Consider the following 144,179-nt stretch of genomic DNA (forward strand, 5'->3'; position numbering starts at 1 on the left):
TTCCGTTTCTATGCTTTATTGTGAGGTGGTATCTATACCGGGGTGATTTCCTTATGCCAAAACCACTTCTGAAGGTCAGGACACAGCTACATTCTCTGCGGAATAAGTGGATTGAAATTGTATAATAATTAGCAGGCATGGCTAGGCATAATTAACTAGCACGATCAACTGACATCTCATATTGACATGGAAATTAATTTAGCAGAATACATTCCCTTTCCAAGATAATAAGAAGTACAAATATCAAATTAAATTCCACCTATGAGAAAGCACATTAACCCTTCTACTGCACAGGTGAGAACTTTGTAGCAACCATTGAAATGATTGAAAATATTTTTAGCTTCTTGCTGAAAGTCAAAGTCAGATGTATATCTACAGCACATTTAAAAATAACCAGTCGGCCAAAGTGTTGAAAAATCAGCTAAGTCTAAATAAGACTCTTAGTGGAATAAAGACGGTGACTAACCTTTGACAAGCCCCTTCCTGCCTTAATAGGATCCGTTTACACTCATATGATTTTCATGTGTTTTTTCACCACTGTGTTAGTTAAAAGTAATGTGTGGAAGTGTCAGCAATGTGCTGAATTTGAATACTCTTAACTGGCGACTAGTAGGCCTAAATATACTCATGTGCTCTCTCGCTGTTGCAATGGCAGTAACCAAGATGCACGGAAAGTAGAAAATAATCTAACTATATCTACCACTGAATCACTATGTTGCTACCTCAACATAATATACTGTAAAATACAGTCTGCATCATACAAAACATCTGTGTATCTTACTGTATTTGTCGTGATATGAGAAGGCAAAAAAACAAAAGCTGGATGTACATACAGGGTCCTCTGGGGAATAACTGAAAACATGATTAATGATGTGACAGTTACCTACCTTGGTCCTCATTCTTTTATTCAAGGCCAATGAATGTGCTCAGAGCACAAAGGATTGAATCCAGGGAATGATCATGCTTTGTGTAACATATTCTAACGTATTCTAATTTCCAAGTTAACAGCTGCCTCTGGTGTTTATGTCCCGGCTGGTAACCTATGTAGAATTCTTTATCTAAGGACACAGGACAGACCCAGTTGACCAAACGCAGCAACATTAAGCCTACAATTTGCATGAAGCCAAATGCATGTGAAAAGAATACATTAATGAATGAGCATTTAAGGAGGAGTTGGGTTTGTGTACACAACGTACTGTAATTGTTTAGAAAGGGTAATTTGGCGATTTGTTATGGAAGATAGGTCAACAGTGGGACACGGTACAATAGACAGTCATGGGAATTTCTGTTTACACAAATAACTACAATTGTGTTGGATCTCCACCGTAAAATACATTTGTAAACTAGAGAGGGTACAATTTCTGAGGAAATTGTCAAGTGTGCTTGTGGCCTTCGCAGCTTGGGCAGTTAATATCACCTCAAAAAATATTGTTTTAAATGATTATCAAATGTCCATAATGTTCATATATGTGGAGAAAGAAAACAAGAACGTTTTCACATTACTGACATCCCAACAGTTTCTAAGGGACAAACACATGACTGACATAATTATTGAAAACAATTTTGATTTATTAGTGATGAAGATTGCATGGATAAAAAAAAGTGTACAACAAATATTAGAGGTTCTTGTTTAATTTCTGCTTTTATTTTTTCTTCATAGAGACGGTGTAGAGGGATAGAAAATATAGGAGAGAGGGAGAGACACAGACAGAGAGAGATACAGAGAGAGAGAGACACAGAGAGAGAGACACAGAGAGAGAGACACAGAGAGAGAGACACAGAGAGACACAGAGAGAGAGACACAGAGAGAGAGACACAGAGAGAGAGACACAGAGAGAGAGACACAGAGAGAGAGAGAGACACAGAGAGAGAGACACAGAGAGAGAGAGAGGTACAGAGAGAGAGACACAGAGAGAGAGACACAGAGAGAGAGAGACACAGAGAGAGAGAGACACAGAGAGAGAGAGACACAGAGAGAGAGAGAGACAGAGAGAGAGAGACACAGAGAGAGAGACACAGAGAGAGAGAGACACAGAGAGAGAGACACAGAGAGAGAGACACAGAGAGAGAGACACAGAGAGAGAGACACAGAGAGAGAGACACAGAGAGAGAGACACACAGAGAGAGAGAGACACAGAGAGAGACACAGAGAGAGAGACACAGAGAGAGAGACACAGAGAGAGAGACACAGAGAGAGAGACACAGAGAGAGAGAGACACAGAGAGAGAGAGACACAGAGAGAGAGACACAGAGAGAGAGACACAGAGAGAGAGACACAGAGAGAGAGACACAGACATGCAGCAAAGGGTCCTGGGGTAGATTCAATCCCAGGCCGCTACGCTAAGGCCTTAGCCTAAGGTTTTAACAAAAAACAAAAATAAAAGTATTTAGTAATTAGTATTTAATAAAGTTTTTCACGTACAGTATCTCTTCAAATAAATTGGATATGTAACTTTTTCTCATTTAACCGAACATTCACAGTTTCACTTTGTCAGATAAAAAACAGACTGCTTAAAATGATTTACCATGTAATTAGTTTTCAGTTTGTTATTGTGAACATGTCAGTTCTCCCCAAATGGATAGTTTGTGCTGTGAAGTGTTCTGCATCACGACAGCTGTCATCGAGACAAGGTTGTGATGTCCCTAATTAGTTACTTAAGACTTACTTACGCGTTGCACGTAATGAACACAATTAAACAAAAAAAGTAAATCTAAGTGGACTGTGCTAGTTAATAGCCAGTGGTGAATTAATAACATGCTACAAAACATCTTCCTCTCCTTACCGCCAACGATTTGAGAAGTGTTCAAAATCCCTCACTACCCCACAACACTGCAAATAAATCTGTCATTCCACTCGAGAAGGTGATGTGGTTTAGTGAGCCTACCACAGAGGGCACACAGCTGTAAGAGGATTGCATAAACATTCCTTTAATGTGTCTTAAATTACATTTTCTAACAACTTTAATTTTGCCAGTGGTATGGATGTCATGCCTGTACCTGAGATGATAATCTTGTAACTGCTGTGGCAGTTTAAATTTAGGTTGATCAGGCTGTTACTTAACATACTATTTTCCAATCTCAAGCTTAGTTCCTACATTTTCTTGGATGTAAAGCTTTGTGTTGGTAGCCAGTAATATGAATGTGATCAATGATTTTAATTATTAACAGATGTAGTACCTCAAACTACCATTTGTGAATCTAAATGACTAAATATATTTCTGTCTACCAGTTTCAGGATAATGCTAAGTGCTTCGACAACCAGCAATGACTTGCATTATACAACACTCCAAATCACCGTGGCAAGATGGAAAATGGTAATGTTTCGTACTAGACTAGAGGGTTCAAATGTTACGTAACGAATTACGTATTACCTCAAAAAAACGTATTTTGAGGTAAATGATCGTTCACGAGTCATCGCCAAGAGAACAAAGAGGCGATCCCCTTGTTATGACTCGTGAACGATCATTTTCAGTGTTTAATTTCAGAAAACACATAGGCTATTTATTTACACGAACGACGTTTTTACAGCGCATACAAATGTAGCCACATTGTAAAACAAAATAGTCGACAGAGTTATGCGTGGAGTCTTCCAGGATTCAAACAAATGCAATTTGTGTACCGTCCGAAATATAGAGCCGCTTGTTAAAAATTACCTTGATTAAACGTTCAAACAATAAAATAGTTTTTGGTAAAACAGGACAGTGGTTTTCTCATCAACTCGGAGGCTGTGATACACATTTGATAAACACGCGTTCGCGTTTCAAGTCGTCTACAACCTAACTTTTCATTCCTTAGATTTCCCCCCATGCTTTTTTAAATCAAATCTACCGTGTTCCAAACTAAATTTCGCATTTGTCAATAATGCAGTGCCAGTCATCCAGTTTACGTACCATGACCGATACAACAGTGTGTTTTATGTAACCTAATCACATTTTAACATCACGTTTGGAGACTTTTTAAATGTGTGAAGTAATATACGCTCTAAACCAATCAACATAGTTGCTACAGCGCAAGGTAGTTGATGTACACTTAATGTAAATGTTAACCAAATACAAATGTATAAAGTAGCTAAAATACACTCTGGTACCATTAACATTTTAATAGGGGATTAAAACAATGAAATGACTCAAACTTACTGACATCAATAGCATTTCCAACAATCTCTGATCAATACAGAAGTCTAGGGTGACTCCCTAGCCTTCGATTACAAGTAATACAGTTCATCAGGTTTTGCAAAACATATGTGTCATTACAAAGATCACATCTGAACAACAATAAAAAGTACAAGCCCATATTTATATGCTGTAATTTAGTGCTGAGTACAAAGTGAACATTGCTGCTTAAATCAAACCAGTTACAGTTTTGACGTGTTCTTGTTCATAGTGACAGACGTTAGAAGTAGTCGAATAATTCGCTTGTGCATTTAATGTAAATGGGGGACATACTAGAAGGCTTTATGTGGAATTTGCTCAAATGATTTACATAAAAATAAACTTTTAAAAGAAGGATTGGCAGAGGAAATAAATAAATTACGACAATGTGAATAAAGAATTTACCAAAAATAGGAGCGTCTCACTACATTTCACGTGTCAAAATAACACATTTGAAACCGATGGCATAGCTATAACACACACTGAAAATCGAACTTTTTCTGATGTAATAATCACCAACCCTCAAGTTTTTTTTCTTTTTAAATAAATAAAATACAAATCAGTGCTTGTTAAAGACAGAATAACATGTTTTGACTAAAGCTAAGATCTTTGTGCCCTACATTGTACAGTGACCCTAAATCAAGGACAGGCATGAGATCATGATCATGTCAATACTTTTTAAGATCAATTAGTAAGATAAACACATGGAAAATGCCTACTTTTAATTCTATTACTCCATTCATTTATACCATCAGCTTGCTTCGTATGTCCCAACACTTACTTTAAAACCATTTGTCAGGGAGTCAGGTGGCTGAGCGGTGAGGGAATCGGGCTAGTAATCTGAAGGTTGCCAGTTCGATTCCCGGCCGTGCCAAATGACGTTGTGTCCTTGGGCAAGGCACTTCACCCTACTTGCCTCGGGGAGAATGTCCCTGTACTTACTGTAAGTTGCTCTGGATAAGAGCGTCTGCTAAATGTAATGTAAATGTATTTGTCTTTAGCTTGGCTGTTCATGGTGAATACTGCTTCAAAAATGTCTACTGTGACTAATGTCTGATTAGTGCCTTTAGCAGTTTTAACACAGGGAAACACAGTAGTCACTGCTGCATGATTTTGCCTCAAATGATAGTACTATTTTCTACATAACATCGTTTATATTGAATGGGGTTGTTACTTTGTTGCATACAACTGTAAAAATACAGTAAAATTTAACAATCACATTGCATTTTTTCCATATTTTGTCAACATAATAAAAAAAACATGGTATATTACAGATATTTAACAGGACATGACACACCAGTAATCTGAATTTACACCTCAATATTGGGCAAAAATCATTCAACTATGAAGTACATCACTTTTTTTTTTTCTCCTGTCTTCCCTTCAAACATACAAAAAGGTTAGGAATCAAACCTCCTAGTACAGCTGCTCCCTTAGTTACGAGCCCACCCTCACCCCTAGCAACGGCTCCTCGTCCGCCCATCCAAAATCAGACGCAGAGCTGAAAAGAAAGAGAAGTGCAAACCAAAAGGTGTTCTCGCGATTTCCTGTCTTCTTAGCGGGACTAAAAGTTTGTCTCTGTGGCGGATCGACACACTGAGAAACTTGAGGTTGGTGCGTCAAAACTTGAGCAGGTACAACAAAGTAACAGTCAGCAGAAGGCATAGAGAGCAGGGGGGGAACAGGATGGCCTTGTTGACGTCATGCATGGCTCCTGGCCCTGGAGGAAAGACAGTCATGGTCACTATCAACCACAGAGCAAGGCCTCACAACACAGGGTACTGACACAAACGGGATTGTTACAATAAACTGTTGTATAAACGATCTAAGACAAATACATTTCTGCAACACAAATTCAACGTGAAATAGTATATACTATGTGGGCTTATTCATACGTGTTTTTGTTAATCCAGTTAGTTGTTCATTTTACATTTACATTTAGTCATTTAGCAGACGCTCTTATCCAGAGCGACTTACAGTAAGTACAGGGACATTCCCCCTGAGGCAAGTAGGGTGAAGTGCCTTGCCCAAGGACACAACGTCATCTTGCACGGCCGGGAATCGAACTGGCAACCTTCCGATTACAAGCCCGCTTCCCTGACCGCTCAGCCACCTGACTCCCAAGTTGTAAAGCAGTAACTTTGACTGACCGTAGAGGATGATGCTGGCGTTCGTGATTCCCATCGTGTTCCTCGCAACACACGTGTAGTTTCCATAGTCCTCTTCTGATACGTTAAAGAAAATCAGCATGGATTGTTTACCCTGGTTCTCTATCTTCACCCCATCCAGTCCATTGGAGAGCCTGCAAGAGACACATTCAAGTCACAGACCCTGTAGTTAGTCAAAACACTCAACCTTCAACTAAGACTCACTGGAAAGGAAAAACAAACTAGTAGCAGTGTCATTCCAACAACTTGGTCTAGATACAGGGTTCAAAACCCTACCAAGTCTACAGGAACCGCCCTCATAAGATACATCCATATAACTTCATTAAAACTGTGGGTGCACTGCACTGTCTGAAAGCCCGTAAAACCATGTGTCCTTGAAAAGGTCAAGTCTGTTACATGTGCAGCATCACGTGTGACCTTGAACGTACTGAGTCACTGAGAAGAAACAAGTTTCACAAAGCGGAAGTCTGCAACAAACATCTAACATTTTCTCAGTGGCTGCATCGCTAATATGACCATGGCTCACTGGACTGCGCCGGTTCATTTCGGAACAATATTCCTTTGCAAAGCGTGCTTGTTCATTATAACTCCCCCTTCCTCTACTAGCTCAAAGGTTGTCCAAGCAACCCAGCCCCATTGACAAACTAATTATGCGAGAATAATAATGCTTGGTAGTCATGAGCCATGTTTTGAATAGTAAAAGATCCCTCTCTCTCTCTGTATTTCTGTCTCCCCCCTTCCCCCTCCCTCAACTCTGAGTTATAGAACAGAAAGACACTCACCTCCTTTCCTCCTTGTACCACTCAAAATCCGCTCTCGGCACAGCCATGGCCTCGCACTGTAATACTCCTTTTTGTCCCACTGGGGCTCCCGTACTTCTGGCCTTGGAAATCAAGGGTGGATCTGTGAATACCATCACACAAGGCGGGTTGGATTTTATTTTTCATCATTTGAAGATTTCTCTAGGATGAGTAGGGTGTGTTACATATTGTTTTATGGCAGAGTTGTTTATACTGTCGCCTCTAGAAGGTTAAAGAGTTCAATTCCTGCTTGAAGTCTATCGGTGCTGAGGTTGGTTCTCTCACGGGCCATCCTCTGTGGAGGATGTGTGTTCTCCCACACTCACATGGGTTCCTCCACTAAAGAACCTCACATGGGTTCCTCTGCTAAAGAACCTCACATGGGTTCCTCCACTGAAGAACCTCACATGGGTTCCTCTGCTAAAGAACCTCACATGGGTTCCTCCACTGAAGAACCCCAATAAAAACATGCAGAACAGATCGGTGTCCTGTACATCTCCCTGACATTTCTGACAACATGGCAAGATTTCAGACCATAGAAAAACTGGTGGTGTGGGTGTGTGTATTCTGTGCAGTTTTGGTTCTTACAGTTCACGATGACTTGGACAGCCTTCACATCAGGGGCAGAGATGTCGTTGGAGGAGATGCATTCATAATGCCCTGACTGCTCCTTGGTCACCGCTTTCAAATCCACCACTTCTCCCTCGTTGACAAACGTATGTCCTGAAAAATAGAACATGTTTTGCTTAGGCTGCATCAACAGCATGCCTTCCATGAACAAAAACTTCATTACTCGAGAAGGCGAAAGGTATATCAGTCATAGGCAAGAACATCACACAGAAGACATCATAGAAAAGGTAAGAGAAAGATGGAAAACTACCCCTGGCTTTTCCCACATTGGTTACATTCACAAACAGATCTGATTGAAAATGGATCCTTATGTTGCTTTCCACTGGACGCGTTGAAGCATAGAAAACGGGGGAAATGAAATTATAAGCACTAATTGATTAATCAGAAGCCTGTGCTCATGAAAAACATAATAAATTATGTTTAATTGCACAAGAACGCGTGTGCGAATGCGCCTGGGTGTGATGACGTGGCTAAAAAGGGAAAGAGAAACATCTTTACTTGAGAGATAACCTAAACCTAATCAGTGGGAAATGTCACTTCCCACAATAACTCTACATTAGCAAGATCTCATTATATTTTACCCAAGCTCAGACCCACAGCTCTGCCAGCAGCTGACTTGGGATTGGTGAGAAGGTTCTGGGTCGATCAATGTGGAGCTTTTAACTCAACTGTGAGCTGGTGGGGCCATTGCGACTGGAATTACAGATAATTGAAAATGTTCATTACGCATATCTACATTTATGAAGAGAAAAAATTGGAAACTGAGTTATTGGCCATGACTTTTTTTTTTACTTTTTATGGTTGCAGGCGATGTTGGTGTGAGTGATGGTCAAGGTTATTCTCAAATAGTTCCAGTTTTGAGGGAGAATCTGTGTGTTGTATTTTAGCCCTCACCCCAGCCAAATCAATGCTCTGGCTGGGGACCAAAGCCAAATCAACACGTGTTTATAACCTGCTGAATCAGTCAGATTGCTCTGTCTTATAAACAGTCACCCTACAAGACAACTCATTATGTATGTGTCAATCAAATCAAATTTATTTGTATAGCCCTTTTTACACGCAAGCATGTCACAGAGGGCAATCAACGTATTATATCGGCAAATGAGAGTTATACACTTAGTATAATCAATTTCATAGGCTTCTACAAAGTTTTTAATCGTGTTCTTTTAAGATTATTATCTTGATCATATTTATTTCCAAAGATATTTCTACAGACGTCAACACACTATACGGCCATGACAAGCTGATGACCTGGTTTTGTCACACTGAGACAATGAATACTTTGTAGGTTGGAAGAGTTAACTATGTTTTTGCATTATCCTCTGCTTCAGGCACCCTGGTCCTTGTTCTGCACATCACCCCGTCGCAAACGCTACCATATATATATATATTCCTTTTTTTCCCCACAACAGTGCAGAAAAATTCAACAACTCGGGTATGCAATTAAGAATAATTAATGGTTGCTGAAACGTTTTCTGCTGTAGAACGAGTTGTCTTAGCAACCAAGGCTGTTGCACCCTTCACAGTAGTTTACGAGCACTGGTCGTCATGGTAGTTCCTCACCATCTGAGGATGTGGAAAGTACATGCACTGGAAATCATTTCTATACAATACATAAAACATATGTCTTATGAAATAGCAGGTATTTCTTAGATGTATTGTTGCTTTTTGGCATGTCTTTTCTGGACTCTTGGTTTTGTCAACGCATGACTGGCACTGTCTTAATGGGATTAGGGCCACATTTCACATCAGGCACATTTAAAAAATACAGTAATTAATCCACTGTTAATTAACTGTTCACTGTTAACTGACGTCTAATCTGCTGTGCAAGTCGTTATCACAATTCTTAGTTTCGAGGCATAAGAATGGTCTGTGGATTACACATTTTGTTTGACAGATCACTGCATTAAAATAGGTTCCATGGTAGAAACTATAGTTTAGCCTATTGTTACTAACGTTGGACAAATGTTTCAACACAGGCTGTTCCAGTAGTATCTTTTTCTCTATCTTTTTTCTCTCCATCTACAGATTGATGTTTTTTATATCAAACATGCAAAAAAACTGAACGAGCCTTGGCGGTTGCAGATTACCTATATGACTCTGAATGAACATTGATATGGACATTGATACACTGTCGACACTCACACTAGTCACTTTACACACTGTCACTATCAGCAACTGGTTGCACAATCAGCAATTTGCACTAATTGTACCCTACTTGTCTCTAGGTTTGAATAGGTTATAAGGTTAGTATAGGATATTATGTGTATTATAGTTTTAGTATACTGTATTGTTTATTATTTTGTATATTTAGGATGTTTATTATATCATATGTTAGCTTATCATAGGTGTAATCTATGTTCTGAGTACTTATATGTCATGTTATGCCAGGTTGCGTTGTCTTGTCCAAAGAATTTCAATGCCCAGTCTGACCCTGTGTTGTTCTGTGCATAAGACAATAAAAGACTTGAACTTGACGTAGTAGGTGGTATATTAAGGTAACGCACCTAAACATAATGCATCATAATGTACATGTCATATGTGACGAAAATGGCCGCAGACTTTAGGCTATAGGCTACACACTTCATAAAAAAACGTAATTCATAAGACTATACCATTAAACATTTTCTGGTTACAAGATCACTGCAAAGTTTAGTTTGGACTACAAACAGTAGCAGATTCCCATTCTGACTTTACATGCCACTTGCGGCCAATGAAACAGCATGCATCTTCTGATACTGTTAATTAAAATGATAAACAGACAATGACTAACATAAATTTGTGCTGTTCCCACACTGTGAAACATCAATGTTGCTTCCACTGCAATTCCAGTGCATTTTCAGGCCTAGTTTGTTTGAGGTAAGGTTGACTGCCTGCAATTGTTCCAGATTGTGTAGCGGCGTCAAACACCTCAAAGCATCGAATCCTCCTTTAATCTGCCAGTGGACCTGAAGGAGGTGAACACGCCTGTTATCTTCTGTTTATCCAAGAAGTTTGTTTTCCTTATCACTGTTAAAAACTATTATCTCGGAAGTAAGGAGGTAGAGGAATTTGCTCACATTTGTTCTAGTGAACAGATATCCTGTGTGATAATAATGGTTGCTAGCTAGTGTATGTGATCTGCAAGTAAAATCACCAACGTTTTAATAGTAGCGCAGTGTCCGTTGGCTGCTTGTGAGATCAATGCCTCCATATCTCAGCGCAGAACAATATGGCAGGTTCGTATATTTAAATGCATTTGTCGCAAACTGCTGGTCTTCATTTCCTCATCCAGTAGCCTACAGCCCTTCTCATGATAGCCCGGCCACATTATTATGATTAGCATCAACACTAGCGGCTCGCAACGTTACATTCAGGTGAGCTCGTCTGAAGCGCTGATGCTTGTCCAAGAGCTGGCGTTCCGTAAGGGAATAAGGGGGTTTTGGTTTTCTGAACATTAACATGGGTTGCAATATTACACACATACACTCCCTCCCTCAGCAACATAAACAAAGTGATGTTAAAAATAAACGCCCAACGTGGTATTCTCAGCATTTCCCTGTTATGATGTAGTAATTAACTGAGGCAAGGAACCAAGTTCTACTCGAAAGATTTACAGTTCAATCCTGGCATCAAACCAGCACAACAATCTTACTTTGTAATGTAGCTAATCTTTGTCCTCCAGTGTCAGTTACAGGCTACGGCTGATAAAAAACGGTTGAAGTTATGTGTCAATTAAATCTAATTACTTATTCAATTGTGATTATTGTTATACAGTCTTCTACTTTTGCCACTGAACTATGCAGTAGACTGAATAAGCCACTATGGTTATTAAATGTTTATCATGTCAGTTATTAATCTGAAGCATTCCAAGACAAATGACTGGCAGTCTCAGCAGCGCTCGCTGCTCGCTTTGTGACGCATTTGACGTCAAACGCGTCAAATGCGTCAAGGGAATCAGCAGAGAGCCCAGAAAGATAAACAGTGGGCTGATGTCTGAGTTTTTGGTCTTTATGTTTCTAGTTTATTGTAGAAAGACCTTAACATAGGGTTTATCATCAAAAACCTTCACCAATGATTTAAACATCAAGAAATATTGTCGTTATGTATGCGTTATCATGCTAGGATTTTACTGGTCTGGCCCACTTGAGATCAAAGTGGGCAATATGTGGTCCCTTAACTAAAATGAGTTTGACACCCCTGGTCTAAACCAACCCAACTGTCTGAACCTCACATTCACAAAAGCTGCTATGATCAGATATGTCACAAAGGCATAAATGCCCGAGGACATTCAGCAACTTCTCAAACTGTGTACGATATAGATTCCATGCTCTGAAAGTCCTGGGTTTGAACACTTTTAAAATTATTACATATTCCATGCTCATTATTTATAGTACTGTATGTGCAGACCCAATACTTGCACACTCACTTTTGAAGTGAGTCAACTTAATTAATAATTTTCTCGTTGATGTTATGAATTTCTGTATTTGCAGGCATGCATGCACAAAATTGCTCGGAACCAACAGCGCACATTGAATTTATGTATTATTCTTTATGATCACATTTAGTATTAATTATTCTATTTATAGACATACATACACTAGAAACTACTTGTGTACAAACTTTGTACTAAAGCCATTTTGCCTTTGAATCAACCAATATATTGAAGAAAAGAAGTTCTCCCTAAGAACCTTAAAAACAGACTGCTTTGAGAGCTGAGGAACATATTTCTGCCGTACCTCCAAAAAGGACCACACCACCCTTCTGTTCCAAACTGCTGATTCCTGTATCGATTTGACTGCATGCTCTTAAAAGCTCAACCGGTGTTATGTGTTATCCAGCTGGTCACTATCCTACCCTCACCCAGCTGGTCACTACCCCTAACCTCATCCAGCTTCCATCTGTCCTTGGTATACAATACTCTGTCTTCCCCAGACACACACACTTTCACCTGACGTTAGACCAAGTGTAAAGTAAGGGCCTTGAAAATTGACATAAAGAGTTCTCGCTAATAACGTCTGCAGGCTTCAAACTGCTCAAGCCTGGCTTGAGATGTCAACTCTTAGCTTCTGATATACTCTTGATGAAACAAGTAATTTCCATCCAGAGCCATTATGTGCGGCAAGTCCAACAGAGTTCCAGGGTTGTCATGGCAATCGTAGAAAAATCTAGCCCATTGTACTGTGGTCTGAAGCCAAAGAGCTACGGTACAGCATTGTGAAGAAGGAACAAGGTGTTCAAGTATGTTTACTGCCTACCTGGCAAACTCATCAATAAGCACTGCAAACACAGGCTCAATAGTTACAAAAGGTCCCAACTGGGAATGTTTTTGTCATGAATAGGGCTGGTTTCAAAGTCTCAATAACTCTCTCTTGCTCTGCCTCCGTGGAAGGACTTCATTTTCATACGTTTGGTGGAAGTTATGACAATGAAAAACATTTCTACAATGTATGAAGACTTGAAAGTGTTCTGGGGAGAATCCTAGATGTATTGTTTAAGAGCATGATGGAAGCATGAAGGGAGTCAGGTGGCTGAGCGGTTAGGGAATCGGGCTAGTAATCTGAAGGTTGCCAGTTCGATTCCCGGCCGTTCCAAATGACGTTGTGTCCTTGGGCAAGGCACTTCACCCTATTTGCCTCAGGGGAATGTCTCTGTACTTACTTTAAGTTGCTTTGGATAAGAGCGTCTGCTAAATGTCTAAATGTAATGATGGACGATTCAAAAATCACTAATGCATGGTTTTCTCTTCACACTGCTCTCACAGAACATCCCTTTTAAAGAACGCTCGACTGAGCTTGTTTGTGGCAACGGAACCCACAGAGAACCCACACGAGAGAGAACCACTCTCTCTTTACCCAGGCCATGTTCCAGCAGAGTGAGCAAGGTATAAACAGATTTAAGATATTTCCGCTCCGCGTCTGTCATTGAAACGGTTCTTGGCATATTAAAACCCTTTCTCTGAAACATTGTGTAGTTTCACTCCTCCCTCGCTGACCTTTCCCCTTCCCTGGCTGACTAACAGACACAGAGGTCCTGCGGTGTTCTACCTCTCTGTCACTGCCGTTAGGAGGAAACGAATATGAAAACATTACAGGATGACATTCTGGTCATAATGAGATTCCCGAGCGCTAATGATTTCATAATAAACCATTGACCATTATTAATGTTTGTCAACACATCTAATTGTGATATGCAATCATCCCTGGATAGCTCATAATAGGTTTTCAAAGTGCGACGATGACTTTTGTCTGCGTAAACCAATTAAAGGACTGCTGACACATTATATGGGGGTAGTTATGCTTGAAGTAATGTGAGGGCACCAGTCAGTCCCATTTCACTGCGAGACAAAGTATTTCAAAGCAGGACTGGGGATCCCATGATGCCAAAGGGTTGACTCGCGTTCATTACCCCTATGTCTCGTTCTACAGAATGTAATGTATATGTAGAACAAAGAATACGTGAATGTGCTTTGATGGTAGGATAGATTATGATGGCATGCTATGTTGAAAATGTATTCATCTGATTTAGTGTTGTACTTGCTCTGCATCACCACTGCATGCTGCAAAAAAAAAGATTGATCTGATTTCCCATCATTTGTCTGATCATTTGTCCAAAAGGCAAACTTTCCATTCAGATGTATGTGAAGTGGTTGTTGCAACACCCTTTTAAAGATGAATCTCTCTACTATTGGCATATCGCAAGTCACCATCCATACACGCACACACACACCATATGATGATAAACTGGTGAAGTGCATTTCAGACATGAAACATTAAAACACTGATAATATTGTGTGACATTTATCATGTTATTTTTTCTTTTCCTTTGTCTCTCTTGTCATTAGTGGTAAAAAAAAACAATCAAGTGTCTATTTGATTAATGACATTGTGACATCAAGGGACATTAATGACATATAGAAAGAAGCAGAATGATTTTGATTGCGTATTGAGCAACTGTTCAAAATGCCAATAAAACAGTGGTGGTTACTATGCCCTGGTGGGGTGAATCATATCTCATACCACACACCACCCTCCCCCCTTGCCCAATCAGCTTGTGGATAAGTAATAGGTCACCATGGTGACACTGTTAAAGCTGACCAATCATCATCCTCAAAACCTTTCCTTGGTCTTCCTCCAGGCTCCAGCCTGGCTCACAACAAATCGCCCCAGCGTATTTATAAATACATCTTCATTAGGACAGTCAGTCATAGACGAGACAGGGTCTAATTACAACTGGGTTTTGATTACTGACTGCCAATCAATTACTCTAATATAATGCCTCTCCCCCAGAGATGCCTGGGAGAGTGATTACCGGATCATTGGAAGTCTGTCTCCAGGCTGTTGTGGAGGGGTTCATCTCAGAGGTGTAAACAGCAGGAGAGAAAGAGAGAGAGAGACACCTGACAGACCCTCCAGAGTGCTCTGCCATCCATTTTACCTCCTCTCCTTTTCTTCCTCCTCCTCCGCTAGTGTGGTCAGACATGTTTGGAATCATCCTTTTGTACCAGGAATAGGAGACATCAATATGATTTATTCACATTTATAGCCCAGCTGTGGCACTTGAGAATTTGTGTGGTCCTTTTGAGTGAGTGTCACAGGCTTGCCAGTGGTGTTCTTGAATAAGCAAAGGGGGATGTTTGTATATCGTAAGCAGCCACCAATTTACAAACCGAAAAGGCTTCTAGCTCTACTACTTCTTCTACTACTGGTAATGACCTGATCAAGCTCCAGAACCACAGAAGCATTTGTATCTCGCCGGCAAACTCCCAGGTAAGTTTTTTGGAAACGGCTAATCTAAAAAACAGGCAAAGCTGCATGAGACTCTGAAGACGTAACTGAACAATTTGAGTCCTGGGATTTTTAAACGTCATACATTTAGACACTTCCAGCCTGATGTATGTATATATATACACATATATATTTTTAAATAATGTACTTTCATGCTTGTCGCATTCTACAATTAAAGACGACAGGAGCGCTGGCGGCAACTGCGTTTCCCCCCAAAAGGTTCTTATCAGATACCGAGTCGGGAGCCCCAAACACGCCAGAGACGTGGAAGTGGAAATCCCAGGACACGTGGTTGCATCAGCTAGTTAATCGCACCTGATGATAATTAATAACGAACCCCGCAAGCGAGGCGTTCAAGCGCCGAGGCTTGGCGGTGGCTCGCTCCTGCTGGGTGGAAAGGCCCACCCTGGGATCCAAGTCACACATTTGAGATAAGAGGTAGAGAATGATGCGATCTGGGAAAACATGTTCTGTTCAGGCTTCATCAGGTATGCGACTGGTTTAATAACATGGAAAAAAAGGAGTGATTGCGCGTGAAACGCAGCATAACAGGACTCTGTAATGACGTGGTGCAGGAGAGGTAATATGGTGGAAGGGCCCCCGAGACCACAACCCATTAGCCAGTGCTTTAGGGACCAGAGAGGTACAGTGTATTGAACTGTTCATTAACATTTTTTATTTCCTCTGAATTCTACAAGAAAGGGGAAGTTGAGGAACACTGTAGCAAAGCCCTAGGGATTGTAATGGTTGTGGCTAGACTGGGAGAGAGAAAGGAGGTTAGAGACTATTGAGTGAACCAAGAGGAGTGTCTGAAAGCAAGCACAAGAGTACAGTTGGCTCTCATTAAGAAGGCCGTCGAAATGCAATTTCATCTTTCAACTCTTAAGCATTCGGCACCGCAGCAGAGCACAAACCGAGTGCTTTACGTTGAATAGGCTTGTTTGTTTCGTTAGAGTTACAAGTCAAGATAGATATTGTATCCGTATGGGGAGTCAGATGGCTGAGTGGTTAGGGAATCGGGCTAGTAATCAGAAGGTTGCTAGTTCGTTTCCCGGCTATGCCAACCAAATGACGTTGTGTCCTTGGGCAAGGCACTTCACCCTACTTGCCTCGGGGGGAATGCTCTGGATAAGAGTGTATGCTAAAATGACTAAATGTAAATATTGAACGTCATCCACAGTGTACCACACAACACTGCCGGTAAAGGATGACACCTGAGTGGGTAGCTGAAATCCACACGTCTTCAACCAGGCTCCTCAGCAGGACTGGGGAAATAAAAGTAACTTAACGTTGAATTCTTCAAATAATAAAAGCACCCACAGTGTCCAACTTGGAAATCCATCCATCGATGCATAATCACCATCCCAATTAAGTCTCCCACTTGACGTCAAAACAAAACATAGAATTTTAGTAGCTTAGCCTCAACTGGTTGACAGGCTGTGACTTTCAAGGTAAGTGACTGGAACCTGCGTTTTTATAACAAAAGTCTGACAGCATCTCAGTGTGTTCCCTTTTCAGATGGACCTGACACCTGCTGAGGAGGTGGGGGCGACTGCATCAGGACGTCGGAAGGGAGAGGACATCTGTCACCCCTGGCTTGTCACCGAGAGAGCTTTCGCTTAGCAAGAACACACGGGAGAGAAATGAGAGAGTCTCTGAACTTCCGGAAATTCCCTGTGCCAAACCCAAGTCGGCTTATCAGCTTGGTGGAGAATTTAACTGTCTTATTCATGTGATATTTGTTAAATTTGTGGGAAAAAAATGGGAATTCTTTCAACAAAAAAAAAATCTTAAAACTACCTGCATTAATGTAGCACCTCTACAACCTGGAATCATAATTTTTACTACATATAATCAATACTGTATTAATATTTTTCAAACATTGGCATGAGAGCAATTTCTACAAATGTTTATAAAGCTGTCTAGGCGTAGACCTTTATCTGCCCTATCAGTATCCGTAGCTGATTAACCAAGTTGCTTTCACTACAGCTCTGGAGCTAACCAGAGCTATCATAAGCTACATGCATAACCACCGGACATAATTCTGTTATATTTAATATGCAGTGTTCTTGGTTGTGCGTTTAACAATACATCAATGGCCACTGATAATCATCCATTGATATATCCAGCACATCTAAGACAGTCTTGACACACAAGACTCTCTCGGGCCACTCTGCTACAGTGATATGGTCAGGCTATTTATCTCTGGAAGATAACACCTTAAAAGACACATGGGCGTCCATTAACTGTAGATAAAGCTTAAATAATTTCAACAAAGGCCATGCTTTCTGTAGCTTGTCTGTGAAATGGGATCTATCGAGGCTGCAGTCTTTACATGCAGTTTAAGACTTCAGAAACACCCTCTTCAGATTGAGGGAGACAAGTGTCTGGATAATAAAGCGTGAGACAGATAAAAGTGACCAGGCGTAGACGGGTCAATACGACTTGAAAAGAATACAGTTGATGAAAGGAATTACTAATATATCAACTATTCTTTAAAACCCCATCAGTTGTCAGTGCATTTTCTCAAACAGCGTTACTTTTGATATGGGATGTTAATATAAAAGTACTAAAAATAAATGACTACGAGCGATTTTACTGAGAAAAGACCATAAATAATGCTACTATAGATTCCCACATCAAACATGCTGCATGTTGCCAGAAGCTAACTACAATCCAGACATGAGTTGAATGAAAGTCATTGTCTCCCTCTTTACTCCTAAAACAATATTTAACAATATTCCCTGAAGGGTTCGTAATATAATTTTAACGGTTTAGAGCAAGCCTTTCATGTTCTTTACATTGGCCCTAGGTTTCAGAATTGTTAATTAGGAGAAGAGGAAGAAAATAATGAATATTACTGACATCAAAATGTTTTGAGAAATTGACGCTGCCAGTATAGCATATTCAGATTACTATGAGATTCTCAAGGATGAAATTAGCAAAGGGGTTAGTATGTGTGTTTTGGATGAAATGACCAAAGGGGTTAGTATGTGTGTTTTGGATGAAATGACCCAAGGGGAAATTAGCAAAGGGGTTAGTTAGTATGTGTGTTTTGGATGAAATGACCAAAGGAGTTAGTATGTGTGTTTTGGATGAAATTAGCAAAGGGGTTAGTATGTGTGTTGTGGATGAAATTAGCAAAGGGGTTAGTGTGTGTGTTTTGGATGGAAAACGACCGAAAAATTACCAAAGGGGATAGCATGTGTGTTTTGGAAGAAATGACCAAAGGGGTTAGTATGTGTGTTTTGGAAGAAATGACCAAAGGGGTTAGTATGTGTTTTGGAAGAAATTACCAAAGGGGGTAGTATGTGTGTTTTGGACGAAATTACCAACATGGTTAAGTATGTGTGTTTTGGATGAAATTAGCAAAAGGGGTTAGTATGTGTGTTTTGGAAGAAATGACCAAAGGGGTTAGTATGTGTTTTTTGGAAGAAATGACAAAAGGGGTTAGTATGTGTTTTGGATGAAATTAGCAAAGGGGTTAGTATGTGTGTTTTGGATGGAAAACGACCGAAAAATTACCAAAGGGGATAGCATGTGTGTTTTGGAAGAAATGACCAAAGGGGTTAGTATGTGTGTTTTGGAAGAAATGACCAAAGGGGTTAGTATGTGTTTTGGAAGAAATTACCAAAGGGGGTAGTATGTGTGTTTTGGATGAAATTACCAAAAGGGAAATTACCAAAGGGGTTAGTATGTGTGTTTTGGAATAAATTACCAAAGGGGTTAGCGTATGTGTTTTGGAAGAAATGACCAAAGGGGTTAGTATGTGTGTTTTGGAAGAAATGACCAAAGGGGTTAGTATGTGTGTTTTTGACGAAATGACCAAAAGGGTTAGCATGTGTGTTTTTGACGAAATGACCAAAGGGGTTAGCATGTGTGTTTTGGAAGAAATGACCAATGGGGTTAGTATGTGTGTTTTGGTAAATTTACCAAAGGGGTTAGTATGTGTGTTTTGGACGAAATGACCAAAATAGTTAAGTATGTGTGTTTTGGATGAAATTACCAAAGGGGTTAGAATGTGTGTTTTGGATGAAATTAGCAAAGGGGTTAGTATGTGTGTTGTGGATGAAATTAGCAAAGGGGTTAGTATGTGTGTTTTGGAAGAAATGACAAAAGGGGTTAGTATGTGTGTTTAGGAAGAAATGACCAAAGGGGTTAGTATGTGTTTTGGAAGAAATGACCAAAGGGGTTAGTATGTGTTTTTTGGAAGAAATGACAAAAGGGGTTAGTATGTGTTTTGGATGAAATTAGCAAAGGGGTTAGTATGTGTGTTTTGGATGGAAAACGACCGAAAAATTACCAAAGGGGATAGCATGTGTGTTTTGGAAGAAATGACCAAAGGGGTTAGTATGTGTGTTTTGGAAGAAATGACCAAAGGGGTTAGTATGTGTTTTGGAAGAAATTACCAAAGGGGGTAGTATGTGTGTTTTGGATGAAATTACCAAAAGGGAAATTACCAAAGGGGTTAGTATGTGTGTTTTGGAATAAATTACCAAAGGGGTTAGCGTATGTGTTTTGGAAGAAATGACCAAAGGGGTTAGTATGTGTGTTTTGGAAGAAATGACCAAAGGGGATAGCATGTGTGTTTTTGACGAAATGACCAAAAGGGTTAGCATGTGTGTTTTTGACGAAATGACCAAAGGGGTTAGCATGTGTGTTTTGGAAGAAATGACCAATGGGGTTAGTATGTGTGTTTTGGTAAATTTACCAAAGGGGTTAGTATGTGTGTTTTGGACGAAATGACCAAAATAGTTAAGTATGTGTGTTTTGGATGAAATTACCAAAGGGGTTAGAATGTGTGTTTTGGTAAATTTACCAAAGGGGTAAGTATGTGTGTTTTGGACGAAATTACCAAAATGGTTAAGTATGTGTGTTTTGGATGAAATTAGCAAAGGGGTTAGTATGTGTGTTTTGGAAGAAATGACCAAAGGGGATAGCGTGTGTTTTGGACGAAATGACCAAAGGGGTTAGTATGTGTGTTTTGGAAGAAATGACCAAAGGGGTTAGTATGTGTTTTGGAAGAAATGACCAAAGGGGGTAGTATGTGTGTTTTGGAAGAAATTGCCAAAGGGGTTAGTATGTGTGTTTTGGACGAAATGACCAAAGGGGTTAGTATGTGTGTTTTGGATGAAATTAGCAAAGGGGTTAGTATGTGTGTTTTGGAAGAAATGACCAAAGGGGATAGCATGTGTGTTTTTGACGAAATGACCAAAGGGGTTAGCATGTGTGTTTTTGACGAAATGACCAAAGGGGTTAGCATGTGTGTTTTGGAAGAAATGACCAATGGGGTTAGTATGTGTGTTTTGAAGAAATGACCAAAGGGGTTAGTATGTGTGTTTTGGAAGAAACGACCAAAGGGGTTAGTATGTGTTTTGGAAGAAATGACCAAAGGGGTTAGTATGTGTGTTTTGGATGAAATTAGCAAAGGGGTTAGTATGTGTGTTGTGGATGAAATGACCAAAGGGGTTAGTATGTGTGTTTTGGAAGAAATGACCAAAGGGGTTAGTATGTGTGTTTTGGAAGAAATGACCAAAGGGGTTAGTATGTGTTTTGGAAGAAATGACCAAAGGGGTTAGTATGTGTGTTTTGGAAGAAATTACCAAAGGGGTTAGTATGTGTGTTTTGGACGAAATGACCAAAGGGGATAGTATGTGTGTTTTGGAAGAAATGACCAAAGGGGATAGCATGTGTGTTTTTGACGAAATGACCAAAGGGGTTAGCATGTGTGTTTTGGAAGAAACGACCAAAGGGGTTAGTATGTGTTTTGGAAGAAATGACCAAAGGGGTTAGTATGTGTGTTTTGGATGAAATTAGCAAAGGGGTTAGTATGTGTGTTGTGGATGAAATGACCAAAGGGGTTAGTATGTGTGTTTTGGAAGAAATGACAAAAGGGGTTAGTATGTGTGTTTAGGAAGAAATGACCAAAGGGGTTAGTATGTGTTTTCGAAGAAATTACCAAAGGGGGTAGTATGTGTGTTTTGGATGAAATTACCAAAGGGGAAATGACCAAAGGGGTTAGTATGTGTGTTTTGGAAGAAATTACCAAAGGGGATAGTATGTGTGTTTTGGAAGAAATGACCAAAGGGGATAGCATGTGTGTTTTTGACGAAATGACCAAAGGGGTTAGCATGTGTGTTTTTGACGAAATGACCAAAGGGGTTAGCATGTGTGTTTTGGAAGAAATGACCAAAGGGGTTAGTATGTGTTTTGGAAGAAATTACCAAAGGGGGTAGTATGTGTGTTTTGGATGAAATTACCAAAGGGGAAATTACCAAAGGGGTTAGTATGTGTGTTTTGGACGAAATGACCAAAGGGGATAGTATGTGTGTTTTGGAAGAAATGACCAAAGGGGATAGCATGTGTGTTTTTGACGAAATGACCAAAGGGGTTAGTATGTGTGTTTTTGACGAAATGACCAAAGGGGTTAGCATGTGTGTTTTGGAAGAAATGACCAATGGGGTTAGTATGTGTGTTTTGAAGAAATTACCAAAGGGGTTAGTATGTGTGTTTTGGAAGAAACGACCAAAGGGGTTAGTATGTGTTTTGGAAGAAATGACCAAAGGGGTTAGATTGTGTGTTTTGGTAAATTTACCAAAGGGGTTAGCATGTGTGTTTTTGACGAAATTACCAAAATGGTTAAGTATGTGTGTTTTGGACGAAATTACCAAAGGGGTTAGTATGTGTGTTTTGGATGAAATGAACAAGGGAAATTAGCAAAGGGGTTTGTATTTGTGTTTTATATGAAATTAGCAAAGGGGTTAGTATGTGTGCTTTGGATGGAAAACGACCAAAGGGGAAATTACCAAAGGGGTTAGTATGTGTGTTTTGGACGAAATTACCAAAGGGGTTAGCATGTGTGTTTTGGATGGAAAACGACCAAAACATTACCAAAGGGGTTAGCATGTGTGTTTTGGAAGAAATGACCAAAGGGGATAGCGTGTGTTTTGGACGAAATGACCAAAGGGGTTAGTATGTGTGTTTTGGAAGAAATGACCAAAGGGGTTAGTATGTGTTTTGGAAGAAATGACCAAAGGGGGTAGTATGTGTGTTTTGGAAGAAATGACCAAAGGGGATAGCATGTGTGTTTTTGACGAAATGACCAAAAGGGTTAGCATGTGTGTTTTTGACGAAATGACCAAAGGGGTTAGCATGTGTGTTTTGGAAGAAATGACCAATGGGGTTAGTATGTGTGTTTTGGTAAATTTACCAAAGGGGTTAGTATGTGTGTTTTGGACGAAATGACCAAAATAGTTAAGTATGTGTGTTTTGGATGAAATTACCAAAGGGGTTAGAATGTGTGTTTTGGTAAATTTACCAAAGGGGTAAGTATGTGTGTTTTGGACGAAATTACCAAAATGGTTAAGTATGTGTGTTTTGGATGAAATTAGCAAAGGGGTTAGTATGTGTGTTTTGGAAGAAATGACCAAAGGGGATAGCGTGTGTTTTGGACGAAATGACCAAAGGGGTTAGTATGTGTGTTTTGGAAGAAATGACCAAAGGGGTTAGTATGTGTTTTGGAAGAAATGACCAAAGGGGGTAGTATGTGTGTTTTGGAAGAAATTGCCAAAGGGGTTAGTATGTGTGTTTTGGACGAAATGACCAAAGGGGTTAGTATGTGTGTTTTGGATGAAATTAGCAAAGGGGTTAGTATGTGTGTTTTGGAAGAAATGACCAAAGGGGATAGCATGTGTGTTTTTGACGAAATGACCAAAGGGGTTAGCATGTGTGTTTTTGACGAAATGACCAAAGGGGTTAGCATGTGTGTTTTGGAAGAAATGACCAATGGGGTTAGTATGTGTGTTTTGAAGAAATGACCAAAGGGGTTAGTATGTGTGTTTTGGAAGAAACGACCAAAGGGGTTAGTATGTGTTTTGGAAGAAATGACCAAAGGGGTTAGTATGTGTGTTTTGGATGAAATTAGCAAAGGGGTTAGTATGTGTGTTGTGGATGAAATGACCAAAGGGGTTAGTATGTGTGTTTTGGAAGAAATGACCAAAGGGGTTAGTATGTGTGTTTTGGAAGAAATGACCAAAGGGGTTAGTATGTGTTTTGGAAGAAATGACCAAAGGGGTTAGTATGTGTGTTTTGGAAGAAATTACCAAAGGGGTTAGTATGTGTGTTTTGGACGAAATGACCAAAGGGGATAGTATGTGTGTTTTGGAAGAAATGACCAAAGGGGATAGCATGTGTGTTTTTGACGAAATGACCAAAGGGGTTAGCATGTGTGTTTTGGAAGAAACGACCAAAGGGGTTAGTATGTGTTTTGGAAGAAATGACCAAAGGGGTTAGTATGTGTGTTTTGGATGAAATTAGCAAAGGGGTTAGTATGTGTGTTGTGGATGAAATGACCAAAGGGGTTAGTATGTGTGTTTTGGAAGAAATGACAAAAGGGGTTAGTATGTGTGTTTAGGAAGAAATGACCAAAGGGGTTAGTATGTGTTTTGGAAGAAATTACCAAAGGGGGTAGTATGTGTGTTTTGGATGAAATTACCAAAGGGGAAATTACCAAAGGGGTTAGTATGTGTGTTTTGGAAGAAATTACCAAAGGGGATAGTATGTGTGTTTTGGAAGAAATGACCAAAGGGGATAGCATGTGTGTTTTTGACGAAATGACCAAAGGGGTTAGCATGTGTGTTTTTGACGAAATGACCAAAGGGGTTAGCATGTGTGTTTTGGAAGAAATGACCAAAGGGGTTAGTATGTGTTTTGGAAGAAATTACCAAAGGGGGTAGTATGTGTGTTTTGGATGAAATTACCAAAGGGGAAATTACCAAAGGGGTTAGTATGTGTGTTTTGGACGAAATGACCAAAGGGGATAGTATGTGTGTTTTGGAAGAAATGACCAAAGGGGATAGCATGTGTGTTTTTGACGAAATGACCAAAGGGGTTAGTATGTGTGTTTTTGACGAAATGACCAAAGGGGTTAGCATGTGTGTTTTGGAAGAAATGACCAATGGGGTTAGTATGTGTGTTTTGAAGAAATTACCAAAGGGGTTAGTATGTGTGTTTTGGAAGAAACGACCAAAGGGGTTAGTATGTGTTTTGGAAGAAATGACCAAAGGGGTTAGATTGTGTGTTTTGGTAAATTTACCAAAGGGGTTAGCATGTGTGTTTTTGACGAAATTACCAAAATGGTTAAGTATGTGTGTTTTGGACGAAATTACCAAAGGGGTTAGTATGTGTGTTTTGGATGAAATGAACAAGGGAAATTAGCAAAGGGGTTTGTATTTGTGTTTTATATGAAATTAGCAAAGGGGTTAGTATGTGTGCTTTGGATGGAAAACGACCAAAGGGGAAATTACCAAAGGGGTTAGTATGTGTGTTTTGGACGAAATTACCAAAGGGGTTAGCATGTGTGTTTTGGATGGAAAACGACCAAAACATTACCAAAGGGGTTAGCATGTGTGTTTTGGAAGAAATGACCAAAGGGGATAGCGTGTGTTTTGGACGAAATGACCAAAGGGGTTAGTATGTGTGTTTTGGAAGAAATGACCAAAGGGGTTAGTATGTGTTTTGGAAGAAATGACCAAAGGGGTTAGTATGTGTGTTTTGGAAGAAATGACCAAAGGGGTTAGTATGTGTGTTTTGGAAGAAATTGCCAAAGGGGTTAGTATGTGTGTTTTGGACGAAATGACCAAAGGGGATAGCATGTGTGTTTTGGAAGAAATTACCAAAGGGGTTAGTATGTGTTTTGGAAGAAATGACCAAAGGGGTTAGTATGTGTGTTTTGGAAGAAATTGCCAAAGGGGTTAGTATGTGTGTTTTGGACGAAATGACCAAAGGGGATAGCATGTGTGTTTTGGAAGAAATTACCAAAGGGGTTAGTATGTGTGTTTTGGAAAAAATGACCAAAGGAGTTAGTATGTGTGTTTTGGATGAAATTAGCAAAGGGGTTAGTATGTGTGTTTTGGACGAAATGACCAAAGGGGATAGTATGTGTGTTTTGGAAGAAATGACCAAAGGGGATAGCATGTGTGTTTTGGACGAAATTAGCAAAGGGGTTAGTATGTGTGTTGTGGATGAAATGACCAAAGGGGTTAGTATGTGTGTTTTGGAAGAAATGACAAAAGGGGTTAGTATGTGTGTTTAGGAAGAAATGACCAAAGGGGTTAGTATGTGTTTTGGAAGAAATTACCAAAGGGGGTAGTATGTGTGTTTTGGATGAAATTACCAAAGGGGAAATTACCAAAGGGGTTAGTATGTGTGTTTTGGAAGAAATTACCAAAGGGGATAGTATGTGTGTTTTGGAAGAAATTACCAAAGGGGATAGCATGTGTGTTTTTGACGAAATGACCAAAGGGGTTAGCATGTGTGTTTTTGACGAAATGACCAAAGGGGTTAGCATGTGTGTTTTGGAAGAAATGACCAATGGGGTTAGTATGTGTGTTTTGAAGAAATTACCAAAGGGGTTAGTATGTGTGTTTTGGAAGAAACGACCAAAGGGGTTAGTATGTGTTTTGGAAGAAATGACCAAAGGGGTTAGAATGTGTGTTTAGGTAAATTTACCAAACGGGTTAGCATGTGTGTTTTTGACGAAATTACCAAAATGGTTAAGTATGTGTGTTTTGGACGAAATTACCAAAGGGGTTAGTATGTGTGTTTTGGATGAAATGAACAAGGGAAATTAGCAAAGGGGTTTGTATTTGTGTTTTATATGAAATTAGCAAAGGGGTTAGTATGTGTGCTTTGGATGGAAAACGACCAAAGGGGAAATTAGCAAAGGGGTTAGTATGTGTGTTTTGTAAGAAATTACCAAAGGGGAAATTACCAAAGGGGTTAGTATGTGTGTTTTGGACGAAATTACCAAAGGGGTTAGCATGTGTGTTTTGGATGGAAAACGACCAAAACATTACCAAAGGGGTTAGCATGTGTGTTTTGGACGAAATGACCAAAGGGGTCAGCATGTGTGTTTTGGATGGAAAACGACCGAAAAATTACCAAAGGGGTTAGTATGTGTGTTTTGGATGAAATTAGCAAAGGGGTTAGTATGTGTGTTTTGGATGAGATGAACAAAAGAGAAATTAGCAAAGGGGGTAGTATGCATGTTTTGGAGGAAATTACCAAAGAGGAAATTATTATTTTATATGAAATTAGCAAAGGGGTTAGTATGTGTGTTTTGGATTAAATTAGCAAAGGGGTTAGCATGTGTGTTTTGGATGAAATTACCAAAGCGGTTAGTATGTGTGTTTTGGATGAAATTAGCAAATGGGTTAGTATGTGTGTTTTGGATGAAATGACTAAAGAAGAAATTACAAAAGGGGTTAGTATGTGTGTGTGTGTGATTTGGATGAAATTACCAAAGCGGTTAGTATGTGTGTTTTGGATGTATTGAGAAAATTGAATTGTAAAGGCTAATTCACTTAAAACACACAAAAGAGGACTAAAAAAGGCTCATGGACCTGTACCTTAACTTGTTACAAACTGAAATAAACTTGAAGCATAATCAGGGCATTATAAAGAAACACTTACAAAAAAACTAAGACATTTAAGCCTTCCTTGTTTTCATCAAGTTCCCTAATTTCTAGGAGTTTTATGTAAACAATGTAAACATGAAACCTAACACCACTGTGTGGTTCAGAGGTGTTTTACAATTTCAAACTACAAAACGGAAACAATCTTAACAGTCAGGTTGCAGACAGCAGGAGAGTGAGGTGAACCATTATGTTTATTTTAAATGGGTCTTCTTTAAAAACTACATTTGCTTGGGTTTGCACTTGCTTGTGACCCAAATGCTGTCTGAGCTACAAAAAAAAAAAAAAAGAACGAAAGAAAAACCATTTGCAGCCAAGAAACTATTTCCACTTTCTTGGCGAGGCTTTCTAGACATTGACAGAATGGGGGCAGTTCAATTTGATATATGATGATAAAAATCTTGCTTCCTCAGCAGAGCATAACAAGTGGTATATTGAAAAATGGTTACACTTTTCTTCACAATGGCCTAATTATGGCAAGATAACTCTATAATTATGTTGAAGCCATTTGAGTCACTTTTAAATGAAGTCACTTGCAGTGAGGTTTGGATAAATAATGTGAAAACTAAACAAAACCCAGTAGATAGACGCTGCCTGTAATTGTCCCAGAAATGTAAATAAAATAGTTTCGCAGGAAGGAAGGCAGAGAAACACACTGTGGAGCAGGCAGCAAAAATGATTTTTGCAGCTGACTCAGCAATCCATTCTAGAGGCTCTTTCCAACTAAGGCACACAAACAGAAGGGGTATGATGACAAATTGATTTGGCTGCAATCTCACTCCTGTGCTCATAGTAAAAAGCAAAGTCATCAAATAACTTTCTGATGGTTCAAGGTGTGTACACTGATACCGTCTCCCTGGTTTATAAATCCCTCTGTGTACAGGAATCAGGGTCGGACTGGCCGCGGCATAACGCAAAAATAAATAAATATATATGATAATAATACACGGTTGAGGGCCGGTCTGTGTTTCAAAGTCCCGGGCCGTTTTTCAGTCCCAGACCTGACAGGAAACAATGGTCAACTTCCAAGAACTATTTGAACAAACCACCCTCGCATCGTTCGTTTTTTGACGTGATGCCATCTAGTAATAAGATGGTCCGCATGGTCAATGAGTGACTGCTAAACATTTCTTACACTAAGTTCCAAGGGATGAATAAATACTCTGGGCGCACACACACACACCTCGCCCACCCAGCCTGACTTTATAATTCAGTTGGTGAATGCCTCCATCAATTTCAACACTCTTCTCGTTCATTTAAAATGCATGACCTTCTAGAAAACAACAGTCAATCAATGCTTCTTAGCTTCACGTGGCGCAGTTGTTCTGTATTTCAAATCAGTTTTTTTGTTTTGATTTCATGTGTTAAAAGGTGCCCGTGTGTAAATAAATGGCAATGACAATTCATCACAATTTTAATTCCCAGGAACCATCAAGCCATCACTGTGACAAAGCATGAACAGTAAATTCCTACATGAATTCATAAAGTTGCCTCCAAGAAACCAGCTATGTATCCCAAACCTTTTTATTTTTTTTGGTATCCAATAAAAGGGCAAGACTGACTCCTTAAACACCAGCAGACATGGAGACTCATCCAGGGGAGGGGATGGATGCATTATTAATAAGTGCCGTTAAAAAAGCACATCTGTTTTTGCATCTGGTGCACTGTAAAACAGTTCCAACCAGGCCTGGTTCCAGTCTGGTTCCCTGCTCCACCACACCTTGTGTTGAAGCCAGGAGAGGAGACCAGGAGAGACCAAGCTTCTGTACTTGTGGGATTTACAGCTGGAGGAAAAAGTAAACTTGTGTTTTGTAAAAAAGAAGAAAAAAATACATGTTTTTAACTGTGTTTTTCTACATGTTTTGAGTAAGTCTTAATATTCTCACGTAAGTGCCCAACTGTTTTCAAGGATAAAAAAGAATAGAAAACTGACATAAAAAAAAAACAATGATTACAAATGACAATGAACCCAGAAACATAGAAGTTAGATGAAAAAATGCACTCATCACGATTTCTGTTAAGTTTGTGCATCTATGTACGGAAGCTAGATGTAGCCATGGAGAAAACCAAGGACGAAAACGAGTGGAGATGTTGAATTCCAAGCAGATGCAGGTCCTCAAGAAAACCCCCAGAAAAACAAGATGTTATTTCAAATCACACCTTGGGCGCTATTGTAACAGGTTGAGGTTTAGTAAGATGTATCCTTCATGCATACGTCTTTCCCTAGCAAGCCTGTCTAAAACAACACAACCACAAGACAACACGGTAGTTGGGTTTAAAGAGGTAAGGTACTGTGTTTTCTTTTTCAGTGGTTTCAATGCTGGGAAGATGCCCAATGGTGGATTAAAGTATTGACATGTAACTGGATAAAAAAGAGCCTTAATGGATTCACACCCTGCGGTCGAGACTAAGACTGTGTTCCCTAGCTCACTTAGGGGACTCCTGGGTCTGGAGGATGGATGGAAACCCTCCCCATGTCCAACCTCAAAACAATGAGTGCTGGTTGAACCGCATGTAGTTACATCTAAACTGGGCTTCCTTTCCTGCGAGGGCCCTGTCCAATCAGACGTTTTACTTGAAAGCAGAACATCAGAGATGCCGAAAAAAATTCTAGCTTTCTGAAGATATAGGATTGAGTTTTTCTCAAAACGTTTGAACATTTTCGCCTTTTGCTATAAGAGCCCCTGAACCATGTTGTATTCAAGGCTGTACATTGCTGATTAGGACGTGCAGTTTTTAGCACAGACACACTTAATACAGACAAGTGTTAAAATTATTTAGTTTATGAATGCTGCTGGAGTCAGTTGGCTGAGCGGTGAGGGAGTCGGGCTAGTAATCCGAAGGTTGCCAGTTCGATTCCCGGTCATGCCAACTGACGTTGTGTCCTTGGGCAAGGCACTTCACCCTACTTGCTTCGGGGAGAATGTCCCTGTACTTACTGTAAGTCGCTCTGGATAAGAGCGTCTGCTAAATGACAAAAAAAAAAAAAAAAATGAATGCATGCATTTACAGAGAGAACAGGCACAGGGGGAGAAGTCCGTTTGAAAGCAGTCCTCCTTGAGAAATAATGTCCACAAGTTAAATTTGTAAGAGACGATTATTCAATTGTTTACCACTGACAGTAAATAAAAAATGCCCCTCTCTGACTCCAACTGTGAAATGGGACACACGGTGATGAACTAGCAACATTTTATTCGGAAATTCACTCTGAGGAATAACTTGAAGATGACATGTTATTAAGCCATAATAAAGAGCCTGGGAGATGTTTGTGTGTGTGAGGTGCGGAGGTGTGTGTGTGAGGGGCTAAGGTGTGTGTGTGAGGTGCGGAGGTGTGTGTGTGAGGTGCGGAGGTGTGTGTGTGAGGTGCGGAGGTGTGTGTGTGAGGTGCGGAGGTGTGTGTGTGAGGTGCGGAGGTGTGTGTGTGTGTGAGGTGCGGAGGTGTGTGTGTGAGGTGCGGAGGTGTGTGTGTGTGTGAGGTGCGGAGGTGTGTGTGTGAGGTGCGGAGGTGTGTGTGTGAGGTGCGGAGGTGTGTGTGTGAGGTGCGGAGGTGTGTGTGTGTGTGAGGTGCGGAGGTGTGTGTGTGTGTGTGGAGCACACTTTTCATCCTAAGATCTTGCTCCTCTCTCCGTTCACTTGGAAAGAAAAAGGAGGAGGGGGGGAAACACTGATGTGCCTGCAGTAACAATCCCCCTTCCTCATCCTCCTCTCTCCTCTCTCTCAGTTATTAAACATGAAAGTTGGTAAGTAATTAACCGTGTTTGCGGTTGATTTATGATGCCGGATAAGGAGGTGCCCAGCTCATCAGAAACACTTTGCACCTGTCTTCTGGTTGGCGCATCAAACACAGAGCAGGCTTGGTAGTGACACCTCTGGGGGGAACCGAAGCTTTTAAGAATTTAGTCCTTGACCCTTTATGTTCTCTCTTTCCTTCCTTCTCTGGTTTTAACAAGCTCTCAGTCTCTCTCTTTCTGTCTCTCAGTCTATTTCTGTCTCTCTTTCACCCTGTCTCTCTACATCTCCTGGTCTTCCTCTCTCTCTCTCTCTCTCTCTCTCTCTCTCTCTCTCTCTCTCTCTCTCTCAACCCTTTTCATTCACACTACAGTCAGTATTAATCTTCTTGCATCACAGTCTTTGTGCAGTCGTGACTCAGCATGGTAACTAGCACATACGACTCTTGAAGACTGAGAGAAAATGAGGAAAGTTGTGATAATTGAAAAGTACCACATGTTTAAAATTCCACGCCAAAGACACAATGCAGCCTTGAGGAGCTATGGAAACAACATCCACAACAGAAGACTCGCTTATTTTCTCTGCTCTGTTGGCACCAGGGAATCATTTACCAGGGAGAGGTGTGCGCTTTGGAAAGTGGAGCACAAGCTTTAGTTTCAAACATCCTATTTTACACGCTGCATAATGGTATTAAAGTTAACTTTGAGCACTACATGAATCTCATTAGGAAAATCAATGGGGTCTGTCATATGCTTTCAACATAGTTCAAAATCATTAAAAGATCGTTTAAAAGTAGGGCACACTCCTATGTATTTTGTGCGTAAGTAGTGTAACTGAAATGACAAATTGTGATAAATTACATAGTTTTGTGTTCACACATAGACACACCACCATGATTACAGTAAATCATCTTATTAACACAAAAGTTCCAACACAATTGGATGTTGTTTGCAAAAGATTCTATTTCCCCCAAAATCTTGTTTGCATGAATTATTTAATAATTGTGCTCACCTATATTTTCCCCACAGTTACAGTCTGAGAAACTGAGCTAGAAGAATTCAGAAGACAGTAACAGGTCAAAGCGTTTTCACATTCGCACAATTTAAATACAGTTTTGTAATTGTAATGGGAGTCAGGTGGCTGAGCGGTGAGGGAGTCGGGCTAGTAATCAGAAGGTTGCCAGTTCGATTCCCGGCCGTGCAGAAAATGACACTGTGTCCTTGGGCAAGGCACTTCACCCTACTTGCCTCGGGGGGAATGTCCCTGTACTTACTGTAAGTCGCTCTGGATAAGAGCGTCTGCTAAATGACTAAATGTAAATGTAATTCTCAGTGGCGGTGAACAGCAGAGAACTGTCTGAGTGAAGAGAATGTCGTCCAGTGTCTGAAGGAACAATCAGACTTTTGAATGGAGTTGGAATGGACTGTTTACCCTGTAGAATGTTATTTTCACATTATTGCAGGTTTAATGTATTTAAGATGAATATACCCACATACATTTCTCATGAATTATTGACAAATACAATCTTGCTCCATATGCTTTGAAAAAGAAAAAGGACTGGCAAAAAAATACATACAAAAAATTAACAGCTGGCATCTTATCTCATTATAAAAATTATGTTTTGCAGCAAGGCTTTGGGACATTTCGGCTGTACCTAATTGAGTTATTATGACGAAAAGGGAGCTTTTAGTAAAGCACATGGTGAACTTACTAAACCCATGGCCACAAATACATCCAATAGACATATTATCATGTTGTTGGCCTTCGTTGTCGAGTCACTACAGAAGACAAGCCTCCTTCTAGACATTGACTGACAACAACAGTATCGCGCAGGATACTGAAAAGCTAATTTAGACACACTAATTCAGTACAAAGTTGATTCAACTAAGGCTGCGTTGTCCTGTTACCTTCTCCTAACACTCTCATCACACCCGCTCCACCTATTCTCAGCCTCAGCCGGCGCCCAGCCGGCGCTCTGTACTGCAGCGGCTGTCGTGAAGCTCCTCTGATAGTTTTCACGCCCCCGTCGGTGCGTTCTGCGTGGACCGTGTGAACTCTGACACGGAGAGAGACACGGAAGTGTTAGGAGGAGGTGTCATGAGTACCGTGAAGCGCCAATAATACATTAGCCAGTGATACATTAGAAATGTATCACTGTTAACATCTTTTGTCGGCTACGAAGCATCGTCTTATATTTTGTCATTTATTGGTGAAATACTGAAACGTATGTTTTCTAAAATGTAGTCATCTTTGTAATTGTCAACTGAAAATCTGTAACACTGACTGAAGTAAAATAGTACAGTGAGAACCAGTGTCCACTAAAAAGAGGTGTTTATTTCCATTTAGTGCCAGTGTCAAGATAAGTAAAAGGTAAAAGTGGCACAGTGGCAAAAAGAATACATTTATAAGAATAAAATACTGAGGACAAAGTCTATTTCCTATTTCACCTAATTTCTGATCTTCTTCAGAGACTTCCTCCCACACAACAAGTGGGAGGGGTTTCAAAATAACTCAACCAATCAATTAACAAATAACTTATAAGCCAATTAACAAGAGACACCCACATCAAACTATCAACTATCAACTATAAAATGCTGGTAGAATCGTTAATTATTGCAAGATTATTTAGGGTTAGTAGTTATCAGTAACAGACTAAACTTGACCTATACTAATACAAATGCTAACGGTCATTTTATGTGAGCATGATCGATTTTCCTTACAGTGGTGTTACCACCCGCCATCTTTCACTGTGGGAAAACTCTTCTCCTAAACTTTTTGAGTGAGCCTGTTAGCCATTTCCACCCCAATGATTTCACCATCACTTCCATGTCAACGTGAGCCTCCCATATTGTTCTCCATGACAGACATAAGTGTGCAAATGGTACTCCATACATTTCCCCTGCATGATAGTCTGATTGCCTCTCATCAGAAACCAGCCAACAGGCGATGACATCCATCACGGGTGGCACGGGACTGTCAATCACATCCTGACATCCTGACACTGCCAAATTAGAGGGCAAGGAGCTTCAAGTCACAAACGACAACTTTTATAACAACCCTAACCGCCCTCAACACATACAGACTATGAAGAATAAGAAAAAAGGGGTTGATGGACTACTTGACTGACGGGAATGTGATTGACGAGGGTTGTCACAACGTCAATGTTGTTTCTCGTGATTCAATGTATCAGAGAGACGGAGAGGGCAGTTTGTCTGTCGTCGAGATGGAAGAGGAACTTCGAAGCTGGCAGGCCTCTGCCTACACACCGCATACACTCAAACCCTAAAATATCTCACTATGCGCAGTATTCACCCGTTTTCCACTAGATTTCGGCAGTCCAGGTAATATGGACTCGTAACTTATTCATATGTACATTATGTATTTTAATGGCTTGAACCGATCCATTTGGCTCACTACAATGTCCTTTGAATACTGTGTTTCTTCTCATTCATGCATACATTGTATAATCCTTTTAGCAACCAGCAGCCAAGGATTAAGTGCACAGTGTTGAATAATTCACGGTGTCCAGATTAATTGAAGTGGGGCCACAGCCTTGTAGTGCACTAAATCAAGCTGAAACCGGGATTGATTAGGCACATATATTAGTTGGATGACAACAGGGCCTCAGTGATTACAGCCTCCCTTCACCCTTATCTTGAACTTCTTCTACAGTAGAACAAATAGGGGCAAGGTGTGTGAGAGGACAAATGATTAGACTTTGTCTTCAAATCAGTCTTGCTCCGTTATTTAACAAACACGTTTTCTGGTAAGAGAAGAGACAGGGCACTTTTAAAATAATATCCTGCGATGGTTTCCTGTCATTTGCCATCCTCGCTGTGAAAGGTGAAGTATGTTCTGCACCAGTAACCCTTCGAGTAGATCTCTCCATGTTCATGACACCAGTGACTGTGAAGATCTAAAATTATATATACAGTTGAATAATAACTACCAATTACCATGGCAACAGCTCCCTCGCATTCCCTTTCTGAATCGAGAATGCTATAATGCACTTGAGGAACACTGATTTAAGGAAAGCTCTACGGTAAATCTAGATGTGTAGAATAACTAGAATTAACTTGTGAAAAAAAAGTTATGTTTGAATATATGAATATATGGAGAGTGGTCATTGGCAGGTGACAAACAAGAAAACCTACTTCAGAAAAACCAGCCGGATAAATGCCACTTGGGAGAAAAACATTTACGTCCTCACAGCAAGGCCAGACGGCCCAAACATTTCTCACGTCTTCTTTCTTTTCATTAGTGCTATACTCACATAAATGTCAAGTAAGATAACCTGCCATCTTTCCAGTCTGCTGGCATTAACACAAACACGTACACTCACACACACTCCCTCCCTCTCTGTGCAAAGGCCCACATATTGGTTTTCAGAAGTGATTCCATCTCTTCATATTTGCAGCTTTTGTTGCTTTCGCTTGTCCATCCATGCAGTTTGGTAATAACTCCTACAGTATCAACACGGTCCTCGCCTCCATCACTGTTAGTTCAGGAAACAACATTCCAACGATAATGTGCTGTCCACATTTAAGTTTAATTTTCAATATAATTAATCATTACAACAAATCTGCGTCTTCCATCCAGTTCTTATGTCAAACGGTCTTGTGAGAGCGATCGTAGCGTATTTCACATTTAAGTTTGCGGTAGATAACAGTTTAGGGTAAATATTGTGGTTCAGTCCTGGAATCCGCACGGTATTAAGGTATTTAAACCTGTCCGACTGTGAAAATTGGCACCGCTAGCGACATCCGGGGGGGCAACATCTGGGCTGTGTGCGATCACACTGCCCGTAGGATGATCACACGGGGGCGGGACGGGACCAAAGCAGCACATGACTCACACCGGATCGTTTGGTGTAAGGTTAACCGAGGTTTCAATAATAACATTCAACACGCGCACGTTCTACCACCCTAGGCTGTCACACAGCACAACAAACTATATAAAAAAAAACGTCTTTGGACGACAGCCAAACCAGGAGAAGAGTCGGTTGGAGCTTAGCGAATAGACTGTAGGTAAGTTATCTCTGTTGAATCTGATCAAACGTCACTATTGCAAAAAGATTAAAGCCCCTAGCGGAATAGAACAGCAGCAAACATTGTTACATCAGACCTCCAGGAGTAATTATAAGCTGGTTCAACACAGCAGAATCCTCTGACAAAGCCATGTACTTATTCAGATTCAAACTGTTGCTTGCGTGGGCGATTGTTATGTGAAACAAGTGGTAGGTGTGCAATGGATGGGGGGGGAACAACAAACAGTTTAGCAAGATAAAAATGTCATCCCTTTGACACATCTGTTTATGAGGTTAAGGCTATGACAGCCAACATGTTTCTTAATTAAACGCGTGATTGATCATGTATCATTTAGGAAGACTAAAGATAACAGAAAATAGCAAAATGGCAAAAAAACAAACAAAAACAAACGGTAGTTTTCTTTAACGATGCGGGTGCAGGAGCTATTTGCTATTTGTCATGTCTGTGCAACTATTAACAGATTCGGAGTATGTTCTGAAGAGCAAACTCATGCTAGAGTTTAAACAGGGTAGCATCTTACCTTTTGCAGAATGATGTTTCCAGATAATGTTGGGTTCTGGACGACCAACTGCCAAGCACATGAGGGTAACATCACTGCCTTCATTAACCGTGACGTCTGTCGATATGTTTGTGATCTTAGCAGGTACTAAAGAAAGAGAACACAAAATAACATTCATTACTACAGAAAAACGATACGTACAGGGTTCCAGTATTTTTGTAGACTAACAAACAAGGTTCCCTTCCCCTAAAAGTGATTGCACTTCTAATAGCAATGCACATTCAATTAACTTGTTAGGCAGTACATTTACGCATAAATGCTGGATAATTGGGTCTTCCATCCTTATAAATCAAATAACGAATGTAGTATCTAGTAATGAATTAATATTCAGCTCATGCAGTATCGGGGTAATATCTAAATTTGACATAATAAAGAAAGATTAAACTTCATGTTTAAAAGCTCAAACACATTTTAATGTTGTTGTGTCCCGTGTCGTGTACAGAAAGCAACTGTAATCGTGCACATTTTAGCAGGAGTTCAAGTTATTATTGTCAATTATGATACTTTACTACACATCATGATCATTACGATAGATAACAGATACAGGCAGGCTCTGCAGATTACACAATGAGTGATTTGCAGCTCTGCATCCCATTGACCTTTGAATCTACTGCTCTAATTAGCATGCAGTGCTAATGTCAAATTTTAGTAATTTGGGGCATAATGTTCAACCTACTTTTAAATGCCACTGAAGAACTTTCTCCTACCCTCTCATGACGTGCATATACTCAGACATAGTGTTGCTAGACTAGGTTTTTTGTGCTTCATGTACTGTCTGCTTATTTAATGGGCTTCTACTGTACTGCCCAACTGGAGTCCTAACTAACAACATCAAGTTATTCTCCAGTAGTGCATAAGCAGTTGGGGTTAAGGATTCTGGCACCACTGATTGCCCCAAACTCGGCAAACCGCATTTTTGTAACCCGATTATATAAAGAGAAAGAAACTTGGACCCCATCTGACCTTTGGCAACCAAGTTTTCTGCCGTAAATCTGAGGCAGGGAGAACAGACTAACTGGCTCTGAATAGCGGGCAGCGAGGGCTGGATTAGCAGGAGGCCCCGGGTGCACATCCTTGTTCTGGAGCTTCCCACAGAGATAAATGAAGCGGCGTCTGTTTGGTACACAGGTGACAGTCCTCTTGCTTGATAATGTCGGTTGCTAGGCGATTGAAACATGGGCCCCTGTACTGGCGAGAACATGCTTCTCTTTTCATGTGAGCGCTGCATGTGATTAATTGGGGGGAAAAGGATTGAGGTGCTGTAAGTAAAGGGCCGTACAGTAGCCTATATGGATGTTTTCCGGTAGAGCTTTCTCTCTGTGTGGTGTACATGTATGTCTATCTAACAGGCCTTAAGTTCCTGTATTGTCAAGGAATGACGAGGATAAACGACTATACAATTACTCACTGGGCGCTCAACAGATCTTGATCTCTACCCAGAGCTCTGCTTCTCTCCCTGGGGTTACAAATGGCAGCTCTAAATTGAAAGCTAACACAAATTATATTTAAAAAATTCTCGCACAACAACTGGCTTCCATCCATTAACAAGGTGCAGGGTATGAAAGTAAATTATATTAAAATCAAGGTGCATGTTGCCACCCTCATGTTCCACATGAGCTATAAACAGACCCATCTTTTGTGTTTCCTCTGGCTTGGTGAAACAAAAAAAACACAACAGTGTTTTTAAAGAATATTTCAGACCCCAACATAACAGAAGTTACTAGTTGGTTTACATATTGACAGCAAATGCTAATTTAGTTAGAATTACAGTTCTGGGGTTGCTGTACTGTTGTAATAGTGGCAAGTTTGCTAGTATTGGCAAAATATCTTTTGGGGGATTATGAGAACTATGGGACATCACTGAGTGAAAAAAACGGTGTTTCTGTCCATTTTGATCCATTGACATCCATCCACATCAAAGGCATTGTTCCAGCCAATGTCCTCCAAATCTATTATTGATGTTCAAACTTCTCTCATGACTAATTTAAAAGCTGAACTAAAACATCAAAAAGATAACTTGTCAGTGAGCCTTTCGAACTCACACCTCGTTCTGAAAACACCACAACACCTCCTCGAGGTTTCACCAACATGGAGCTCGTTGTGAATTCCGTGGAGCACCCGAGAAACATTCATGGAGCTGTTGCATCTCTAAACACTGACCCTGTGAGGAGGGATACAACACAGGGTCTTGAAGGTAAGTAGGAAGAAAGAAAGAATGAATCCATTCCGACGACCTGCTGGCTGCTACAAGGTAACAGGGGGAAGTGCCTCCCTTTAAGCTGCCAGGATACTCAGGTCAAAGACGACATTTCCCAGGGGCGTTCACCTGGAGCCTCCTTGTGTTCTAGGGTCCAGATGACAATATCTCTATTGAAGTGAAACTTTACTGTTAACTTTGTGTTATAGTGTCTTCATGGAATAGTGTGCTAAAACATAAACGTGCCTGATTGACTAATTGCCTTTTTGGAATTTGGTGGTTTTGGAATTCAATTAGGTTGTGGAGGAAGGCGCTGATGAAGAGGCTAATTTGGGAGGAAGAGCAGGGTTGCTCGCAACTACTCCCAACACACACACAACCTCTTCCCAACACACACACACAACCTCCTCCAGACACACACTCACAACCTCCTCCAGACACACACACAACCTCCTCCAGACACACACACAACCTCCTCCAGACACACACACAACCTTCTCCCAACACACACACACACACTATTTTGAGAAAATGTACTTGGTATGAAAACCAGATACTTGGCTGAACATGTTAGCGAGCATCAGCGATTAGACGTTCGCTTGAGCAGCGCTTACTCAGAAAGTTGCCCGTTATTATCAAGTTCCAAAACACCTCAGCCAAGATCCGATTTGGGACTCATAAGGCCTTTTCTCAAATATTATCATGTTGAAAGGGGGAGAAAATTGCAACGGGAGCTAAAGAACTGCTTATTACATTTGTGACTGCAGTGTAGCCTGTGTGACTAACCCATCTAACTGCAAACTCTCATCGAGTTGCAAAAAGTATGAAGAATCGTTGAAGATGGATTATGTATATTCCAAGAATAGTTATGTCAAGTTAAATCCACACAAGATGTGACCTTTGGCCTTGCCAAAAACAACAACATTTTAGCACAAGCTTGTCTTGAATGTCGCATGACTTTTCACAAGCCCACGGGAGATGTTACCAGAAACCTGGAGGATGGAAACTAAACAGACCTCTAAACATTCGCACAATATTAAAATCTCACATGGCCGATAGATTCATTTTGTGGCCTTTATCGTAATTGCTTAGCTGTTACCTCCAGGGGGTTATGGAGCTAAGTTGTTTGTGTTGTAACCTGCAGAGTGAACATTGTCGTGTATTTGTATGGCAATTGCCACTTCTCCTCTTCTATAATACCATTATTAATGGGGCTGTGTTTATGGCAGGGGAATAAGATGTGGTTTCACTGCCTCAGTTTAAGTGGGTCATTTGACCCGCTTACAACGTATTACAGGTAGAAGAGAAAGTGCTAAAAGTTATCACCATTGTAATAGAGAACTGCATCTTCCAGCCGCAGTGAGTGGTGGGTTCGGTCTGTGCTGGTATTAAAACTGGATGGACATGTTGGAGAATACAGATGGCTGAGCGGTGAGGGCTATTAATCAGAAAGTTGTTGGTTCGATTCCCGGCCATGCCGAATGACACGTCCTTGGGCAAGACACTTCACCCTACTTGCCTCGGGGAGAATGTCCCTGTATTTACTGTAAGTCGCTCTGGATAAGAGCGTCTGCTAAATGACTAAATGTAAATGAATACATCAAGTTTTAACATGTTGGGTCGAACACAAACCATAACATGTATACAACATCAGGAAGAGCAGAGGAACATGAGACATGTTTTCATATAGAACATGTCATTATGTGAATGGGAGAAGCAGGCTATAAGAATTAGGTCACATCCCCAGAGCTCAGCAGGTACGAAATTGTTTCCCGAACAGTCGAGACAGGAAAATAAGTCCCTCTCTAATGTGTTATAGAAGCAAAGCTTATGGGGGTCTACTCTCCAATTTCTATTCTCATAATGTTTCCTGAATATTTCAAATGCCTCATTACTTGCTTCGAGAGAAGGAGAAGAGATTTCTCCTTCACCCAATAATGACTCGCGAAGCTTATTAGACCAATGTGCGTTGAATTGAGAGGCCAAATCCTCATGGTGAAGAGAGCTCGGGCCTCTAATCTAAAAGCACAGTCACATCAGCGCACTTGAAGAAACCAAAGAGGATAATCCAGTGTTTGGAGTGGTTCATAATTGAATTGAATCACTCTTGCCCTCCGACTCATCACATTGTTTGTGACATTTCGCTTAGGAGAAAGCCATAGGTTTCAGAGAGGGCATCGGAAAGGCAGCCAGAATCTAGGGGTTACCCACAAGATCTAACGCCGCCCTGGTGTGTCCAACATGTTCTCTCACTGATTTTTTATTTTTCCGATTAGTCTGATTGTCATTTCGATGGATAATCTGCATTTCTGGGTGTTTTATGTAACTCTTGTTCACCTGTGTGGTGTTCCATGTCTAAATGGCTGCTTGAGATGAGCATGTGTTTATAATTGAGTTCAGGTACCCTTTCATCAGATGGACACTCTCACAGATCCCTACACGAATGTGATGAATAGCACAATATGTTTCATCCGAGTTTGTTATCGTCCAAATAATCCATACATTCATTTTATGTAGGTTTTATGTATTCCTCAAAAGTAGTTGAATGAGCTGAGGTCAATAAGGCCTGCAGGCCATAAACATCAAAATAGAAGTTCAAAACGTGTAATGTGCACAAGACCTCAAGTCGGCAAAAATATCAAACACAGCATTAGATGACAACATCTATATTTATTTATTTACAGTCAGCTACAAGGGGGCGGGGTCCTTTAGGACAGGCAGGGAGCCTGGAATTAATTAACATGAAAGTTCCACCACAGGAGGGTTAATATGGGTAGCATCAGACCACGCTGGGCTTCCTGCAGTCCAGGCCAAGCCTGTTCGCTGTCGACATCAACACCCCGAGACGACTAACAGATTAGTGAAGTCCCCTTTCACCTTCTGTACTATACTGTGCTGTGCTCGCAGGCCCTGGTCTCTAACGCTAAATGAAACACAGGAGCATAAATTGTGCGTCACTTAAGACACAAACTAATGTGTGAGCAATGTAAAGTTGTAGTGTCTGTTCTAGGAGCTGAAGGCTGTATATCAATAAACTAAGGCTAATGGTACAAACTGTCAACTAAACTACTATAACACACAAAAAAACATTATAAGAGTACAATGAAATAAAAGAGGAGTTTCTGAAAAATCCTCTCGCCATGTTAAAATATAAAGTGAGGCAAATCTAAAATCTGGAGAAAAAAATACTGTGGATAATCATGAGAAATACCCATAACACACATTTCAAACGTATGTCAAATTAACTTGCTTGCGATCGCTAACCCAATCAGATTATCCCGGTTCAGACAGCTATGATTGACAGCTTTGATGATATCTCCTTTTTAAAAACTCAAAAATCAGTTTGTGACCTACTTTCAAAGAACAAAAAATCTTCCAATTCAGTTTACAGATAGACCCACATATTTTGGTACAATCATCAGATGTGTGACTCTGTTTTGAAGCGTTCCCATGTGTAACACTCTCCCCTCTCCCCCAATTGGATCTTGGTGAACATATGGCCAGGCAGGCAAACTTCTGGCACCCCAGGATGCCCGGACCGCAAACTCCATCCCCCTTCATTCTCTCCTCTCACATCTGAGTAACCGTCTGCAATGGTGTGATAGCAGTGTTTCCCTCTGATAGCTCGCAGGGTTATTCATAGCCAAACCACACCAGGACAGCCTTTGCTTGCAATCTCACAACAACACAAGAAGTCTAATTTTCTATTAACTCGAAGCTTGGATTGAAAATCAACACCCAACAGCCAAATTGGCTGGCCGTGTCAGTACAATACATGTTCGTATGAATACTGAGGGGTAAGAAAGTTGGAATTTAACCAGTTTACACAGCATGGGCTTGTAATTGCCCAATAAATGAAATAAATCAAATTAGGAATATGTGTTGATCTAAAAACCATGGCATTATAACCAATTACCATCATTTCATTTTAATAATCCCTATTAATTATCCATAACAAATGTAACAATATTTCAAGGGATAATTGAAGATGTAGCAGGAGATTTCTTTCCATAGCAGAATTTTCACATTATCTGCTCTGTCACTTACTATTGGTCTCTCCCTCCTCTGAATTGATATGTGGAACCCTATCCCAACGGTGCTGGAAAAATAAGCATTTTAGCATCCAAGTCGAAACAAGAAGTTGGGCCAACAACTTCTGCTCAACAACCCCTGAAAATTATTATTTCAGGCCAAACATTGCCACAGGGCCCAAGAGCTGCCAGGCTGGTTGATACAATAGCATATCAATAGGAAATTGTAAAGACTACAAACGTTACATTTGAGTGCTTGTCTATGTTCTGGACATACAGGATTCTCAGAGCATCCATCGTGTGGGATGCAGAGCACATCTAATTTCCTAACGGTGTTCAGACTGACACACTGAATCCAATAAATAACAAACAGGCGACCACATCCCAGTCTTAACAGCCGAATGTAGAAAATCCTTCCAACTTCAGCAGGCAACCTTCCTGGGGAACAGACACCTCTTGGTACGGTATCTTGAACTGCAGTTGTTTCAAGTCAAGACTCAGTAGTGACACCACAGCAGCAGGTGCCCAGGATTCCTGTGGGGACATGTGGACAAGGTCACTGGGCTGATTGATGCTTGCCTCTGGAGTCCTTCTCTGTGTGCAAGTTAACATGGATCTCCATTTCAGTAGCAGTCCAGAGGTGAATGGCTGGAGGGTGCGGAAGGGACCAAAAGACCTCCACAATCCCCACAGACTTCCTGATCTTTCTTGCCATAAAGGTATGTTCCATTGGCAGGGTACTGAATCCATTCTCTAACAACCTCAGGGCAATTTCAGGGAACTGGAATGTGTGCCACTTCCAACTCGAAGCAGAGTGCACTCCAGCCAGATACATATCTAGTCAACTAAGAGAGATTCAACCTCGGTGTGGGAAATAATGGCTTCCTGCTTGGAAAAGGACATTCTGAATTATAATTACGCTCCCTATTTACTTGAGAAGTATACAGCTATATCATATACATCTAAAGCATTCACAACACTCATGAAGATAAGAATGATTATTATGTGTAATGAAAGGCACATACAGAACAGAATTATCATGGAGGTATGTTTCATTGCTTTGCATAACGCCATTCCTCGAAACAGAATAGAATAACGTTTCCTATCAATTCAACAACATCAAATGCAAATACTGTGATCAATCCTTGTTAGTTGCAGTTTTTGAAAAACAATTAGCATTCAGGTTGAAGAACACTTTATAGCATTTACTAGCACGCCTTCCATTCTGAACAAGACAGTTGATTTGACAGTTCTGCATACAATCATGTAATCAGTTAAATGTTCACAATAATTTTGAAAAGCAACACAGTGGAATGAAACCTGAACATGATTTTGGTTGCATTGTGCATTATAATTGGAAAATTGAGACAGACATAGTTACATCCCAGAGAAAGGAAAGAATTTATACGTTTGTAAATATGAAATATTCTTTATCTTATTGTAAATAAGTGTAAGGGAAACCTTGCCTCAGTGTCTTGCCTTGGTATACATACACATTTGAGTGTCCTGTCTGGTTCTCCTACAAAGTCAACTTAATTCTTTGTCCTCTACATAATAACCTCAATAGTCAATATTTCAAATGTATCAATTTTTTCATGCACACTGGTTTCCGCATAGATATGCATAGCGGTTGGAGTCATCCACAACTAAAATAGACCCAAGAGCTATCAAATGACATCTCAGGTTCTCCAGGACGAAGTGGACAAGATAGCCAGAGAGAACACAATTCACAGGAGATCGCCAAAGAAATGTCTTGAAATACTGTCTTTCAACTCAGTCTGGTGTACTGTACGTACACATTATTGGATACAAAAAAACATGTTGTTTTATTGCTGCTCCTAACCAATTCCATCAGGAAGGCAAAAAAAAAAAAAAAAAGCCATCGTGAACAAGTAACAAAAATACCCCAAAACCTTTCATATCAAAGGATTTCATGGCCAAACATAGCATGAAATATTTAAGCCGGCACTGTTAGAGTGCTGGGTATCCAGTTGATGTGAAATCATGAGTCAAATATCCGGTGAGTTACTCCACAGCTCTATGGGTTACAGTGTACCTGGCAAGTGCCATCATGTCCATGACCAAAGTTTACTTAGTATATTGTGGGGATGGATACAGCTTAGTGAGAAGAGTATTTGACTACAGATGAAGAGATTGAAGGTTCAAATTGCCACTGTGTATGTCTCTTTGTATACAAATGTCTGCTAAATATTATTATTTTATAGAAACATGAAGAAAAAAAAAACGGTTAGGTACATAATGTGTTATGTACACGTGTTTTTCTTCTGTATTTACGGCAGACACTTTTTGGTCGTCCGATAAAGAGCTGGAATATGTTTAATACTTTTATTTCACAACAATTCTACAAAGAATCACTAAGCTGCAGATATCTCTATTGATAATGTGTTTGTAAATAACTTAAAACATTCATTTTATCTGCGCTCATGGAGTTTAAATAATTTAATTGTTACGTAAGCTCAAACTAATTAGTTTACCTTATCTTGTAAGAATAACTAACCAGGCTGTGTTTGTATTATGCAGTATTTGTTCACTGTAATTAGTGTAAGAACTTCGAAACAATAAGGTTAATGAACTGCTGATAAACTTGTTCTATTGTCAAGTGCTTCCGTTTACCTCAAACCATAGAAATACTTTAATGAAATCAACAGTTATTTACAATCCAAAAGGGTGGTCTTTCTCCCCAAAGATTTGTTAACCTCCCCCCTCCCAACTTTGGCTTTGTAAAGGCACAATAAAAAACAGAAAATTACTCGGAATTACTTAATTTAGCTCAATTTCTAATTATATCTCAACTCTGAGTGTTCACAAGGGTCGGACCCCAAAATACATCTAGAGGGCAATGGTGTTAATTGTTTTTGGAAACTTAGCATGAAAGAAAATTGATTCCACTGTAAATGATAACAAGTTCTGGTATCGACAGCTGATTTAGCAAGCTCTTTCACTTACAGTGATCCATGGTATTTTGAAGAGCGCTCTGTCTTGAATCAATATCTATCAACCATCTGAAATTAAACCAAGATTAAATCCTAATTTCATCACCGCGAGTCACGTTCGGCAAGTTTCATTTAATTACAACATTCTGATGCGGGAAAGTAAACGAGTTTGCTCATGTCTCTGTCAGCTGAACCGAGACTCTGTCTGGGTTCAAAACACAATCACAGAAATGCAGAGTCTGTAAACGCAACAAATCTAGTCACTTAACGAGCCAGAGATACAATTGAAGACCCAAAAGCCTAATCAAACCTTCTGAACGCAAAAATACAAAGTAATCTAGGTTGTCAGGTGGCTGAGCAGTTAGGGAATCGGGCTGGTAATCATAAGATTGCTGGTTTGATTCCCCGCCGTGCAAAAAAATTACTTTGTGTCCTTGGGCAAGGCACTTCACCCTACTTGCCTCGGGGGGAATGTCCCTGTACTTACTGTAAGTCACTCTGGATAAGAGCGTCTGCTAAATGACTAAATGTAAATGTCTAAACGTAATCTTACCTTGGACGATCAGGTGAACTTTGGAGGATTTGGGTTTCTTGTTGGTGAGAACCGAGCAGGCGTAAGGCCCCTCATCGTGAACGTTCACGTTCATGATCTGGATGCTGTACTCGGTGACAGCCGTGTTCTCCATGAGCACCACCCGGGGGTCCAGAGACCACTTCTCTCTCCCGGCAAACAGAATCGTGGTGCGGTTCAGCCAAGCCACGCGCGATACCTTGCTGTCGACAGTACATCTGTGGGGGGGGGGGAAGGAAAGACAACAAGGAAAATATAAAGACACTGATTTCATAATCTGCATTTCCATTTCCACATCCATGACATAAATGTTCATTCAATTTAAGATCTGAGTGATCAAGCCTTGTTTTTACACAGATAAAGTTTTAGACAGAAACGCAAGTAATTTCTTGTGAGTCTCTGAGTGGTAGCATGCTGCTTGGGTTAACAGAAATTGCAGCAGGTGCCGTCAAGCTATCTTTGTTAGCAACAAGGTCGCATGTTGTTTTTTTCTACTGCACTGTGGCAAATGCAGTAGTCAGACCCAACGTGAGTTTGACAGAACATTTCTCGTTTGATGACAGCGAATGGTTTGGCACAGCACAATAGCCAGATCAAAGTATGGGTTTAAACTTATACACTGTCATTCCTTGCTTTGTACAGGATATAGCAGTGTGCATGTAAAAAAAAAAAATTGGTCTTCGTTTATAAAATTTTGCTCAGTTCACAGTTGATGATGATTATGTCTTTGTATAGATCCGGTAGGAAAGCAAGGGGGAGGGAGAGAGTGGTGGGGTGTATATATGCTATTATAACACAGTTTATGGTTTCTCATAAATCTGTGTCTGTTTATAGTAACATCTCAAGGCATCATTTCATACAATCTGCATACAGTTTGTGGACCACACAAACAAGGCCGTTTCGTGAATGGACAGACACAATCACAGAACACTGCTTTAAATGTCAGCACCTGTGACAATTGGCAACTACAATTGGACGCCCACATTTGCATATCCTTCCTATTATCCAGTGGCAAGGCCATTTGCCAAACCTGTTACACAATTTAAAGAATACAAATAAATAAGACACAGCCTATTCTGTGTTCTTCTGTTGGCAGGGAGCCAGGTAACAAACATGTCATTTATATTCAGACCAGAATATTGCATGCTAACCTCCATCCTAACCTTTAATCCAATGGACTTCAGTGAAGGAATATTATAAAGCTCATAATAAGCCTTCCATTGGCTCTGCATACCAAGCAGAGGCCCACACGAGAGAGCCAGTAGCTCAAATATAGCCATACAGTGCACTCTATCAGATAGGGAGTCAGGTGGCTGAGCGGTGAGGGAGTCGGACTAGTAATCCGAAGGTTGCCAGTTTGATTCCCGGTCATGCCAACTGACGTTGTGTCCTTGGGCAAGGCACTTCACCCTACTTGTCTCGGGGGAATGTCCCTGTACTTACTGTAAGTCGCTCTGGATAAGAGCGTCTGCTAAATGACTAAATGTAAATGTAAATGTAATGCCACAGGAGCTACCAAGGCTTGAGAAACGTGTGACATGGCCTGCTCCTTGGACGCTGCTGTAATTCTCAGGTTAATCGTGGATTATTTTATGTTTAGATAGTGTTTTTATCTCTAAAGACAAAATAAAAAACTTGAAACACAACTGGGATTCAAATATACTTTTCTTTTTGTAGGGTCATTTTGACAAGCAATGTCACAATGTACTTCACATACGCCCATAGAACTTAAATCTATGTTTTTGCTTGCTGACCTTTGTAAACTTTGTAATCTGTTATTAAACTAGTTGAGGAGACGCTAACACATTGAGAAGTTAAAATACCACAAATGACTACTTATCTCTCTTCTACCTCTTTGAACTATCATTTATTTGAAAACAGTAGTAGTCAGTCAACATTAGAACTGATCTAAGTAACAAAACATTACAAACTGCCATGAAATATTTGCTCTTTCATAGTCAAAGCAAATAATCATCCAAGTCCTTGAAGCCGTGCAAATCATTTACATGCCTTCTTGCATTTGTGCTAAATCTAAATTGCCTCATCAGAAATTCCACTTGGGAACTTGTAGGTGAGAGTGTCATGAATATTACTATTCTCTGAAAATGAGGCCAAAATCATGTTACAGTACTAATAATTGTATTGTATGAATTATTCATTGAGTATTCCTCTATTCACAACTAAGGTCAAAGGTATTGGATGTGTATACACAATCACTGAATGTTACTGTGTTATATCAGATAATGGTAGCAAGCACATGAAAACCAATGAATCGCTTGCAATCTGTGTCGAGGATCATATGTGGTAGCCACAGATATCTCTGAGCAAACTGTCAGTTTGACATTGTTCACTTTGTTCAATCAGGATAAAAAAATAAAAACATTCAACGCTTTTAACAGGTTTCTGTCAAAACAAGCGGAAACAAGTAAAAGCATGGACGTGTCGAGTATTTTAAATCGAGTGTGATGGACAACAAAACAAACCATCCACAATGTGATTTAATCCTGCTGTAACTCTGAATATAAGCTTTCATTTCCACATTGGAAGAGAATTAACTTAAGTTGTTTTATTAAGTATAGATCAGGTAAGATGCACAGTAGAGGTTCCCTGGCAGGACATGGTGATGGTGCTCTAGGAATACAGACAAGGCATGTATAACCCTCAGAGTCCAAACAAAATGATTACATTTAGTCATTTAGCAGACGCTCTTATCCAGAGCGACTTACAGTAAGTACAGGGACATTCCCCCAAGGCAAGTAGGGTGAAGTGCCTTGCCCAAGGACACAACGACATTTTGACACGGCCAGAATCGAACCGACGACCTTCTGATTACTAGCCCGACTCCCTCACCGCTCAGCCACCTGACTCCCTGTGATTACACTGTACTTATCCAATCCAATGAAACCGTGAGGGTCAAAGTTTGTGACTGATCAGTCAGAGTGTGATATTGTAACTCAGAACAAGTATTCTGTTGTCACAGACTTGATTAATCTAATGCAGGTTTGGAATCTGTTCCTAGTCCAACACTAAAGGAGTACTGTAAACTATTTTGCACCCGTGAGCATCCCCATGTTGAAACACGCAACATTACGCCAAAATATATGGCTTGACGATACAGTAAAATGTAACTACTGTAAGTATTATCACACAAACACAATTTCATCTGAACTTCACACGCGTCGTTTTTAATGACATGCAACCATGTCGGTTTGGGAAATGGGTTTCCTTCATTGTCCAGGCTGCAGCGCTTCAAGCTAAGCCTCCGAGTTCTGCTCCTCCATCCCTCCCTAATGACTGGGAACTCGCACACCCATAAATCCTTTTAACTGAAGAGGACAACCACCGGGTTTTTAGAAGGCCCTATCAATTCTGTATCCAGAGACCTCCATCAAAAATATTCTGCCCGCTCGAGCATGCTCTACCTCCATGTGCCCCTTGATGATAAGTTCTCCTTACGAGGAGGTCTGAACTGTTAAATTCAAACACCAGACTGGAAATAGATACCACAAGACCGAAGCATATAGTACCTGGCCTAACATGTTCAATAAACACTCGCAAAGTCACGCAATCTGGATCAACAATCGTAAGGCTAATAATTTGTGTGGAATGAGTCGATAAAATGTCCGAAATTACGTTTGGGATTTCAACGGACTGACAAGCAGGAGGTTCATTTCCTTGACAAAAAACCCCTTTCACTTAATGTCCCATACAGTATATCTTAGGGACACATAACTTGGCATAGTATAACTCAAAAATCTAAGAAAAACTATCATTTCTAATGTGAAACATACTTTTATTGTTTGATGAAGCGTTCCTGAAATTTCAAAGCTATAACATTTGTACATAAGGAGTAGGCGATCTTCCTGATTACCTTGCCTTTACACATGCACCGTGTATACATGAAGTTAAAAGTGGAAAAAGTATTTTATTTCATTTCTGCACCATATTAACATTCACCTCAGCAGATAGGCTGGATGAAGCACAAATAATAATAATGGCACTTTAAGGATCACTGTCGTGTTCACAAACTAACCCCATCTCTGTCACGGTGGTTCCATTCCAGTATGTGACAAAATAAACAGTTTACTCTGGGATTTCAAGCTGTAATTGAATGCTTCTCTCTCTCCAACAGTATTATTTCGTCCGGAGTGAATTGCCAACTAGATGTGACAGTAGCATCAATTTATGTTCATTTGTTTATAACAGGCACTATAGAGTCTGATGTAGTAAAATGCAGAGACTGATTTGTCTGTCGTCAAAATTTCATTTCCCTAGTGTCAGTTATGTATCAGCTTTCCATGGTCTCCTTCATTTAAACTTTCCAAACTGATTGACTCCCACCTGCTTCACTGGTTAATGACACTACAGGGAAATCTACACCGTTGAACATTGTTCATGGACAAGTGCAAATCCAATTGTTTGATGTCTTGGAAGAGAGAATAAGATGCAACGTCAATCTGTAATAGCATCTGTGACAGAGTTAGTCTGAAAACGATGTCTCAAAATTAAGTCTAAAAAGAAAACTTTGTCCTCTGAGATCTCTTGAATGACCTTGGGACATTCGGCCCTCGGTGCTGCACACACAACAGTCTTGCCGTTGCTACGGTTTCATCATTTACGGATAATCAGTCGTAACACAGTAAAACAAAGTTAAGTTACATGTCACTTGGCACCTGGTAAAGTTAGACTAGTTAAGTTATTTTATGTGTGTACGGTAGCTTCATGCTTTCAGCAAGAAGATTCCAATGCCTGTGATAAACCTTATATCACTAGTCTACACAACCTTATTTTCTAATGTCATGAGTGTCACCCTGTTAATAATTGCAAAGGCACCTCTCTAAGATATGAAAACTAGGTCAACAAGTACCAAGCAGAGGACCTGGTGATTGCAGATCACTGTCGCTATCCATGAACCAAGGTTCAAGAAAGAGATAAATCACAAGGCTTCTGGTTGGAGGTGAATTGATGACTGCCATTACATTTCAGCAGCAGTGTACGGGAGCAACTTTTTTGAGCCGATTACATCGGCGACATGTGAATGATCTCTCCTTACCCGGGGAGACAAATATGATAGGTCCATGAGAAGAGATGGCCTCAGTCCAAAATTCAATCATGAGTAATATTTCTGTGGCTTCTCAGTGATAGGTTTCTGTTGGAAACGTTGTCACGTGTCATCAACATCCCCAAACCTCGCTTTCCAGTAACGCTGCTCCTGTGTCTGTGAATTATAAGACCTTTCCTGTGTAAATACAAATCTTGTTGATAATCGCAACTGTAATATTGTAGACTTGGAGCCAGTTGTTCCCTGTGTTGACTCTGAATTGTGGTTTCAGGAAGTTCACTTGTGACGTAGAGGGCCTTGCGCTTTCTGACGAGTGTCCAGTCCCACAGGAAGTAGGCAGGGCAAGCTTGTAACGCCACCAGACAAGCATAATCAGGTTAAATTAAAGACCAGTTTGCTAACAAAAGGCTTCGATTCTGTTTAAAATAATCAGTTATTGTCAATATGGCTAATTGGCAACTCTGTCTTTTGCAATATTGTATGTACTGAGCTGCTTCCAAGATCAATGACTACCTTACATTTGGTTATAAGTCTGAACTGTGATTATGCAGTGCGGCTGCTATCAATAGCTTCTTTTGAGCATGTGTTAGGTGCCAGTTTGAGTAGCTATAGATTTGCATTGTGTTTGTTGTCCTTGGTTAAGACCGATATGTTTGGGCGCGATACAAGTCTATGCCTGGCAAGTGAAACAGTCACGGAAATAATGAATATGAGGTTTATTCGGTAATTTCTTTCGAGACACGCACACTAATAGATAGGTTATCAACCTGATCAAATGCAATTCCCCACTGAGAATGCAATTTCTCTCACTAGCGAATATATTTTAAGATCTTGTAGCTTGTCTTGCAGTCCGCTGTCAGACTGCCCATGAAACGTAAACACGTAACATAACGCTTTCTAGCTGAATCTAAAGGGAAACACGCATATTTAACTGTATCCTGGCCCTTCTGTAACATTCAGTAGTCGCACCTCACAGCTTCCCCTGCTGAGGAGCGCACCACATACCTGTCTTGCCTTCAACACCTTACATGCTAAACATTTTTTATTATTCAAACAATCTGCATTCATTCATGAACCCAACACAATCTTTCAGTTTTGCGTCAGTTAAACGTGAGGACAGTTGTTAGGGTACTAAGTTTGGTCTTTATGTCATAACTGTTGATGCCCACGGGACTGACAAGGGTCAAGAATCAGAGGCGCAGAAAGACAAGTGAATGAAAATAAACAGAAGTGAAGGAGTTAATACTTGAAGAACAATGGTGTTTTTCAAGTATTAACGAGGCAAGTAGGTAAAGTGTCTTGGCCAAGGACACAATGTCATTTTCCCTGGCTGGGAATTGAACCAGCAACCTTCGGATTACTAGCCCAATTCCCTAACCTCTCAGCCACCTGACTTTTATTTAGTCTGATGTTTACTGAGTGTTCTATAAGAAGTTTCTCCTGTTTGGAGGAAGTTCATTCTCCTATCTCTTTTTCTTTCTCTAGATCGCTCTCCATCTTTCTGAATATTAGAAAACAAAACCGTTTTAAAGGATGACCTTCGAGTAGGAAAACTGGGCGAGCCCTTGTCTTCCATTAGCGGTCTGCACCAAAACACAACAGTGCCCTGTTGCAATATTAAGCAGTGAGCTTATGCCATGCATTACTGTCCTAGTGAAACTGCCCCCTCAAGGTGAAGCGGTAGCTTGTTTAGCGTGCTGTGTTTGGCAACAGAAAGAGCTAACAACAACAACACGATCAAGCCCATCTTCAACGGGCCTGGTGTGTTAGGAAATGTGAACAACTTGCATTTAAAGAGGAAATGAATAAAAGGAAGAAGAAAATGAGGTATTCTTAAATCATGCATACGACTCTTGAGACTACCACACCAAGACACCACTCCAAAAGCACAGAAGTGAAACAACTGTTTTTTTTTAAATGTAGCTTAAAGAGATTTTGTCGTTTGTCTTCGTGGGAGGGCCCTGTTGAGTGGGATTGTATCGTACCGACTGTGCAGGAAACACACTCAAATGCCTTTTTATGTTCTTTGAATAATCCCTATTACAGAGGATTATCCCTATTATTACAGTTGATTGCACTATCCCAGCCTTTGAGCCTTATATGTGCTTCAATGCACACTGGAGAACGAAAGTGAGGTTTAAAGGCAACAGGCATCTAAATGAATAAGGAGCTCTAATGATAAGACACTCATTCATGCATTCAATTCAATATTCTGCATTTAACATCAGAAAATCCAATCTAAGATACATTAGAAAGGAATTCTGTACCTCTGAAAAGAAAAAACATAATTTATTTTTGACTTTACCTTATTGGGTGGTTATGGACCTTCGACAGACAATTTTTCTTATAAATATTACATTTCAATCTTACTCTTGAAAACAGTGACACAGCCAGAGACAGTCTGCTTGTCAGTTATTTTCAATAAGATGGAGTTGTAGACAGGAGCTACTTTTTATTTTTGTTTTGGATGATAACATTTAGATGAGAATCTTACGGTTGGTCTAGCAACTGTTAAACACATACAAGTCAGATGTGTATGAAAGCTGCTGAACAGTTTCTGTTCAGCAGTTTCATTCATTTTTTTGGAAAAACCCATTTCTTCACTATCAGTCATCCTGAACGAAGCCTACAGATGAAGCTGAATGCTTTTCGCAATAACTAACCGAACGTAGCTGTAATGTACCAGGAAGCGGCTAGCAAACACACTCCCAGAAGAACTGTTTAGTTCTACACGAATCTCCCCATGACTGCTGTCAGTGAATGGGAATTTAATTAACACATTTTAAAATGATATGGGATATTTCACAGCTACGATGTTGCCGACAAAACACAGCTGAACATCGTGGAGATGCATACTGGAAAGAAATGCATTTCCATTGGCAGGATTTCTTATTTTGTCTTCCCTGACATACCAGCTGTAAAGAAGATCATAGCTTTCTGGCTAGCCATCAGCGCTGCCTGTAGATTATTGTTTGTTATTGCCTCAGGGCTCGCATCTGAGTCTTTCTTCTGGTGAGAGTCGCAGAGCTGTCCACACCAAAAGACAAGAACACATTTTCATATGCTGTAAATGCACAAAACATCATCTTTTATACAGGGTCTTGTTCAATGCTGAAAAAGATGATCCAGTTGTACAGTGTGTGCGGTATGTAGTCTGTGGCGATTTGTGGTAGTCATTGTGTGTAATCCACCGTTGTGTGACCAAGTTCAATGTTTACCATTTGTAATGGCATGATTAGGCCTTTCTACATTTACATTTAGTCATTTATTAGACGCTCTTATCCAGAGCGACTTACAGTAAGTACAGGGACATTCTCCCCGAGGCAAGTAGGGTGAAGTGCCTTGCCCAAGGACACAACGTCATTTGGCAGAGCCGGGGAACCAGCAACCTTCTGATTACTAGCCCGATTCCCTAACCGCTCAGCCACCTGACTCCCTTTCTACACTATGAAGATAAACGTTTACCACTACTGATGATAAATTACAATGGGCAAAGATGTATGTTGGTTTTTCATATTAGTTGATCTAAATCTGAAGCCAGGTGACTCAACACTGACTCTCTTCCTTCAAACTCCTACAGACACAAGTTTCACACAGTGTTAGACAGAACTATTAGACATACAGTATAGAAACACATAAACTGCACTGCACATTGACCAAACCGTAAACTGAAACTTTCACTAACTTTCAACTTACCGGATGAGAAACGAACATGATAAATACAAGCCCACCATGGTGATAAAACAATACATGAATTGTATATCTAAAATATATTCACTAGTTGAACTAGACACTGACAGCTTTCAATGGCACAGGGCTTAAGTTCACCATTATGTTTTTTCTCAGGCAGGTGAGTGGAACCAGATGGCTTTCACAAGCTATGCATGCATATTCATGAAGAAATTTTCCTCAGAGCACAAATGTATTAGTTAGACTTATTACTTGGGCTCAGGTGTGAGGGAGGACCTGCATATTATTTCAAACGTTTTAGAACTAAATCTTTAAACCAGGATATAAACGATAAACAATGGATAATGAAAACCTAAAATAGGAAGTGTGAATGTGAGCACAGATGGACTGGAAGGATTGTCTTGTTGTGTTGATGAACGTGTGCATGGAGAGTTTCACAAGTCTCCTTCACGTTTCAACCCACACAACCTGCCACAAACCCACAGAACACGAGAGAGTGAAACGTGCTACCACTATTTTGTTGCATACAGTACAGTACAACATTAAAATATTAGGTACTGAGCAGATGTTGTTATGCCTTGTACGGTGTCATACAGCTGGTTTCTGTTTTGATCCAGCGGCATGATGATGCACGGAGGAGCATCGCCATGCCTCACACACGATTTGCCGTTCTGAAAAGACCTTTCCCACTCTCCATTTCCCTGCTCTCCTCCAGAGAGAGTGACAACTGATTCAGCAACAACCCCCATACTGGGCGCGTCAATGGGGAAAGGAAAAAAATCTGATTGGGAGCAATTATTCTAACCGAATCAACATGCATTTTCCCTTATCCACTTTTCTTGTGAAAACCATCAGGCAGTTTCAATTCAATAGTGTTCCATTTATGTCATGTCACAATAGAGTCCCCCAGAAGGTCTTAGCCCACACTGATGGCTAACTAGTCAAGAGGATGATTGACCTGGGAGAGAGGGGGGAGGGAGGAGGGGGGAAAGGGGGGGGGGGGAGGGAGGGCATTGCCAAACACACAGCCATCAGCCTCCCTGTCAACAAACAGGAAGGCCAGCCAGCCAATAAATGTGTATGTGGTCACATGACCACCCGATCTCCGTTCTCACCCCCCCCAGATGACTCACCGCAGCGCAGGGCGATGTCGTTGGGAACAAGGCCAAAAACCGCACCCCAGTGCACCGGTGTCTACCGCACCCGAGTGCACCGGAGTTTACCAACCCCCAGTGCCCCGGTGTCTACCGCACCCCAGTGCACCGCTGTTTACCTGGGGAAAACGTAAGCCGCACGGCAACCCTACGCTAAGATGGGAGGAGGGAGAAAGAAAGAATCGCACAGCGAGAGTCCCAAAGAAAACAGCTTGTTTTTGAGGGTGTGTGGAAGCGTGCATGTTTACAATCCCAAACTCAATCCCAAGCTCATTAAACACTGCTGGTATGCGTGCTAACAAAGGATGCAGTTGAGCGCAGAGGGGATCATGTGTCTTGGAAGAACCTTGAAATAGCAGTTTGGCGTTGAGTGAAAAGCACGCTGGATATCGCATGGTCTAGTGGGACTGCACTGAGTTAAGTCAACTCTGAGACGATATGCCGTTAAGTTAATAACTCTGTCACTGCATACGATCACTTTCTCCTGTAAAGGAACTTGATTGTTGTAGCATAACAAAACATTCACCGCTCTCACGCTGTTGTAATTTATTTTTAACAGGGAGGACGGATTTGATATGCAGTTGCTTACAGTACATCTCACCTTCATTATCTATACTCTGAGATTCTCATTAAAAGATTAAAAAATTAAGATACGAGTCATGATAGACATGATACTCCTGCAATAAACGAGACCATAGTGACAATTATCCACTAGAACTTTCTAGACCCTGAATCCTGCCAGGGGGCACTGAAATGTTCCATTTTGTTCGTCGCTGACACTATCAGTCCATCCAAACCTGTGCCCACTGAGGGAGAAAACAGCATTACCTGTCCTGGTTGGTAAAAAAATGATGTTTGGGGATTTTCAATTCAGATGAAAGTAGATGTTGTATGTTTCTCTGGGATGTGGCAAATTGAAACAGGGGCAGTCTCCACATTTCCCTCCAGGTACACAAAATCTTCAGCCACTTTGCCATAGTCCTTCAATAGATTTTTAAAGGCACTGTAAAAACAGACCTTGAAGTGTACAGTATATCATTATGGATTTTTATGTAACACATAAAATTGTTTAAGTATGTTTCAGCAAATTCCGCTGAAATTTACAACATCGATAGAATCCCCAAATAATGGATCCCAAAAATCCAGTATTTTTCTAAATGACTGTACAGTTCGTAAGTTATTGTAACATGTGTCTTCAACATTCAAATGCAGATACTGTTTGTACCATATGAAAATATCCTACGCCATCTTCTCAAAACAAATCCCAAGACATCTCTTCTAACTTGAAAAAACAGTTAATCAACACCAAGTCAGAAACTCTGTGATGGCATCCTCTTCAACAGCATCTGTTAATAAACTCTTATAAAAGTAATTTTCTTCCCCCCCGACGGTGAGCATGTGTGACTCCCTTATTCAGGCTTGACACCTCTGTTGTTTTTAGTTTCCAGACTTACCTTATTTCACGGACATTCTCACAGCACTAGGGCTTCTCAGCTTTCAATCGGCACATCACTAACACGCATGAATGTGACGGTATTACGAGCGGGCCCTGCAGTGAGATGCTTGTTCCCGAGGGGAGATAACCTGATGGAGTTTTGATACAGCTGTCCATCATCCGTACAACATTATCGCTTTTTCTTTATCTTTCATGAATCTGAATTAGCAAAGGATAGGGGATGCGATAACTAGCAGCCAGCCTGAGCCTCGGGCCACGAGGACCAGAGATTCAGACTGTGCCAGGGCAGCTTACAGACACACTGGCCACAGAAACAACGTTAAAGGCAGCAAATTGCAGGTGGAGATTTATCCCCTCTGAGAAAAGTTGAGGATATTCGATAAAACTAAGGACGGAAAAATGTGTATAGCCCTTTTTACAAGCAGTGTCACTGAGGGCTTCACATACGCCCACAGAACTGCACCTAAACCCACCTAAGACCCTGGAGGAAGACAAGGAAACACTCGCAGGAAAACTAGAGAAAACCAGAGAAAAAAAATATTTCTGTGGAATATATGTGTTGTGGTTATCATCCATTACACTGTATATTTAATAGACTGTTGGGTTCATTATGTCATCATGTGATTAACCCTTACACCTCCAGCATCACCCTCATGTAATCAATCTGTAAGGTGCAGCTTTCAGTGCTATGAAAGGGTGATATTAAAGATAATACTTCCTCTCAACATCACCAATCTAACGTTTTTATAGATTTATAGATAGCTAAATGTCTTATATCATTGTGTCAAAACATGGCAACTGCTCAAAAACATACAATGGTGTTGTGTGTGTGTGTGGGGCAGCTATTGTATCTTAGCTGTCAAATTCTGTCTCCTTAGTATTAGCTGGAGAGGAAAGGGAGGGGTCTAGAAAATTATAAACGGGCGATACATAATCTGTCTGAATATTAATTGATACCATTTTCAGCCTTTTTTCCCCAGCCGTTGCTTAGCACAGCATCCATGATTTCGTTACAAGGGGAGCGCATGGGCTGCAACACTTGTACACTGTACATAACAGATTTCACTCAATTAACTGGGTAGGGCAGGAGTGCGTGCTAAGATGATTTGCCCATCTGCTATCTGGAAAGCAGTCTTCCTTTTCTGGCGTTAACGACCTACCCATTTCTAGTGAAGAATGAGGCTGCAAGAGGTGAACTGGAAAGTGACAAGAAATCTATCAAGTGCACAGCCTAAAATGTCCCCCCCCCCCCCCCCCCCCGCACACACACACACAAAGAGAGACAACCACACACACATACACACACACCAGGGGATGTGTGAAGCAAATAGCTGACCAAACATCAAAACAAAACAAAGTATGGCTGTCATTGTGCAAGAATTCTAAGACAAAGAAGATCACAGATGCAGTCCTGTTGAAAGAACACAATATGACCTCAAATTGCTAAGAAACTCCCAGCATGAAGCATTAGCTTCTGTGTTCAACAAACCACATCGTCTGTGACATGACAAGTCATCTGGCATAAGCCTCTTTCTCCTTCAAGAAATACAAAAGAAGATGAGGTTTACTGTTGTGTATATTTTTTATGTTATTATATTAGATTGAATGAAATTAGACTCAACGTTATTGTCATTGTACACAATGCAGTAAAAAAACAATGAAATGCAGTTTGCATCTAACTATAAGTGCTAATTGCAATAGCTTAGAGCAAATAAGAATAGCTTAACATTAGGACAGTAGTAGTTTAATGAGATGTGGCAAATTAAACAGATGTACTGTATAGATTAAACAGTTTAATCCATTAAAAATGGATCTTGTTTCCAACTGTATTGATCCCCAACTCATTTCAACATGCGTTAATGTAAGCAGGAGAATATAAAAATACAACAAAATAATTAAACAAGAAATTAAACAAAACAATTCAAAATGTTCTGAAAAGATGTTTGCAGATACCATAGGGCCAAACGTTTCGACATCTCATCTCACGCCATCCATCAAAAACATGTTTCTTGACCCTTCTAACAGGGATATATAGAATGCTTTTAGATGTACAATTCTTTAATGAGGAAAATAAGTTCTAAGGAATACATTTCCTTCTGCTTTGATCTTAAGTGAGCTCTGAACAGAGCGACGGATTCAAGACAGAACCCTGACACCAGCATAATTCACGCTCCACATCGATTCATAATTGTTTGGTTAGCAGAAATATTATATTTACATTTTCCCTGAACAATCTAAAAAAGCATCCGACCATCACTGTTATCGGAAATGTGATTTATAGCGAGGCGGTGGCATTGTGGCTTGAATTAAGAATTTCTCGTCTTTCTTGGAATTGTTTAGGATAGGGTTTAATTTCCAAATGATCTGAGCCTCTCTGAGTTTTGGCCCGCTGTGAAAAGCGTCCTTTCCAGGACTTTAAAGCATACCAACGTTAAAGTTAATATCAGTTTAAACGTTGATTTATTCACATTTGCATGTGAAGCTGGTTATACATGGCGTCTTCGTAACACCACTAATGTTCAACCTTGATTTGTGCATCCTATATTCCTCTCGCGGCGTCAGAGATGAAACATGTGTCACTATAACCGAATGAAAAAGTTTAAGTTAACGTTTAAATATCACAATTCCACTTAAGCCCAGTGTTACACAATAAGGGCCATCAGAGGGTCACTTATCTGTTTATCTATTCGAACATGCACTCAGGAAGGAGAAGCAGATTTAATATTAGCTGTGGGAGTCAGGTGGCTGAACGGTTAGGGAATCGGGCTAGTAATCTGAAGGTTGCCAGTTCGATTCCCGGCCGTGAAAAAAATTACGTTGTGTCCTTGGGCAAGGCACTTCACCCTACTTGCCTCGGGGGAATGTCCTTGTACTTACTGTAAGTCGCTCTGAATAAGAGCGTCTGCTAAATGACTAAATGTAAATTAAAACCTGATTACATTCGGCTCACTAATCATATTCTAAATTCTCTCTTCATGTCCCCCTTCCCTCTACAAAAAGTCACACAAACATTGACACATACTCACTGACACACACACACACAGCCTCTGAGTCTGCAGTCTTGCTGTCAGTCACAACAGTCCTAGATACACAGCTGGGCCAAGCAGTCCGTTCCAGCAGTGGAAAGGCAAGCGTTTCTTGAAACACACACACAGAGACAAAACACACAAAACCTCTCACACACACACGGAGACACACAAACGTACAGGCTCACACACACACGGAGACAAACACACAAAACCTCACACACACACGGAGACACACAAACATACAGGCTCACACACACACAGAGACAAACACACACAACCTCACACACACAACAGAACCTCACACACACACACAACCTCGCATCGATAGAAATCAACAACGCAGCGTCTTCTTCCCTACCCAGAATGCTTTGCATGTTAATGCGGGCCTCTCGACATGAGAAGCTCCTGGGCTTACTGATCATCTTACCCTCCCCTCCCCCTCCCCCCCAGCAGGTTAAAGAGTCTTCATTTAGTCTTTTTTCTCCAAGAAAACCCCCTGCCAGGAGTCAGGCCAGCGACACGCGACTGTTTTCCAAAACAAACAACAGTCGCTTCAGCCGCTGCATGCTCGCTCACACAGGTGTCAGAGGATGTGTAGGCCCCCTGCTGAGCTCCACATTTCAATAACAGCCCCTTCCAGAGACTCATCCCAGCGCCCATTTTCCAAGATGCGGCGAGCTAAATCCTCAGGTAAACCACTTGTTAGGAATTTGAAGAGGGAGGACTTTTTCTCTGCATCAAGTCGAATCCTCGCAGAAGCAGGGAACTGAAATTGAAGGTTTTGAACACTTTGAAATCGAGGGACTAGAAAGACAGAAAGACTAGAAATACATTTAAATGTAGTCATTCAGCAGACGCTCCTATCCAGAGCGACTTACAGCAAGTACAGGGAAATTCCCCCCTGAGGCAAGTAGGGTGAAGTGCCTTGCCCAAGGACATAATGTCCTTTTTCACAGCCGGGGAATCAAACCGGCAACCTTCAGATTACTATCCCGATTCCGTAACCGCTCAGCCACCTGACTGTTGAGGATATTCCAGGGCGAAACACCTCCGCCCGTTTCCTACGTGAACTTCACTCTAAAACAACTACATCTGCAGCTGTTTAACATGATTCCTAGCGTTTATATCCTAATAACCTAAACCCACATCATTTGTCTGCTCCTCCCATGGACACAATGTTAGTCATGTTAGTACGTTAGTCATATGCCCACGCCACAGACTCATAGAAGGTAGGAATTGTGTTGGAAATGTCTTTGCTTTTCATCGGCCATTCTTAAGATTGCACTGTACATCATAGCTGCTTAATAGCAAAGTAACAAAAAAAAGGCTTATAAAAACGAATAGTTTTCCGTTTGAAACTTTGTACATAGAGAGAAAACCTTTGGTCACAAAGACAGAATGTTGGATGGTGTAAGAGAATGAAAGCATGAGCACGGTATTCTTTCTGCTTGTGTCGATAATGCTTTCTCTCTTACACACACAAACACACTTAAGGCTGTTGTGATAAAACGGGCAAAACCTCTGAACCACAAAAAGAGATGAATGTGCTTGGTTGGTTTTCTGATGTCAGACGAGAGTAACACACGCGTGTGTATAAGATTCACACACACAAACATGCATTTAAACTGTATACCAAGGGAATGACAACCACACAGAATACATTCCCTTATAACCCCTCCGCTCCCTGAACACACACAAACACACCCATACTGCAACAGATATACCTGACCCCTCCTGTAGGGCATTGGGGAGAAATCGAGGACCAAAAAAAATAAAAAAATGAACTCATTTTCTCTTTAAATCCAGGCCCATGCCACTACTGGAACAGAAACAACAGCTATTTCTCGTGCCCCTACGGGTTACCTAGGAGACTTCAAATTGCAGATGATTTCCACTGTCACTGTCTGGGACCCACCTGCAGTCAAATGCTTGTTGTCCAGGTAATGGCTCATCATTGTGCAATAACAATGTCAGAGGAAATAAAAGCTTCCCTGAAGTCTTCAATACTCGCTCGTTAAACGGCGCTGTGTTGTGGTTACGGGGAAACTGAAATGAATCTGCCGGCCTGTTATTCTTCTACCGATCGCCAGGACAAAGATACATGGGGATTTTCTGCCAGTTGGAAGGTCAGGGAGGGTTGATTGGAGACAGTTTGAAATTTGGAATACCTTCCAAGCTAGCGTTAATGGGCGGAACATAACCACCGTGCGCTAGGAGAGTAATCGCAGGGTCCGTTAACAGGTTGGTGCTGCGTGTCTCCTACAGGTTCAGAGGTGGTGTACTGGGAAGCACAAGTGGAAGGGAGACAGATGGCTGAGCGGTTAGGGAATCTGGCTAGTAATCAGAAGGTTGCCGGTTCGATTTCGGCTGGGCAAAAGTACGTTGTGTCCTTGGGCAAGGCAATTCACCCTACTTGCCTCGGGGGAATGTCCCCGTACTTACTGTAAGTCGCTCTGGATAAGAGCGTCTGCTAAATGACTAAATGTAAGTTGCAGACTTAAACCGTATGGCTTGAGACTTCTCCAGGACAAATGGCCATTAGCAGACCATGCTGCTGTGAGAAATGGCGAATTTCACCTTGTTTTTTATTGTTTTGATTGAAGGATTGGCATCTCCTTACAATCTTAACTTGAGTCGAATCAACTAAAGCCAAGCTTTAGTTTGAACGAGTGGCATGAGGATGGTAGACCATCACAACATCCAGTTAAACCTGAATCACAAACCCCTAAAAACAAAGGATTAAACTTCCCAGAGTCTGAAGTGAGACATCAAAAACTCCCCAGAAAAAAAAGAATGTCTGAAACAGAAATGTGAACTGTCAACAAAACCCCAGATAAATACATTTTCAGGCGAGGAGAAACAGAAACTTCACCAAGCCAGAAGACCTGGTGAAGCTGAGGTAACAGACGCACAGTGGCGTGCTCATTTCGAGACTGCCACTCACCCACACAGCGCCCCTGAGAACTTCTTCTATGCTCAATCAAAGAGTCGCTCAACCACAAAGAACAAGTTAATGCCCAGGCCTCTACACATCTATTGTTCAGCACTGTCAGGTAGCACTGACTGACCGGCTGCCTTCGCGACAAGTAAGCCTGTACATTCCTGCACATTCTCATTGGTAATAATAACAATAATTGTTCATAATAATCACATCATTAACATAATGTAAGTAACGTCAAGGGGATTCGAACCTGCAACCTCTAGATCGCCATTAAAACGGCCCAACCACCGATCGACAGCAGTCTCCACTGCCGAGTGCCCATCATGCTCTTTGTTTGTATTCGAACCGACAGCGTAACTGCCGCTAAACTGGCCCAGATGGATTCGCTACAGCATTTGCATTGTGAGATTGATGAGGTAAAGCTTCTGAGTGCCTTTTTGTAGTTTTTTTCTTTTTATTCCTTTCTCCCGAGTGTCTGTCCACACATCGTTACAGGCACTTACACCAGAGGATCTGGGATGGAGGATTAAATGACAGAATTCATTCTACCATCATACAACAACACGCGATGGAATGTGTTCAAGTGGATTTGGTAAACAATTCAATATACACTGGGGCTAATTACACAAGCTTGTGTTGGGGGGGCCATGGCATTCAGGTAGACAAAAATATAATTGATATCTGTATGCTTTATAAAATTGCATGATATCGTTGTGCTGGGAAACCTTTCCCCTGGAGTGATGCACAATAAGAGTGTTATCGTTTGTAAGTGATCTGGGTTAATGGAAGCATTGTGTAGGGTTAGGTTCTCTGTGCTCTGTGAGAGAACCTGGCTGAATCCCTACAGTCTGGCCTCATGCATGAAGGCAGGCACAACAGTCTTGTTGGACTGGTACAGCACAACCACAATGAACTGGTCTTTCTCCCTGTTAAATGTAACTACACACTATAATCTGCTGGATAATCTGCTGACTTGTTATGGTGAACAATGTGGAAGTCCTCTTTGAGTCCACATCTATATTCTAAACTCACAAGGAAATAACACACCTTTATCTAGGACAACTACCGCTAATGCAGAAAATCCATAGTTAAACCAAATATGACCAATGTACTTTCAGCATTCGACTGTACACAGTGGAACAGCAGATACAATGGAATGAATGGCGGTTAGCGGCTAATCGGTTAGCTTCTCCAGTGAACAATCAACCGAACAGGCCAAATATTCTAGACAGTTTAGCCTCTGGCTGTAACTTGAAATGTGTCACAGGAATAGTGTGTGTGTGTGTGTGTGTGTGTGTGTGGGGGGGGGGGGCATATGAATGGAGCCATCAAGTTCTCAGTCTGAATCTGCCTCCTCTTGCACAACTGTGAAACGATAATGGACAGGAATGCTCTTGGCAAATACAGATGGAGAAAACAGTTCAATCTCACTTAGCTCACTTTGCCCATTATGCTTAATTATCCAGTTTCTAATGTGTATAGTCCATTAGACCGGCGCACAGTAGCCAAGATGAGACAAATGCCACAGATATTTTGATAGATATGCATAATCTGTCTCTCCATCTCCCTCTCCCACCTTGGACTGATTGTAGAACTTATCCAATGTAATGATTTATTAAAGTGTTGCAGAGCCAAAACACTGTAGTTGATGGACAATATTGAGTGACCCAGTCAGTGGGACAGCAGCTCTCTTGAGACCTGCTGTCGACGAGATCTCGACCCTCAGCAGCCTGAAATCCTATTTTAATACTCTTCAGTGGTCATTGGAGTACATTTTTTAAACCTGTCAAATGTGATTTAAGTACGATGCCACTAAATGAAAGAAGGTCAACTAACAGAGACCGACACAGGCTTTTGAAGTCGTGGAGGAGACATATGTTCTCCGGCGATTGGGGCTCACATCGTTTTGTAAACACATTTCATCACTCTGCAGTGAAGGACATCGCACACAAACAAACACTCTCCACTTCCTGGATGAAACATTTAAATGGATTCTAAGTACTGTTTAAAAAACGTCTGAATAAGGTATTGTTGCTTGTGACAAAATGCATAACATTCATCTAAGAGGGCAGTGCTCTAAACTCCTGCGCCATTTGAAATCTCATGGGAACCGCAGAGAGCAGCACTTAGAAAACTGCAGTTTCATGGTTTTGCTCTATGCATTTATAAAATAAAATAAGATATAACAAATGTTTTTTTATTTAATGATGTGTCTCTCATAAGTGCAAGCGCATGTGAGTATATTTCCATAATTGTGATGAGACTTGTACAACTTAAGACATCTTATAATTCACTCAGCGCTAGCAGTGACAGGCGGCGCTAATTAAGGATAGATTAGACAATTCTCCAACAGTATTCATGTGAAATAGGGCCTTAGAAATCAATCAGCCAAACTTGACCACAACCCAACAGCACTTTGTTCCAAAGAAAGAAATCTGTTTTAAGGTGCCAAGCACGGATTTACAGTCAATATGGTCTTTAGGGCTCCTTTTTCATCTAGCAGCTTTGAAGTAGGCCAAAACTTTATTAGCCGATTCAAGTAGTACATCTGCATTCAGTGTCACCTCTCTGCCAAAACTTTATTATCAAATTTGAATGGTCACTGCACGGCTCATCTCATGAAAACTGAAGAATTGTCCAACTGGAATCCGACAATCTTAAATGGTGTCTTAGTAAAGCTGAGTGGGTTTCACATGAAGTAAACATAATGAAGTCCTCTGACAAAAGGATGTTATGGTTACAAAAGTTTTTTCATGTGTTTTTCATTTACATTTACATGTAGTCATTTAGCAGACGCTCTTATCCAGAGCGACTTACAGTAAGTACAGGGACATTCTCCCCAAGGCAAGTAGGGTGAAGTGCCTTGCCCAAGGACACAACGTCATTGCACAGCCGGGAATCGAACCGGTAACCTTCTGATTAATAGCCCGACTCCCTAACCGCTCAGCCATCTGACCACTCATTTCATTTTTTGGGGGAAAGACATGGACTTGAATATGTCTTTGGTCTGTGATATTCCCATCATCTATCTTTGCCACTGTCTCCTAATCGAAAGCACTGTGCTACCCAGCAACCCCTGACACAGGAAACAGCCGTTCTGATTAGTTTAGACTCCTTCAAACAAAACTCTGGAGACACAACATTGATTTTTGCACCGGAGAGTAACTGATTAGTCAATGTTTTTACGTTAAATAATTCTCAGCCTTTTTTTTTATCCCCTAACAAAACTCAGCTACAGTGTGAAAATGAAACTTAATTAGAAGTAAAAGATAATATAAGTCTACCTGTATTAGCCTAGCATGTGATTAACTTGCCAAAATAGCCAGTGTCAACATGACACTTAAAAGAGGGTTCCGTCGTAAAATTGTAATAACGGCCATACATTCCGTACAGCAGATTTAAATATACTGTTACATGATAGTTTTATGAGAACTACTTTCTCATAAATTCTGTCATCGTAACTACTATTGGGTGAAATAATTGCAGTGAACCTGCACAAATTTGCATCTTTATCTGTCGATATCCATCATCTGTCTCTGAAAAACAATGTCCTTCTCCTCAAGACAACGTCCTTATGACCCACTTAAACTCGTAAGTTTTCAATTTGAAAAGGTTCAGAGGGGCACAACCCTGGAGGGGTTCTCATAAATTAGTCACGCTGAGCGATGATAACTTCATCTGCAGAGTACCGTGAGGAGGGCTCATAAAAGAAGGCATAAAATAAAAATGTCTGAATCTACCATTGCACATCAGTCATTGCACTGAATCAAGGGCCGTCGAGTCCATATTTCAAACAGTGGCTTATAATGTTTATATGCGAAATTGGGATTGGTGAAGAATTGTGCTTTTTAAAATAATCAAGCATTAGGTATCTTTTAAAGTTACATTGTAAAAGTGGGTTGTGACCTGTGTATGAGACCGTGAGAATCTTGTTCACCAGATTTTAGGTTATTATTGTCCTTTATTGGTGTAGAGACAGAACTGTTTAATGCCTAAGATGGAAAGGAGAACTACATCCTGTAGGATCGTCCAAAGGTGGAGTCGCACACTAGCAGTGTACAAGAACCTCAATAGTTTTCTGTATTTTTCATACAGCATTTTATCAGTGAATTACTTGATTGAACAACTTCACCTTTCAACCTTCAACCTATACAAAATGTTGACGAGAATTTAATTTATTTGAACAAAACGCAAAATTCCAGGGTTTTATAAATATTCTAACAACCAGTTTGAATACCAACATGATCATGTTATAAGAAACATTATAATATAAATCACTCCAGACTAGTGTCTGAAGTGAAGCATTGACAGAATAAACAAAAGAAATGGAAGAGTTGTGTTGTTTCGGATCCAGCTGCAGTCAAGCGAAAGAAAACTCATTGAATGTGATTTAATATGGCTCTGGACCATCAGATCAGCATTGATTAGAGAGTGGAGACCAGCTGGGAACCTGGTACAACGCTGAACACGGAGATTGATGATATTTACTATGTTTCTACAAAGCTCCGAAAAGTACTTCAGAGGTCGTAGACATCCTCGAAATCGATATCTGTAAGACTGACATGTCAAAGTTGATGGAGGCATGATTTCAGTCCAATTTTCTTTTTTGTCTTTTTTTTGTTGTCTTTTGGTCTGAAATTGAAGCATCTGGTCGCAGGCACATCTATTCCCCATGTGGAAATGGGTTTCAAACAAACCAATAGGCTGGCTGAAAGTGGACCAGGGTGAATTGTAGATGCATTCATACGGTTAACTCATCATCAACTGGGACAGGCAGCAAGGATACTGCCACATGTGGACTTGGGCACAGTCTCATCTGGCTTGGAAACTCATCCCCCCCAAAAAAACACACAAAAGCTTACCACATGAACACCAACAAAAAACACAGCTGTATTCATGTATTCTGACAACGATATGAACAGGAGATAAAACAATACACTCTACGTGTAAATTTGTTTTTCAGTCGATACAAGACATGTAATATGTGCGCTGTATGAGAAACGTCTGCAGGCTCGGGACGCGTGACGTTGCACAGGAGACCAGCCCTCAGGCACATCTACCCATACAGTATGTTATCATCATGATGAAGCTTCCAACCGTTATCCTGTCCCTGTAAACCATCCTAACATACAGAGTGTGTTGACAAGAGCCACGGAAGGAGAATAAAGCAACGGAATTCAGATCGCATTCTTGTTCGGGTGTTCCGGAACCAGTACCTATTGTGACGAGCTTCAAACACAAGCACACTTTAAAGAATGTAAATAATTTAGGATGCTGCCAACTCCCAGTTTAGTTTAACCATCTCCCACGTCGATACTAAACATCCCCTTTCTTTTGTTGTTCAGCGCAAATCAGGAAATTAACTGTGACCACCGCACAACACACCAAGCCTCTGCAGTAATGAGCATCAGGCGACGGAAATAAAGATAGTCTTGACACAGCCCTCGGATTTCATATTCGTGGAACGTCACGTTATTTTACTGTAAAACCTGCTTGTTTCAGATAAGCGGCGTGTGCTTATTGTTTTGGAATCCGAGTAGATCTGATGCTTGCCGTGGCTTTCATGTAACCGCCATGCATTAATATTTAATTTCTCAGAACACAGGCCCAGGAAACCAATGGTGCCTGACTGCTGACAACAGAGAAAGCAAGCAGCACATCGACCGTAGGGCTATCTCTTCCCCATCTCTGACAGAATCTTCAAGGATTTCGATACACATCACTCTGAGAAACCTTGGCCTCTTGTGCTAGAGCAGTGGTGACCTTTCTGGTGAGATGAGGACTGAGGTCAGCTGCAGTGATAATAAATGTAATTTTGCACTTTTCTTTGCCCCCTTTCCTCTCACTATCATTGAGGGGGAGGAAGATAACAGTACTTCAGTTAGGATGTAGACATTCACTTCTACAGTGTCTCCAAACTGGTATCTGTATATAATGTATGTAGGTGCTGTGGCTCTGGGAAGGATGAAAAATATCATTAATTAAAATTAAAAAAAATACACATTTATAGTTAATTCTCAAGGACAAACAGTAACAGCTTTTAAAATAGGACTACTAGCCTCCCAGTCCAAGAGTGCGTTGTAAGGATATGTAGGATAGATACACTGAAGCACTGATTAAATAGTTAAAGTGCAAAACAGTGCAGTGCAACGAAATGTAAGTGCAAGGTTGTGCAAGAGACAAAAGTCTGAATGTAGAGCAGAGATGGGCAAATTCAGACAAAGTTTTTCGGTGCAAACAGTAAGACAAGTCATGAAGGTGTCATAGCTTGCCCTTGCCCTGCTGCTAATTTTATCAGATGTGCCGCTTCGGTTCGGAAGCACTATTATTTGCAGGACAAATGTGCTTCCCCCTTAGGCAGACAAATGTGTGTGATACACTCCACTGAGGACAACACCACACACCCCTGCCCCTTCCCAGCCATAGATTCTCCTCCAATACAGTCTCTATAACCAAAGGGCACAGAGACTGGCCACCCCATGATTAATTAAACCACTATCAGCCTCTGTTCTGGTATTAATCTATCGAGGGCACCTTTCCAAAGCATCTCACCTGTCAGCAAATTACCATATTATTTATCATGTTTCCTTCCTAAAAGGAGACTCCTATCTTTTATTCATGGCTTCCTCTAGTACACACACCAAGGTCTGTAGGACTGCACTGCATGAACGGTAAGAAAAAAATGGAGCCCTAACAATTTTTCTCTCCCCGTGAAGTTCCCTCTCTCTTTCTCTCTCTCTCTCTCTCTCTCTCTCTCTCTCTCTCTCTCTCACTCTCTCGCTCTCTCTTCTCCTTTAAGTCTAGATCTCCGTGGATGGGATCATCTTGAGGAAGAGAGAGAGAGCTCGGAGTTCGTTCTCTGGGCGGATGTGTAGAGATCCCCCAGCAGGTCGACTGGAGCCATCCCTCACACTGACACGTCGGGGCAGGGGGCGGCCACTTCAAACTGCATCCTCGCGGCTGCCAGGAGGGGGGGGGGGGGGGGGGGGGGGGGGGGGAAGGACCTTGTGTTGCGCCGATAAGAAGTTTCTCATCTTTGTTCTTCCATTCTTTTTTTTTTTCACACCAAAGCTGCGACTGTGTTGCAGCTGCTCTGCCGTCGATGTGCAGGGTGTCGGACGAGCCGGCGGTAGATAATGACGGTGGGTAGGTGTCTGGGTTTACTTGCCATCATGTGACTTATAATTGTGAGATTGGGGCTTATGGACTGGTGATAGCCTGTGGTTAGGGCTCCTCAGGTGATTAGCGGTAAGTAATGATTTACTTAACTACTGTGCTATTTTGTGTTTGCTAGCATGTTCGCAAATCCCCCCAAAAAAACATCCATTACAGCTAGTCCATTTATCTCTAACCACCAGTTTTAGAGAGATGGATCTAATGCTAATTTTAGGGTTCATCACAACAGGTCAGTTATTCTTCCTACTTTCTAAAGAAATCATATGTAATGAATGTAAACAACTGCATATGATTGCAACCGATTTTTGACATGCACCGTTTAAAAAATGATCCCCTTTTGTCTCCCTGTTTGTCATTGCTCTGGTGTCAATACTGAGGTTACTGAAGAGATCCAATCAATCCAACTGTCATTTAACCAGCAGCAGGCACTTGAACTTAAGGATGAAATGCTGATAATGTCTGTTACTGAGGCCGAACAGGCCACGGGAGGTCCTGAAACGCTTGGTGTTTCATCATACCGTCTGAGACAAACTATCTTTGATTTACCTGCTGAAGCCCTGGCCTGGAAACAGCATCAAGAAACCCAGCCCTTTGAATTCACCTCTGCAGCAAACACAGGATCAGAAACCCAGCCCTTTGAATTCACCTCTGCAGCAAACACAGGATCAGAAACCCAGCCCTTTGAATTCACCTCTGCAGCAAACACAGGATCAGAAACCCAGCCCTTTGAATTCACCTCTGCAGCAAACACAGGATCAGAAACCCAGCCCTTTGAATTCACCTCTGCAGCAAACACAGGATCAGAAACCCAGCCCTTTGAATTCACCTCTGCAGCAAACACAGGATCAGAAACCCAGCCCTTTGAATTCACCTCTGCAGCAAACACAGGATCAGAAACCCAGCCCTTTGAATTCACCTCTGCAGCAAACACAGGATCAGAAAATAACTAGTGCAATAAGAAACCATCACAAACACCAATGTACATATATATATATATATATATATATATATATTTTTTTTTTTTACACGAAATGCAATGGCAATGACAATATAATTATCTAGGAAATTACCCAAATTCCAAGGACATCATTAATTGTTTAAAGAACACTTTCATTAGCACAACACTGACCTCTCCAAGGCCCGAAAATCATTTATTTTAAAAACCTGGTTCATGCATCTACATTAAACACCAGTGGAAGTATGAATGTGCATTAATTTAACCTCAAACGTGAGTGGCAGTGGTATTTGCTGGCTGCAAAGAGAACCAAATTACAGTCTTGCAAATACCATGCAGAAGGTTTGTCAGAAAAGGTATAAATTACATTCTTGGCACTTCTGTGCGATCTCTTTACTTCACAGCGACCAATAACAACGTCAAGATTTATCTGGTGGGAAATATGGGATTGACTTAGGAAAGCTACGAACCCACTGCGAAGCGACTTTCCCGACCAATTATTCATCAAAATCTAAAAATTTAACTGAGTAGGATTGACATTATGGATTGAGGATTGTGCATTATGAACAGATTGCCTAAGCATTGCATTGTTATCTCTCCACAAGGAGAATTCCTTTGCTAATTAAACCTTGATGGACATGATACCTTTGACCTCAGCTGAAGGTTGAGTCTCACTTGCACTCGAAAGCAGTAAATTTCATAGGGTGATGTTGGGGTTGCTGTAAACAACCTGCCTTTTATGGCTCTCATTATTTCCAATGCCAAGTGAGGGACATCGAACTGCCAGCGAAGGAGAGAGCAGGACTCAAAGTCAGTACTATATATTTTAACGTTTAGCTGCAAACTGCTTTCTGTATAGGCTGCATTGTTAAATTGTCATGATACAATGTTCGTTGAAATTGAGTCGCAATCATGTCCTTCAAATATATAAAACTGCACTTTCTATCAATGCGGCAATACAATCTGTCCAGGGAAAAGTGGAACGAGGTGTCATAATTTGCGCGGCACTCCCAGCCAGTATATGCAATGTAGAAGCATACACCCTCTTATCTTCAAAGGAATGCAAATGTAGAATAATGGCATTGAAGTCATATGTTTTATTTCATCCCAACTTTCCAGGAGCCTAGAGTCTCATTAATTGTTGGGCGGATACATTTTGCGGAGATGAAAAGGTGGGTTAAAAGCAAGGCCCACTCAGATTTGTTTACACTGTTGTTTTGTACCTCATCCAAGGTGTCCTTTTCCAGACATTTCTTCTCTGAATATTTGCTGAAAAATATGTTTTGTAGATTGGGAGTGTGACATGACAGATGGAAATTGCTAATTATCTTAATTGGTGGCTCTTTAATGCTGGATCAAAGTTTTTCCCCCCAAACTTCAAAGATATGTTCAGTACTGAATTCACATCAGACTGATGCACATGGACTCTGTGTAAACAAATGCCATGATCAAAATTAAGATTGCATAACCACTCATTATCTCACAACAGCACAGTGAGAGGTAATGCAGATAGTCAAGCGATCCATATTTCTTGAAAAGGCAGACAGCTTGGGCTCTGTGCTCTCGTCCCTGTCTGCAGTTCACCCCTTCCTGTGATCATGAACGTATATCCAAGTCTAATTGTGTCTTGAGATATGTTCCTCCAGTACACCTCATAAAAATTGCTTCACAATCACAAGATGTTTTACAAAACTCAACAACCCTTTCTTCAGATGTTTCGACTTCTATACCTTGTTGAAAGAGATTCCACATTGCTGATTGAACCTGACATTGATCATGAATTAATGAACACACCCTATAGATGCACCTTAAGATCACAACACACGATAATAGCGGTTGACGTATGTTTGAAGACGAAAAAAGGCTTTCTATTTACGCTTTCTATCCACACTGTGGAATCCAACCTAGACGTTCTAGTTTGTATTGTGGTTCATTACAGGGTCACTTGCTTTTCTAGGATTTTCAGTCAGGGAAATTTGGGTCAACTAAATACAAGAGGCAACACATACTTGTTCTTCTACCTGTGCCAGGAATACCAAAACTGCTGTATGAGTGTGCGATCTCCAGTATCAGTTACAGATGGGATCTCCATACCTTGTTGTGGTTGACAATGAAAATGGATCCATTGGCACAGAGGATAGGGTCATCGTAATGTTTGATGATAAACAGTACATTTAACATTTACATTTAATCATTTAGCAGACGCTCTTAGCCAGAGCGAAATCGGGCTAGTAATCTGAAGGTTGCCAGTTCGATTCCCGGCCGTGCCAAATAACGTTGTGTCCTTGGGCAAGGCACTTCACCCTACTTGCCTCGGGGGGGAATGTCCCTGCACTTACTGTAAGTCGCTCTGGATAAGAGCGTCTGCTAAATGACTAAATGTAGCATGTGATGACTTAACATGTTGAACTCTGTGCTCATGTTGATTCATGTGCGTTGTCCCTTTAAATAAAGAAAAAAAAAAATTATGCATATTTTCTACCAACAAAGAAAGCTTGGTAACATTATTCCGAGTTTATATCAATTTGGGTGTAATTTATTCAATAATATAGTATTACAGTGCCATAACGTCTACTCTGGAGCCTATACGAGAGGAGTCAGGCGTAGCATCAAAGTGTAAATCCTAACCTGGTTCGCAGTCTTACCTCACAAGAACTTAAATGTTATGTAGCTCGCGCTCCTCTGATCCTGGAGTGAAAGGCATCAGCAGCGGTGTATCCAGGTCTACACTTCCCAGAGCTCCTTAATCTGACCGATTTAATTCCCCTTTCCCCCCAAAATCCAGGTTCATCCTGGGGTCTTCTACATCGGGCTTTAACCCATGTTAGTCAAGTCAAGTCAGTTTATTTATAGAGACATTTAAAAACAGCCAACACCGACCAAAGTGCTGTACAAAATCATCAAATAGGGCAAAACAACAATAAGTAGGAACAACAGACAAACAACACAATTACAATAAGCACGAGTGATCCTAAACTAGGCCCGTGCATTCTCGACAAGGTACAATGGGTTCTCAAACAACAAAAGTTTGAAATAAGGGAGATTGTAAGTGGAACCGTAATTCCCTTTGCGTCCTATTGTTTTCCACCAGCTGTGAATCAGATCAGAAGGTGCTATTCATATCCTCAAGCCTGCAGTGAGGAGCTGGAACCTTTTCCTTAACTGTAATTGCTATGAAAAAGCTAAAAAGGTGATATAAATTAGAGGAAACTACACCAGCCTGCTTTGTGGTTTGCTGGTTTCCAAAGTTATTATCATGGCCCTTTTTACAAGTTCTGAGGGATATTGTCTGACAGTTGTCAGGTGTAGATGTCCAGACGGTAAATTAGGGAATGATCTGTTAACTTACATTAAGATGCAGATTCATCTAAAAGAAATTCTAAATGTGCACTCCAATCTGGAGTGTTCTCAAAATACCTCACAAAACGATCGGTTTGCTGCTAAGTGAATTTTGTAGAACATTCATACAGTTTTCATTTTGCAAATTAGAAACCATGTCTCCTGCAATTATTCCAAAATATACAGGAGGAAAATAAATGCAGTAGAAACCATAGCTGAATAATGCACAAAGCCAATTACAAATTGGCTTTTGAGATAGATTAATTTCCTGGGAGAGAGCTAATTGCAATCATAAATAATTATCCCATTGACTATACTCTCTGATTTGAATTACTACTAACAACACAGGCTTCAGTTACTGTTACAATAACAATCAATATGGCAAAAGGATATGTGCATTTAATCATTGTAATGGTTTTTAGTTTTCATTCATCAAGGACTAAACCCATTAGAACCTTGTAACAGGTCAATGTGAAAGACAGTCATACAAACATGAAATTTCCCCATGTATCGGGACAGAAAGAAATTATGCACATGTAATAGATGGGTATGGTGAACGTTACAAATCATTCATGTTTTTCAAAAATATTCGTAATGAAGTGACACTGTATATTATCATATTTTCTCTTCTAATTGGTCTGGCTGGCCTCTGTTCGATGGACGTGTGTTTAGATCATTCTCAGGTGCCCTGAATGCACCATCACACATTTGTCTGTACCTTTTATTTATCTAAAGGGTTACATCCAGCTGTAACAGGACCGTGAAGCATTTCTTCCACGTAGGAGTCGTTATACCAATCATAACTGCAGATATTAAACAGACTTACAGACAAGATAAGTAAATATTGAACGCCTGGTCATTGTCCATGAAAGATAAACAACGAATCTCGTGAGATGCCGTAAACAATGTGTGAATTCATGGTCATGAAGAAGAATGACAACCACAACAAGCAATATTCTGATGTGCAGTCTAATTCACAGAGAGGGATGGGTGAATATAAGCAATAAGTAATCATTTGGTATGGTTGATAGGGTAAATTGCTTTGGATTTACAGTGAAATACAAACCAGATGTCCCAAGTTAAAATATTCCTTGATACATTATGCTCCTAGTTAAATCTACAACCGTTTTGACAATGCTTGAGAATGAGCGAGTTTCAACAGATTAACTACACTTTTTCTGATATACTTGAAGTCCATGGAGTTTTATTTTAGAGCAGACTTTCACCTGTCATATAGAGGGGAAATGGTATCACACCTTAGTATCACTGTACAGTGTTACAATAATTTCTCACATTTCCTCAAAACTCCTTTCCTCTCTACATCTGCCCAGGGCGAGATACTTATTGAACCCTTCAAATGTGTACAAGTCTCTTCTACTGAAGGCGGTGAAGCACATTGCACTGTCCCAATCACATGGAACTTCTTAACAGCAGTAACAACCAGATAACTCCCAGTAGACATATTGATTCAAAAACGATAAACAACATGGGAGATCTTGCATCATACAATAGAAGTATTGATTTTTGGGGTGTACGTACATTGTAATGCAGTGTACGTACAGAACAGCCATATCTTCCTGGTGGGATTCATCTCAAGTTTAAATTTGGATATCGCATGCAATTTTTGGGCCTTTCCTCTGGAATCCAGTATTTGATCTGTTTGCTATTCACGCACGCTGTTCACATAACTGTAAGCGTGAAAGCCTTAAGTCTTAAACTGGTGGAGATATTTGTTTTATTTGCATGGGGATGTATGTCTGCTGATGTATAGGGTCAACAAAGTCAAGCGCAGGAAACACGCAGGAAAACAGAAAGTGCAACGAGAGAATTATAGGAGGATAGGAGGGAGGGAGTACAGGTGAAGGAGAGGAGAATTAACTAGTGGAAAGTGGCATGAAGGGGGGGTGTTGCCATTGATGAGTATTAATGATGTTGGAGAGGTGCAGCTAAACATGCAGGAGGAGGGCAGCTGAAGACTGTAATGGATGTGGCTGGCTTGTGGAAGAGGAGGATCTGGGAAGGATTGCATCGCAACGCATAAGTTGCGGGATATTAAAAATTAATGACTCCATCCCAGTGATTTACGACAACATGGGGACAGCGAAACCTAACTTGTGTGAGATGGATGATGGAGCCACACTTACAGAAGACGGATGTTAGCTCAGACCTAGACCCTTGAGGGTTTAGGTTGGTTGAGGCCCAGTTCTATGGGCGTATTTGAAGCCCTCTGTGACATGCTTGCGTGTAAAAAGGGCTATACAAATACATTTGATTTGATTTGACTCAGATAAATTCCGTACTCCTTCATGGGCAAGTAACCCACCTGAAATGCATTTCTTGGGCTACTTCGTTCATCTTCAGGTATGGGGTCTTAAACATTGATGTGTTTCCTACCTCACAAAACCAACCTTGCAATTGTGATTTGCTACAGACAAGCTACCTCTTCTGATATTGTCATGAATGCAGAATACGCTCAGAAAAGCAACATCCAGTATTTCCATTAGAAATGTACTGAACTTTCTTTTTCATTACTTGAAGAAAAAATAGATTTTTGCATGAAATGGTTGGTGTTCTTAGCGAATGTGATACTGACTTGCATAAATGTGACAATGCAATTGTCATTATGATGCTAATATTGCTATTAATGTGATTGTAAGAGATAAGGATAATAGGCATGAGCCAGTTTAATTAACCAGACGCTCTGTAATAGAAAATTGGTAGAGGACGGAATTATTAAATAAGTTTAGGTTTAGATTCATTTCAAGTCTCTCACAGTCAATATATCAAACATGTACAAACACTATTTCAGTAACTCAGAAACTAACTTGGCTTCAATTGCAGTAATAATGAAAGACTGCAGATAATGAATTTATTTTTGGGCTAATAATAATAAATGAATCCTACGCCTATCCTTTTCCTAACAATGAGATTGTGTTCCACTGTACGTTTTATCAAGCCTTGCCCTGAGAGCCCAGAAGCTCCAGCTAATGACACCCTCATTCAGCCACGAGGGAGGCAGCCCCTCAGCATCTTCAACACTTCATCGGTGTTATTACTCAGAGTAATCTGAGCTCGTAAAAAAGATAACTCGCATCCAGCCAAGCTAATAACCGCATCAGAGACGGGCAAACCATCTGCTCTGTACTTTGAAAGCAGTGGGCAGACTGACCAAATTGAGGAGGGTGTACCTAGGAGGGTAAATGACTCCAGCTGCCAATTCTCATTGCTCTGTCATCATCAAGAGGCTTCTATGTGCTCGGAAATTAGAGATGCAGCCAATTAATTGGCCAGGGATCGTTATTGACAGATTATAGGCAAAAAATGTAAGAAACGGTTTCTGACAACTACTTTAAAATGGCAAATTACCGATTGTTTTGTCTGAAATGGGTCAGTGCACCATATGTCAAATTGGGGCTCTTTTTAACCTGTCTGAATGAGAGTAAGTCTTTCTTTATTTAAATATATGGAAAAACTACTTAAACAAGAGCTGACATTAGAATAGTTTTGTTCCATTCATACCAGGGTAGAAAGTTACTGATATGTCAAAATATCAGTGTTGGCAACAGCCATGTATGTTAGGCTATATGAACATCATTTATTGGTTTCAGACCGGAAAAAATAATCAGTGGATCCCTATGAGAAATACTCGTACACAAGCAAACTTGACAAAAGATACAGGGAGAATGTAGTTGCCAAAGTCAACTTGCCAAAGATACAATCACAATTGACCGTTAACTTAGTATAATGTTCTTCTGAAGAACATCGCTAACAAACTATATTTAGAGTCTTTATTCGGCCTACAATTAAACAATTTTAGCTAATTAGCAAGCAAATAACAACTGGAACAATACTGTTTAACCATATTATTGAAACCATGTAGCCAGCTGGTGTGTGTCTCTAAATAACAAGCTTAGTTGCCAATAAGATTATTAGACACTAAGGACTAGATCCAGTCTTGTTGTCTGTATATTATTATTATTACATTATTATTAAGGCACCTAGTGTAAAGCTCACAAGCTGAGCAACCTGCACAAACTACATGCAACAAAATGTACTATACATCAATGCCAGAGCAAGGATTATAAAGTCTGAGTTGTGAAAAATGAAATACGATAAACTACTCCGGCCTTGGAAAACAGTGTGTCTGCTTAACTTATCGTCAGAATAATGTTTACGTGTGGCAATTTTTTTTTTTTAAAGACATCATTAATTCCAAAATACCAGCCATACATCATGTATCACCTTGGGGAGGTGACGAGTGAATCATGGCAATTAACAGGATGAGATGGATATCACTTGGTGGCCATGAAGGTGTGAAGACCAGTCTGGGAACCGGACCAGAACATTCTGCTCAACACCTCTCCGCTCTAACGCTAAATGTCACCAGAGAATACCGCTGTGAGAACTGAGAACCCCACTGTGCCTTCCACGGACGTCTCTCTGTCCCCTGTGTTCTCATCCTGGCCCGGGCAGCATGGCCGCATTTAGACCTGGCAGCTTTACTTTGGGTGCAGTATCATTGTAAGGAGGTGTTACCAACGTGGTGCAACGGCTAGACTCACTCTCTTCCTGACTCTCATGACATTGAACAGAAACTTAAATCCGGGACGACTGATTTAGAGTTCACTTAGATCAAGCACAAAAAACCGGAGTGATTAAATCCATGGCCACCACAACCAAATGACTTCTCAAATAACCCAGACTCCAAGCTTGTCTCTCTCTGATTGTGTGTTTCTGTGTTCTAGAAGCATTCCTTATAAAGTACATAGTTGAAAGATAATAGATATCTTAAATACCTCAGATTACTCAGTGGCAAAGGTGGCAAGGATGCAACAAATTAGTAGTACTGCAAGTGAGATCTGTGTTGGTTAAGCGCTTGTTCTGTTGGCATGTCGGCATTGAGGGGTGAATCGAAATGTTTATGACAAAATACGGCGAAAATACATGCGGCGTACAGCGTGGCAGTCGAAAATGAACAAGTCAAAATGCCATGGTGCCATCATCCACAGTGACTGCCGAGTTTTTGTCCTGAGGTCAAAATGGAGATCTCTTCCAGATAGCTGTGAGCGTCAGGGGGAGACTCTCCCAGAGACCACTCTCTTTCACCAGGATGACTCCCACTTTGAATGGTGCCAGGCTCTTGCAAAACCGGGCTGGGATGTGACATAAGACCCACTTTACTCCGCTTCCCTGAGGCATGAATACACACACTGTCTGCACTGTTCCAAGTCTAGCATGAATTGAAAGATTCAGATGCGGGGGTGTTGGCATGACACTCTGCAAGTATGAGATGGGTGGCCACAAAGTTAAACCCTCCCACAAAGCTTCTGAACAATAAGAATAATCTAATGTCATTGTGCCAATACAGCAATTTACCTACAAACCAAGCCAGAGCGACAGGACTCAGACAGGGAATCCACACCCTACTAGGCGATCACAACACAAGGCATATTTTAAAATGCATGAGCAAATTAGCAACGTGGAAAAACACTAGTGTCAATTTGGATGCGCAGTTTTTGTGTTACTGACAGCGATAACCAATATAAGGCAATTACATGGGAGGGGGGTAGTGTTGTATTGTTTAACTATTCATAGTTCCTTTACATTCACAAACTGTTTTCTATTGAATTACATTCCAATACGTATTTTGTTTTGATTATAACGAGGTGTGCTTTTACACAGCGGTAGAAAAGTCAACCGATTCTGAGCAGACCGTAAGATTATAAATGTAATGACTTACTTTAACACCGCGCTGTCCCCCTGTCGGACCGTGATGTTGTCCTTTGATATAGAATCCCCGCTTCTCGCCGGCACTCCTGCAGGTACAAGGAACAACAGTCTTAACCCGACGACAACAAGGCATTTCCAGGGTGCCACAAAATAACCACAAATGCCCATTTTCCGTCAATGCGGAACTTCCACCACAAAAAAAAAAGAAAAAACTTAAAAACGTCAAATATTCCTTCTGCGACTCGAAACTGTCGCTGATGCTGTTGGGGTAGACGACCTCTATTCGATTGCCTCAATGGAAAAAAAAACGAACAAACAGTGTTTAATCCCGAAAACCAAAAGTATCTCTCCTACGCCTGATGACAAAAGCGCATATTCGGTGTCGGGAAATTCCAAGTACAATCACTATTGGCTCCGTACAAAACCAGCTGTGTGCGTTTTCGAAGAGATGCTGACGGTCTCCTCTGTTCCGTGTATGTTAGGCTGTTTGTAATCGCCGTCAGATGAATGCACACGCATAAATGCAGCAGCCGAGTATCCTCTTGGAGAGTTCTCGCATCACCCAGCACAGCAGTGGCTCTAGAAACAAGTACGAGTGTCCTCAAATCAGTTTCGGATCCTTATTTGTTAACCGGAGTACTTAAACTTCTCCACCATGCATCTTCGACGGAATCAAGAGTGATCACTTCATATGAGTGGCCTATCTCGCTCAGCCAGTCTGAAATGCTGTGCGCGCTCGGGTTATAAACCTCTCTGAATCACTGAATCAGATAGCGCATCATGGCAACCGCTATGCTCTTAGAAAACGAACACACACAGTCGACTATCATCGTCCTTGAGACTTGTTCGGATGCTGATGACGAGTTTGAATATTCTAAGGTCGGTATTGTTAATGCATTTCCTTGATGATTGTTTGGAAAGAGCCTATGATATAGGGGTTAGTATTGGTACTTGCCCACAGATACCCCCTAATTTACAGATGCAGTTCAATTTATTCTGAGGTTGTTGGTAGGGAGTTATGATGATGACCCATGGGCTGAAAAATTGGGCGAAGATAAGAGTTAATTAAAAAAATACATCTGCCTGGAAAGCAACCTGACTCTACTAGCTACACATCTCAATGGCTTTAATTAAAACCTCCTTCTGACCTCAGCAAATGTTAAGATGTGTAGACTTAATTATGAGGGGAGGAGGGGCGAGGCATTATAGGTGAAACATTTGTTGGAAACCTGTCCAGCTGATTAAGGGGAGGGCATTTAGTCACAGGGCTGCCTTATACTGCACCAGTTTATCACACAGACAAACTGGATCTTAATACAGTCAACCTGCAACCTGCATCCTCTTCATCAGAAGTCAAACACACTATGTCTGAGCTTTCCCCGCCCTTCCCTGATCCTTCAAAACAAACCTGGCTGAGAGTGGCTGAACATTGTGTTCAAAGAGAGAAACAAACAATGTATAGGTACTGATTGTTGATTATAGACTAATTCAATTTCTGGAATAAAAAGCCTACTGCCACAATACGTGATGGAACATTTTCATTCGTGTTTAAACGTATCAAGTGTGCCGACGTCCTCGATAGGAATGATGAATGGAAGTTTTGGTCCCAGGAGAGATGTAACACACAGCTCTGCTGATCTGGGACATCTTCTTTATGACTTTCTCTGAGCGGAACTGAACTCATAGACGCTAGTAATCGATACTGAACCGAGTCAATAAAAAGACCTCAAAGACCTCAGAGTTCCAACTAAAAATATCAACGATTCTCCAATCTCACCAAAATACAAAGGGCACGTGAACAACATAAATATATTATTTCTTTAATAAATATTTCCTGTTGTCAACAGCCTGGCTATGACAGAAGGATAAAGTTTCTTAGAAGATGATTCATTTTCCAGCAGCACAACTATCCTAAATGCACAACAATCAACTTTGCACACTGCTGAATCACAGTAATGAGAGTGATTAACTGGTAGATCATTTTCAATGAGATTACACATCTTCCATCACTTCCTAATTAGGGATTGGTATCGTATTTGTTGTTGTTGTTGCTAGTAACCAGTTACTTTTATGTCACCCCTCAAAGCAAACAGAGCCAGTTACTGTACTTAAAGTTATGTAGGAGGAACCTGAGTTAGATTTACAGAACTGCGTTTATTAGCATTTTCCATTTTGCTGTAATCGTCCATATTATTCCTTGTATTTTTATTCCATGGTACCAAGTCCATGGTACATAGTCTTTTATGCATTTAAATTGTAAGTATTCTGTTTGGCATATATGCAAAGTGAGCCTTTTCTGTGCTCCAGGCCAAAATCAGTTTGTATCCTTTTGAGGACAACTGTGTGTCTAATTTAAAACTGAGGATACAAGCTTGAGGTAAAATGCATTATGGTGGGATCCACCTGTGTGGATTCTCTCACTGCAAGGTTAATGCATCCTAGTTAAGAGTTTTTTATTAAAACATTTCTCAGATGGAACTCATTCCTTAATTTAAAATGAATCAGCTTCTCGGATCAAATTTGGCACTGGCATATCAATGACAGGTACAAGAGAAAGGATTCGAGCTGCAGAAGAAAAGGTCATGCACATTTTCACATCGTTAATCGTTCAATTTCAAGAGATTACAGTTACTGCGAGAACCAATCACAAGCTTTCCTAAATAATTGATGAATTCTGGAATCCAATATTCGAATCTGAACTTTGCCTCAGTAAATGCCGATATTTTGGACCCTCATAGGCACCTGGGTATCGTCTAAAAACGACAGTCACGCGGCAAACAAAAGGGACAAGATGGAAAGAATGTGGTATCTTACTGGCACAATTTCCTTGGAAGTCAGTGGGTGATTTCATTCATAGGGCTTAAATAACTGAATAGTAGGCTTGTAAAGATTAGAAATCAAGTAATACACAAGTAAGGTTGTGGTTACCCTTCATAACAGGAATTAAACACAGATGAACCAATGTCGGTTTGAACCACTTATATTCACAGAACCACACACATCAAGATGTGGATTAAACCCACCAACCTACTTGGCCGCTGGACATGAAATTTCAATCTCAAAACCTTTAGTATCTGTGCATCTCTAAAACTGTTGAAAACAGCGATGTGTTTCAGCCACACAGACCTCCTCAGGGCACCAATACAGTTATATCATATATGGAGCAAAGTTTCCAATCACAGAAGAAGAAGAAAGGATCCAGACAATGTTGTAAACATCGGTACGAATTAAAGCAAACGGGAAAGTGTATACATGTATCATTGAACAGCCGAGAGCATGATGGGCCTATTGCGGACTGTTCACTTTATAGAAAAACAGCCCTGACCACAAGGTACCTGTGCTATATTGTCTTATTTGGATCATCACATGGAATGTAACATTACGTGAAAGTGGATTAAGTCATTTGCCTGAGTTGTAAGCACTTGCTTTGAAGCGAAAGCCCTCTTTCTCTCCTATTTACATATTCGATTATCTTAACTCAATGAGGATGATTGCTTTCAGCATACTTCAGGATAACGCTGGTAAATGGCTCACTCTGGCTTTGCGATCATGCCAGCGTTTGTTTGCTGTGGCCAGCCAAATGTAAAGTGCTGTTATGAAAAGTCTGGGGGGCACAATTACGACTGGCACTGGGAAGGAAAGCGTTGGCATTGAGAAGAAAAATGAGGCTCAAGAATTCCCATTTTTCTTATCTCCAGAAAGGTCGGAGAGGTCTAAGAGAGAGTACACTGCAGTCTCTCTTCTGGAAGCTAACAATGAGCCATTTCCATAAATGCTGAGCTCCGTAAACAATACTTGCTTGCAATTTTCAAACAAACACCAATATTGTCAGATGCTATCATGTTCTCCCAACTGGGAGTCTTAAAAACCTGTAAGAGTCCGATCAGAAGGTACCATCAACATTGGCTTCAGACGTGATTATAGATGCATCACCAATGGTAATGAATTGATCAATAATAACAAACGTCATTTCAAAACAAGCCATCCTGCTTGTTAATTGTTTCCCAGTGGGATTTGCTTGCTGTGCAGGTAATGTATGTTCTTGAAAGGTGCTTGGCTTGCCTTGTTTCAAAGGGAAACATTAATTAAGAAAAAGACTGAGTTAAATGTAGCCACACATACACAAATAAAAAAGAGACAGTAGGTTCGGGTGATCAGAGTAGATCCAACATATTCAAAGATTCATCTGACATGAATCTTTGAACAAATCTGTTTACCACCAACACAAAAGGAGACTAATTATGGCTTGCATATGCTATCTGGTTGGTAAGCCGTCTTGTGGTTGCCAACTAAAGATACAATGTGTTTGGAAGAAACCATCATGCATTTTCTTCCCTGCATCATAATATCCTGGATTGGTACAACAGTGTGTAGGTTTGCCTATACAGCTGTTACAACACATGTAGGAAGATAACATTTTGGGGGAGAAATCAAAGATTTCAAAAGCTTCAGGGTCATGTCCCTTTGAATGTCAGGTCCAGGTACGCCAAAAACCTTTCAGCGCTGTATTACAACATGACACTAGACATTTATGGACATGAAATGAAATAGCTGCTCCAGCACAAAACAGAGCAATCTCTGTGAGAGTACTGTAAATCACTGGTTATAATTCTGCATTGAATTGAACTTCAGTTTTACACGGTGTGTGTGTGTGAGTGTGTGTATATGTGTGTGTGAGGGTGTGAATGTTACAATATCATCTTTTATTCTCTTAAGTCCTTTCTGTAATTGTCTCTGACAGAAGAGTACACCATTTCACTTCAAGATTGTTTTAACTGTATGAACTGGCACTTGAAATTCTTACTGCCTGCTTCAACAAATGATCGATTCATGGTTGGCGTTTTTTCAAAATGGCTGAAGCCATAAAATAATTTGAAAGACATATAGTCTATAAACTGACAATTACTTTAATTACTTTGGTGGTAAACGTGTATTTCTTGACACCATCAGCTTCAAAAACGATCTTGGTAAACTGCCTCAACAACAGAATCTTCAACTGCCGCAACCAGGACATTGGTCTTGGTCGTTTACAAAATACTTGAAGCTTCCGTCAGTCAATGAGAGTCTGTGAAGCCACACCAAGATTAATATCAGGCCTAACCCTGAAACCTGAACAGGGAATGGTGACTGATGTCACACAGGGAAGGACTTCAGCCGTTCCAATCCTTCACTGTCACGAAGTTTTGCTCTGCCCAGCAGAACCATCCCTCGCTGACCAATTTGAAACTGACCCTTCAGGTCCAGCCGCAAAGATTGAAGAAGGTTCCGCCTGAGTTTTTCTTTTTTACAGCACATTATTTTGTAAAATATGTAGAAAATTCGTTTTTTTATTACAGACTTAATTAGATTTTTAGCCATACCTGCTCATAAGGGAGCGGTAAAGGGTCTTTTTCTCATATTAAGAAATCACAGAATTATCTCCGGATAATATCCCCACAGTTGAGTATTTTCTTTCAAGGCCCTGGACGTAGTTGTAATAATTCCTCCCTCAATTTCCCATAACAGAGCCGCAATCTTTTGAATATAAACATAAACATGGCTATGTCTGCAGGACAGTTGAACAGCAATGTGCTGAGGTCAATGTCAAGATGCTTCATTATAGCATGAGGGAGAAATGTGGTGTATTGAAAATACAGTCAAGTAGAGTTAGAGCTGTGATAAGAATTCTTTCAAAAGGTTATGCCACTTATAATAAAAACGATGAATCACCTGTAATTAATAATGAATTCTTCATGCTTCAGGTAAATAATTACAGAAAGAATCCCTGTCAAACTGACATGTCAAATTAGTCCTAGCTGACATTAATTGCATACACTGTACCCAGACAGCACTAATTATTATTTAAGAGTTATGCAAAGGTGTCTGAAGATGCAGGCTAATTTGGTCTTTGGAGATATGTTGGTCTTAATTGTCACTGAAAATCTTTCTTGCTTTACAGTTTCCTATAAACATCAACTATACTTTCCTGACAACTATACTATAATATGGTTAACTATACTTTCCTTTTTTTAACAAAGACCCACACCAGAGAAAACTCCAGGGTTATTGGGCTATGTTCTGTTCACCTTCACAAACAGACCAGGGCTTGCTGGGATAAGCAGATGTCATTTGAAATCCTGTTATCTAGTGACAGTTTGCAAAGCTCAGCGGAAACACAACACGATGCTTGTGTTATATAAGAGGAGGTATCCCCCTGCCTGTTACCAAGGCCTGGACACAGACCGACAGCAGACCTGGACACAGGCCGACAGCAGGCCTGGACACAGGCCGACAGCAGACCTGGACACAGGCCGACAGCAGGCCTGGACACAGGCCGACAGCAGACCTGGACACAGGCCGACAGCAGGCCTGGACACAGGCCGACAGCAGGCCTGGACACAGGCCGACAGCAGGCCTGGACACAGGCCGACAGCAGGCCTGGACACAGGCCGACAGCAGACCTGGACACAGGCCGACAGCAGGCCTGGACACAGGCCGACAGCAGACCTGGACACAGGCCGACAGCAGACCTGGACACAGGCCGACAGCAGGCCTGGACACAGGCCGACAGCAGACCTGGACACAGGCCGACAGCAGACCTGGACACAGGCCGACAGCAGGCCTGGACACAGGCCGACAGCAGGCCTGGACACAGACCGACAGCAGACCTGGACACAGGCCGACAGCAGACCTGGACACAGGCCGACAGCAGACCTGGACACAGGCCGACAGCAGACCTGGACACAGGCCGACAGCAGGCCTGGACACAGACCGACAGCAGACCTGGACACAGACAGCAGCTTCGTGTTGTAGCTCCCAAAGCGTTTGTTCCTCATGCAGTGGCTTCATGTACTGTACAAGACTCTAAGGTCTATTTATCTCACATCCCATCTGACAGTAGCGTAGCTCTCGTTAGATTGGTAATACACTGAATGAGCCCATGTTGAAATCAATGAAAATGTATGAAAACAGGACTTGTGAATCGCCATTGTCAATTACAGGATTAGTGGGGCTGCATCTTATGACATATTACAGATAATAACATAAAAGCATTACTGATGAAGTACCTTCATGCTGTGTTTACAACCCCCTAGCTGTTCCAGAAAAATACCCTGCAAACATTCGTACTGTAAGTGCAAATAGCTCTAAAAACCTGCTGTCCATTCGGAAGTACCTAACATACCATCACATTCATCATAAACGCATTACCTTAATTGCACAGTAGCAGTGTAGGGAATTAAAACCGTCCCTATTTCAGTGGCCCATCTTTCCATGGGCACCATTGAAGTTAGCAAAACAGTACTTTAAACTGAACTGTAAAACACAAAACTAAATAACATTCTGAAATGGAATGACACTGCACATTTGCAGGACAAAAGTGATGTGGCCTTGCACTTCATTCAAATAAACAAACAATACACAGCGCTGGACTCCTCCGACTAACACGAGCATGTCTCTAGTGCTGTGACCTTGAATAGACAGGGAACAGAACTAAACTGGTTGCCAAAGAATGTCCGATTCAATCAACATCTTACAAGAAATAACGGGCTAGTATTTCACTTCCTGTTCCAGTAAACCACTGTTTTTTCTGCCACAAATGCACTACAGTAGAAATGCATATCTACATAGGACTAATGTATTTGCAATCATTTGCTTTGTATGTTTCTGATGAGCCAAAAACCCAATTACCACATACAATGACTTCTATATGGTGGTTAGACATGGGTATTAGTTTGAAGTGAAATATCGAAAGAAGAAAAAATATGATGGTATCGCAAAAGGATTTAACACTGCAAACAAAGAACCTCCATGTGTTGGCATACTTGATGCTAGCAAACGACAGTTTGGAATGATCAGTTCAGTCATTTTTTAAATGTATTTACTTCAACACCTGTACGACCCCTACACTGACGAGGGTCGACAGAATTGAACTTAAGTTTCTTATCAGCCCAGGCAGCAAAGGCACAACCACCCCTCTCTCTCCCAGGCACTCCACCTGCCAATTACTTGTTTACAGGGAGTGATTTACAGGCATACACAGAGACAACATCAGAAAATACAGATTACGGACCCCAGTTCTGGAAATATCTTTGTCAAGAAGATGTGAGATGTTATCACAAGATTTGATTTCAGATTTCCTCTTCCTGTTACACACACACACACACACACACACACACACACACACACACACACACACACACACACACAACAGCAGGGTTTGTTTTCGAATTATCTCGTGACAATGCTGTGAGGAACCCCAGCACACTGCTGACCTTTGCTGATCAGACTTGTGATGGTTTTCAGGTGTGTGTTTTCTGTTGCACTTCTATCTGCCATTGAAATTCACAGGTAGATTCAAAAGAGGATTTTTGAAAAAACAAACACCAAAAGGTAAGGACAGGTTTATGCTTTATTAAATAAATGGAGGTTAAGATTAACATCTAAACATATCTTCTCCAGCAATCCTGTAATCCTGTAAGTCCCAAGGTTCATGCAAGAACAGTAGGCACTGTTTCTCATATTTGAACGTATTCACTTAGTCTCGCTTTAAAGTTCAAGTTTCTATCCTTATCCAGCTGATTTCACAACTGTTGTGTTTATAAAGGATCAGTAAATAAAACAGGGGTGATACGGGGAAAAAACAACTAATGTACAACTACTGAATGAGACACGGAGGAAATCTGTTTGGATGTTAACCCCCACGATTCTTAGAAAATAGAATCTTAGGTGGGACACTTATTTGAACACAGCAAAAATTATAACATGAATATTATTTAATTCACTAAGACCGTGGTCCAACTATGCCCTTTCTTTGTAGAAATGATGCAGTTGTGTTTTATCTTTTCTTACATTTGAGTTGATCAGCAAGGGTTAAACTGTGGGTAGTACTATGTAGTCCCGCTAAATCTCCTTTCATACTGCAGGGCAGAGACGGTAAAAGATGCAAGAACACCCAGATTATTCGTGAAGATTTCAGACAAGCTCTGAGAGACCTAGCGGAACGTTGTGAGATGAATTTATGATTCTGAGAGATAGAGAGCAAGAGAGATGGGGAGAGAGAGAGACAGAGGAAAAGAGTGAGTGAGCAAGAGAGAGAGAGAGAGAGAGAGAGAGAAAAAGAGAGAGAGAGAGAGAGAGAGAGAGAGAGAGAGAGAGAGAGAGAGAGAGAGAGAGAGAGAGAGAGAGAGAGAGAGAGAGAGAGAGAGAGAGAGAGAGAGAAAAAGAAAAAGAAAGAGAGAGAGAGAAATGCCTCCGGTTGTCTCCTTCTCCTAGTTTCCTGTCTGTTAAAAAGTCTACTACTCCAGCTGCATAGACAATGAAGACTCAATTTACTCAATTACGCAACTAAATTATGTCTATGATTCTTTCACTGGTTCTCTGCAATATAGCGAACAACAATGTGGAAAAGCAAATGCATATACTGTATATATGAGTATATATACACGTTGGTGCCTTTTGATGGCAGTAGAGATGTTTTATATGGTTCGCACTTGACGCCATTTCAACCATTTCACACAGGCACCATGTGACCTAGCGTCACATGTAAGGCTGGACGTCGTAAACAAGTCCACAATTAAAGCTGTTTTCACGTGATGACATGGCATTATGCGCTTCAGAATATACACTTCCCCATGCAAAGCTCGGTGAAAATGGATGATGCCACCTCCCACACAGGAAATACACCCAAATCAAGGAATCTGTAATGGCGCAGACATAACATCATGGCCATATGGCTAGTCTGTGTGTGGACCTGTGGAGGAGATCTTAGAGGCTAGGTGACACAGTGAGCTGCTTTGAAGGATGGGCTCTCTGTTATATTAGGTTGGGGAAATTGGAAAGCACTTGACAGATCCTCTTGATCTTCATTGACTTTCATCAAAGGTTGTGGACTGCATAGGAAGATTGAAAGGATTACTTCAGAGTGTTTTTAGGGCTTTGGTGTTAAATTAGTCATGGTTTAGAACACAGAGAGACTTCCTTCCATTTACAGATACACTTGTTCAGAATCGTGTGGGGCTGGAGGGCATGAGCTTGGTGGTTCACTTCACCTCACACGCGAGGGCTGAGATCGCCTTGGTTCTCCTATTGAATCTCCCCCCGTCTTAGACGCAGGGAGAGCTCGCGGGCGCAGAATGGATGCTCCGTATCGATGCGTTTGGAAATAATTGTAGTTGTTGTCAGATTAATAAAGGTGTTCTGGGAAGGAGATGTGAAAATCAGCTTCCAGGTAGGAGCATTCAGAGCCACAATGGAGGAGGACTGTTTGTTAAAACACACAAACACACACAGTCACATGCAAGGCACTATACTGTAAATACTGATGGCGATATTTTGTTTGCTCTAAATAGAGAAATGTTCATTATCCACCCTTAGAAATGCGCGAGTGGTGTATTGATAAAAGCACTGTTGTGCTCAAGAGTGAGGGATGAAGTTTCCTCGCTAGGCATAAATACTGTATTGATTACCCATCGGCTGAGATTTTGCCGCCATTTTTCTCTCTGTTTGCAATAGACTAGCGCTGGACAGTAATCACTCCACAGTCTTCTGGAAGTAATGTTGACCATTAGAGAAAGTCTGAAATAACGAACACAATATGGTATTCCATAAATCACAGCACTAGACTTGTGGAGATCTACCCAGCTCACTGAAAGATTTACTAAGTAGAGCATGGAATGATAGGCTTTGCTACTTGCAGACCAGAAAAAAGGAGGTCATGTTTAGTTTTTTCTAACCCTCTCTCCCTTTCTTCTTCCTTAACAGAGCAACAACTTAACGATTAACTGCCGTTTGAGAGACTCTCAGTCCGTTTCCAACTGCCATAATCATACAGACAACAGGATTATGCAAAGTAAAGCCTTTGCAAGTCCGGTTTCTTAATGAAGTCCTGGGGCTCTCTGCATATGTTCCCTAAAAGAGGGATTTGGTTTGGATCGACTTTTCACTCCTTGGAACAGAGTGAATGTCTCCTCTCTTAGCTGTTCATGGGAGGTGGATCAGCGTTGAACCTGACAAGAAACTGCCTTGCTCTTTAGGGAAGCTTGATCTGAGACTGTGGTATTAATGAATCCCCTGTACAGCAACATTGTTTTTATGTTTTTATTTATGTGTGTGTGTGTGTGTGGGGGGGGGGGGGGGGGGGGGGGGGGAGCAGTGACGTTCTTGCATCACAGCTCAAGCCCATGTCATTAGATGTTTTTTTTTTGTTTTTAAGTGTGGTGATGCTTCACATTAACTGCATATTAACTACGTAGTAAGTGTAGTGTGTGGCAACACTGAATGTAGTTACATGAATTAGCCAAATGTCCACTTAATATAGCAGTTTATACAAGTAATTCTGTCAACTAATGACAATGACTAAGAATTATATTATACATAAAAAGTAATGTTTAGGACCAAGCACAGTTTTAACCAGCATCTGCTTGGTTGAATAAGACACGTGAGGGAAAACACAGGAGAAACGGTTACGGCTCTTGGCCATATGAAGCGACTCCGACCGTCTCCATGACAGCCCCACGTTGTCACTGCGTTCCCTGCGCCCATCTGCCGGACGCTTACGAAGTGTCAAAATGATGTCAGAGATGACTGATGGTGTTTATCACAAATCAGCCTTGACCTATAAGACGCGACAAACAAACTGAACTTTACACATCTGCGATACAAAAAAATAGTGGACATCTATAACGTGATGCAAAGTTAAGAATGTCACGAGCGGTTTTATTACTCGCTGAAGGGTTTGACCGAGGACAAAATTAGAAAGACAATACTCGTATAAGGTAACCTAATTTTCGCTTAGTTTTTTTAGCTTACATTTTCACTCCAGTTGCTTTGAATAGATCGCTAATAATAGTTTCATATCTACAGGTTTCTCTCATGGCTCACCCATTTTTGAAGGTTTTGTCCCCCACATTGCGTGACGGTCGTGAAACAGACTTTTTTTAGGCCACACACTCTACGTATAACAATAGTTTGTTTTCAGACTCCGGATAACCTTACAGGTTATATTCTGATATAGCCTAACTGATATAACTCTTTGGTTAACCTACGCATGAGCTATCCAGACAAGATACAGCATCTTCACCATAATCAAGAGACTGGACTGAGTCCATCTGCACAGTTTGGACTCAGTCCCAGAAAATGCAAAAACAGGTTTAATGTTCCAAATCTTACCCTTTAAAACACAGCCATATATATATATATATTAGTATATCCTTCTTCTAACAAGGAAAGTGCATCTTAGCATATATCTATTCAATTAATCATGCTCATGTGTTTTGATCTGATGTCATTATGACATGTAAATCACAAAGGTTTTTTTTATTCAGGAAATCCTTTTGTGCGGCACCCTGAATACATTTTTGATAAGCGGGACCAGAAGGGAGAGGGTGAAGAATGGAAGGGTAGAATGATGAGAGGAATAGCCTTTCTCTGAAAAGAAAAACCAAGGAAAACCAAATTACTGCTCGCTCTCTGTCTCTCTCTCTCTTTTTGGTACCTGTATCCAAATCCCTCTGACGGAAAGTGATTCTTCTCTGTTCCCTAGATCTGCATCAGAGGAAGTTTAAACTTTTTTGTATTTCCTCGCCGAATCACGTCGTTTGTGTGAGCAAGTTTTCAGACGCAAAGAATCTGCAGATGTGTCATTCTCCCCTGCGGCAGAATTGCTCTCACAGTAAACGTGCAGGGTATTTTGACAAATCAAAACAACAGCCAAAGAAGTTCTAGAAAACGGTGCCCTGTGATAAAAAAATTAAACTACGGGTGAATACTGAACACTCCTCCATTGTCAGTTTTACCTCACTCAAAACATTACAAATAACTGCTGCCCACTTGTGATACTCAAACATGCATGTGTATCTTACTTACACTTAGGAATGCTTGGCTGGACCTGATGTTAGTTTCCTCCAGGATCACAATGACTCGTATTGAGAGACTTGTTGCTCTTGTTGGTTAGTTGTAACGGTTTCAAATTCTTGTACTCGCTGTGAAATATTTTTACTGTTGATTGTTTTTTCTACAGGTACACTCTTGCACTCTTGTGGGGAGTTTCATGTTGTTCAATTGTAACTTGTTTAACTGCATGCTCTTATGGTTCTTCCCTTTGGCACTTATTTGGTTTTCCACAATGTATGCTTCATGTTTTGGCTGCTCACAATGTTTGGGGCTATCTCGTTGTTATGATCAGTGATCTATGCTCTTTTGTAAAGCTCTCTCTTGGAAGTCGCTTTGGATAAAAGCATCTGCTAAATGCATAAATGTAAATGTATCTACCATCGGTCGTTATCCAGTTCAAGCGTATTATGGGATGTGGTAGATGTAGAAGAAGTAGAGATCATGATCCTGGCCACTGGCACCATGTAGTACATGACACAAGACACACCTTCACCCTCCCCACTTACACTGGAAGATCCTGGGGTTGAAACTCAACAACCACTCGTTATGACTCATTAGGTTGTTAGGAAGGAGCCAATTTTATTAAAAGACTTGAAGGAGGAGGGTAGTCTAGTATGAAGTCTTACACTAATAAACGATGTACCGTACGGTACGGTGTGATTTGTGGTTGTCTTGGTATCACACTCGCACAGTCCCTATTGTGATTGTGGGAACGGATTGTTTTGAGGGGTGATTCAGTCGTGAATCACTGTTTGATGCGAGTGTGCGCCGCTCGGTCTGAAAACCTGTCAGTTGGGTCTCTAGGAGAAGGAGGAGAGACACGAGAACGTGACTCATCCCTCCGTCTCAAAGCCTCGTCCATGCCTGCAGTGTCCTCACCAGCAGGCTGATGGGGAACAGGAACGTGCGGGGAGATAAGTCCCGTTCTTCGCTGATTATGTCGCCAGCGACCGTCTCCTTTCTCTTTCTTCTCTTGGTTTGAGGGCCTCGCGCTCTTTAACACAGAAAACAGACTCCTTTCACATCCGTCACGCGAGACTTAATGGCTTAGTAACACAAGAGAGTCTCATTGGCTGGGCTGTCAGATTCTGCTTCAGTCTATAATATCATGTACCTCAACCAGAAATTCCCACACTGAGGGGAGGAAAAAAACGACTCCAAAAAGGTCCTTGTCGTGAACAGCTTGAACGTCCGGTTCTCACGATGATTTATAAAGATCAGATTCACAGCTGATTCACCACCTGGCCTGTCGCAGAGGATCCCATCATTTAGCGAGATAGCTAATTTATGATCCACTCAAGGGCATTGTTTATTTAAGTACAGCTGCCCATGATGCACTGCAACGGCAGTCCTTCTCTCTGGCAAGTCGATTAACCTCGGCAGCTACAAGTGGGAGTGGAAGGCGCTAACTTTAAGAGGTTGGCCTCTTTCCTGTAATGACTGGAGCAGTTGGGGTCAAACCGTCTCCCAGCCACTCCGGAGCCAGCTCCTGGTCTTCATTCACAACTAAAAAAGACACATAACTCACCAAGATAACACCTGCCCATATAGCCTGGTGCCTATCAGCACATACGCACAGGCTGGTGCCCTGAAGATAATCTCCATGGTGTTAATACTCTGCCAAGAGAATACATATTTATCTCTCTCTCCCCCCCCTCTCTCTCTCTGGCAATTTCATATCACATTTGAGGGCAAGAACATTATCTGGGGATATGGCAGGAAAAGGTCTGAAATACACCCCGGATATTTCCATTACGTGAGCCATCCTAAATGTTAATTATAGATCAACAGTACGGTGACATCCAATATATTTATATTTATGTAAATTACGTAAACAAGAAAATATTAAAGCTGTGTTGCAGCAGAGTAAAAATGACCAATTCACAGCTGCAGTGAGATATGTGATAATAATCATCATGTGCAAAGGTCATCGCTTATCTGAATGAGATGTGTTTTTGAAATAAGTTCACAATACACAAATGCTTAACAATAGGTCAAGTCAGAATGCCAAAAGTTATAATCTAGAGTGCAAGCCAAATGTAAGACAATGCATGTACACATACAGTATGCCTTTTTTCCCTCCTCGTCACAACTAGTACACAAACAAAGTAGTTGTAATGTTACTATGGGTCTTAAATATGATATTAGACTACATAAAAAGACTAAGACAGTCACTGTGTTTATCACAGCAGTCCACAAAGAAAGCAGAAAAACAACAATTAATTACATTCCCAGAGAAATTATTTAGGCTTATATTTGTTGAGTGCGACAACTATGTGTTTTCTTGAGTGTATCTTAAGGCGTAAACAACTCAGCTGCAATAATGTTGCATCGTAATTGCAACTTGCACTCTACGAAAAAAAAAACAACAACAGCCACGATATGATCCGCAAAAGTATCCACAGAAACCTGTGACAGGAGGAGCACAAATGTTAAGTGGGAGAACATTGTTTGTAAAAGGATTGACTAAATAGCCCAATACTACAGTGCAAGAGCTCAATTATCTCAGTGACACTGATCTCCCTGAAGCGAGCTCTTTAAACACTGCCTCCCACAGGAAACTGGGTATGCAATGTCCCTGAAATCTATATGATTACTGCTGCATGTTCTCCCATACCTTTCTCCCACCCCCAGCCCCTTCCCTCCCTCTCTCCCTTACTCCCTTGTTCGTTAGTTTTCCTTTCTCTGTCACTCACCGGTTTGCCATGAGGCTCCTGACTCTCTCGCTCTCACCCAGCACGCTCTTTCTCCCTCCTTCTGTCTCCCTCAGTGCTCCATCTCTCTCTCTCTCGCTCTATCCTCTCCCCCCAGCACGCTGTTTCTCCCTCCTTCTGTCTCCCTCTCCCTCAGTGCTCCATCTCTCTCTCTCGCTCTCTCTCTCGCTCTCTCCTCTCCCCCCAGCACGCTCTTTCTCCTTCCTTCTCTCTCTCCTTCTCCCTTAGTGCTCCCTCCTCTCTCTCTCGCTCCCACCTCTCTCTCTCGCTCCCTCCTCTCTCTCTCGCTCCCTCCTCTCTCTCTCGCTCCCTCCTCTCTCTCTCGCCCCCTGAACACTCTTTCTCCCTCCTCTCTCTCTCGCCCCCTGAACACTCTTTCTCCCTCCTCTCTCTCCTTCTCCCCTAGTGCTCCCTTCCTCACACCTCTCTTTCTCCCTCCCTCCCTGTCTTCCAACCTAACTCATCCTTTCCCATCAGATTAGGTGCAGCTGGGTCTGCCTCTTGGTTCTAATTGCTCAGTGGGGGGTGATTGACATCTGAATTGAGGACTGCCAGAAATCTGAATATTAATCGGGCGTAGGTGAGAACTTGTAGGTGTCTTCATGTCACATGCTCACTTTCATTAGACTGAATCATTCTGGAACCTTACCTTTCTGATCCCTCGAGGGATTATAAACAGCCTGTCATGTTCCATGAGATTTCAAGCGAATATTCCAAGCCGCTCTGGTCTTTTGAAGGAGCTTTGAGAATGAAGGGGGCAAATTGGGTGACTATCAACCAATTTTCGTTCTGTCGGCTGACACCGTAACTTCTAGCGGAGAGGAGAAGCATGATTTTTTTTACATTATGTCAAATATTTTGTTGTAAGAGGGGGTAAACCTTCATTCTGGGAGTTCCCTGGCTTGTATCGAGTTTGACAGCTCCACAGAGTTCACACGAGAACTATCTTCCTAACCTTCTGAGCCAAACAACGTCTCCATCACAGTTGTTTCTTGCAAAGTAAATTTACATTTTAATCATTTAGCAGACACCTTTATCCATGTAAAAGCTGCATTTTGGAAATAATGTACAACAGAAGATTTAGGATCAGAAGTTTAGAGTTCTAACAGTGTTCCGGTGGTCAGAGTCAAGGATCAGTCTGTATTCAGCAGACACAGTGCGGCAAACCCTCATCTCAGCTAGCAGCCCTGGTGAACAATAACAATATCAAACAAGCAGTGATTACACAACCTCTGTGACTATTTATGTAAGGATCGTGTAATTAGTTTCTTATTTAATTTTCACTTCTCAGAACTTCTCTATGACAACCACGTACATCTGGAGGATGCGGAATAACACCCCCTAAACGGTGTAGCATACTTTTGTTCCTTCGCGCTGAACAGCACAGACCAAAATAAGACTGAGGCGGATAGTGCCTTTGTTTATGGCTCTATTGTAAATACACCCTGTGGGACGTCACTGCTGTCTCTTGTTTGAACAAGGGCTATTTCCCCAGCTGTGATAAGCAAACTCAACATTTTGTTTACTGTGTATTGTTTCTCGGAGGGTTTAACAATAGGGAATACTCTAATTGTTCTCTCTGGCTGAAAAATAAAAAATAAAAATAAAAAAAATAAAGAAAAAGACACGAAGCAGTCAAGATTCAATCGAATGAATTCAAACCGCCCCGATCAATGGCGTGTTTATTCCTTGTCGGAATTGTATTTGTGAAGCAAAACGGAGAACGAGGAAAAGGAAGCAAAGAGATACGTCGATTAATAAAACGCTTTATGAGGCGGATGTTTGTCCGTGGAGTCAGCGGGGTCTGGATCTGAGGCTCTCAGAGGAGAAGATGACAGTTGGAAAGTTAATCCTCTGAAATAATTTGGTCTCTGAACTTTCATATTATCTGCCGTCTGCTTACGACTCAAATGGTTAAGCCTGCTTTGACAGGTGAATACCAGTCTGCAACCGTCCGAATAATGTAATTGGACATGAGGCACAACCCTTTTCAGCCTAAGCCCACATGGCTTGTAGTATGTGGCACTACAGTGGGGTTGTATGTTTTTTAGATGAAGAAGTTGTCGGCCATTTTGATTCTGCGCGCAGGTAGTCGAAGCTACGCAGCAGAAATACGTTGTCACAGCGGCTTTCTTGGTTTCGAGGCACTGAGTGATGGCGGATGGCATTATTTACTGTTAAACCGTCAGTACACAATGACAATGCATATCTTTATTTAGTACGTTCCCTCAAGTATGAGAGAGTGGCACACACCTGCTAGGCTAGGGACAGGAATTGTTGTTTATCTATTCAAGTGAGTAAATAAACATGTCAATCAAAGAAAAGAAAAAAAGAAAAAACAAGCAAAGATTAAATCCCCAATGTTTTACTGTTGGAAAAAAGGGATTGTTTACAGTGAAGAGTTTTTGCTACACCGGTTATGATTAAATTGAGGCAAGACATATCTTGTCCCTTGTTTGTCTGCTCAGGGTTAGTTAGAATGACTAGCACAATAACTATCTTATATGTTTCAACAAACTCAATTGGATGAAACAGCCTTACGTTTGCATAATGATTAAATCCACCGCAACTATAATGTTGCTACAATTTTAATTAGGGACAACTGTTTACATAGGTACAGTTTCAGGAAAGCTTCGCTTTAGGAAAGCTGTGGGAACTAATTCTTCTCTATCCTTACAACTTGTATTTTCAGTCAACACTTTGAAAACACAAAGGAGATGTGACAACGCCAATTTAAAAGTGTAAAAGTAAAGTGCTAACCGAAAATAATTTTCCTTCGCGAAGATCCACCGTCTTAACAACACTGAAAACTGGTCGCCCATATTGAAAGCAGCGTATTAAAGACCGATTCATCTTTCATTTTAACAATCAAAAAAGATGGGCCTCTCTTTCTAAAACACATTCATAATCTGTTATCGCATTTCCGCTTTGCTGTTTCCTCTTTCCAAGGCTGTGCATGCAAATAAAACACTGTATGTTAACCTCGGTAAGACAGGCATGCTCCAATCCTACCTATCATTCCAGATATCATTTTAATACTACAATATTTCCATACAGCAGACAAGCGTCGATAAACAAAGAAGCTTAGCTGACAGCTTTTCCTTTCTTTAAAAGCAGAGTGGTGAGCTCACAGTCTCCAAGGCCCTGTTTCTAAGGCCGTCTCCCCTCAGCAGCAGAATCAAACGTACAGTACAGTCCTCCACAGCTCTCGCCTCACACATGAAGTAGGCTAAGGCCTTGAGAAGTCCCCCAACTTACTTATCTCAGCAGTACGGCTGCACATGAAAATGCCCCATTCCTTGTGGACTTCAGTTTTAATGTACTTTTTTTTTGTTTTGTTTTTTTCAATGACCTGCTGAGCGTGTAAAAAGTTACAAAGATACTGTTTCTTGGTACAGTGCTACCCACTGCAAAGCTAAATTATAAATCGCTCGCAGCTGTTTTATGATCCGTTACCAAGGAGCACAACTGATCCTGTTTTGTTTTGTCCTGTAAAAGGTTTTCCATACATCCATTATCTAAACAACTTTAAGTACCACATCATTTAAAATGATCTGCTCTTTCCAGACAGCGTTTTAATAATATTTGTGTTTTTTTATGACAGTAGGAATAGTTGGAGTGTCACTCAGAGATTAAGGGTGTTTAAAATAATTAGATCTCAAATAGGTACATTATCATGAACCCAATCCTCTTATACACGCCTGTTATTATGTTATAGCGATCTGCTATCACTACCACCAACATCCTACCCATACCCATCCCTGCACCAGACACACCCCCTCATAACCAGGGCACTGACCTCACTGGCACCCCAAGCAAACCGTCATATCGTTACAATGTGTTTCCGCAGAGACAGGGATTAGGGGACATTGTGTGTTGGACCCTTCCTGTCACTAATCACTGTCCAGCTCCCAGCATGCCGGCGAGACCCCCGTCTCTGTCCCCAAGCCATCCCTCAGTGCCACCCTCGACTTCCAACCCCCAGCTAATTTCCAACATGCCCTCGACACCTTCAGTTTTCCTCTGTCTAATCCCAAACTGCCAGTGGGCGGTCTCTTCCTGCCCTAGTTTAACTCTCACATCCTCCTCTCCCCTCGGCCCTCTGGTTGCACTCACCAACCACCCCACCCCACCCCCCCCCCCCCACCCCAGAAACCCTGGAACGCATTTCAATTTGCCTTTCATCAGGGTTTGGGGTAGGTTCATCATGATTTCGCTGAGGACGCAAACAATTAACTACAAGCCGTAAAAAGAGAAGCTTGTCCTCTCTATCTCTCTGAGCAAACAGAGAGATAGAGAGGGGGGGAGGGGAGAGAGACAGAGAGAGAGGAAGGGTGATAGGGTGAGAGAGGGATGAGAGAGAAAGAGAGAGAGAGAAAGAGAGACCTAAACAGAGACTTCTTCTCCACCAAGTATTTATAGCTATTCTTTCTCTCTCAGTGAAAGAAAATGCTAATCTCTAGCCGGCATCTCTTTGAAGTCTAAGACGATACTTGAGGTGGTTTATTTGTGGTCATGTTGCAGGAGTCTAAACCCAGTCAAGCACCACCAAACGGCCCTCCGTGGACCAGACCGACAGCATGTTAGTCGCAAAAAAAACCAAACAACTGATGTGGCCTGCGTTTTGATGTCGTGTTGCTTTGGCACAATGGTGCCAGATTGTCAATGCCTAATCATCATACAGGGCAAACTTCTGAAAGCATCTCCTACCCTCGTGTTCTCTTCGTATTTCCTTAATGACGAGTCATAATGAAATCTGCTTGTTCCGCCGTCGTTTGATGCTCACGGCTCATTAATGACATGCGGTGCCCAACATGACATTGCATTCTGCATTAGAGCGCTGGGCATGGTCAGGCATTGTGCGTCTGCGTAAGGATACACATTTTCATTTCAAAGACAAACAACAAATGCCTGTGCTGAGAAAAACATTTGGAAAATAGGTCATGGACTGGGCTTCTCAGAGAGTCGATGGTGCTGTCATGCCCCCCAGTGGTCTACGCTCTCATTGCAGCAGAAGTATTTCCTTTCCAGGGCTCATGGAGTTTAGACAATATAGACTCGATATGTGCAGCACATATGTGCTGCTACTTGTCAACAAACACTGGTGATTACAGCACAGCGTTGTGATTTACAACTACTGTACATAATGTAGCCATGGGGAATCAGATCAGTTACATATGCAGGTTGCCTTGAATTTCCTGGTTTATGTTAGGGCGCATTGTGGATCTTATCAATGAATTGTCAGGTATCAAGATCATGCTTCGAAAAAGGTTGTTCAGTCAAGAAAACAGATAACTGCCTGATCAGATCAAATGTTTACATCTGTCCGCTTGTAAAGAGTCTAGGATACAGGCAGGATCTAGTGAGCCATGAATCTCTTTTTACTAGATTTGAATCAGCTACTATTTCTTTGGGATCATTTCATATCTATCTGATTGAGATGACTCTACCCTCCATGCCTGGTTTCTCAATAAGGCCCAAAGCTTGTTGTTTCTATACAACCAATCCCAGAACTAATTACAGGCCCAAGCCTCAGGAAGATCACCACATCTCTCAAGGATTACAGTGTTTAAATAACTGGCCAAGCCCGACACATATTTACCCACTTGTGCTTTTTTTTATGGCACACAAAAGGTTTCATGACTGGTTTGGTTTTACTGCGATCACTTCATCACCACCACGGCATATGATTACAAATGACCTTGAAAGTGTACTCTTGGCATTCACGGTTGTAAATCTGAAGGATATTCGTATTTGCGGCGTTCGGATTCCACACGAAGAATTGCATGATTTATGTAAAGGCCCGTGCAAAAGGGTGACTGTACGATGGCGTCAAATTAAATACATCCTGAGAGATATAAAAGTCCCTATCGAAGCTTTCCAGTTCTGGTGTCTAGTCTTCCCCTCACATGGGGCTGGCAGTTCTGATCCTCTCTATGAATGTTGACACAAGGGAAAAAGGACAAGATCTCCCCTCTCTCGTTTTCTCTTTCCCTCCCTTCCCCTATCTCCCTCTTTTCTTCCCCCTTTCTCCCCCTCTCCCTTTTCCTTCCCCTATCTCTCTCCCTCTCCCCCTTTCTCCCTCTCCCCCTCTCTCCCTCTCTCCTAAGCCATCTCCTAAGTCCCCCCCCCCCATTCACACACAGACTGTGTGACTCTGTCATGTCTATCCCGTGTTGCTGTCATGCCACACCCACAGCCTGTTAGCAGACACACAGAGTCTCATCTACGACATGCCTGGGTTTTGACCTCCACAGAAGGCGACCGCGGGCCCGTCGTCAGAGACGAGCCGATCTCGTCCTGTAGATAAGCACGTCGGCAGAGTCAGGTAGACGTTCATCACCGTCGTGTCTGCGTGATCTGCGACAGCAGTTTGGTTGTTTTGACACGAGCGCACAAGTCATCCTGGGTAACCTATTGTAATCGTCGCTATATTTCTCCTGTCTGATGGAGAAGCCTACCTTGATACTGCATTGACAAAGAGACTCTAGACAGCTTGCAACCTACAAGCACAATAGCTGCTAACCATCAGAAAACGTGATGATACGGGCCAAACTTTGACCAAAGAACCCACCTATCTTATTTGTGTCAGCAACTCTGCCAAGTATCGACAAACTGACAGACTTCATTATGAGAAAGTTAGTACAGTTCCTATCTGTTCTTATGTGCAGTAGAGTTAAGGTAAGGCACTGAAGCTAGCTTGCTGTTCTAATATGCCTACTGTTTGACCAAGCAAGTAGACTACGCAGAAAAAACTGGAAAATTACGTTCATTATGTGAAGCTGTGTCATAGTGACCTTGTAGATGTATTTTCTCCTCAACTAAAATGTTAACAGTTTCTGTACTAACAAGCCTTCGAGACATTGTCGAGATGCAATACAGTCCAATATACAGAACTACGCAATGCCTGAGCACAGAAAAACAAATTAGCAAGCCATTCGGTGGCTCGACAACACTTATAAGTAGATCAGATCTCTATCTAATGCGCAATCATCCAACAAGTGATGCATATATAAAAATAAAAAACATTGTGCCATGTCTTTCTAATGACAAACAATTCATACAAAAGTTTATTCCGGTATTTTCTACATCACTATACTCTTCAATTTCTTCAATAACCCTTAATGTTCTGATTTCCTTGTCAGGAGTCCACCTAAATAACCGGATTAATACCCTTGCCTGTCCGCGTTAGATGACCCCCCTGTGATGTGTTTTATTCTAAAGTGGGCGATTGTATCTAACCTGGGCTTCCTTTGAGACAACTGGGCTGTTTCCACACTATCATTACCGGCTGATGAAAGTGCGTGGAAATGATAGGTGTGAAGCTCCAGAGGGGCGGGTTCCTCATTAGAGGAGGAAGGCTGCAATCTTGGGCTCCCTGATTTCCATCGCATTATCTCCCAGATGGGAGGTCAGATGAGGAGATCCGTGAGTGGCACTATCTCCGAGGCATGAGGGAATTGATTTGTTTATGGCGGTATTGTGCCTGCATTTCGTGTTTTGAGTTGGAACACACCACATGATCCGTTTATAGACGATAGAGAGAGAGAGAGAGTAGTCTTACGGACCTCAAATTGTAGTCCGTATTGAAATCTCTAACTGGTCGAACATTTTGCAATAGGCGACTGCTTAACCTTGGAGTTGAACCATTCTTTGCTCTCTAAAATACACGGACAAAACATGACCATACAAACTATTTGACATGTCCATTGTATTCCTATACCAAAGATGAACCAACATACTGAGTTTCTCTCACTTGTTCTAGTTTCGCGAAAAAAGTAAGGGGATCAAATTTGGGAGTGAAGGGGTCCGTTTATTCCGTCTGTAACCGTGGGGGGGGGGACTTGAATTCTTAACAGTAAACACAGGTGTTTTTCTCCTGTAAGTGATGTGTTGATCTGGACAACATTTCATATTGATAACAGCATTGCAGAGCTGCAGCAAATGGAGTTGGTTACCGTGGGTGACGACGTGCGGTGACCTTATCAAACAGTGATAAAGTGGAAATGGGAAGCCAAAATCAAAATACCATCTCTGACAGGCAGGCTCAGCTGGTAAGATTCGGCTGAGGAAGAGGAAAAAATGAATTGCTTTGTTGAAAAGAGCTAGACTATTATATCTCCCAGACTGCACACAGTTCCGCTTTACCATTATTTGTGGCTCTATTGGGAGCTCCCAGTTCAAAATATTTGTTGAAATAAAAGTGTAGGCCTACACTACGCCTACAAAAGCACACCAAGATTATTAATCTTTTACATGGCGTCACTCACAACCATAATCTAATATTTATTGTAGATTCACCTTAAAAAAAAAAAAACTGTATAGGCCGATAACAAGTCTCCAAGTAAACAACTTCAACTGACATTTACCGACACAATTCTCTTAGAAACATTGTTCCTTTCAACAGTTATAAAAACATAACTGTATTTTAAACTGTCGTGATGGCTGGTGTGTTTTTCGTTGGCAAGATTGATCTTCTTGTACACATCCAATATCTCATCTCACCAATCCTATTCTCCAGTCTAGACGCTGGATTACAACCATGTGAGATGTCAATGATTTATTTGTTGACAGTTTCTGAGCGCTCAGACTGGATGGCTGTGACCAAGATAGCTAATGTTAGCTTCAAAACAAACGATGGGTCTTCCATATCCTTTTTCTGAAGAGTAGGGCCTACTTTAGCAATAATACCACCACTAAATTGATGTTCACACAATGTGTGAATGCAAGTAGCACCACATCGATGCAGTACAAATATGCAGGATGAAAGTTTTCTGTAAAATAGCACAATCTCTTTTTATTTATTTTTCATTTTGCCTAAGGTCCTGATGTTTTGTTTCTGCATTAGATTCAGATAACACGAGCAGTCAGAGATTGCACTTAATGAGACTAAGAATACTGCAGCAACATGCTGCAACATATTCCAAGATCCATCCTGCAAGCAAACAGGGCCCTCTGCTTCTGTTGCTAAATCCATTTGTTTTCGAAGCTGTGCATTTATTTTACTGCTTTGTCTACCGCGAGCATCAACAGGAGTTCTGAATATTCTAAAGTGAACCGCAAAACAACGATCTACTGTGATCTTTCTGTTCCATTAGATGACCTGTGTAATGACTCAGGGCTAATCGAGAACGAGGACAGAATTTCTAGAGAGACATAGGTGTTGCGCAACAGTGTTTTGGCAAGAGCATTAGTATTCCAAATGGTGACAAACATTAAGGAAACAATTTAAACCTAATTAGGTCTTAATAGCACTTGATAACACACACACACTCTCTCCGGAGGCCTCATAGTATTAATAAACTAATTCTAAGTCTTTGAGAAACTACTGAGGTTGTAACCAGAACTGGGTCTCAGTTTGTGAATGAATACTAAATGACAGAGATGAATATCAAGCAAGAGAGAAACAAAAGTGACTTTAAAATAAAAGCTGGATGGAACGCCCAAGACTGGCCTTCGCCCTAACTGAATAAGGCAGAAAGGAATTCATTCACCTTAATGATTTCCTGTGTGTAAATGATTCTGATTAAAATGCTGCAAAGAAGTGACTCCAATCTGACAGTACTCTTTGGAGACTAATGGCGCCCTTAGCTGTTAAGGACGCCACATGTTTCCTTACTTTCTTACCAATAAGGAAGAAAGAGGCAGTGGAAACAACATCTACTGGGTTTAACTCATTTGCAGACATTGGCCTCATGGTCAACGAAGATCTTTTTTCTTCCCCTAAAACATTATACGTATCGAAAATGTACAGTCAATCTAACACATGACATGGCATCAACCACATTTGTTTCCAGCAGATGTCACTGTAACATCATGTAAATTAGAATTCAGCAAATAACCTGACTCTTGGCAACAAGGAACAATGCCCTTAATCTCCAAGTCGCTCAGCCAAGATTTTTAATTATCTTTTACATGACTTATTTCACATCCTACTTTAGGTACACTGCTATGCACACTTGAATGAGAATTCAAGAAAACATAAATTGATTTAGGTAACCAACATAGGGTAACTCAATCATAATACTCACGACAGTGTCCTGTCCTTCCAAAAGGTCTGATGATTTGATGGAACTAATCATTGATTTATTTCAGTCATCTTTTCACTGACGGAAGAGGTGATTAACTGCCAAGGGCGCCTTGCCATAGAAGAAAAGACATCATTTGTTCAGAGACAAATGGCAGAGACACCAGGCAGAGATATTGGTTCGTTCATCGCTAGTATGTGTCTGGTAGTGAATATGCCAGGGGTTGGAACAGGGAAGTCACTTCTGATAACCTTTGAGGAGTATTACCATATTGTTTTTACCCTGAATAGTTATAATCTGTTATAGCTATAATCTATTATAGTGCCGGATAAAGATAACCTACCTTAAAATGAGCAATTACTGAACACACAAATCAAGTTGAATTAATAAACCTCACGTGTAATGATTAAACTGTGTGCACTAAAATCAAACATAGCTTTAGGCAGCAGTTCTCCATCTGGAACCCATTGAGACCATGATTGAAGCCACGACACAATCAAGGAATAAAGGATAACAAGAACGTGCATTTTCTACATTTCGTAAAACACCAACAAATGTAATCCCTCAAGTGTCTGCAGCTTTCTGTAAACTGGAGAACCCCGTCGTGGTTTTGGTCCACCTCTACGGCAAATGTCATCCGGACAGAGAGAGCATGTGGCGAGTCGCCTGAGCCTCATGAGCTTCATGGTCGTTTTACCTCCTCTCTTCCAGCACCACAACATGCACCATAGTCAAGACCCTGGACACGGACAACAGCCAGAATGCAATTGTGCCAACCCCCACTCCCACTCCCTTCCTCCCACTTACGTCTCCCTTCCCCCTCCATCCCCCTCTCTCCTCCCCACTTCCTCCTACCCCCCCTCCTCCTCTATCCCCCTCCTTCATCCCCCCTCCCAGTCTTCTCCTCCCTCTCTCTTCCCCCCATCCTCCCCAATCCTCCCTATTACCCCCTCCTTCCTTCCTTCCTTCCTTCCACCTCCTCCCCCCACCTCTCCTCTCCTGCCCCTCCAGGGGTGGGTATGGAAACAGCACTGCCTGGCATTTCTTCCAGGTTCCATCAATCCTATGCTGGGAAATTGTATTAAATCGAGTAGTACCTTGCCAGCGAAATTGGCAATGTAATTAATTTATGGGTAGAAATTAAGGTAATTACCATCCGTGCGTGAGATAGAAATGAAGGAGTGGTTAATTAAAGGAGTGTGCTTGAGAGAAACGGAGTGCTACTCAATTAAGGACAAAGCATCTTGTTCGTGAAAGCGTATGAAACATTCACACACAAAAGTTGTATTAGCCAATTTAGATCAGCGCAAACAACGGCAACTCCTTCAAAGCATGAACAAACGGTTTGAAAGCTGGCCAAAGTGTTGTTGTCAGTGGTTAGAAGGGTGTCTTTCTAGCTCTGTGGTTTGTCAGTAACAACTGAGGAATGCCTAAGGCCTGCATCGCTCGGTGCCGCCTCTATTTGAATGTGTCTGACTCTCCAGTCGCCAGAGGCAGAGGCAGGTGAGATACTGTTTTTGCGCGATCAATCCTTTTAATTAAATCAGAGTGCTGAAGCGTAAAAAATAAGGATTCAGCAGGACCAGTCCGTTCTCATCTGCTTCTGTGAGCCAGAGAGTTTTCTGCGAATCAACGCCGAATTTCTCAATCACGGTCTGCAGTAGGTTTTCACAAGAGAAAAATCTGCGTCAATAGTTTGTTTTTCCAAAGTGTGAATTCTACATTGGTGTGCATAAAGTTTTGGGTTTGCAAATTCCACTAATATTGACCCATAGACATTGACTCAGCATACTGATTGTTCTAAGGTTCTCTCTCAATAATTTTTGTTATCTCGAGGGGGAAAGTAATGAACATGGTTCTGAAACGGGCAGTTTTTCACATGCGGCAGGGAAGTGAAGTCCGGATCACAAAGTTTAAAACATGACTATCTCCTGCTCCAGCTTCACCCCGTGTCCCCCTATCTGACAGCATCTGGCTCCCTCGCTGCGTGGCTGCTCGCTGGGGGCGAGCCAGGGTCTGGTGTCTGTCAACAGCAGGAAGCATGAGTCGTACTTTAGAGAGGCTACAGAATCCCTAACATAAGCACTGTTGCTGTGTTTGCTAGAATACAGGGGGGATTTGAACCTGAGCAGTCCTTATGGAGTGAGAAGGAACACAATTCCATTATCAGAGCAGGGAACTATACAATCATTAAATGTATAGGTGAATTAGTGTAGGAATGCACCTATGTGAATATACATGGATGAAGGTTGTTCAAATTGCTTTGTTTGAATGGAATAATCCAATATTTCCAAACGACATCAACTGTACTGCCGTTCCCGCTTGGGATGTACAGAACGTGGACTGCGGCTGAATGTTTGAGCTGAACATCCCAAGACGAAGCCAGCTGACCTCACACAGCTGTGTGGGTCCTTGATTAGATCCTGGTTCTCCGTCCAAACTGAATTATGAAAAGGCCACAATCTAGGAAACCTACTCTGAGAAATGTAAATTCACAAGCCTGTCTCTCCTATCTGCAGCAAGGGGCAGCAATTGGAAGTAACTTGCAATCTTTACGGCAATTATTGCTGATTGCAGTCAGTTCATTGTTTTGTGGATAATCATACAGGCAGGCACTGCCAGCTTCCCTAAGACTGCCCACATGTGTCCGAGTTCTTTATTCTTCTAAGGCATGATTGATCATTCCACACCATGTTTTCAGGGAATGCGAATGCCATTTACATTCCAGGTAGGCAACAATATTCACCTCTCACACATCACAGGCTTTCAAAATCAAGAAGAATTATTTTTAAAGTTATCAGGGGAAATAAACGATTACAATGGCACATTAATTGCATCTCTATGATGCAAACCAGTTCCTATGCCTCCAATCAATGTTACAAACGCGTCTTAATTTCGTCTTAAACGAAACGCTAATAATAATAATGTCTAGTGGAATGGACCAGCAGAGGATGCGGGTTCTGCATAACCAACCAGGATGCGACTAAGATTAGCAGAAGAAAAAGACTCGATCAAGGGAAATCCAACAACCACCACTGCGACCCGAGAGTCTCCGCACCTCCGTGTCCCTTACGTATCCAAAACACACTTTGATGAGATGTAATTAAGATAATCTAAGGTCTCAGACGCACAAAGCAATTTCTTGTTTCAATCGCTACGTGAAGGTAAATGGCCTTGTGATTCACCGTCAGAGGATCAGAAGTCTTAAACGAAATCAACTCCTCAACTGAAGGCTGTTCACAGTCTCCTTGGTGATTCCTCCGGAGGGTTAATCAACACCATGGCTGGATAAACCTCTGGAAGGGAAGTGGTGGCAGCCCTTTGTATCAGTACTGACAGTAAATATAATGAAGTTTGCAAAGCAGTGAGTAATAGACATCTCTCCTAAGTGATTCCATTCGGCTGTCTTAGATTGGACCCTCAAAGGCTGGTGAGGACATTATCATGTCATCATACAAGTTAATATTTCATTTCTTTATCTCAGACCTGGGATATACTTTTATTATTTTTTATTCCCGACCGTGCACTTTTGCAGGTGTCTCCTCTCTGATGTGATAAAGGGTCTTGCGTTGTGCAATCTCACCGATTCACCTCCTGCAGCTTCAGGGAAGAAACAGATTCACAGTTAGTTAAACTCTAGGATGTAAATTATTACAATAATCTTATCTAAATCTTATACTTTGAACTGTATACAGTTTTTGTGCAAGAACGTGTTCAAAGGTATTGGATAACCAGATGATAGTTATAATTATTGTTTTATACTATGCGTAATTGGATGACTAGGGGTATTATCTACTGAATGTCGTTGGAAACCAAATGAAAGCCCAATTATTATTCATAAAATTCATTAAATACATGAAATCCTACATAAAGAATAAAAGAAAAATAGGCCACAATGATAATTTTCATTCGTATTGTTCAGTTATAGAAGAAAAAAGCAATTACAGTATTTCTATGATAGTTTCGTATTTAAAATAGTTTTAATCCTGACCTGTTTGAAATATACGGCCAGTCGTTAAAGATGGTTTTCCATGAGAAATGAGAAGTAGGGTTTTGGTACCAGCCAGAAGCTTGAACAAAATGTGTGATGTGTATTAAGGGCACAGGCGCAAGAACCAGGCTAATTAAACAGAGCTTCATCTTCAATAAACAGAAGGCATCCACGGCCAATACATTTATTAAAATCTGAGAGCCATGGTTCAATAGGCCCCTCCATGCAATTTAATAGATCCATTCAATGTGTATAGAATATTAATACCATTAATAATGTATGACTCAATCGCAACATCAGATTTGAAAGTGCAGCCCTGCAAGAAGCTGAATCGTCCATTCATTTATATTCTCACGACGAGCTCGGTTCAAGTGCTTTTAACGTCCAAGAAAGAAATGGAATGTCAATCGTCGACTCGGAATCTGTAGTTGAGGAGCTTAGAGAAACCTGGGGGTCAGATGGCTGAGCGGTTAGGGTATCCGGTTATTAATCAGAAGGTTGTTGGTTCGATTCCCGGCCGTGCAAAATGACGTTGTGTCCTTGGGCAAGGCACTTCACCCTACTTGCCTCGGGCGGGGGGGGGGGGGGGATAAGAGCGTCTGCTAAATGACTAAGAGCGTCTGCTAAATGACTAAATGTAAATAGGAAGAAAGTATCTCACACAGGAGGAATTATAGTTGTGTTCGGTAGCCTATACATTCTAAATTATACTGCAAACAAACATTTTTATTAGCAAAAGCATTTTGATTATTTGGTTGTAAATCCCAGCTCTTTTTGGTCCTAGTGGTTAGAAACCATTGAAGAAAGCTTTTTCTTACTAAACGAGAAGGCTGAAATCAGTAGTTACTCGAAACATAACTGGTGTCATAAGGTGTCACAGATCTATAAATGTATCTTAACATAATGACTACATTATGTTCTCACAGAGTTTAAGATGATGATAATAGCTAATATTGAATACTGCAATATCTCAAGCCATTAAACTTTTGTGTGGAAAACATGCCTATAGCTCATTCTGACCTTTCTGCAGACTTTTCTGCAAATCAATTTGTCAATCTCCAAGCGTCTGGTGGCTATCTCCCCCTGTCACCATGGGAAGTCGAAACCTTTGTATTGGAACACAATAATTAAAAATGACAGAAACAGTCAATACCCAGAATGGATGGTTTTACCAGGAGAGACCAAAACATAGAACAGAGCAGAAGACCACGATTTAACAGTGCAAATGGTCAAATGCTTGAATTAAAAGTAATAGCACTGTATAGCAAGTTAAGTGATAACAGTCATGGATAGATTCATATTACATTTGCCTAGTTCTAGTGTTAATATTTACTTCAAACATTGAGACAGCTGGAAGGTCTTCCATCGCCTCAAAAGTTGCAATGTCAGCCGATAAGACATATCTTGCCAAACCGGTTCAATTCTGCCCTCTGAGAATCGCCTGCTCTCATCTCGTGGTTGTCTGAGTCCATCGTACGGATCAGGAGTTTTCTGCATTTGAGTGACTTCATAATGGATTCTGTCAAGCCTCTTACTCGACAACCCAGCATGGTGACCTCGCATGCGCCTCTTAGCCAACGATAAGAGACTAAAGGCGTCAGACTTGCGTAGAGACAAGCCATGCAGAGATGTAATAAAGTTTCCACTAGCACTGAGCCCCTCAGCCGTTAGGATCTCTTTACAGTTTGGATAAATGTTTCATTGATTTAAATCATAATACCCCATCATCAAATCATAATATTATATAGCCTATACATTTTTTTACATGTAACAGTAAAATACTAACTGATGTGGGAGGACATGTCGAGCGATGCTATCGCCTGTATACGTAAATGAAAACAAACGACGAATAAATACCCATCGCCTACAAAATAAGTCATCCCAACGTCAATATTATGACAAACTACGAGAAAAGAAAGCTTGGCTTTAAGGATGGGCGCTTCAATTTCCCACTACAACACATCGCCTATTTTCCCCGACCAGGATGAGTGCTTCAAGTCAGGTAAGAAGCAGGAGAGTCGTCTTGCCAGCCTAAACACGTGCAACCCCCCAGCTGTCACCAGACTGTTCAGTAAATAATACCTGCTCCCCTGATTTAGCGGCGGCACAGCATGACCATCTGTGATGCCTTATGAGATTTCCACCACTAAAAGATTGACTCTGCGGTTCCGTGACTTCGCTGACGCAATATTTAATTGTGGATCGCAGTGTTCTTCCTTCTCAAGGGCTTGTGAATTTGAGTCATGGCGTCAAGAGGGGAGACATGCGAGGCTCTCAAGTCTCACGCATTCGCCGTGAGATTCACTCATTTCAACCATTTCTCACGCAACAGCTTGTATTTCAGCTGGCTGCAGTCAGGTGGCTGAGCGGTTAGGGAATTGGGCTAGTAATCAGAAGGTGGTTCGATTCCCGGCTGTGCCAAATGATGTTGTGTCCTTGGGACTTCACCCTACTTGCCTCGGGGAGAATGTCCCTGTACTTACTGTAAGCTGCTCTGGATAAGAGCGTCTGCTAAATGACTAAATGTAAAATGTAAATGTATTTCTCACGCTGAGAAGAAAGGGATCACTCGGCCTGTACATGAAAGGGGCGCAGGCATACGAAGGGAAGTTGATGGGGAGCCAAGTTGATAGTTGTCTCGACTTATACAGAGTTAAATGTCACCTACCAGCCAATCAGAAACATCACCAGCAACAAAACCTGTGAATGTACCAACTTTACAGAGGACCAACTTTATGGAGAGGACAGTAATCCATGCAGTATTGAAGTAGTTTACATTTACATTTAGTCATTTAGCAGACGCTCTCATCCAGAGCGACTTACAGTAAGTACAGGGACATTTCCCCCGAGGCAAGCAGGGTGAAGTGCCTTTCCCAAGGACACAACGTCATGTGGCAGAGCCGGGGATCGAACCAGCAACCTTCTGATTACTAGCCCGATTCCCTCACCGCTCAGCCACCTGCCTTTGTTACTCAAGCCACATAGTTACTCATGTCATCCTTCCTGTATAGGTGGAAAGCAACAGTAGTTTATTCTGACACATTGGGGCAAGATAGTGCTGGCATGCCACCCCTTTAAAACTGCTTCTGTTTGAGCACTACAAATGATCACCTCCCTTCCATTAGCCCTCCCTCCCTCACACACACACACACACACACACACAGTTACATTTTCAGGTATTGTGTCCACAATTTGCCTTGTTTATTTCCATATTTACACAGTTACAGAGTGTTGAAAACACGCTGCAGACACAAGCTTGTAGGCTACCTCCCATTACATTTACTGTATGTGACAACTGCAGTATTATGTAATACTGGGACATTTTTCACTGAAAACATAAGGCTAGCGATGGAAGGGCCAGCTCTAACACAATGCCCACTTCTGTTGTGGTTCATCTTGAAATGGTGAGGTTCTGACATCACCAAGTAAATCTACCGCCTGCAAATGTCTCTTCAGGTTTATGTAAAATGTATACAGTAGATGTGGCAACCAAGATATGAGGTTACGGAACATCCCTTTAATCTCTCCTGTCAGAAACCTAGTAGTCTAACCAAGACACTGCAACAGATCTGAATCAACAGTTTAAACTGTACAAACATCCCTTCCGATTCCTCGACGATGGTAGATGTTCGTGTTTGCTGGAGAGATTGCTGGTTGAACCCACCTCCATCCACACCCACCCCTCTTATCGTGCTGCCTCACCTGCGTGGAGGTCCTGGCTGAGGGTCTGGAAACACAGGTCTGCTACAGCCAGCACGCTGGCCTGCTGTTTAATTAGTGGCTGTAATCTGGGTTCATGCTGGGCGCCTCTCAGAGGACATAAAGACCCCCCCCTGGCTGCCCCCAGCCCAGCTACCCCATGCCCCGCTGCCCCCTGCCCCGCTGCCCCCTGCCCAGCTGCCCCCAGCCCAGCTGCCCCCAGCCCCGCTGCCCCCAGCCCAGCTGCCCCATGCCCAGCTGCCCCCAGCCCAGCTGCCCCCAGCCCCGCTGCCCCCAGCCCAGCTGCCCCATGCCCCGCTGCCCCCTGCCCCGCTGCCCCCTGCCCAGCTGCCCCCAGCCCAGCTGCCCCCAGCCCCGCTGCCCCCAGCCCAGCTGCCCCCAGCCCAGCTGCCCCCAGCCCCGCTGCCCCCAGCCCCGCTGCCCCATGCCCAGCTGCCCCCAGCCCAGCTGCCCCCAGCCCCGCTGCCCCCAGCCCAGCTGCCCCATGCCCAGCTGCCCCCAGCCCAGCTGCCCCATGCCCAGCTGCCCCATGCCCAGCTGCCCCATGCCCAGCTGCCCCCAGCCCAGCTGCCCCATGCCCAGCTGCCCCATGCCCAGCTGCCCCCAGCCCAGCTGCCCCATGCCCAGCTGCCCCATGCCCCGCTGCCCCCAGCCCAGCTGCCCCCAGCCCCCAGCCCAGCTGCCCCATGCCCAGCTGCCCCATGCCCAGCTGCCCCTGTCCCAGCTGCCCCCAGCCCAGCTGCCCCATGCCCCGCTGCCCCCAGCCCCCAGCCCAGCTGCCCCATGCCCAGCTGCCCCCAGCCCAGCTGCCCCCAGCCCAGCTGCCCCCAGCCCCGCTGCCCCCAGCCCCGCTGCCCCATGCCCAGCTGCCCCATGCCCAGCTGCCCCCAGCCCAGCCGCCCCCAGCCCAGCTGCCCCCAGCCCCCAGCCCCGCTGCCCCCAGCCCAGCTGCCCCCAGCCCAGCCGCCCCCAGCCCAGCTGCCCCCAGCCCCCAGCCCCGCTGCCCCCAGCCCCGCTGCCCCCAGCCCCCAGCCCCGCTGCCCCCAGCCCAGCCTCCCCCAGCCCAGCAGACACGGGGCCAGACCAAAACATGCCAGGCCACAGTTGTTTGCTACATCCAATGCAAGTAGCTAATACATGTAATTCCACTTACTTTATCCAAAAAGCATTGACAATCGTATTACTTTCTGTTCACAAAGGTTTTTCATTACGTCAAGAGACTACAGCATTTGCAGCTGGACAATGCCTGTCTACAGAGGAACCAGGAGGGGGTCAAACTAATCTGATTACCGGATTACGGTCCATTGTGTCTATGACGAAAAGGCACATCTTGATATTAGTTGTAAATAGAACTTGAATTAACCAGTGTGTGAGGTAAGTGTTTGGTGAGAGGTATTAATTGTAACTTGTTTAACTACATGCTCTCATGGTTCTTCCCTTTGGCACTTACTTTGGTTGTTCACAAAGTGTGCTTCATGTTTTGGCTACTCGCAATGTTTTGTGGCTATCTTGTTGTTATGATATCAGTGACCTATGCACTTTGTAAAGCTCTCTCTTGGAAGTCGCTTTGGATAAAAGCGTCTGCTAAATGAATAAATGTAAATGTAAATGTATTTGAGAATGTAAAAATCTTGTTTTCGGGAAGACTTTTATGGGGGAAAGGAGGCAGCTGAAGAAATGGGATTGTAAGAAGAAAGATGTTTTAGTTGAGAGCAAAGAGGGTGGATGAATCAGTGCTGTTTCTCAAAGAAAGCAAAAACTGAAAAAAAAATCACTGAACTGAGACTGAACTGTTCTGTTTGTCAGGTTGTGTAAGTCGTGTTACTCATGAATTTATTTCCCACAGCAATGTTTTGCATTTCTAGTTTAGGTTGTCTTGGGGAAAATATGATCCAAATAGTCATTGGATTGGGAAAACAGTTTGTATTTACTGCTCCCACTTCAGGAATTTTTACTTTTATTTTAAAAAGAATTTGCCCAGATATACATTTCCAACTGGCCATTCATTTCCATAAAGTCAGTCTTGGCTGTATTTCTTCCACTTGCAAATGTATCCACTTTAATATCTCTTACATAGTGTCTGACAGTGCTGATTTCCCTGGAGTCATATTATGTAACCTGTTAAATTGGTTCACAGCCCCTTGAGTAATACACTACATCTCCCACTGGTACCTCGAGTTGAACCTCACTCACATCCTTGGAATCCACACACACACACACACACACACACACACACACACATGCTCACGACACACACATGCTCACGACACACACACACACACACAACATATGCACCCCTTCCCGTGATTCCCTCAGCATAAATCATCTTGAGATCTCGCTACGACTGCAGCATCAGACTCCCAGTGTGCAGCTGGTGCACAGAGGTTCTAGACCTTTCTCCTAGTCACACTCCCAGTATGGGGCTCTGAGCCTTGCAGTAGCAGACACGGTTCACATCGAAAACCATTTCTACTGAGGCTCGCCCTCATCCAAGGATGATACAAATACACACTTACACAAATAGTCAGAGAGGGAGTCAGATGGAGGGAGTCAGATGGCTGAGCGGTGAGGGAGTCGGGCTAGTAATCTGAAGGTTACCAGTTCGATTCCCAGCCGTGCCAAATGACGTTGTGTCCTTAGGCAAGGCACTTCACCCTACTTGCTTCGGGGGGAATGTCCCTGTACTTACTGTAAGTCGCTCTGGATAAGAGCGTCTGCTAAATGACTAAATGTAAATGTAAATACAACACAAGACCAACCACATAAAAATGGTTGGTCTTGCTTCTTTCGATAGGAAACTATCTAAACCTATAATAAACAAGCCATAAAACAACATGAGCTACTATTAGAGCAACAGGTGCAGTCGTACAGCATACAGGGTATAACACAGAAAAAATGAATCATAACGAATCTGAGTCAGGAACAGCCAGATAGTTGAAACGAGGTCGTGTTCGAAGCCCGAATATTAACAAAGCCGTTCTTCTGGTGTCGTCGTATCCCTGACCTGGCTCCCTCCTCTCAGCCTCCATCTCCACTTCTGTGTCGCTTCGCTATTGACTTCCTTCAGCTGGAGTGCTCTTTCACTTGACACTGAAAGTCAGGACTATTCACACCCTCGCACACCAAGGGCTGTGCTCTCTCCTGAGACACTGAAGGGGTGTCAGAAACTGCAGCAGTTTGTGACAAGGTCAGTCGGGTTTTGCATGACAGCCATTCCCAGGGACTTTTATGCACGCAAACCGAAATCTCCTTGACAAAGCATATTGAGGTTGTAGCGTCTTGAATAGTTAAATTATACTGGGTCCTAAAAATGATGTGTTGTCATGGGTTTTTACTAGAGCTCCGTAGGGAGGTTACTGAAGAGAATGTTATTTTGATGGCTGTAATTGTAATATAGTTTTATGCTAGTCGCCTTGGAACAAAAGCAGCTTTTACTGACAAGGTTACAGTCAGCTCTGGCCGTTATGTGTTGATCTCAAAATACGCTTGACATTAAAAGCTTCCAGATGCTTCTCTGACTTCAGTTAGAGCACTTGGCCGTGTGCCACAGATGCTGAGGACCTCAGCTACAAAGGATGCTCTGCTGTGCTGAAGTTAACCCTCGTGCTGCCTTCGGGTCACATGATCCAAAGGTTCATAACGAACCATTGTTGTGTTTACCCAATTTTACCCAACAAAAAACAAATAAAAATAATTTTATTTTAACCTTCGCAATGTGGAGGGTCTGAGACAGCCCGACGGTTAAAAGAAAATGCTTCACTTTGTTTTTGTATGCAGTAAAGTTGTCGCAATACGACGGTGGGTAACAATGACTGACGGGTCAGAATGACCCGAAGAGAACACAAGGGTTAAACATGATGAATCGATCTGTACCCCTGACACAGGGGTACAGACCTGGTTCAGAGGTGACTTTAGGTTCTTATGTAGGCGTGGCCCTTTGACAAGGTCATCCAAGTTCACCCATGCTGAGGTTGTTATCCCTGCTGGATAATGCGGTATCATTTGACAGAGTCAGGGGGAAAAGGTATGTAATTACGGGATCAGACATCACTTTGGTCTTGACATGCTGGAGTGTTTTGACACAAATCCACAGAATTGACCATCTGCTGACAGACAGGTTCCGTTGGAGCACAGCTCCTGACAGACATACTGTGCTGGAGCACAGCTCCTGACAGACATACTGTGCTGGAGCACAGCTCCTGACAGACATACTGTGCTGGAGCACAGCTCCTAACAGACATACTGTGCTGGAGCACAGCTCCTGACAGACATACTGTGCTGGAGCACAGCTCCTGACAGACATACTGTGCTGGAGCACAGCTCCTGACAGACATACTGTGCTGGAGCACAGCTCCTGACAGACAGGTTGTGCTGGAGCACAGCTCCTGACAGACCCTTCTTTCTTCTGCACCTGACTCAGTCCATGCACCTTCCCCCCCGTTGTGAAAATCTTTACTTTTTGAGCTTTTACAGTTTCCCAGCCACTAACTCGTTCTAGAGTCTCATAATGAAAGTATCAAGGGCATTCAAGCACAAAATACTTTCAAACTGAGGTATAGAACCCACAATAATTCATTGAATAGCGTGCAATGAAAGGCTTGATATTGCGATGAATAGGGGGTGTCTTGCTTATGAGGCTAGTTGGAAAGGGACTAGATGAGTCTGATGAAAATGTAGGATATTCCTGATGTGCTTTGATGGCGTCCCTGCATATATAAATCGAAATATCAGATACATCCTGAGTTCCCTGGTGATATGTTATTCCTTTTTGGTAACAGTCACAGTGCTCCCTTGACAACACAAGGAAATATTCCACAAAGTTATCTTGAGCTATCCCTTTTATGACTGCAAACCTCAAAGCTGATCTCACGTGGAGATCTGTCGCAGATCTTTGTTGTCACCCTCGACAACACAAACAAACTGAACCAAAGCCACGCTGCAAAAACTCTACATATAAATCTAATCTTGTTTCTAGATTTTAAATCTAGTTTATGTAAACGACACATTGTTTTAAGAAATGCTACTATTATCCTGCACTGGTAACCAAATGTCCTTGTTTGAAGCATAAGCAATCTCATAATTAATATTTATTCACTTAGATTCGATAGGGTATTTTTGCAGTGCATACCACGGTCGTTTTGATGATTCACGGTTACAGGATTAACCGACGCTAACAGCTTCTCTTCCCTTTACCACAACCAAGTCACAACACAGCTTCAGAACAGAGCAGCGGACTGTGTCATCTGAAGAGACACCAGAGGCTCTAGGAAATGAGCATCTGACTGCATCCAGAAGAATCACTGGTTAAAGGATTGCACCCGTTATAGAATTCATCTGAATGTAATCTAGTTGCATAGTCATTTGGCTTGTTCCAGAAACCTTTCATACTCTGGGAAAAACATTTTTCACCCCAAAAGGAAGACAACAACATTAATGAATATATCAACACATCATTATACACACATGCCCACAGGCATTTCACGGCCTTGCATGTCACTGTTGCAGTGCTTGAGAATGACAACGACGACAAAAAGAAGCCGTTCTGCAATAGCTCTCCTACCCTGCCCATGCTCCCTGTAAGCACCAGAGCTGAGGGTCCCTCGATACAAACATCGTCCCATCTCACATACAAGTGTCACGCTGGAACATGTGACTTTAAATATCACCTGTGAATGAGTAGTCAGCACTAGTGAACAGCTGGACGCATTACCTAGCAGTGTTACTGAGGTTAACAGATTTACTTAATTCATGAAGGCCTCTGGAGACATAAGGAATAGATTCTACCATGAATAGTTGATATGATTTCACAGATCTTCATCCAATTGAATAACATACTGTATTTTTCCTTGGAAGAGGACTGTTAATGGACAAGGCTAGCTTCCCCAAGAATATGATTGCTGGAGATGAGGGGGTGGGGGAGGGGAGAAAAATAAAAATCTCCAATTTGGAAGTGCAATTTCTGAAGTGAGAGATTTGTGAACTCTGCATACCAATTGCCTCACTGTAAACAGCTCAGATTGCATTCCGCCATACAATATATGCACATTCTATATATGCACATTCTATATATACACATTCTATATATGCACATTCTAATGAGCATGAAAAGTTGCAAACTTTGCCAGGAGTGTTCAGGTTTGACCTTTCTGAGTCAGGTTGCTCCTTGACACACTAAATTAAGGATCACTAAAAACTCCCACACATTGTACATTTTCCTTGTGCCGAACAAAAACAATTTGGCTCATATCCATGAACAAAGATTTATGAATCGTAATAGTCCTACTTCAGTCCGTGGTGTTCAAGGTCAGGCCTCACTACAACCACACAACATCAGCTCACCCCAGCCCTAACCCTGCTCGACTTTGCCCAAGAGTCCATGTGCCTTTTTTTAGACGCCGATGACATCACCACCCTGAAGGAGTGCAAGCTCCGCCAATCAGAGAGTCTCGCTGCGTAGAGCCCTGTCACAGTGTAGCCAGTGGTCACACGGCACCAAATGCATCCTGACAGCTGAAAATAAAAGGATCGTCTGATTGGGCTAAAATGGGATTTGCTCGTTTCTCTCGACGGGAAGTCGTTAGGCAGCAAACTGACAACTTTCTTTGCAGCACGTTGATTATTGGTCCAAAAAATTACTTGGGTTTTGTTGATAAGGCAGATTTATCCGTTTTTTTAAAGTCTTGATTCAAATTAAAGTTGTGTTTTTACATGCTTTTAGATATTTGAGAGAGAATTGGTGCACTAGCCAGAAGTGCAGTTGCAGCAATATGTAGAGTAGATGTTGTGTTCTTTGATGGCTTCCATGAATGACCTTGGACTGTGGGATAGCAGAATGATACCCGTGTGTCAGCAAAGAGGAGTCATCTCGTTGTAGCAGACCAAGAGGTTGTTGTCTCATCAATAAATATTAAGAGTGAAAGAGACAGAGAGACAGACAGAAAGAGAGAGAGGGAGAGAGAGAGACAAAGAGGGAGAGAGAGACAAAGAGAGAGAGACAGAGAGAGAGGGACAGAGAGAGAGGGAGAGAAAGAGAGAGAGACAAGGTGAAAGACAGAGCGAAAGAGAGACAGACAGAGAGACAGAGAGAGAGAGAGAGAGAGAGAGAGAGAGAGAGAGAGACAGTGGGATGCCAGACAGAGAACAATAGAGACAGAGATAGACAGAGAGAGACAGAGAGAGAGAGAGAGAGAGAGAGAGAGAGAGAGAGAGACAGAGAGAGAGAGAGAGAGCATTAATGGCCAGTGATAGCCTCTGAAGTGCCTCTCTAGCCCCTCAAGGGAATATGGTAAAGAGCCATGTGGTAGAAACATGTACAGTAAGCATAATGAGGAATCCTTACGGTATACAAGCACACGCATATGTTCTACTGGAAGCATAGATGTTTAATAGTTCTTGCGTGTCAACACATAGGTTCTTGACAGATGGTTTATTACGTGTTGTTGGGGGACCACTAAGTTGAAAGAATGCCGAAGCTTCACTATTGGTATTCACCAGAGCGCCTTTGATTTGATTCTGTTTCTCAAGGTGGCTGATAATAAACCATCCACAAGGGGCTTTTCAAAGATCCACTTTTGTCACTTTCGTTTCAACCCAAGAATGCTCACTTATTCTCTCAACCCGTTTCACAATTTACACCTCGTGAGAAAAATAATTATCCTTTGAATCTCCTCTCAAACTTGGTGAAGGTGATGTCGCGTGAACTTTTTTCCTTTTCATCTGCAGGTATCACACCCTGCCTGCGTTAGCAACACTCAGCTTGCTGTCTAAGCAGACTGTTATTAACCACGACAACAAGGACTACAATAGTCTTTGAAAAACGCAACAAAGGTAGACTACTCTTCATAGTGTTAGTCGACTGTTAACCCCTGTCCCCTCTCCCTTCTCCGAAAGATCGCTGGGCACGCTTGACCATTTCTTCCTCTATGATTAACGTCGCTCGAAAAACCTGCAAACTGACGACAAGTTCAGTTCCAACGTCATACGCTCACTTCTGAAGTTGGCCTCATTCCCGCTGTCCTTGAAGGCTGCTTTAAGGCAGCAGATGTCAAGATTGGATTTTGAACAAATAGCCTATCCCAGGCATAATGACAACTATTTTAGCAGGAAGTCTTTTCTTATGAGTCTGCCTGCACGTAACCCGAGGAATGACGTCACCTGGAGGACATCACAACATTACAAACTTAACAGCCTAAAAGAGGAGCTTAAAAGCTGCTTGTGGTGCAACATTTGACCTGGTGAAGTAAACAAACAAAAAACTTAAAATGAATTATTCAGTTTTTAAAACTGTGCTCTTCATAATGTATGTATGTTTTTTTCCTATCTTTTTCTGAGTGACTAGTTCATGATTACTGTGCTCAGATATTTTATGTTAAATTACTCTGCACTTGTGTATAGATAACATTTTGTACAATACACAGCAGGTTCTGTACTACACACTGTTGACAACTTTAACTACAAAAGATTCAAGAAAATTATGATGAGCAAACACCATCTTACTGTGAAAACTAATGTACAAAATATTTTGAAAATAATGTTTTCACTGTAAATAGACTACTTGTCAAAGAACAGCGAATACATACTTAATTAATTTCAATGTGCCACTCTGTCTGTGCTTGTTTGTGAAACAAATTTTATTTCTGTCTTTGTGTCTGTTAGTGTGTGGGTGTGTGTGTGTGTGTGTGTGTGTGTGTGTGTGTGTGTGTGTGTGTGTGTGTGTGTGTGTGTGTGTGTAGTTAGTCTTGGAGGAGTGCTTGAGACCCTTGATCCTTCAGGCAGGATGCTAACCTTGTCTGCCCCTGCCATCACTTCCACACACATCCCGCTTGCTATAAATATAAAGCTACATGATTAAGCTTGCAAGTTGGATAGAATAAGGGAAATCGAAATGTAATAAATCATTTAAGGTGTCACTTCTATAAAATATGATTCTGGTACCTGTTAAATATACTTCATACTTGCCCAGTAACAACATTCTGGGTTGTTGGAAAAACATAATTCTGAACCTGACAAATCAGAAGGGAAATAATCTCTGAAATATGACTAAACAAGCCCACTACACACCCAATCCCCCTTTTATCCTCTACGGAGGTAAAACACATAATCCCAGAATCTCTGTGGTCTGGAGAAAGCTCTGTAGCTTCTCCTAGACCACGTCAACCTCCCAGTGGCCTCTCAAAAATCATTGTAGCTTTGTACGGACAACAACAACTTCCTAAAGTCCTTTGAGAAAGCATCGTAGCTTCTCCTTGCCCACATCCCCTTTCCTGGTGTCCTCTGCTTCAGAGAGGTCGTCTGGAAGGGCGCATGGTGTGATGAGCATCATGCAGGCAGGCAGATGGGGCTGGCACTGGGCTAGCGTGTCTGGCAGCGGGGTCCCCCTCCCCCTCAGTCACCCAGCCTCAGGACCTCTCGAGGCTGGGGGGGGACAGATGCTGTGAGTGGAAGGTGCTGTAGATATGGGACGCTGGAAACGCAGTGTGCAGACACTCGCGTTTGTCTCACAGCTTCGATTCGATGGGCTGCCTGCTCCCAGGCAATATGAGAGACCTCAGCTGTGCATGCATGCTAGTGCACGCACGCACGAACACACACACTTACCCCCACACACACACACACACCCCCACACACACGTGTTGTAATAGAACGCATCTGAAGGCAAAACCAGTAAATCTGTGAGAGAGTTGACTCGGTAAGTAAGTAGCTTTAGCAAACAATTTGTTGAGGACACACCACACTTGGGGCTAGGTCAAACAAACATCAGCTTCGCTTCCAGTCGAACCGAGCCGTTTCTCTGAAGGGATTCAAACAATCTGTTTACTCTCATCATAGCCATCCTTTATGCAACGTCAGATCAGTGCGAATAACCTCGTGTTGTAATGTAATTACCCCACTTCCTACTAAAGTACTTTGGGATTGCTCTAGCAATATTATTCTGAGACAAGGGAGGCTTTGCCAGTTACTAATAAGATAAGCAAGGATGCAGCAGGGGAGAAAATAATCCTTGTTTCCAATTTGTCAGCCAAATTAAAACAGGTGCACACACAAAAACTTGAAACATTTAGCTTAAAATCAGCAGTGTCTTAAAGACAGACAAAACACCTATGGAAAAACATCACATTTTAGTTAGAAATCTCAACGTGAAACTGTCTTGTAGTTTGGTGTACTGGAGTAAAAACTATGAAATACTGCATTTAATATACTGGCTGTCTGGAGTGTAGATAGCAAAACATCTCCAGTCAAAAGTCTCCAGCTAAGAAAAGCTGGTACACAAGAGAAAGTTCGAATTTATTTAAAAACATAGTTGGTATCTAGTATAAGCAAAAAAAGTATTGTAAAATCCATATCTACTGGTGGTAGTTAGAGCAGTGTTCACTAATCTCGTTAATGCAAAAGCCCTGTAGGTTTTTGGCTCCGACGCCAGTTTGTACCAAACTCAGTTTATGTGTTCTGCCAGCTGATTATAAAACTTCCCAGTTGGGGCAGAAGCCCAAGGATGGTGCATCTTTGAAAACACATAGTTGAAAAATCCTAACCCACTGCAACAAAAAAAAATCATTAAAACTTGCACAGAAAGTGGTGGTGTTCGCACAAGCTACTTGTACATTCCCTTTTTGTATTTCCAAAAGAGCTGATGACATTACCATATCATCAACATTAACCATCTCTCTGCTGGGTGTGTGTGTGTGAGAGAGTGCGTGAGAGAGTTTTTGTAGACAAGAGTTTGAAGTGTGAGTCAAGTCAAGAAAAGAGAAGAGAAGGAAAAAAAGACAAATCACAAGGTAGAGGCTGCAATTCTCCAGAGCACCGAGTAAACGCTTCACAGCACCTTGAACATCTAATTCATTAAGGAGCCAGTGATCTCAACCGCTCACAGTGACCTGCTGAGATGGGATTCTGGCCTGTCAGATGATGTGGAAGGTCTCTGCTGGGACGTCATGTGGTTGATTCCACACAGTTGAATCATCCTCAATAAAGAAACACAGAAAATAAAGAGCTGTGTTCCGCAAATGTTGACCTCTTGTCAAGAACTGCTTCTGCTGGTTATTAACAGCATCATCTGTACGGTGTGGAAGACCCCTCTTCGAGACAGTCATCTCTTGCCGTTAGCGGCAAATAAGACGACATGTAATCCTACGGGGATGACCAATCACACAAGTCAGCCGTCTTTATCAGTTAGGCAGCCTAAGCGGATCTTCTCAGTCTGAAGCTAATTCTTAGTCCATTGTGTAAAATTATAGATATTCAACCTCCTCCCAGCTAGAAATCATCCTATAGTCTAGAGAAAATGTTAGATGCCAGAGATGATTCTATAAGCATATAATACAGGGGAGGGGAACTATGCAATATACTGTAAGATTTATACTATATTTGAAAAAAATATAATATACTTTTGAAAAGCCACTCGTGCAAAAATTCAATTCCAAAATAGCACATTGGGATGTATATTATGATGTGTTATGTTCATGTTAGTGATCATGTACAATCCCAGCTATTTCCTGTAGCGGTGTACTAGTAGTGACATTTTATGTTTCAAAGGGATTTTATTAGGAATAATGAGACCACATAACGCTGAATCATTATTTACTTGAATTGGGAGAAGGCGTTAGACAGATCGTATCAATAATGATAAAAAATTAATAAAAGGATACATGCTCGTAATCAACAGCTAATAAGGCAAAGCCTTGTTGTCAAAACAGATTGGATTGTCTGATCATCCCAATCCATCACAGTGCATCTTTTGGATCAATGAGCATATTCTCCAGTGAGAAGACTAGGTACTTCATTTTGATTAATGGCCACATCAATTTAAGATTAGAGAGATGTATGGTTTAACGGGGGGGCTAAAATGATTTTTGGGGTAAGTTTGACAACTACTGTAATTCACTTGTGATAATCAGATTTGGACATTCATGGCCTAGTGAAACGTATAGCGCATCAAGGACTTAGGAAGGAGAAGTTCTAAAGTGAATTTGTAGGAAAAGTTGCACTCTCTACTTTTCAGGAAGTTGCCAAGTTTACAGAATGGGCTATATTGTAGAGACACAGAGGCTATAGGCTATCATCTAAACATTTTGGTTACTTGACTAAGCGGTAAGCCCTATTGGCAAAATGTAATGTACCATACAAATATGGAGTAGCCTAGCTTTCAAAACCACTACTCAATGGCAACTTGAAATGTTAGGCTACTCAATTCTGTACAATTCCACGTGGTACTTTTTAATGGACAACCCGTCAGTGCATAATACAATGAAGATGGAACCAGGTGCTTATTTCAGCTAAATGAATCTGTCGGAACCGCTGATGAACAAACATGCACAGGGGAGATCTTCGCTATGGCCTCCTCAAAGACTTCATTAGACTTTTTTGGGGGTGTATTTGAGATGCAGTTATTTCAAGGCTCATTATGTTACAAATAGCTGAGAGAGCAAAACATTGTTCTGCAGTTGCACAGAGCTGTCAAACATAATGAATTATGTGGAGAGTACTCGACTGATGCAAAAGGCTTTGGGAGTACCAGGACTTTCTGGCACTAATGCCCCCAGTACCAACCCAAAGCATTTTTTGTCATAGAAAATTAGTGGTAAATTTCCCATCCTACGTTTGTGTCGACAGTAAGCATCAGACTCAGAGGATGCATTAAAAATAACAAATGGTGAAGCCAGGTTAATGATTTGACTTAATTTGCCCCCTCGTGTTAAATTATGGATTCTAGAACTGACAAATGTGGATTCTACTGGAACTCAATATTCCGTCTGATCTTGACAGAGGTGAACTAAGTGTCCTGTCTGAGGGCTGTCAAACGGCAGCCTTTCCAGCCAACACAGGCCTCTCCAGGGCACAGCTACTGAGGCAGAATGCAAATTGCTGTAGCAACGTAGCCACAACACGCTATTTCATGACTTATACAGCTGTATATCAAGGTTCCATGACAAGATCCTTCATTTGGGTTTGCGTGGAGAGACCGTTATGGAGGCAGAGCCCTTTCGTGACTTGGGGGAACCAAGTATGGCTCATAAAAATGCATCTTCCCTCATCTGACCAGGGGAGTCAGGTGGCTGAGCGGTGAGGGAATCGGGCTAGTAATCCAAAGGTTGCCAGTTCGATTCCGGGTCATGCCAACTGACGTTGTGTCCTTGGGCAAGGCACTTCACCCTACTTGCCTCGGGGGAATGTCCCTGTACTTACTGTGAGTCGCTCTGGATAAGAGCGTCTGCTAAATGACTAATTGTAAATGTAAATCTGACCAGATTGTCTCAAGTCTCCCACATCTCTGCTGTCAATGTAACCAACTCAGTCATCACTCCACCAGTACGGCTGTTCATGTCACTAACTGCATCAAAAACTATCTTTATCTCCGTTTCGCCCCAAAGGCCTTCCAGCCCAGTGCTACAGCTAACCAGCATGCCGACACAACACAGCTGACAAGGCTGCACTTCAGTATTTTGACCTTGTGTGGATGTAGTATACAGTTCATGACAGCCAGTGAGGATTTGATCACAGCGCTGGGCTTCAGCGTTGTCATTAGCAACGACAACACAGACCACCAGTAGTTTTAACCTCAGGGTCACCCTGAGGAGATGTGTGTGTGTGTGTGTGTGTGTGTGTGTGTGTGTGAAGATCAGCTGATCTGAGGGCTTTATCTGTCATTAAGGAGTCTTATACATTAACTACACAGGGGTGTGTGAGTATTGTCACTATTTAATGTGGGTTGAATACAAATGATTAGAACATATTAAATATGTGGGCGAAAGCTTGATAGAAATATGAAGCTTGGAAGGGATAGTGTGAAATGTTAACAAACTGTATAACGCTAGAAATAAAATCTGAAGAGATGTGTCACACATCAAAGGGCACAAAACAACAAATGAAAATGGCGTCAGGAGAGAGAGAGGGGATAGAGAGAGAGGGGAGAGAGGGAGAGGGGAGAGAGGGGAGAGAGAGAGAGGGGAGAGAGGGGAGAGAGAGGGGAGAGAGAGAGAGGGGAGAGAGAGGGGAGAGAGGGGAGAGAGAGAGGGGAGAGAGAGAGAGGGCAGAGAGGGAGAGAGGGGAGAGAGAGGGGAGAGAGAGAGGGGAGAGAGGGGAGAGAGAGGGGAGAGAGAGAGGGGAGAGAGAGAGAGGGGAGAGAGGGAGAGAGGGGAGAGAGAGGGGAGAGAGAGAGGGGAGAGAGAGGGGAGAGAGGGGAAAGAGAGAGGGGAGAGAGACAGAGACAGAGAGAGAGAGAGAGAGAGAGAGAGAGAGAGAGAGAGAGCGAGAGAGAGAGAGAGAGAGAGAGAGAGAGAGAGAGAGAGAGAGAGAGAGAGAGAGAGAGAGAAAGAAAGAGAAAGAGAGGAGAGGAGAGAGGGGAGAGAGAGAGACTTCACAGAAGTAGCAGCTCGTCATGACGGCTGTGCTGATATTATTTATGGAGCGGATGATTTGATGAACTTGGACAAGGACTCGACCTGCTGTAGGCTGTGACACAAAACACACAGAGAGGTCAGAAGAGCAGCTCACAGAGTGTCCGTGAACACGGCAACGCTACGGCTACTGTACTCAACCTCAGTCGCTGGGCTACTGAACAGGGAGTCCGATGGCTGAGCGGTTAGGGAGTCGGGCTATTAATCAGAAGGTTGTTGGTTCGATTCCCGGCCGTGCAAAAAATGACGTTGTGTCCTTGGGAACGGCACTTCACCCTACTTGCCTCGGGGAGAATGTCCCTGTACTTACTGTAAGTCGCTCTGGATAAGAGCGTCTGCTAAATGTAAATGTAACTTACGTCAGTGGATTGAATTGAGATCATTTCTAATTGTTCACTGGCTGCTGCATAGAAAAAGTAGGTGGGCTGTTAGTTGTTTTACTCGAACAATATTTGACTTGGTTTCATGCATGACAAATTGCGCATTTTGATTCGACAACCTACCAAGACTTCTCGCTAGCGAAAGAAAAGTGTGGCTTGCTGAACGGGCAGAAACTCTGACTGCGGGTGCAATTCCCCACAGGCTCTGTGATGTCATCGGTGACCAGATGGGCACGCTTGCTGAAGCTGGACTGGACTGAGAGTGACCTCATAGCGACACTGTCTAAAGGGGAGACCATTGCACAGCACCTGCACGTCGAACAACTTCAGCTCCACCGGAAGCCTGACTTTGTCTTCCCGTTGCTATTAGGGGTATCGCTACTCCCCCTAGTTTTGTACTGGGATTGCACTGATTGACTGTCATTGCTAAATACTGTGGATGCACTGTAGGGAGGTCTGAATATTACGTGGTTTCTCCATGAATAAAGGAAAACTGTTGATTTGCATTAAGTGAGTGAGTGAGTGGTAAAAGTAGAGTGTAACTACTTGTACTTTAATGCATTCAACGTTAAACCAATGTGAATATCCTGAAAAAGAGCTGGCACAATTTATTACCCTTGAGAAGTAGCAGGTATGGACAAGAGGAAATTAACTCCAATCATCCATCTACAGGGCTGAGGCTTTTGGTGGAAATGCACCTGATTCTGTTTAAAGATCATTAATTATTTTACCCTCATGTACCTTAAGGCAAAACTGGGAGTTTGATTAGACTGGTGATGGAACTGTGCTGTTTAAATTGGAACCCTGAGCACATGTCTCCCGGCAACATCAATTATGAAACACAGACTCCTTCCTATGCCTTGATTGATATATTTAAGTTCCTCATGAACGCAGTAAAAATCTCAGGCTAAAATGGACACAAGTAGTCTAACCCTTGAAAACAGCGCCTGGACAGGGCCACGACCCCTGAGTACAGCTACAATCGACAACTTCATGAACATATCAGAATGATCTATGTTAATTCAAGCGAACGTGATTTAAAATAACGTACGAGGTCGACAGTTTACAATTTAACTGACATGTTCAAACGTAAACATAATACCGATTTCACCGACATGATTCAACTTGATCGTTATAACAATTGAACTGATATGCTTCGAAATAAATCTAACAATCTAACTGACAAGCTCCAAATTAAACCTTATGACAGCAAACCCAGCATATCAGGATAGACGATGTAACTTCCCCCTCCCTCCAATTTTCAGTCAACCTCTCAGTAAAGTCCCTAACAGTGTGCAGTCCCTGTTGCTCTGTCGGACTCCGTCTGCCTCAAAAACACTGGAAGCAAGTTGTCCTTCTTTACATAGGGGACTCACTCATTAAAGCCCAACATGTCGGAATCCATAATGCCCGGACCAACTTTTCTACGATGTGCCTAACCACGTCCAAACGTTCTCGGTGGAGCAGGGAGAGAGGGATGGAGGGAGGGAGGTTAGAGATAAAGGACAAGGATGGAAATCAAAGCACAGCGCACGTTGCTCTGTCCAGACTCTGGCTGTAATATGTGCTCTACTTCGCAGCATCAGCGGTAATGAGGAGGAGGAGGAGGAGGAGGAGGAGGAAGGGGGGCTTACCTGGGAACAGAAGCAGGACGAAGACCCACGACAGGATAAGAAAACACACAGGATTGTACATTCTTCCGACTGTGGTTGTTGATGCTTAGATCGATAAGGATGAGTACTTCTTTATCCTCTGATTATGTCTTCCTGAAAAGAACATACAAAAACAAAACTCTTAACGCAGTCGTGTTTTAATTTTCTTCTTTTTTTTTTTTCCTTCTCTCTTTTCTAAAGCCTGCTCTACCCCTTTCCCCAGAGTCCTGTTTTTCGCTGAAGGTTATTTAAATCCAGTGCAAGTGGAGGCTGTATGCAACGGAGTCCTCATTCAGTATTCTGTCTCCCTATCATGCTGTCTCTCACACAGGCTCCGAGAATACTGTGAACCAGGGAGAGAGAGAGAGAGAGAGGGGAGGGAGAGAGAGGGAGGGAGAGAGAGGGAGGGAGAGACGGGAGGAAGAGAGAGGGAGGGAGGACCCGCCTTGTCCCTGTTCCCATTGGCAGAGGCTGCCGGCTATTGGTCAAGAATTCTGTTCAGTGTGTGTGTGTGTGTGTGAGCGTGTGTGTGTGTGTGGGGGGGGGGGGGGGGTATTGTATTGTGTGCAGGACAACTTCAGAACACCTTCCAGAATGGAATTTTGGTTGTGCCGTGACATTTTCTCGATGTGCCTTTTAATGAGCAGACTCGAGAACATGGAGCAGGAAGACACCGGCTCCAGATACACACATTGGTAATTTGACAAGTTTGACAGATTATTCCATTGAAAAGTAGCAGAGGGCGCCACTGGTGAATGAGATGTATTGCTCAATGGATAAATTACAAGGTGACATTGCAGTCACATCCGTGTTTCCAACTGTGTTTTCTTGAAAGGGTCATGTTCGGTCTTCACTAGCCCCTTCAAACCAAGATGATATGACTGCTATAGAAATTACCATAAAATCCTTACATTTGATTTCTGAATGCTTGGGTACATTATGAGAACGTAATCCAATGAGTCGTTTTGAGATAATTGAGTGAGCGACCTTGCAATAAAAAGGTTACGATGTATTTAAATCCAGCGAGATACGGTAATTGTTGAGATTCAATCATTTTATTACACTTCTGTGAGAATGTTAAACGAGTCTAAATGTGTTCTTAGATGTTACTCAAGTCTGAAACATCGCTCATGTTGCATGTGTTGTAGATCTGTACAAGAGTGTACATTTAACAGACAGTATATTTAGCTGCTCAGCAAAATGTGACAAAAACAAATAGCTTTTTGTTTAGGCTAGGTTGGGCCAAAGTGAAAAGTCACTATAAAACTTTTGCTCTTTTCATCCAGACGTATTACCTTGGTATTTAATGCCTCATATCTCACTATACCATTTAAAACATCAATAATCAAACTTTAAAATGAAACACAGTGACCTTTTGTACATGGAAACTGAATGCCTAACTGTAGACATGACAGTGGTTAGGTGAAGTTAAATAGAAGGTGAACTAAAAAGGTAGAACTATTAGGTTGTGGTTTTTACTGAGCCATAAACTCCTGATCACAAAAAGAATGGTTTGTTTACCTTCCTATCTTGTCCAAACCGTGTCTGTCACTTGTACAATACGCTGCGTATTTCCACGTCTACACTAACTGTGACAGCCCTGTTACTAATCAAGTCTGGTCAGTCTTAAAAAAAAAGATAAAGATAGCGTCTTTTGGTTTCATAGTCACATTGGAAACATTTGTAAACGATATACAGTGACTGATTCAATCAGCATTTTGAACAATAAAAAGAGGTGGAAGGGAAATCATTTGGATGATTTCAGCTGGAGCTCTTATGTAAGCATAGCTAGCCACTCCTCGAACAGGAAGGGATCGTTGTGTTCAACAACACATTCTGCTCTTCGGAGAGACTGCGTTTTAGGCGCTGAGATCAGTTATTCATGAGGGCTGTAGGAAAAACTAAGAACCTGTGACAGCGATGAAGATTCGAAGCGGCAGGATCCACGAAGTGCAGAACTTGAAAAACTTTCTGACTTTAATCCCTGAAGGTTTATCTTGTATTGCAGTATTTGATGTGCAGGCCAAGGTCTAGCAACTAAAAGGTCACTGTTGAATGTTTGACTACGTTTTACGGGAGACGAATACTTGTAAATGCATTATTCAACTGTTCAGAGCATCTTCTTTGTGAGATTGTGGATGTTTGGTAATGGATGAGCAAGGGTTTAAATCACAGTATAGGAACCTGTTGACAAGTCATAAAACAATCTGGAGGATTGCAAGATTTTCAACCTCCTTTGCATATGCTACAAATATATCATTGTAGTTCTTATGTGAGAAAATATTTGAAAACAGTAATTAATGCAACAAAACAACCAAAGCTGTTATGAATACTTAAAACATCACACTGCTTCTGGCTTCTTGTAAACATTTAAAATAATTATAAATCCTTATTATAAAATCGTTAACATAACACCATCTGTGCGTTCGGTACAATGTGTATAAACCCTTATTGTAGATGCCAGTGGAAAGTAAATACTCCTCCAATTAATTTGGTTGTTTCAATTTGTCACTTTATAGTATGAATATCTGCTAAGACTGTCTGCTACCTCAATACCTGGCTGCTACCTAATTAACTGCTATGTCCTTATATGGTCTAAGTTTATCTGCCAAATACTGTCATAGTATGTTATGTTTACACTATCTTTTTGCAGTGTTTGTTTGTCTTGTTGCACATGTTTGCATGTGTACTTTATGTCGAAATATTCAGGTGTTATTTAAGTCTATGTACAGAAATACATGTAGACTCATGCATCTCGTTGTTGTTGCGTGTAGCACCATGGTCCTGAAGTAGGACCATGGGAGTCAGGTGGCTGAGCGGTTAGGGAATCGGGCTAGTAATCTGAAGGTTGCCAGTTTGATTCCCGGCCGTGAAAAATGACGTTGTGTCCTTGGGCAAGGCACATCACCCTACTTGCCTCGGGGAGAATGTCCCTGTACTTACTGTAAGTCACTCTGGATAAGAGCGTCTGCTAAATGTAAATGTATGTAAGGTTGTTTCTTTAATTGTGTACTGTACCATGTATATGATTGGAATAACTCTTAAAGCGCTTGACTATATGTGGTCTTTGGGGGACAACCAATACTGATATGGAAAACATATTGATGCTTTAAGTATTATGTACTGGACTGCAGAAGGGGTTTAACATGTTGTTTCAATTGACTATTACTGAAAATAACATAGCCTGGTTATTTGTCTACACAAACTCAAACTGCTTTTATTTCATAAATCATTAAAGGTCAGACGTTTTTGATTATAAGTAAAACATGAATTCCACTACTTGAGAGAAGAGACTGTAATTCCAGAGCTACACATTATGACGTTAATGTTTACGGCATCGTTCCTCATCCAGACAAAATCGATAGCCAAGTCGATAGCAATGATGTGAACATAAACACAGTTGATGTTTAAACACACCTTAATTGACCTTTTTAGTCTTTAATACAGCATTTGCTCAGACAAACAAAACACAGAAAGAAGTGATTACAGGACTGTTTGGAGAAACTGATGAAGCAATTATAATGGTAAACTGATTACACATTTAAAAAAGCAATTCTCCAAACAATTTTGGATATAGTTATTTGCATAGCGTTTTATTCTCTGATTACATTCTGGGTCAGTATAATCAACTTGTAAAGTTAGCTTTGGGGTCATTTAAAATGTTGCGGACAAAAGGAAAGTAATCTGTTTTCACGAGTTGGACGAGTTCAAGACCCCAAACTGCAATTTGGGGTCTTGAAAGGCTCATAGTGCAAGTCGGGGGTTAATTGCCAAAGTCTTTCCTTCTTGTCAATCAGAAACTTCTTTCATTTTGTCTTGTCGATCTTAGTCAGGCTAGTTCAATTGCATCGTTATTTTTTGTTTTCACTCCGTTTCAGAAACAGAAGATCATCTAGGGAGAAGTTTCTTTGTGAAACCTACTTTTAGACAACGTCATTATGTTATCCAATCAGCCTTTTAATATAAATATTGTAAATATATTCTTTACCATTCAGCCTTGTACTGCATTATTGAATTATACTGGGACAATTTAATTCTTGAGAATCAACCCCTCTGTACTGTGTTAGTCACTTAGGTCAGTCATTTAGGTAGTTAAGTTGTTAATTTGAAAGATGTGGAATCACAAAATTTGTATCCAGAAGCCTTAAATGTATCAAACCACCTGATTATTCTAAACATAATTTCAGTCACTTTCCCTGCGGCACAACTAACGAGAGAAAACATCATCAAAGCAATCATCTGTGTCTATCACAGGTGGCAGTACAACTGAGTCAACACAAATTCATCCAAATGGTGCTAGAATTGGACCGGGCCGTTTTGAAACAAGGCCATTTCGTACGTGCCATAGGGCTTGCAAAACTCTTCAAACCCAATTACACAGTCCAGAAGAACTCGGGTTAAGATGATGTGAAACAAAGTTTGTTGAAAGCGCTTTCAAACTCGGTTTACGCCCAAGGGAAAGAAAGGGAAGAGGTGCACCTTGGGAAATAGTTTTTCTCTGAGGGATGTGAGTTTTCCTCTGTGGATACAGTGTAAAGAGAACTAGTTGAAAGAAAATTACAGTCATAAATAGGCCAGAGGCAGAACTGTCCATCTGCCAGGCATATTTTCACGCTCCAAACAATTACTTACACGAGGAGAGCCTAACACTAAGGATCAAATTAATATTCTGGTTTTTGGGAGAAGAATTAACACGACACAAACGTTGTGCCTCATACCGTTAAGGGATGGTTGTATTCTCACTTCATAATCAGGAAGGTTTACCACACACACACACACACACACGCACACACGCACACGCACACACACACACACACACACACACGCACACACACACACACACACACACACACACAGACTGCCTAACCCTGGACACACACTAACTGACCAACAATATAACACTACCGTCTAGTAGTCAGATGGCTGAGCGGTTAGGGAAGCTGGCTAGTAATCTGAAGGTTGCCTGTTTGATTCCCAGCCGTGCCAAATGACGTTGTGTCTTTGGGCAAGGCACTTCACCCTACTTGCTTCGGTGAATGTCCCTGTACATACTGTAAGTCGCTCTGGATAAGAGCGTCTGCTAAATGACTAAATGTCTACTTTAAAGTTCATAGGAAAAGGCATTCCAGCACGCTGCTATATAAAACTGGATATCTAAATAGCCGACTTTGTTTATGGTAGAAAACACGTTTTCAGGGACAGTCAGACAATCTCACCTCGGTAAATTTAAACAATAATGAAAAACGTGAAAGTGGTAAAGTTCACCTTTGACCTTTAAGCTTAGAGTGGACACTGACTGTGCTCTCCCCTGAAGAAAGAGGCTGTGGAGATGATGTCTGTCTGGAGACTGAGAGTACCTGAGGATGGTTGAAGTGTGTGTGTGTGTGTGCACAGTTTAACGTGTATGTGTAGGATGAGTTTGCTGTGTGTGTACATGGGTGTTTTTAACATGTTTGTGTCACATTCTTCACAGTTAACATTAAATGGACGAAAAGTAATACAGTTGGAAAGTATTCAGATCACTCTTCCACATTTCGGCCCCCACGATTCTACATAGGTCATAAAAATTGTTTATTTCCATTTGTTTCATAAATTCACAAAACTAGAAGAAGAAAAAATGTTGGTTCATGTAGGTTGACGGGAATAAATAAATACATTTGAGGTCGGCGGAAAATCATAATACATTCGATTTCCTTTTCAATTAAGTCTGAACACGGACAAAGAATCGCGGTCTGAAAGAGTTTCGAAGGGACGGCATATCTAACTTCAGTCAAGTAATTTAATTTAGAGTCGACTGCAGAAAAGGAGTGACTTGGGTCCCAGGTATACTGGGAAAATAGGAAGAGCAGAGACCCAGACAGAGGAACACAACAGTGGGCTGCCTTGCAAGCTGACCTCCAGATCAGATGCTTTGATCCATTTGGACACTACAGTTCATGTAGGGCCAGATTGAGTATTAACTATTACCCAGTAAAAAGTCCCCATTTATAATTGGAATTTGCAATATCCGTTTAATTAGAAACAGCATTAGACACTGCATTTGGAAAACTGTAGACACGGTTTACTTAAAAGGGGTCATTGATTGAAAAACCGATTTTACCTTGTCATGGTTGAATAACAACAGTTTGGTGGGTAAAATGGACATACAGTGAACCTCAAAATCCATTGACACCTCTTTCCTATCTAAATCTCAGAACTTGCTGTAAAACGATCGGTTTCGTAAAAGCGTAATTTGTGACCTTACAAAATCACCTTTGTCACGCCCCAACATTTACATACAGACCAGCCCTCTGGTGTTCTGGCCCAGGATCTCACTAGTTTAGCTGCGCACTGCTTGTGCACTTCCACGCAAACAATAAAGGAGAAAGTTTGAAAGTTTTTAAACTATATTGAAAATGGACCATCGTAAATGCAGTGTTCCAGGCAGTACTGGGAATGCTGACACTTTTCAGAATCTTTTTCAGGGGGCATAGAACAGCACCTGGGCCATTTTCAGCCCAACCAATGTTACATACCCTATTCGGAGACCTTATGGAACAGTGTGAAATACCCCAAAAACCCAGTCAATGACCCCTGTAAACCGTGACTTCAGGCTAATGTGGACAGGTGTCGATTTAATACTCTTAAAAGGCATCTCAAAAACATCAATAACATACTGTCTCCTGTCATTATTTAATCTCTAAATAGTCTCATTCAATAATTGACCATAACCATGAAGGGCTTGCTCTAAAATGATTAACTGATTTTGGTGGCTTACTGGCAAGACAACAGCAAGCCTAGTGAGTCACATTAAGACACACACACCAAGTGTTCCTGTCTGCGGTAAATTATATTGAGACAGCGATACAATGAAGTTGTAATTCATTAGATGGGTAGATAGAAACACTGCCTCTGAAATAATGAAATTAATATTCATATTGCAAATCCATGACAAGAACAAGTCCCTCAGGAACATGAGACAAGCCTTTACGTATGATTAATGCTAATTCATAAAAGGAGAGCCCTTTTCAATTCAATCAGAACGCATTAAATGAAGCCTATAATTGATTCATCTTGCATTGTTAAATCTGTTATCTGTGAATTGTCCTTGAAGAAATCTTGAAGTACTGTCTATAACGAACACGGGCAGTTTCAAAGCTTTTGAACTGTTGATAATGGTTCTCTCTAGTTACGAACACTCTGAGACATTTAACCAAGGATAGAAGATAAATAACGCCAGGCCAAAACTACTGAGAAGAGCTCTTCAATTAATCGGGGTTGAATTCATCTTGGTGACATCACAGTTGCCTCATTCCCTCCTGAGGATCTCCTGCTCTGTGATTGAACACGGGGCCCTAAAGCAGGGTTGCTCGGATCTCGGTCTCTCTCTCTCTCGGTCGGTCGGTCTCTCTCTGTCCATCTCTCTCTCTCCGTCTCCCCATCTCTCCGTCTCTCTCTCTATGTCTCTCTCTCTATGTTTCTCTCTCTCCGTCTCTCTCTCTCCGTCTCTCTCTCTCTATGTCTCTCTCTCTATGTCTCTCTATCGGTCTCTCTCTCTCTGTCTCTCTCTCTCTGTCTCTCTCTCTCTGTCTCTCTCTCTCTCTGTCTCTCTCTCTCTGTCTCTCTCTCTCTGTCTCTCTGTCTCTCTGTCTCTCTGTCTTTCTCTCTGTCTCTCTCTCTGTCTCTCTCGCTCCCTCTGTCTCTCTCGCTCCCTCGCTCCCTCTTGCTCTCTCTCCACTATCTCTCCCCTGCATGCTAGTAAGAGTCTTGTCTGATGTTGACTCCAGAGGGGAAGAGATGGCCTGGTTTCAACGTTCCCCCCTGTTGGTGTCGGGGTAGCGTCAGTATTTACTGGGAGAGATACCAGAGGCGAAATATACCTGACACCTAATAATCATTGAAAAAAATGAAATAGTCCTTACAGGCAGCCATATGCCAGTTGAGAGATAGAGGTTCCAAGCTAATAACTGTCATTTAATGAGCAATGCTAAAATCTCAGAAGACCTGAAATCTTTAAGCGCTTATTGCTTAAAGGTTAGTAAAACAACATTAAAACATTGAAGACGAAAATGAGCAATTCTTGGTTGCAGCAAAAAAAAAAAAAAAACTGCTAGGAGGGTGTTATCAAAAAGAGGCAGACTTCCTGTAATCTCATTTAGTCTTCTTTAAAATCCCTCTCGCAATATTCACTTCACTACAGCTTTATTGCTGTACTCGGAAAACCAACACAACGGGAGTTTGTCCTCAGATAGACTGAAAGGGCAGCACGGTACTGTCAATCTCCCCACAGGGTTAAAAAGTGATGAGCTCTTGATCCATCGCGGAGCTGTTAGCTCGATTCTGCCCAAGCTGCACAGATGGCAGCTAGAACTTCATTATCGTTCTGCCCCGCGGAGAGAACCAGTACAATCTGACAAAAGGTCCACTCAAAATTAGAAACAGCCAGAGTCTCTGGTACGGTTCGACACAACAAATCGAACGTCTGTTTGGATTTTCAACAGGTACAATTTTGAATCCTTACAGGTAGGCTTCAGGTTGAGGGTCCACAGGTATACACAGCGTTTCTGACTTGCTAAACAGGATGTGGCTTTGATTTATCACTTACGAAAGATGTATTTCTTGAATATATTACACTTTCATCATATCAGGTATACATCTGCATGAGAACAATTGTCATGTAAATGTTCCCTTTGCTAATGAGAAATTTTCTGAATGTTTACACAGTAGGCTCATGAAATGTATTAATTTTCCACCAATACAATGAATAATAAACATCACTAATTAGAATATTTTGCAATTGTAACATGTGGAAACAAACCAAAAGGCACATGATGTACACCTGACTTGGTAAACGTAGAACACGGAAAGACTGCTTTACTCCCCCTGGAGGTTGAAATGTGAAGGTACACTTCCGCACACAAGACACAAAAAAAGATAAAAGTTTAAATGTTTACGTCATGTTGCGGTAAGGTATGTTCAGAGCCATGGCCAACTGTTTCTCTCTGCCTCTGGGTAAACTACGTTGAGGGACGTTTGGGTCTGTCGATCCACTGAAAGAGAAGCATCCATAAGGAAAAGTGTTTATTTAACACATTTCTAAAGAAACTTGACAACATTAATGTAGGTAGGCTAAGTTTTAGATAGTCTTTATGTCACACATTAAGAACGTGTTAAGTGTTGCCATGCCAACATAGGTAGGTTACCCAGAATGGTCCCACTCAATCGCCAGAGGTTCTGAATTATGTATTTGAATGATTTATGATAAACAGATGAATAATACATTACTAATAAATAATTATTTTTAACAACTGTCCAGTCATTTTAACTTCAGCATGATGACTTGAAAATGTGTCAAATTGGAAACTGATTGTTTGGTGCTGTTTTCACTAATTGGGTCAGATTTTTTAGTGATCATCTTCTTCACTTTTCAACAAAGTTGCGTTTTTGCCATTTACGTCAGAAATTAAATATTTCATGTCATTTTGATCCCTGTATTCTGCCTTGCTGTCAGACCTGCGAAACATGCTCAGAATAACAGTAAATGTCACATTCCGCCATTAGGAACTCAGCGTGAAAATCCACAGGTTGTCATGAAAAACTCAGAGGTTTCAATGCCTCAGTGGAGAACCAGGGAAAAACTAGCCATGGTCTTGTCGTTAAAATGGACGGTTGGGATTGACGGCTAATGAGCAGTAAAGCATTTAATGGCGAACTCACAGCGAATAGCCGACGTGGCGTGGGCAAGTTAGTTAAGGAGCAGTTTGAAAATAGCCCACATTCCTTGACCTCCCGCAATCCATGAGGAGTAACGATTTATGTCTCTTTTCCAAGTCATGCAGTGCCTGAATTATAGAAGTGTAGCCAGACTCTTAATTGGAAGTCTGACGTTGATGCTTGTCCAAAACTCGTCTTATTAACCGCAGAGTATAAGAGACCTGCATCAACGTGGTTTAGTAGCCTGAACACTCAAACTATTGTTTGTAGGGGACATAATCTTTGCTCGAATTTGACACGACATTAGGTCCAGGTAAAATTAGCCATCTGTTAAAGTTGCGGTAACGATGCTCTATTGTACGCAAAACAACCTCTATCCATATAAACTTTTAGCACTGTTGAAACACATTACTATAGTTTCGTATTCTCTGCACCATGTAATGGAATTTACAGCGCAGTACACCTATAAATCACAATCTTTATGGTAAACAACACAAAATATTCCACACCCTGCACGCCAGCCTGCCTTTGAGGGAATCCTTACGTAATTTGTAAAAGCCACTTTGGTCAATGAATATTATGCAAAGGCACAACTAGCCATAATTAATCTGGCCCGCGAAAGAGGCAGATGGAGCGAGAAATTGTAAAAGCAGTCACTTGGCAGACTCAATAGAATATTTAAGGAATTATAATTTCCCCCTCACAGTCAATAAATCTTCCTCGTCCCCTACAGGAGCCAATGTATTCCATTTGAATGCATGGTCACTGCTAGGGCAACACCAAAACAACCCCAGGGATGTTTACACAAGGTAGAAAACATGCGTGTTCGATAAATATTGCACATGCACAGGAAACACTGCGCATTCATCGTCAAACCCTCTCTTCCTGATAACTCCCTGATCCACAAAAGTTTAAGGGCCTGCATGGTTTTCCTGTTTGGGCATGGAGTCTCGAAAAACTCACCCGCAACTGCAAACCTCATCTTTCTACACCTAGAACAATCATGGCCTTGAGGTTCAAACAATGTGGACCGGCTGCCGACTTGTGCGTTTCCAAACTATTGATAAAGTTTGAGTCTTTGAACGTAAATGAGGTTGTCTATAGTTAGAATCATCGGTGAACGAGCCTCATTAAGCTTGTAAGAAATAATAAGTAAGCTTTGTCTAGCAGGGAACAAGGAACAGGAACAATATATTTGTTCCCTGTCAGCTGAGGTGCAACTGACCTCGTATTATCAACGTCATTTTGTATTTACAAATGATATTTTCCTGTCAATAATATTTAAGTCTTGTGATAATCAAGTTGTGGATTCCCAGATGGCACAGCAATACTAAAACAAACGCAATGCAGCTAATGAAGACAAGTTCAGACAGGCTATGAAAGACAACCTTGCATTGAATGGCCTTTTAAAAGACAATACTCAACGGAAGAATATGTGCCACTTCTGTGCAACGTGGAGGATATCTGGAGACTGTCATTTGGAAAGGATTCTATAGCAATGACAAGTCAGGGTGAATGCTCATTAACAGTAAATAATTATCAGGAGTCTATGCTCCACATCTATTTAATGTCCCTGTCAGCTAACTTAGTTAACTTTAACACCTCCCAATTAACATATGGTCACTGATCATATGTTATGATCAGTGACCTATGCACTTTGTAAAGCTCTCTCTTGGAAGTCGCTTTGGATAAAAGCGTCTGCTAAATGAATAAATGTAAATGTAACAAGTTCCAACAATAACCCTAATAATCGCACCCAATAAAAAAAATTAAAAAAAAGTCTAAACAAATGTTTTTGCAAAATTGCTCTTTTATACTGCCACACAAACACAGAAGACAAAAATAAATATATAAGACAATATTCACAAAATCTTGGGTGCCAAAGACTTCTACACATCACTGTTTGTTTACATTTTGCAATTAATTACTAAACTAACGCCCCACTTATGGTAACACCAATCTACTTCACTGAAATGTTTGTATGTTTCATGTTCGTTTTGAAAAACTAACTTTCCATTAGACAATAATGCAGCACTGCAGTTTTAAGGTTTACGTTTGACTTGTGCGTTTCAGCATCCAGATCTCTTCTGGGGGGTTTTAGAATGAGCTGCACGTGTAATTATATTCAGCAGTTTCATTCTCAGTCAAATCCACACAAATTAAAGGGATTTACCATGAAAAGACTATCCTGCCTCTACCCAGAGCACTGTCACATCACCCCAGGTTGGATGTGGTGTAAATTGAAATGAAACACTGGGAGTCAGGTGGCTGAGCGGTTAGGGAAGCGGGCTTGTAATCAGAAGGTTGCCAGTTCGATTCCCGGCCGTGCAAGATGACGTTGTGTCCTTGGGCAAGGCACTTCACCCTACTTGCCTCGGGGAGAATGTCCCTGTACTTACTGTAAGTCGCTCTGGATAAGAGCGTCTGCTAAATGACTAAATGTAAATGTAACACTGATGGAGGATAAACATCAGAAGTTTATTTTTCTTTATTATTATTTATTTATTTTTTACCAAAAGTTGTTGCACTCTCATAGAGCAGGATAAACATACACTTGGTTTGTTGTTTGACACAAACACGCAACCGAAACGAAGTCAGGCGCAAGATGCGCTGTCTCCTGTGTCCTAGCTAACTGAGCCAGCACGGCAGGAAACACTCAACCAAGTGTCACTCCTTATTAGCGACCTGATTTTAGATGTCTTCAAAAACCAACACTCAACTGCATCGACAAATACCGTGATAAGATATTTTCTCTTTGAAGAGGGAAAATAACGGTTGTTATGGCCACACAACGAACAAAAGGCAACAAAGCTAATTACGCCGGCTTTTATGATAGATAAAAGGGACTGTGAAATTCTTAGTTAATAACATGCACAACAGCCTCTTGTACAACAATCAACTAATTATATGAGACAGGGAGGATATGACCCATTTATTTTATGCATCTGCAACCACTCCCAAACGCTACAATCCACAAATGTTTAAAGCTACCAAATTGAGACAGATGACAGAAACTACGGGAAGAAACGAGGCAGGGGCGAAAAAGAAACTCCACGGACAGACAGCCGGACAGACAGCACATGAGGTCCTCTCAAAGCACATGTCATTCATCTGTCATCTGGACTCAGTAATTAGAAGGCATATGGGATGACAGCTTGTTTCTAATCACTCTCTCTCCGAGGCAAGGGTCCCTACTGTGGTCCAGACTGACCGACTGGGGACAATTAGTCCCCGTCGGAGGAGGGCCAGTCTCAACAGAGCCATCTTTAGGGACAATTCCCTTCAAGGTGGCCAATGCTGTTTTCGGTTCCAAATCCAAATTACCAATACTTCTTTGATACCGTGGGCTCATTCCTATAAAGTATTGATGCGCATTTTCTCACAAGCACAGAACCCCCATTAAAAAAAAAGCTACTAAGGGTTCTACATTATGAATGTGAAGAAATGCCCATCTGTCTTTTCCGTATCGAGGACATAAAGGTCATTAGCAGATACTTAGACTGCTCTGAATACAGCCTCCTCTCAGGTGAGGGGTGGAGAGACATCCGCTCTCATGCTGGTTTTTCTTTCTCTCTCTCTCCTTCACGCTCTCCTCCGATTGCGTCCATGTGGCATCTCATCTATGGAGAGAACAGTCTCCTTGGTGCACTCAAGGGCTGCTTGTTGACAAATGCACCGACGCGGGCACGGTGAATCTGCCATCTCAAACATTCAGGCCACGTTAGCTATAGCACAAAGACTGGTTCATTTGCATGGCCTTCATCGTCGAAGACGACTGAAAATCTAAATGAAAATATTTGATCTCCTCTCCTTCTCTGCACTGCATCACTGGCTTAAGGATTTAACTTAATTAGAGGGGGGAATGGGGTCTGAAACCTTTTACTTTAAAATAGTTAAATCACAATCTGAAGGCCACGATTAGCTGCCTAGATTAGCGATATTGTTTCTGAACAATGTGCCTTTGTTACTCTTATATTGGCACAGTCTTGAAATCAAAGGAATCTCCATGTGGGGCTTCCACGTAGAGAAAATTAGTTGCACAGGACTGGTTTGTAGCAGGAACCCTAACCACAGATATCTACAGTATACTTAAACCATCTAGCTGGGGTGAAATCAACATGTCTA

The 144,179-nt window shown here is 41.6% G+C and overlaps 1 protein-coding gene across 1 annotated transcript; it reads right to left on the reverse strand.

Annotated features, from left to right (window-relative positions):
• Window positions 1-4,096: 4,096 nt before the first annotated feature.
• opcml (opioid binding protein/cell adhesion molecule-like) lies at window positions 4,097-81,007 on the reverse strand. Its single transcript, XM_067228800.1, has 7 exons — window positions 80,621-81,007; window positions 46,061-46,296; window positions 36,287-36,412; window positions 7,708-7,842; window positions 7,102-7,222; window positions 6,302-6,453; window positions 4,097-5,871 (listed from the first exon to the last, which is right to left on the reverse strand). Exons 1-7 carry the CDS (start codon window positions 80,776-80,778, stop codon window positions 5,771-5,773), a joined length of 1,029 nt encoding a protein of 342 aa, XP_067084901.1. The 5' UTR covers window positions 80,779-81,007; the 3' UTR covers window positions 4,097-5,770.
• Window positions 81,008-144,179: the final 63,172 nt, after the last annotated feature.

The sequence above is a fragment of the Osmerus mordax genome, chromosome 25 (assembly GCF_038355195.1).
Source record: "Osmerus mordax isolate fOsmMor3 chromosome 25, fOsmMor3.pri, whole genome shotgun sequence".
NCBI classification, from domain to species: domain Eukaryota; kingdom Metazoa; phylum Chordata; class Actinopteri; order Osmeriformes; family Osmeridae; genus Osmerus; species Osmerus mordax.

Excerpts from the sequence above, each read along its gene's own strand:
- opcml (XM_067228800.1), bottom strand. The coding sequence starts at position 80,778 with ATGGGCATTTGTGGTTATTTTGTGGCACCCTGGAAATGCCTTGTTGTC. Across the intron at positions 7,223-7,707 it reads TGTCCAAGTCATCGTGAACT|ATCCACCCTTGATTTCCAAG; the intron begins GTAAGAACCAAA and ends TGGTATTCACAG. Across the intron at positions 5,872-6,301 it reads CGCCAGCATCATCCTCTACG|GGCCAGGAGCCATGCATGAC; the intron begins GTCAGTCAAAGT and ends TCTTTCCTCCAG.